Here is a 127,186-nt window from a genome sequence, read left to right as displayed (position 1 = left end):
AGAAGTGGTATTGGAAGCCATGAGAGGTTATCACCCGGCCCAGGGAAGAGGTATAGAGCGAAAATAGGAGGGGCCCAAGGACGAAGCCTCGGGGTACCCCAACAGAGAAGGGAAGAGGAGCGGAGGAGATGGAGTTGTAAGTGACACTGAAAGTGCGCTGAGATAGGTAGGAGGAGAACCAGGATAAAGCAGAATCACAGAGGCCAAGGGAGTGTAGTTTGCTGAGGAGGAGCAGGTGGTCAACCGTGTTGAAGGCAGCAGAGAGGTCTTCTAAGAGTATGAGTATGGAGTAATGGCAGACAAAAAGAAATCACTGCTCCAAGAAGGTCAATTAGGAACCTCTCCTCCAGACTGGAAGCCTCAGGTGTCGGCAATGCTTGTAACAATGAGTTTATGAGAAAAGGCCTGGACAGCTGCACTCAAAATGATAGTCGCCTTTATTAGTAAAATCAACAATAATACATGCCACGGCAAGAAGTAAAGGGAAGCCGATGCGTTTCACACTACAGTTAGTGCTTAATCATAGCTAAATCTCACAGAAATTAATCTAATGCCGCGTACACAAGACCGGACTTTACGACATACTTGGTTCGGCGGACCGGAGTCCGTCGGACAACTCGATCGTGTGTGGGCTCCAGCAGGCTTTTTTCCCCCAAAAGTTCAACGGGCCTAGAAATGAAACATGTTTCAAATCTTTTCGACGGACTCGAAAATAAGAAAAAAAGAGAGAAGAAGACGAAAGAAAAAAAAAAAAGAGAAAAGATAGGTGAAAAAGGTGAGTGGAAAGATAAGAGATAAGAGAAAAGAAAACGAGAACACGAAAACGAAAGAAGATGAGAGGAGAAGAGGAAACCCATGTGTGTGAAGCGAAAGTGAATAGATATCTTCGCATATGCACATGGTTGTGTATAAACCCTCAATATATGGCCGGCAGCAATAAAGATTAATATGAAAGTGGAAATGATGATAATAATGGTAATGATAATAAACCCATTACCCCAAAAGCCAAAACAGTACAGAGTAGATTAATTCATTAATCAAATGGTCTGTGTCTCATATCAATAGTTGTTAATCTAAACACGATAAAGAGACACACATCCATCCATACAACTCTAGACATATGTGGGTGTATGCATGCTGCAGACCGGATAGCCATAGTCGCCGCCACTAAATGGTGTTAAAACACATGTATAGCATATATCTAGTAATCTCATAGGTGGGTAAAAAGATTTAATCATAATGCTTTACAAATGTAGAGTGAACTCAAGCATGAATAGTGAGGTTAATCATAGTAGTGGGACACATCCCACTCAAAGTTTAACCCCGGCGGGATTCTGGTGTTTAAAGAGAATATCCAGAACACTTTGCGCTTACAAAGTGTCCTGAGTAAATCTCCCCCTCTCTTTGGGGTCACTATCTTCTCCACCCCTCGAATTACCAAGCTAGTAACGTCTTTGTGATGAATGGTGTTCCAATGTTTGGCCACATTGGTAGGCCTATTTCTCTCAATATCATGTAGGCGGTCATACAACCGATCTTTCAACCTCCGTGTGGTGCGACCTACATATTGGATATGGCACGTCTCACATGTAATTAAGTATACCAAGAATTTGGTGTTACAATTAATGAATGTTGAGATCTCAAAACTTCTACCATTATTGCTAGAACACACACTATTGCTCTTTTTAATAAAGCGGCAATAGTCGCATCCTTTCGTGCCACATTTGAAGTTGCCTTTAAAATGGAGCCAGTTCAATCCTGAAGGCTGACTGAGAAATAAGCTGGGTGAGAAAGAGAGCTTCCCAACATGGGTGCTCTTCGGGACTCAGATTTAATGCCTTTTGAGAGGATCTCATTATAGATAGAATCATTAAGTAAAATTGGGAGATACTTGGTCACTGTGTTCTTGATTCTACTATATTCTAAACTAAAAGGCGTGGAGAAAACTGGAATATTGCTATGTAAGCGAGAATGTTTTTTGTTGCTTTTTCTGGGATTTTCTATCAACAAAGTATCTCTAGGGATATTCTCTACTGCACATAAAGCCCTATTCAGTAGTTTGTTGGGATATCCCCTGTCTATAAACCTGTGGGTCCTATTAATGGCCTCCTTCTCGAAACTGACAGGTGTGCTGCATGTGCGTTTTAATCTCAGAAACTGTCCATAGGGCACACCTTTAATTGTGTGCCCTGGATGGGCAGAGTCCGCCCTCAAAAGAGCATTACCAGCTGTGGATTTTCTGTGTAGGCTCTTGGTTACGATGCCGTCTACACCGTCATTTTCACATCAAGAAAAGTAATTGAGACCTCGCCGAGTTCTCTGGTGAATCTCAAATTAAGGGAGTTGTCATTCAGGTACAAAAGCCATTGATCTAGATCTACTTGATCGTCCGATGTGATGAACAGGAGATCATCTATGTACCGACAAAAGAAAACTGTGTCCAGACGGCAGGGGCTATCCCATCCAAAGATGCGGGACCTCTCCCACCACCCCATATAGAGGTTGGTGAGTGAGGGGTGAAAATTTCGCTCCCATCACCTGGCCCGAGACTGCCTGGAGACACTTGGTGGTGGACAACAGTACTGCACGCCAAATATCAGGCAGTGTCATCAGTGGATGGAACCTTCCCTGACAGTACCCCCCTCAAAGGAGCGGCCTCCGGATGCTCCAACTAGCTGCTGCTGGGGCAAATCTATGGCATCAAGCTGGGCAGCAGGCAGAGTCACACTAAGCTGGGTAAGAAGACAGTCCACAGTATCAAACCAGGCGACGGGCAGCTCAAGCTGGGCAGCAGGCGTAGACATAACAGGCTCAGCAGCAGGCACATGAAGCTGGGCAGCAGGCACATGAAGCTGGGCAGCAGGCACGTGCACATCAAACTGGGCAGCAAGCATGAGCACATCAAGCTGGGCAGCAGGCTTGGGCACATCAAGCTGGGCAGCAGGCACGGGCACATCAGGCTGGGTAGCAGACAGAGGCACATCAGGCTGGGTAGCAGACAGGGACACATCAGGCTGGGCAGCAGGCACGGGCACATCAAGCTGGGCAGCAGGCTCCGGGTCATCGAGCTGGACGGCAGGCTCCAGGTCGTCGAGCTGGGTGGCAGGCTCCGGGTTGTTGAGCTGGGCGGCAGGCTCCTGGTCGTCGAGCTGGGCGGCAGGCTCCAGGGCATCTAGCTGGGCAGCGGGCTTCGGGTCATCGAGCTGGGCAGCAGGCAGGAACACATCAGGCTGGGCAGCAGACAGGAACACATCAGGCTGGGCAGCAGACAGGAACACATCAGGCTGGGCAGTGGATAGGAACACATCAGGCTGGGCAGCAGACAGAGGCACATCAGGCTGGGCAGCGGATAGGAACACATCAGGCTGGGCAGCAGACAGGAACACATCATGCTGGGCAGCGGGCAGGAACACATCAGGCTGGGCAGCAGACAAGAACACATCAGGCTGGGCAGCAGACAAGAACACATCAGGCTGGGCAGCAGACAGGAACACATCAGGCTGGGCAGCAGACACCGAGACATCAGACTGGAAGGCAGGTACCAAGACATCAGACTGGAAAGCAGGCACATCAGACTGAAAAGTGGGCACATCAGTCTGGAAAATGGGCACATCAGACCGTAAAGCGGGCACATCAGACCGGAAAGCGGGCACATCAGACCGGAAAGCAGGCACATCAGAAAGGAAAGCGGGCACATCAGACCAGAAAGCGGGCACATCAGACTGGAAGGCAAGCACCAAAACATCAGGATGGAAGGCAAGCACAGAGACATCAGGCTGGAAGATAAGCACCGAGACATCAGGCTGGAAGGCAGGCACATCAGACTGGAAAGCGGGCACATCAGACTGGAAAGCGGGCACAGACTGGAAAGTTGGCACCAGGACATCGGACTGGAAAGCGGGCACATCAGACTGGAAGGCAGGCACATCAGACTGGAAGGCAGGCACCAGGACATCAGACTGGAAGGCAAGCATCAGCACATCAGACTGGAAGACAGACACCAGGACATCAGACTGGAAGACAGACACCAGGACATCAGACTGGAAGGCAGGCACATCAGACTGGAAGGCAGGCACATGGACATCAGACTGGAAGGCAGGCTCATGGACATCAGACTGGAAGGCAGGCATCAGGACATCAGACTGGAAGGCAGGCATCAGGACATCAGACTGGAAGGCAGGCACCAGGACATCAGACTGGAAGGCAGGCACCAGGACATCAGACTGGAAGGCAGGCACATCGGACTGGGTAGTATGCACTGGGGCGTCAGACTGGGTAGCAAGCGCTGGGACGTCAGGCTGGGTAGCAAGCACCAGGAAGTCAGGCTGGGTAGCAAGCAGCGGGACGTCAGGCTGGGTAGCAAGCACCGGGATGTCAGGCTGGGTAGCAAGCACCGGGAAGTCAGGCTGGGTAGCAAGCACTGGGAAGTCAGGCTGGGTAGCAAGCATCGGGACGTCAGGCTGGGTAGCAAGCACTGGGACGTCAGGCTGGGTAGCAAGCACTGGGACATCAGGCTGGGTAGCAAGCACTGGGACGTCAGGCTGGGGTGGATTAGCTGGTGCAGAGGCAGGTTGGGTTACTGGCAGGATCAAATGGGTTGGAAAGAATTTCTGTTTCTTCTTTGGCTTAACTGCTGTAGGTGACTGTAGGTAGGAGGTGAGGCATACTGAAGCGAAGGGCTGGGATGTGGCAAGGAAGGGGGAACAGCGGCCAGAGGAAGTTTTTGTGGGGGAAGTTGTAGGTAGTAGAGAAGAGGCAGGTGGGTTAAAGGCAGGATAGGTGCAGGAAGTAGAAACAGGGTACTGATACTTGGTGGGAAACAGGGTATATTGGACTGTAGCTGAGATTGCCATGGGTGATGGGAGAAAAGACGTCTGAACAGGTAGGTGTTTGGTAGCAGACATGGGGCGTTGTGAGCGGAGTGAGGCTTAGTGCAATATATTAGACCAGGCTTGGAATAGTGGCTGAACAAAACTTGGTTTACGTGCTGCTTGTCTAACAAGCGATTGCAGAGTTAACACACTCTGATAACACCTGCTGAGAACATGAGGAATAATGTTCAAAGAAAGAAACCGGCTCATCCTCTAATAACCACACCACAGACTCAATCGGATCAAAACTGAAGGGGGGAGAAAAATCATCCCTGCCCTCTGGAGTACTGGACGAGGCTAGCTCTACACACAGCTGAATCAGAGGCTGAACATTTTCAAATCCGCCAGAGAATGGGCCAGACGGATACACTCCAGAAGCTAATCCCTGGCCCACTCCTTCAGGACCAGACGACAATAATTGTTATCCTCCAATACCAGTGAGGCAAGGAGAACAACTGTTTCTGATTGCATCTTAGTAGCAGTAACAGCACTACAATGGTTCCTCTGCGCAGTCACTTCTGGTCAGAGATGGCCTTGGTATACTGTCATGAACATGTGTGACCAGAACCGTGTGATCTGTGACAGAAGACACCAAAACGTATATAAGTGAATAATATAAAGTTTATTAAGGATAAGTGATAAATACATAATACCCCAAATACAAATAGTGCTCAACCAACCAACAGAAACCCACAGACACCAGATAATTATATACAGCCAAGGGAAGTACCAAAATCATAAACAATAGCCAGGAAAGGGTCATACACAGCATATCAGCAGGTGGACAGGGGATGTTCCAGAAACATAAACATAAGCCAGGCCAAGGTCATACACAGGTAGATCAGTAAATGGGGTAAGGAACACAGGACAGGGAGAGGATGGACGGATCAGACTGCAGGGCAGGGATGAAGGTAACAGGTGGGACAGAATAGGGATAAGGACAGGGAAACAGGATCAGATACACGGGTCACAGGTTCAGGGCACAGGAACAGGTCCAGAATCAGGATCAGATCACTAGGTAGCAGGTCAGGGCGCAAGGAAGATACCAAGGCAAATGTGAGTGTTTTCCGGGTATTTATAGGCCTGTAATTGGTCTCAAGTGACACCTGATTGCAATGAGACACCTTGACACCTGACTGCCAGGAGACACCTGCTGGTGGACCACAGTACTGCACGGCAAATATCAGGCAGTGTCATCAGCGGATGGAACCTTCCCTGAAAGAGCCCCTACGGCCATGGACAACGGAACCGTCTCATGAGTCACATGGGCAGGCTGTAGAGGTCTCCCGTCAAGAGCCTCAATGGCAAGTGGAGTGTCACGCAGCTGCAGTGGAATTGAGTGCTGTGATACAAAGGCGGCATTAATGAACAGGCCGGCAGCCCCAGAGTTGATTAGAGCCTGTATCTCGATGGACGACTCAGCCCAAGAAAGGGTGACTGAAACCAGGGGCTTATCCTTTTGGATAACTGGGGACGAAACAACGCCACCTAAGGTCTGTCCATGACAGGACCTCAAGGTTGGGGCGTTCACTGGAAGGGTAGGACAAGACTTCAAAAAGTGACCTGCCTGGCCACAATAAAGGCCCAATCTCTCCCTCCTCCTAAAGGCTCTCTCATCCTCAGAGAGACGCGTGAAGCCCAAGTGCATGGGTTCATCTTCACTGACAGACTCGGTACCAGGAGGCATGGGAGGTGAGGGAGGTGAGAGAGGCATGGGTGGGACTGCAAAGCTCGGAGGCAAAGGTACAGGAGGCTTCTGCAAGTGCTCCTTAAATGTAAATCTCAACCTGGTTGAGAAACCCTCTGCATTGAACTGGATCGCCCCCAAATTGCTTGGGAAGCAGAGCAGAACCAGACATACCTCTTATAGAGGTAATACTCGAGGCGGGTGCCTGCACAGAGACTGGCGCAGCAGCAGGGACGGCCGGCAACTCAGGTTGTACCAGAGCAGCCACAGTGGGAGTTTCCGGGTCAGCCGTGCGACTCAGGAGCGTTTGTAACGCTATGGCAAAAATGATCGATGCGGTGATCTTGCTTATCCAATCTGGAAAAAATATTACCAACAAGTGGATTGACTGTATCTTCTGAATTCATGGCCTTCGCCTACTATCAGGAGCCATGAATCAGACCGAGACAGAAGTATAGTTAAATCACACTTGTTTAATAATAATAATAAGGTAAACAGAGTAAGCATAGTCAAAACAAGCCAGAGTTCAGTAACCGGATCAGGTAGTCAGCCAAGCAAATGTCAGAGAGCCAGAGATAAACGTAGTAGTACAGCAAGCAGGATCAGGAGCCAGAACGAACGTCAGCCGAGCAAGTCTTCAACAGGAACGCAGGAGAAAGTCTCTGTGATGTTGACAAAGGCGGACGCAGAGATCAAGTAAGCTGGACGGCTTTAAGTAGGCAGGACTGACGAGCAGAATCAACAACAGCTGGGTAACTGTGGAGAGAGATGGGAGCTGGCAATTAGCCGACAGCTGAGTGGCCAGCTCAGAGAAGTAAGGGCTGAGCCCAGCCCTGACACTTCTGCTGTTACTTGCCACTGCCGAAGCATTTTCAAACACGGGGCAACATAAGCCGGGAGCTTATCATGCTTGACCCTCAGGCTTTTCACTGGCCCACCATTTTCCCGCAGTCTCGCAGAAAGGGCCTAAAACAGGACTGGAAAATACAAACCCACCCAGGCGGTCTCTCTGCCAACATGTTACCAAGATTGTACTTCACAAACATTAGAGAGAAAAGGACTACAGGGTTGATCATCCCTAGAGCACCCTCCCGCCTAGGAAGGTAAGTCACATTCCTTTTGACGAGGTTTATTTTGTTCCCCCATAACAGCTGGAAGAAACAACTATAGACTCTGGTATAGAGAGAAACTGGCAAAACACAAACAAAACTTACATACAGAAAAAGCGGAATCGGGTAAGACTTGATCAGATCAACCTTTTCCCTCAAGGAAAGCCGCCAACCTTTCCAGCTTGCCACCTTGGCATCGGCATTCTCCAGCCTGTTCACCCAATTTGCATGACCATAGTCACCTGGGTCAAATTCAATGCCTAGAACTCCAATTTTTTGTTGGGTCTCCGGGAAGTCATCCGGGAGAACAAAGCTCTCACCTTCCACGCCCATCCAGAAAGCTTCACACTTGTCCTGGTTGACCTTATAACCTGATGCCTTCGTATACTGCCTTATCACTGAGACCACTTCCTGCGCCTCCCCAGTCCCAGAGACAAAATCAGAAACATCATCAGCATAGGCCACAATCCTCAAAGGAGTCTCACCAGCGATGCCCAAAGGTACCCCACACAATGGTCCACTCTCTAGCCTTCTAATGAAGGGGTCGATTGCAAACACATATAGCAGAGGACGCAATGGACACCCCTGATGCACACCCGAGCTGACCACAGAGGGCTGCCCGACCCAACCATTAACCAGAGGAAAGCTTTCAGCCCTTTTGTACAAAATCTTGAGCTAATCAATCAAACCCCCTTCCAGGCCATATTTGCCCAGAAGGAGCCATAAGTACTCATAATTAACCCGATCGAAGGCCTTAGCCTGATCCAATGCTAGCAAAAATTTACCCTATCCAGCAGCCCTACAATGCTCCAAGGCCTCCCGGACAGCCAACACTGCCGAGAAAGTGCTTCTACCTTGGACTGAGCAGTGCTGGTGGTGGGATAACAAACTGCCTGCCACTGGTGATAATCACCAGAAAAAAATCTTTGCCAGTATCTTTCTAACATTAAGAAGACTAATGGGGCGCCAATTCCCAATCATCGAAGGATCTTTACCCTTTGACAGAAGAATCACTGCAGATTGCCTCATGGAGGGAGAGAACCCTCATACAAACAGCCATTAAAAACCTCTGCAAGGTGGGGAGCCAGGAACGTCCTAAAACATTTATAAAATTTGGCTGTCAAACCATCTGGCCCTGGCGTTTTCTTGATGGCTAGTTTATCAATAGGCTGGATTACCTCATCTGCAGTGATTTCATTTGTCAAATTCATCAAAGGAACATTACTCTCCAGACCTGGCGTAGAGTCCAAAAAACCCAACATCCTTGTCCGATCAAGGTTCCTTCCTCCCAGGATATCGGCATAGTATGAAATGACAACCTCCAGGATCCCTGACCTAGACTTTGTCAGAAAACCCGTATTGTCCTTCAGGCCATTGACCGTGTTAACTGCTACGCTCTGTTTACTCTGCTCGACACTTCTGGTAAGTGTCAGGCGAATGGTATTTCCCGTAATCCCTCTCCTGAACCAAAGAGGCGTGCCAGTTATATTGATGTCTCCTAAGGAGGAGCTTTACCTCGGAGATCGCCCCAGAATCTCCTCCATTCGAAACAAGGCGGTCAAGTTTCCTCCACAAACGCTGATAGGTGATATACTTATCTTGCTGCTTCTTTCTTCCTATGGCCTTGAAAAGCCCAATAGTCCACTGTTTTACAAGCACCCACCATTCTGCCTTACTGTTGCAAAAGTCTAGGATAGTTACCTGTGCTTGAAAAAAATCCTCAAAGGATTATCTTACTCTCTCGTCTTCCAGGAGGGCTGAATTCAATCTCCAGATACCCCTCCCGCTAGGTGGCATGACTGAGGCAGTCAGAGTCACAGATAGAATACAGTGATCAAAAAACTCCACTGCCCAACACACAGGTACCGAAAAAGCAGAGTCTCCCTTTAAAAAAACCTATCTATCCTACTCTGATTACTACCTTGCTGAAAAATGAACCCCGTGCTGTCTGGGCAGCTCTTAATGTGCGCATCTACCAGACCTGCTTCCCTAACTATCGCATTGAGAAAAAGGCTGTCATAGCCCAGCTTATCACTGAAACCTCTCCTATCTTTAGACCTAGTAATGGTGTTGAAATCACCTCCAAAGATAACCTGCTGGGCCATAAAAAGAAAAGGCCTAATCTTTGTAAAGAGGCATTTCCTGTCCCACTTCGTCTGGGGACCATAGATGTTAATCAGGCGCAGGTCCTGCCCCCTCACAGAGACGTCCAAGACCATGCATCTCCCAATCTCTACCTCAATTACCCGCCAGCAAGTTACCATACCAGAAAAAAGGACCACAACCCTGCTGTAAGGCTTGGCCGCAAGAGACCAAAAGGAGGGACCACATCTCCACTCCTTCTTTGCCAGATGTATATCAACCAGACTACTCAGATGGGTCACTTGCAAAAACAAAATGTCAGCATTAAACTCGCTGAGCAAAAACAAGGTCATATGACGAGCACTTACTGATCTTAAGCTGGCAACATTAATGGTTGCCACTTTTAACAGAGTGGGAACTGCCATCAGGGTAGTTGAGGCAGCCGTTTCATAGCCTGACTACTCGTTTCTTAGCCTGACTAGTGCTTTAATGCACCCTGGCACTCATCATCCATGGAGGATGCAGTACTCGATCCCATTCATCGTCATCATCTGACAGGACCTCAAACTTATTTGCCAAAGGCAAAACCTTAGGACTTAAGGTAACCAAACCCCTTTTTTTCTTTTTTTTCCTCTCTTTTGCCCCTCCTCCTTTTATCCTCCAACCACTCCATATCATCCTTGGACAAACCGGAATCAACAGCTTCCCCACTTCTACCCTAAACTTCACCCCCCCACTCTCCCTTCCCTTACCTACCACTAGGCCAGCCTCTTCACCATCCTCCCCACTCCTCTGCACCCCACGATCCTTAACAGAAACCCTGCAGCGTCGAGCGAAGGGGACTGGTGCCACACTTGATGCACCTGCCTCAGCACCTCTTGCTGCCTCTGCAACTTTGGAAGACATAGACACAGAAGGATTGGACACATTCTCGGTAACTGATACCTTACCTACAGACTGGGAAGACACAGGCACACTAGACAAATGCACAGACTTGTGCATCACAGACTGGGAAGACACGGGCACACTAGGCAAATGCACAGACTGGGGCACCACAGACTGGGAAGACACAGACATATTGGGTTTTGGCACAGACTGGGGCACCACAGACTGGGAAGACACAGACATATTGGGTATTGGCACAGACTGGGGCACCACAGACTGGGAAGACACAGACATATTGGGTATTGGCACAGACTCAGAGGGAATTACAGGCACCCCAGCTGCTGAGCTCTGAGCATCCTCCATATCCAAGCGGAAGAATTCTCTCATGAGCTCAGGCTTGTTATGCATTGCCTCAGGTCACTGACTATAAGGATGTCCCACCACATTGCACAGGTTGCACCTTATAATGTTACAATCTTTGCCAAATGTCCTACACCCTGACATAGAGAGCATTTCATCACCGGACAGGAGGATGCAAGATGCCCTTTATCTCCACACTTGTTACATAGCTTTGGCTGGCCCGGGTAGAAGATGGACAGCCTGTACCTCCCCAGGAAAGCCGAGGATGGCAGATGCTGGACAACATTGTCAATGATTTTTAACTTTATCTACACAGACCACCCCCGTCCATATTCCCCGATCACCCAAAATCTTCTTTAGGGGGCTCAGGACGTCTCCATACCTCCTCAACCATACAGCAAAATCCCCTTGTGGTATGGACTCATTGTGGACAAGAATTGTCACCGTTTTAATGAGTGGCTGGCGTGATACAAGCTTGTGGATGAGCCCTCTCCAGTCTGGCAGGCCCCTACACACGTGCTCATATTTCTCCCAAAATATATCCAAAGACTCCGGACGGATAAAGGACAAATCGTACTCATAGGAACCTGCCAGACTGATCAGGGCAAAGATATCTGTGGGCCTAAACCCCATCTGCAGAATCTTATCCACCGCTGCCCTCCTAGGTGGAGGAAGACCACCCCCCTCCCAACGGAGCTCAACAACATTTCTCCTTTTAAACATTGAGGAAGATAAAATATTTCCATGCTCCTTCCCTGCTTGTTCCCTCCTCCTAAATCCCGTAGCAGCAACACCAGCATAGGTTTTCCCCACAGACACACCAATTGTAGTCTTGTCCTTAGAGACACAATCAAACCAGCTAACAGGGAGTTTGATTCAGCTTGGATAGCAGTCATTGAATCAACAGAGGCAGGACCCGCCCTCTCCCTCTGCTCTGAACGCTCAGCTTCTTTCCTGGGTTCAAGCACAGTCTTGGCTACTGCAGACTCCATGATAGTTGTAGCACTACTGCACCCAGCATCTCCTCCACTATTCTCAGAAACAGCTGCTGTGTCTGGTCCAGGCAAGTTCACTGTATTGTCCATGGTGCTCCACTCTGCAGCCACTTCCCCCAAAAGCTGACAGTTACTCTCACCAGTTTCATTTAAATCTGAGGTTTTGATTTCAGCAGATAAACCAGACTGTATATTGTCTTTGGGTCTGGGCTGACTTCCTGTAGCACTACAACCCTCAGCAAGCCCATTGTCATTTAGGTCCAATTCACACCTATGCGAATTAGATGCGCGTTTCCCTGCATCTAATTTGCATAGCAGGAGAATGTGACTGGCTCCTTATGGAGCCGGTTCACATATCTCCGGGGCGGCTGTGGAGCGCTCTGCATCTTTGGCTCTGTTTCAGGGCCTAATTCAGGCATAGAATCGGCCCTGATTCATCCCTGAAATGGGGAACAGGGACGAACAGCGCTCCTGTTCGATCCGTAGTGTGTTTTAGCGTGAACCCGGCCTAAAGTGCACATCACCATCCTGCACACACACTGTACCTGCTTGCTGTGTTGATACCTTTGTGATGTAATGGCTGATGGTGGGATCAGACTTCCCCCCAGTTGTTGCAGACTTCATGGTGGATCTTGCTCTCTCCACAGGTCTCTCTTTCGCAGGGCGAGGAACGGTGTCCATCTCCTCATCATCATCCGGGGAGGCCGCATCCAAAGGGGATTCCAGTGATGAACTCCAGCATGCCGGTACCTCCCTCAACCTCCTACTCAGATGTTCCATATTGCTGCTTCACAGGGAGGGGGACAGAGGCCTCTGCCACTGAGGGCTCAGCTGATGCCTGAGCTGTTGAACAGCTGGGCTCATCCTCCGGGCCCACTTTCTCACTCTCTACTGACTCTGTCGGTACCTGCATCTCCTCTCCTCATTAGACTGAACCGTTCCTTATTTCTATATTTTTCTTTAAATATTATGCTATTCTCCTTCATAAGAGCTCACCAGTTCTTTCTGCTTCCTCGCAGCTTGCTCCAAGTCCTTCAACTCAGGCCTCAGAGCCGGTCTCTTTTTACTGTATACTTTGGCACAAATCTGTTTTTTCTTCCTAAATTCAGCCATCAAAACTAACAATTTCTCCTCTTCTTTCTCAATCAGTTTTAGATTACCGACAATCCTCTGTCTAAAGGCAGACATGGACTCATCTCTCCTTGGGCCAGGCCCAGTACTTTCCACAGGCTGAGGCCTAGTCACAGGCCTATCCAGGGGGTCCTCACCTATGTCCTCCCCTGGATTCAGCATCCCTACTGGGGCAGAGAAGCAACTTTAGCCCCTGGTCTCTGGAAGCACAGGAGCCAAGGAACCAGCAACCTCACACCTCACTGTCAAGGAGCAGAATGGCAGGTTCCCACCATCCCTGTGCTGAGTTCCTGGGTCTGTACACCTGCTGTGCCCATTATGAGGGGTTCCCCCATCCCTGTGCTGAGTTCCCGGGTCTGTACACCCGTTGTGCCCATTATGAGGGGTTCTCACCATCCCTGTGCTGAGTTCCCGGCTCTGTACACCCGCTGTGCTCATTATGAGGGGTTCCCACCATCCCTGTGCTGAGTTCCCGGGTCTGTACACCCGCTGTGCCCATTATGAGGGGTTCCCACCATCCCTGTGCTGAGTTCCCGGGTCTGTACACCCGCTGTGCCCATTATGAGGGGTTCCCACCATCCCTGTGCTGAGTTCTCGGGTCTGTACACCCGCTGTGCCCATTATGAGGGGTTCCCACCATCCCTGTGCTGAGTTCTCGTGTCTGTACACCCGCTGTGCCCATTATGAGGGGTTCCCACCATCCTTGTGCTGAGTTCTCGGGTCTGTACACCCGCTGTGCTCATTATGAGGGGTTCCAATTCCGGAAAATTTCTGCTTTACAGAAATTCATGTTGGGACTGGAAAAACATATCTGGCATTTTCAGAAAAATGAAAATGAAAATCCACAAAACTGTTATAGATGGTAATATTATAAAACCCAACAAACTATATATTGAATCAATTGCATGTTACTAGCAATGATTAATCAAAAGTCAAACAATATAACGGGGGTTCATCCTAATTGTAGTCCTTTCCCATTCCGCCCATAGAAACCCAAATGTGCTCCGTCATATCTGCCCATTGTCTGATGTGCTGGCAATGTTTAACGATGGTTCAGATAGGAAATAAAAAGAAAACAATACTGAAAAAAAGATTTTTTATTTTACAATATCCATGTACAACGATACTCAACAATAACAAAAAGAAAATAAAACTGGTACAGAAATGTATATTATTTATAGTTAACGGTATTTGAGCGTCTGCTAGGGTGTCCCTGCTATCTAGCAAACAAGGACAAGATGTATAGAGATATATTTAGTTCATAAAATTGACAGTTTACAAAATATAGTACAAAAATATATAAAATAGTCTCTTCACAGGTTTGTCATGTTTGCCCTCCATAAAAAACACCCACAAATTATTTTTTTTTAAACATTCATGTGTCCCCTTCGCTTCCCTAAAAAAACCCAAAAAACAAAAAAAACCTTCATGACTTTTATTAATATAGAGTAACTAAATATAAGAAATATAAAAACTTTGGCTACTATTTATAAAAAAATAAAATAAAAAAAATTGCCTAGCCATGCACCCAGCAAATTTACATGAACACTCTCTTCGTAACCTATGTTCTTTTATTATGGCAAGCAGTTCAATACCGCAATATGGCCACTAGATGGAGATAAATTTGTAACAAGAGATACCCTGTAATGCCCCGTACACACGGTCGGATTTTCCGATGGAAAATGTACGATCGGAACGTGTTGTCGGAAATTCCGACCGTGTGTTGGCTCCATTGGACATTTTCCATCGGATTTTCCGACACACAAAGTTGGAGAGCAGGAGATAAAATTTTCCGACAACAAAATCCGTTGTCGGAAATTCCGATCGTGTGTACACAAATCCGACGGACAAAGTGCCACGCATGCTCAGAATAAATAAAGAGATGAAAGCTATTGGCCGCTGCGCCGTTTATAGTCCCGACGTACGTGTTTTACGCCACCGCGTTTAGAACTATCGGATTTTCCGACAACTTTGTGTGACCGTGTGTATGCAAGACAAGTTTGAGCCAACATCCGTCGGAAAAAATCCTAGGATTTTGCTGTCGGAATGTCCGAACAAAGTCCGACCGTGTGTACGGGGCATAACAATTCTAGCCACTTCAGCCCCAGAAGGTTTTACCCCCCCCTTCCTTACCAGGCCATTTTTTGCGATACGGCACTGAGTTGTTTTAACTGACAATGGTGCGGCCGTGCGATGCTGTACCCAAATAAAATGTATGTCCTTTTTTTCCCATAAATAGAGCTTTTTTTTGGTGGTATTTGATCACCTCTGCGGTTTTTATTTTTTTCCACTATAAACAAAAAAAGACAATTTTGAAAAAAAACAAAACAAGTTTTTTTACTTTCTGCTATAAAACATCCTACAAAAAAATGTAAAAAATCTAACTTCTTCATCAATTTTTTACCAATATGTATTCTGTGACATATTTTTTGGTAAAAAAAATCCCAATAAGTGTATATCGTTTGGTTTGCGCAAAAGTTATAGTGTCTAGAAACTATGGGATAGATTTATGGACTTTTTTTTTTTTTAACTAGTAATGGCGGCGATCAGCGATTTTTAGTGGGACCGTGACATTGCGGCAGAGAAATCTGACACTAAGTGACACTTTTTGAGGAGCACTGACACCAATACAGTGATCGGTGCTAAAAAAAATGCACTGTCACTGTACCAATGACACGGGCAAGGAAGGGGTTAATATCAGGGTCAATCAAAGGGTCAATCAAAGGGTCAAATGTGTTCCCTGGGAGTGCTTTCTAACTGTGTGGGGGAGGTGCTTTGACTGGGGGAAGACAGAGATCCGTGTTCTTACTTAGCAGAAACACAAGATCTCCATCTTCCCCTCTGACAGAACCATAATCTGCCTTGTTTACATAGGCAGACCTCCACTCTGTCTGCCTCGGCGGCGACCCGCTCCAATCACAGCACGAGCAGGTCGCCAGCGGTGTGCACGCATGCCCCAGACCCGAAGAAAGAAATCACTTACAGGTATGTGATTTTGCGCTTAAGGACCTCCCTGCCGCAGTATATGTACGCGGGGCGGTCCTTAAGCGGCTAGACAACAATGGAGGGAATTAGCAGATAAATGTAAGCAATAGTAACGGTGACTGGTAAATTTAACCACTGGTTACATGTATATGCTGTTTCCCTCTAGCGTTCTCTAGAATTGTTTCATTGTATCTCTTGTTACAAAGACATATGTATTCCCAATGCTCCTCAGCTCCATCTAGTGCTCATAATGCGGTATTTTTCTACTGCCCATAAAAAATAAACATTTGTTCAGATAACAAAAGAGCCCAAAGAACATTTGTTTTTGCCCAATTCACATAGAATGAATGTGCATGAAAATTTGCCGGATGAATATCAATGTGAATTTTTTTTTTTAATGAACAGGTGCCTGAAACATCAAATTTCTACAAAATAGTTCTGTTAAATTTGAAAAGGAAATTTACTCTGCATAGTAATGTAGCACCTCTTCCTCCCCCCTCTCTCTGGTTACATAGTCACATGATATAATGATATGTCAATATATACTGTATACAGGCACATATAATGGTTAGTCTTCCTTCTTTGGAATACTAAAGGAGGCCTCCAACACTTGTCATGCATTCCTCGGTGGTGACTTGATTTCGGCTTCCCCCACAATATCCATCTCAGTGCAACTTCTAAGGCAGAAGGTTCCGCCGCACACACAAGGCACATAATAATAATATTACAGACAATGTTATATCTCTTCGCTCTTCAGGTGTTTCCATTGGAATGATGAATCCAAGTGGAAGTCTTCCTTCTCCTGTTCTTTGGCCAACTCAAGGAAGACCTGTCAGTAATCAAACAACAAAGACTAAGCACCTTCTTACCACACCTTACATTCATGAACATGGCCAGGAAAATCAAGCAAGTTTGTAAAAATAATGATTTTGTTTGTTTTTCCTTGCCCCTACTGTTACCTGAGACCCTTTCTGGAAATCTTACAGCATAAGCAAGCCTACATAACAAAATAAATCACATCAAGAAAGTGGGGATTTTATCACCATGTTTGTCAGTGTTCATTGGATATCAGTGCCATTACCTGCTCCAGGGTGGACTGGGAGAAGCTGTACTCCTCGATGTTATACGTTTGTTTAGCTGTGTAAAGAAAATACACAAAGATCACCAACCTTCGTACCGTTCCTTTGAGGTCGTTCACATTCATCTTCAGCTCCATTACCAGCTGTATAATCTTACCATTCTCCAAGTGTAGGAAGGCCTGGGACAGAGACTGAACGTTATCCATTGGGATCTTATAGACCAACAAGGAGGAGAACCTGCGAGGTAAAAACCGACATTCAATGGAAACATCCAATCACTAAATCCAACAAGTCTATAAAGAAAAGGTCATCCAAGAAGAACCTGTGGGGTAAAGACCAACATTCAATGGAAACATCCAATCACTAAACCCAACAAGTCTATAAAGTAAAGGTCATCCAAGAAGAACCTGTGGGGTAAAGACCAACATTCAATGGAAACATCCAATCACTAAACCCAACAAGTCTATAAAGTAAAGGTCATACAAGGGGAACCTGTGGGGTAAAGACCGACATTCAATCACTAAACCGAACAAGTCTACAAAGTAAAGGTCATCCAAGGAAAACCTGCAAGGTAAAGACCGCCATTCATCACTAAACCCAACAAGTCCATAAAGTAAAGGTCATCCAAGGAGAACCTGAGAGGTAAAGACCGACATTCAATCACTAAACCCAACAAGTCCATAAAGTAAAGGTCATCCAAGGAGAACCTGCGGGGTAAAGGCCAACATTCAATGGAAACATCCAATCACTAAACCTAACAAGTCTATAAAGTAAAGGTCATCCAAAGAGAACCTGCGAGGTAAAGACCGACACTCAATCACTAAACCCAACAAGTCCATAAAGAAAAGGTCATCCAAGAAGAACCTGTGGGGTAAAGACCAACATTCAATGGAAACATCCAATCACTAAACCCAACAAGTCTATAAATTAAAGGTCATACAAGGGGAACCTGTGGGGTAAAGACCGACATTCAATCACTAAACCGAACAAGTCTACAAAGTAAAGGTCATCCAAGGAAAACTTGCGAGGTAAAGACCGACATTCAATCACTAAACCCAACAAATCCATAAAGTAAAGGTCATCCAAGGAGAACCTGCTAGGTAGGGATGAGCTTCGAGTTGAACTCATGTTCGACTCGAACATCTGCTGTTCGCCAGTTCACCGAACAATTTGGGGTGTTCGCGGCAAATTTGAAAGCCGCAGAACACCCTTTAAAAGTCTACGGGAGAAATCAAAAGTGCTAATTTTAAAGGCTTATATGCATGGTATTGTCGTAAAAAGTGTTTGAGGACCTGGGTCCTGCCCCAGGGGACATGGATCAATGCAAAAAAAAAGTTTTAAAAACTGAGGTTTTTTCGGGAGCAGTGATTTTAATAATGCTTAAATGAAACAATAAAAGTGTAATATTCCTTTAAATTTCGTATCTGGGGGGTGTCTATAGTATGCCTGTAAAGGGGCGCATGTTTCCCGTGTTTAGAACAGTCTGACAGCAAAATGACATTTCAAAGGAGAAAAAGTAATTTAAAACTACTCGCGGCTATTAATGAATTGCCGGTCTGACAATACACATAAAAGTTCATTGATAAAAACGGCATGGGAATTCCCCACAGGGGAACCCCGAACCAAAATTTAAAAAAAAAAAATGATGTGGGGGGGGTCCCCCTGAATTCCATACCAGGCCCTTCAGGTCTGGTATGGATTTTAAGGGGAACCCCGCGCCAAAATTAAAAAAAAAAATTGGCATGTGGCACCCCAAAAATCCATACCAGACCCTTATCCGAGCTCGCAACCTGGCAGGCTCAGGAAAAGAGGGGGGACGAGAGAGCGCCCCCCCTCCTGAACCATGCCAGGCCACATGCCCTCAACATTGGGAGGGTGCTTTGGGGTAGCCCCCCAAAACACCTTGTCCCCATGTTGATGGGGACAAGGGCCTCATCCCCACAACCCTTGCCCGGTGGTTGTGGGGGTCTGCGGGCGGGGGGCTTATCGGAATCTGGAAACCCCCTTTAACAAGGGGACCCCCAGATCACGGCCCCCCCCTGTGTGAAATGGTAAGGGGGTACAAAAGTACCCCTACCATTTCACAAAAAAACAGTCAAAAATGTTAAAAATGACAAGAGACAGTTTTTGACAATTCCTTTATTTAAAAGCTTCTTCTATCTTCTTTCTTCTATCATCTTTCTTCTATCTTCTTTCTTCCTTTGGTTTCTTCCTTCATCATCTTCTTCTGGTTCTTCCTTCGGTGTTCTCGTCCGGCATCTCCTCCGCGGCGTCTTCTTCTCTTCATCTTCTTCTCCAGGCCGCTCCACATCCATGATGGCATGTAGGGAGGCTCCCGCTGTGTGACGCTTCTCCTCTTCTGACGGTTCTTAAATAATGGAGGGCGGGGCCACCTGGTGACCCCGCCCCCTATGACATCACGGGGAATGCCACAGGGAAGTCCCCGTCAAGTCCCCGTGACGTCACCGGGTGACCCCGCCCTCCGTTATTTAAGAACCGTCAGAAGAGGAGAAGCGTCACACAGCGGGAGCCTCCCTCCATGCCATCATGGATGTGGAGCGGCCCGGAGAAGAAGATGAAGAGAAGAAGACACCATGGTGGAGATGCCGGATGAGAACACCGGAGAAAGAACGAGAAGAACAAGAAGAAGATGGTGGAAGAAACCGAAGCAAGATAGAAGATAGAAGAAAGAAGAAAGAAGAAGTATTTAAATAAAGGAATTGTCAAAAACTGTCTCTTGGCATTTTTAACATTTTTGACAGTTTTTTAGTGAAATGGTAGGGGTACTTTTGTACCCCCTTACCATTTCACACAGGGGGGAGGCCGGGATCTGGGGGTCCCCTTGTTAAAGGGGGCTTCCAGATTCCGATAAGCCCCCCGCCCGCAGACCCCCACAACCACCGGGCAAGGGTTGTGGGGATGAGGCCCTTGTCCCCATCAACATGGGGACAAGGTGTTTTGGGGGGCTACCCCAAAGCACCCTCCCAATGTTGAGGGCATGTGGCCTGGTACGGTTCAGGAGGGGGGGCGCTCTCTTGTCCCCTCCTCTTTTCCTGCGGCCTGCCAGGTTGCATGCTCGGATAAGGGTCTGGTATGGATTTTTGGGGGGACCCCACGCCAATTTTTAAAAAAATTTTGGCGTGGGGTTCCCCTTAAAATCCATACCAGACCAGAAGGGTCTGGTATAGATTTTGAGGGGGACCCCACGCCATTTTTTTTTTAATTTGGCCAGGGCTCCCCTTAATATCCATAACAGATCTGAAGGGCCTGGTAAGGAATTTAGGGGGACCCCCCACGTCATTTTTTTAAAAATTTTGGTTCGGGGTTCCCCTGTGGGGAATTTCCATGCCGTTTTTATCCATGAACTTTTATGTGTATTGTCGGACCGGCAATTCATTAATAGCCGCGAGTAGTTTTAAATGACTTTTTTTCCTTTGAAATGTCATTTTGCTGTCAGACTGTTCTAAACACGGAAACATGCGCCCCTTTACAGGCATACTATAGACACCCCCAGGTAGGAAATTTAAAGGAATATTACACTTTTATTGTTTCACTTTAAGCATTATTAAAATCACTGCTCCCGAAAAAACGGACGTTTTTAAAACTTTTTTTGCACTGATCCATGTCCCCTGGGGCAGGACCCAGGTCCCCAAATACTTTTTATGAAAATACCATGCATATAAGCCTTTAAAATGAGCACTTTTGATTATTCATGTTCGTGTCCCATAGACTTTAATGGTGTTCGCGCGTTCGAGCAAATTTTTTGCCTGTTCGCAAGTTCTGGTGCACACCAAACAGGGGGGTGTTCGGCTCATCCCTACTGCTAGATAAAGACCAACATTCAATGGAAACGTAGAATCACTAAACCCAACAAGTCTATAAAGTAAAGGTCATCCAAGGAGAACCTGCGGGGTAAAGACCGACATTCAATTACTAAACCCAACAAGTCCATAAAGTAAAGGTTATCCAATGAGAACCTGCGAGGACCAGTGAGGTAAAGACCGACATTCAATGGAAGCATCCAATCATTAAACCCAACAAGTCTATAAAGTAAAGGTCATTCAAGGAGAACCTGTGGGGTAAAGACCAACATTCAGTCATTAAACCCAACAAGTCTATAAAGTAAAGGTCATCCAAGGAGAACCTGTGGGGTAAAGACCAACATTCAATTATTAAACCCAACAAGTCTATAAAGTAAAGGTCATCCAAGGAGAACCTGTGGGGTAAAGACCAACATTCAATTATTAAACCCAACAAGTCTATAGAGAAAAGGTCATCCAAGGAGAACCTGTGGGGTAAAGACCGACATTCAATGGAAACAGCCAATCACTAAACCCAACATGTGTCACCCATCACAACCTCGCACTATTTGTGTTCTGCCCCACGTTCATGTATTTTATATGTGTTGTAGTGAACTGCATAAGATTAATATTGTTCCAGTGGCAGTTTTGGGCCACTACAACTCGTTTACTATGTGTTTTTGGTATCTCCCTCTGTACTCCTCCCCCACTATTCCTCGTTTAGCGCTAGTCTGTTCAGCTAATTCCTAGATAGACCCTCCTCATTTCTTTCATGTTTCCTCAGAGTCAGAGTTAGTATTTCCCAGAGGCATAGAAATGGCAAGGTCTTCTTGCACTTTAAAAGACTGGAAAAAACATCCTCTGTACTGCAATCAGCCAGAGTAAAATTCTGTTGGATTGAACTTCTGTGTCTTATTGAAGAGTTAAGCTACCTGTGGATGGTGCCAAGTCAGCAGGTGACCATACTGTCTGGACAGGCTGGGTCTTAAGGAGGTAGGTCAATGCATAAAGCGGCATTTGAAACAGAACAATTTGGTTTGGGAATTGGATAACGTATCTTATTTACTTACAGATCTGTCTATACCAGGGACGTGCAGTCAGGTGAGGCAGGTGATGCAGGATCTCACCTGCCATGAACATTAAAAAAAAAAAATAAATCGAGCTTTGAGGGTTGTAGCTCGGCGACCTGGGGTCACAGAGACCCCAAATTTGGGGGGTATGTAGCCTAAGTCCTACCCCACCACTGGTAAACTTTGGGGCTCCTATGACCTATGGTTCCAGAGATATGGGGCTCCTTGCATAGCAGCCTGTCAGAAGCTAAATACAGAGCGGCCACTTTAAATACAAGCTGGCACACTCTGCAGCAGACTGAGAGGATGAGCTCACAGTGCCTCTCCTCACTTCTTGTCAGAGGCACTGAGCTCAATGGACAGCTTGGAGTCTTAGATCAATGGTAAAGTACCACTGGTCCCAGCTGTCCAATAAAAATGCTGCGGTGGAGGCACGCCTCTCACTGCAGTGTCATAGAAGGGGGTGTGTCTAAAATACAAATGCTCCCTTCCAGCCCAGCCCTCTTAACTAGAAGGAAAAAAGATGGGTTTATGTGTATAAGATTTACCCACAATCCCATGTTTTTCTCACACAGTTAAGAGGGAGAAACTGATTCTTTTGAAAAGGTTCTGTTATATTCAAGCTAAATCATACATTTATATGCTATATGTTATAACATAATAATTTATTATTTATCTATTTACTGTGAAATTAATGGTCGGAAGTTATAACTTCAAACTTCAGTAATTTCTCCGTTAAGCCACCTGCTTGAGTACAGATTTTGAAAATATAGTAAATTACCTTAAAAACAATATATAATAATTTTTTGTATATTACTTATGGTAATCAACCCCTTGCCACCCAGACCAATTCTGACACTTCTCTCCTACGTGTAAAAATCATCATTTTTTTGCTAGAAAATTACTCAGAACCCCCAAACATTATATATATTGTTTTAGCAGACACCCTAGGGAATAAAATGGCGGTTGTTGCAACTTTTTATGTCACACGGTATTTGCGCAGCAATTTTTTTAAACGCATTTTTTTGGGGGAAAAAACTGTTTCATGAATAATATACAAAAAAATTGGGCTAACGTTAGTGTTTTTTTTCGTGAAAGATAATGTAACGCCGAATAAATAGATACCTAACATGTCACGCTTTAAAATTGCGTACACTTGTGGAATGGCGCCAAACTTCAGTATTTATAAATCTCCATACGTGACGCTTTAAATTTTTTTACAGGTTACATGTTTAGAGTTACAGAGGAGGTCTAGTGCTAGAATTATTGCTCTCGCTCCAACAATCGCGGCGTATGTAACCTGTGTGTATCTGGCTCTGATACTAGCCAACGCCTCACCAGTCACTGACCTCACCGCACGTCCCTGGTCTATACAGTACATGGATCCTTTTATTAAAGGGATCTGGAAGATTGTGGTCTGTTGTTGCTGAGATCTAGGGGTCCCTTACCACGTGATTCTGTCATATCCCAAGATCTAAGAATCTGTCATCTAAGTGATATGTTAACACCGAGGATCGACCTTTAAAGGGGGCCCAAGAATCAGTCAATAATGAGGTTAGAAGAATCAGTCGTTACTGGGGGTCTTGGAATATTGCCCAGATTTAGCTACTTTACCTGTCCTGCCTGGCGGCTTGCGGGAAGAGGCGGAGGACCTCCTGGTCAATCACATCAACCTGCTGGGTGTCCTTCAGTTTGATCTCCAGGAGGTAACCTTTACCAAATTTGCTCTTCAGATGTTGGATGGATCCGATACACCTGGGGGAGGAATGCTGTGTGGGTGTATATGCAAAAGCAAAACATATTTTTTTTGGCTCTTGATAGAGTAAGGAAGGGTTAGACCTTCAACTAAGATTTTATCATGAACTGTGTACCTGTTGAGGAGATTCATCCCTCCATTTGTATGGGTGACCCTTCTCATCACTACAGAAAGTAAGAGGATACCCAAAATGTTACCGTTGTATGATGAGAGTAAATCTTTTGATGGTGACAAATGTTTTGGTGACAACTGTCTAGAAGGGGAATCCCTCTCACTTTGTTGAGATTTCTTCCCACATCCCGTTGAATCTCCAAAACAAGGAGTGAAGGGAAATCTCTGCAGCAGAACACAGAACAAAAAAAACCAAAACCTGATAGGGACTTTACCCTACGCTACCCTACACTACAAAACAAAAGTTTTGGGTTTAACCCATTCCAAAAGAAGAATAAGTAAGGGGAGCCCAGCAATTGTTACAATGTTTCCATAAAAAAAAGTGCCCTGCCAATGGTTTTTTCAAATTTTACATGAAAGTAATGATTCTAAATGACAACAATGGGATCAGAAAATTGTTATATTCTGTTACCTTTGCTGTGTTATTTGTGCTTCCTTTATTAAACACATTAAAAAATCTTCTTGATGCTAAAATATAAAACGTCTTTATTTGGCCGCAATAGGGAAAATTTTCCAATAACTCGTCTCTGCAGAGAGGTCTTCATCTCCAACCTCTGTCATACCAGATAGGCGCGATGACGTCAGCATGTCAACCTCCCTACGTGCGTTTTGTCATATACTAACGTCTCGGGGAGACAACATCAGTATATGACGAAAAACACGTAGCTTGGTTGACGTGCTGACGTCATCGCGCCTATCTAGTGGACAGGTGTTTGCAAGCCAGCCGGCTGTTTTCTCTCTGATCGTTATTTCTCCATTTCTGTAAGTGCAATTTTACACTTTTTTACACTATGGAGAGTCTTCTTGCTTTTCTGGGTAACGCTTGATCCCCCCTCCTGGTGGCTGAAGCTCGAGTCTCCCCAGACGTTTTTGGTGTCTTGTTCCAGTTGCTTTCCCTGGATAGAGGCCCTGGCTGGGTGATTTAGCTGCAGGCTTATGAAAGCTTGCCTTTTGGTAAGCGCCCCTTCTATGTGGTGGAGGTGCACTGCTTTCGAGAGGTGTATTTCACAAGAACCTATACTGATGTGTTTTTTATGGACTATTGATTAATTTTTCACAATTATTGTGTGTTGTAGTTCACTTATTTTCACTGCTGGGATTAGTTCTTTTTTGGTTTCTTTTATTCGTTTAGTTATAGCGCTGTCACATTGAATTCCATTATCTGTATTTGTGTGTATCTCACAATTTTGACAGCTGCTTTATTTATTTATTTTCTGATTTTGTTTAGGTTTAGTGCGGTAACTTTTTAATTTTTATCTTCTGTCATACCGGAGCTAAGTAATCTGCATTACATTATCCTTCCTCATGTCTCTACCATGACGTTTTTGAGATATATGGGGTAGGGTTGCCCCATGACACAGGTATACAGGATCAATGTCCTACAGACCATACATGGAAGAAATCCCGACTTCCTCTGTGTATTCCTGGCTTCCTAAAAGTCTCCCCTGACTCAGTCCTGGCATCATTTCTTCTCACCTGAGTTTTCCAGACACCATGATTGCCACGCGGTCGCACACAGCCTCGGCCTCCTCCATATAGTGTGTGGTCAGGATGGCACCCCTTTCCCTGTTCTTGAAGGCCGCTCGGATGGCTCTCCTTGAATACACAAGAAAAGCCTAAGGTGTCATACTTTGTATATAAACCTCCAAGTATAGTGCATGTGTTGTAGGATTTAACATACAACATCAAGCTGAAGGGCACTAGTGCTACAACTACACATTCAGTGAAAAAATTAGGTGCTCTAATTAAATTTCTTCAGCTCAGTCTGATATCAGAAGGTCATGTGGCAGCAAGAGACACTAATTAGTAAACTTTTTGACTATGAGAGAACAAATGAACATGAATGATGTCTGGCCTTGCTGTGTCCAGAGAAGATCGCTGAAACGGTTAGGCTCTTGGATTGTGTCACTATAGGAATCAGGGTCTGTATAAAGAAAATAAAAGTAGAGCACCCCTTTAAGGTATTAGCTCCTTGATCAACTTGTGACAAGACTCACCAAAGCCTTTGTTGTCCTTTTGGGTCCAGACCAGTGGAAGGTTCGTCCAGGAGAACAATGGTGGGATTACCCAACATGCTGATGGCAAAACACACCTAAAGAACAACAGAAATCTAAAAGGACAATTCTGGCTACTGCTATGTTGGCTTAAACAACACAAAATTGACAACATTATTAATACTTAATGTTTATGATAACTGTATGAATTTTTCAGGCGATAGGTAGCGGATTCCTGACCAGGGATCCATTTGCAATTGTTAGGAATATGACCATTCTAACTTCCATGCCTCCACCCATGATCTGTGATCTAAAGTCTTAATCCAGCAGAACATAGCTGCTCTCAGTTATGTTATATGTGCAGAATGATTACAGATATTAACAAAGGCGATAAAAAGAATAGATTTATGGACAAGCTGGATGATGACAGATGACTCAGGAACCAAGGAGTTTTAAACTTCCATTATTATATATATATTATGGACACCTACATTAACAACTATCATAAAATTACAGATGAGCTACTGGACTGGTAGCTTTATGAAAAGCCTCTCTAATCTGGGCTTTACGACTCCAACTACATTCAGTGGTTTCCAGAGGGCAGACTTGGTGGAAATGGAAAAGGTCCAGCCAATCATTTTACAAGACACAGTGAAGTTTGGGTCTATGAGGGTATGGTCTTGGTTAGCTCTGCAGATCCTCTTCAGATATCCTGAGTGTCTGATCACATCTACTCCATTGATCACGCTAAGAACACAGTCCAAAAAAAAAAGCGCACCTTTCTGGAGACCCCGGCTGACAACTTCCTGGCAGGTTTGTTGAGATGGTCCTTCATCTCCAGAGCTTCACTCACCCTGCAGACCAAAGTATGGAGACATAATGAGAAGAACAGTTAGGATTTATTAACTTGTGAGATTTATTAAGATGTTGAGAGAGAGGTTTATAGGGAAAATGTCTTTAATGTAATGCGTGAACACAGATGGCTTGTCAAGGCTAGGTCAGAGCTGAGCTGTTAGTTGCCTTGTAGCGCGGAGGTCTTGGGTTTCATTCTGACAAGGCCACTGCTTGCATTAGGTTTGCATGTGTTTGTGTGACTTTCCTTTAGACTGTTTTCTCCAACAACCTAAAAGCATAATGGTATGGCCAACATCACTGTTGATGGGACTGTCAAGACCAAACAATATTAAGGAGAGCAAAGGAAATGGAGTCCTACAACTCCTGGTCTGCATCATGAGGAAAGTTCATTGCATGTTAACTTACCGTTTAATAGCACGGTTTGTGTCCTCTTTATTCATGCCCTTCACAGCGGCATAGATCTCCAGATGTTCCTTCACGGTGAGGTTGGGCCACAGAGGGTTGTGTTGGGGACAGTAGCCCAAAGCTGCAGAGTCTTTAGTCCTATGGGGGTCTCCTGCATTACCCAGCAACACCTGTAGGAGGCAGTCAGTGCCTTATAAGAATGCCACGCTGGACATTGCCTCAAAGCCTACCAGTAATGGGGCCCATCATAATATTTTTAGGAAATGTGGTTAGGTGAATCTATCTGTAGGGACAATAACCTTTTTTTTAATAAAAATAAATTGTTTAATTACTGGGGTTCTCAGATGTTTTAATGCTTTCTTACCTGTAAATGAATTTGTGATAATTGGTAATGTTTTATTGATTGCATTGTGGTGGTGCAGTGTTTTCTAGAAAACATTTTGCCTTGGTCCCTCATAACCACAATATCACGTACCGGGTTGGATGCCAAAGTGCTGAGAGGGCTTCCCTTGAGGCTGAGTGCAGAGTGTTTTCTAGGGAACCTTTTTCCTTAGTCCGTCATAACCACAGTGGGTGAGATGTCCCTCAAGCACCTCTATACATGAACTCTGAAGAACTCCACTCCATGCCCCTATGACTTCTCACCTGTCCAGCTGATGGTTTCTTCTCTCCTGCCAGAATCAGCACAGATGTGGTCTTGCCGGCACCGTTGGGGCCCAGAAGTCCCAGGACTTCACCTTTAAAATATTAAAAAAAAACAGACAAAACTGATACATTGATATTTCTAAATGTCTGAAAGAAGAACTATCTGGTTTCCTCCAGCAACCAATCAGACCCCTGCTGCGCTGAAAAGAAATGATCTGGGTGTTTAAGGGTTAAAGTACCTCTGTTACTGCAGACTTTAATCTGAAACGTTGTGATGTTAAATCATGGAAAAAGAGAACATATCCTTTATATCTGACACATAGACCGGCACTGTCATGTGGACTCTCTTTTGCTTTCAGTGGGATTAAAATTGGATCATAGATGTCGTTGTTCCATTTCCAACCACACATGGGTGTTTTGGCCACACATTTCCAACCACACATACAGTAGGTGTTTTGGACGCACATTCTGTATGGCCAACGTCATTAAAAGAAACAGAAATGAACAGGAACTGACCTTTCTTGACGCAGAACGAGGTGTTACTGATGGCCGTTCTCTTCTTCTTCTTCCTGATGCGTCCACAAATGCCTGACTTCTCCTTAAACTCTTTCCGCAAACTGTCCACAAGGATGGTCGGCCTCTTGAAGGGTAAAAACACAAAGTCAATTTGTGATTTGATTCTGAAGGACATCTGATTGTCGTGACATTTGTAATTGATACAAAATTTCAAAAATGGGCCACGTTGTGGAAATTTTTATTAATGTATGTTGTCAGATGTCCCCCAGTGTCAGTTTTGCTGTAATACGCTCATGTGAGGGTATTCGCACATACAGACGTTGGTGGAAGACCATTGGCTGTGGAAACCTTCCCGTGGACACGGCAGATCTGTTTGCTCTTTTAAGGATGCTTGTTTATGCCTCACCAAGGGACTGGCCGCTCCATGGCGACCGCATCTAAACTTCTAAGTAAGCAGATCTGCGTACATGGGAACCATAGCATAACCATACAAAATTATGGCCCACTGAGCCATGATAGAGTATGGCTCGCATCATTGGTAGCAGTGGGAATGTACACACGATCGTGTTCAGAGCCATGTGCTTGCCGCTCTGCACATGACCATCTGCGTCACTACAATACACGTCACTACTGTATTTCTATTTGAATATATACATGTGTGTGATTGGTTCTTTTGAATGAATACAAGTGTCTGGCTGATTCTGAAGCCACCACATTCCTTTGTTATCCATGTTTATAGTAAAAATAAAAGGAGCCTGGCTATTTTCTGTAGGATTCTGCTAAGCTCAAGGTGATACCAGCATCTGTGTCTGTGTTACTTAGAGAGAAAGAAAGGCGCGCTTTATCGGCATTATATGAGAGAGCTGTATTTGTGCTTTGAAGCGCAAAGAAATGATATGCTTATAGGGAAAAGCTTAAAATTTCCCTGACAGGCCAATACAAGAGGAGTCTCATGTGACTGCTACAAAGTTTGTAAAATTTGTAACTTCTGGTAATATTTTTATCTGCAGCGTTACACTTCTAGGACAGGCTGGACCAGCCATTCTCAGCAAGGTTTCCTCCAGAGGTTCCTTGAGTTGTGGCTGACTGACCTCCCATTTGGTGGTGCCAGTATAATTCCAAGACCAACACCACTTGGCAAAACCAACCCTGTAAGGGGGGCATTTTTCCCTCTGATCCCAGATAAATTCATTTTATCAGGGGTTCCCTGAGACCTGGAAACTAATTTAAGAAAGGGTTGAGAAAGTTTGCTCCATACAGTGCCCTTTGTAGACTTCTCTTTACATTAACACAGTGCTGATAGACGAGATACTCTTTATAATCTGACAAAGTAATGAACAGAGATGAACTATGACCATTTACTCCTGCTCACCACCTCCTCTTATGGTCAGCTAGCAGAGCAGCCACTCCCACTGCCAGCCTGATTCCAAGTTTCAGATGGTGTGCAGGACATAATGTGACAGTTAACATACAGGAGTGTGATGTATATTTATATATGTATATAGTGGATTTGCATTTAGCAATATATTACCTCCTCCTCCTGATCTGTTGTTTTTAAAGTGTTAACCCTTTCTTTCTCAGCAAGGACCTCCTCATCAGCATCATCCAGCTGCTCGGGATTCTGGGTAAATGGATATTCTCTCTTGGTGAATCTGAATGAAGAGAGGAAAGTGTCAGATCCGTAGTATGGGACGTGTTAGCAGTGATTTCATAGTCTCAATATAAAAATGAAAACAACACAATACACTACCTAATAATGTTACATTGTAATGGGTGTATGAAATATAGACAACATACAAGGGAATTGTATCAGAAATAGACAAAAGCAAATGCTAGGTAGAGGACATCACTTACAATATTACAATGTGTCAGACGGTGAAATATAGTTCACATGTGAATAGTTCTGTTTAACAAATGGTGGAGTACAAAGAGTACAAGAGTCTACATAATGCACACAGACCAAGTACTACGACATGGACTATACTCAGCATTTGGGGGCCTAATGTCTTCATCCAGTAGAGGACTGGGAACCATTGGCCTGGAGAGAAAACACAACATAGTTGCCCATTCTTGGTGGGGTTGGATTTCTGTAGACTAAAGAATGTGTATACCATGCAGAGAGTGCCATGGTGCCGCAGTGATTGGTGGGCATGGTGAGAGGGGGGTGCCCCTAAGGACGTGGTTTATCGTGATACACTTTTTTTCTCATCTTCCAGTATTGGCTTCCATTGTAGCTGGAAAACTTTCCTCTGCCAGGAGCTGCGATCCCAAGTTTGAACAGGGAGCAGATAATTATAAAACGCCCAATGGAGGTAATCCTGAAATTTGGATGAACTTAGATTCAGATCGAGCGTTATGAATTTGGAGGCTGCAAGTCAAATCTAAATTATTTTTAGTGGTTTATGTCCCCAAAAGGCTTCTGGGAGAAAGTGGCAAAAGGCTGCTTCTATCTTATGTCTTCATCTGCTGACCACTCTAAGCTTGACCTGACCTGCCACCATGTCAGCTTCCCAAACCATTCAGCCCAATTTATCATCATTGGCTGCTCTGTAATACACACTTTCTTGGAGCCTGGTTCAGATTGCCTTCGAATTCTAAAGGACTTTGGGTTTAGAATTTCAGAATTTTGGAGGTGCGTGAATTTTTAAAAAAGTTTGGCTGAACCACAACTGGTGAAACTTTACCGAAGTTTGCTCAACTCCAATGCCCAGCATGGGTCACTGACTGATGGTCCCGATGTCTAAATGGTGAAGCTTCTCCACTTATGGCCACCAGCCCAACACATTTTACTGGTCTTGTCCCAGGGGGGCAAATGTCTGTCTTATTCAAAGCCAAGAGATGAGTCCACAGTGAGATCAGCACCCACTCCTGGATTGTTTGCTGTGGCTTTAGCTTTATTTATGTTCAACTAGGTGGCCGCATCCACAATCAAATCTATATAAATGAACACCCTTCTGATGTACATTCAGCAACCCACCTGAATACCGGATCTTGTTTTAAACTTCGGGTTCCAATCCACCATTCCAGAAACCACAGGAGGCCCCAGAGTATGATGGTTTGTGCGTACGGCTGAAGAGGAAGCAGAGAGAGTCAGAAACCGGGCGAGGTGGAGAGGCGGAAATTCTCACAATTCATACAAGTGACAATGCTAGTTTTTGGCCCTCTATGCACTTCTCATACCTGTTCACTCCTATGGAGCAATTTTACATTTTCCACTATGGGCCGGTTTATTCAGCAATAACTTTGTCATTACTTAGGATAACAAAGTAATAAACATTGATTTTGGGGACAAAATGGCTCTTTTTTGGTAATATTGTTTTTCAAAATTTTTAATAAATAAAAAAATAATAATTTTAATTTCTATGTAATCTGTACACAGCCAATGTTGGGGGTTATTATTGCATTTACTGACACCAATGTTGCGTTTTTTTTTATTGAGTTTACTGACAATAATGTTGGGGGTTATTATTGTGTTTAATGACAACAATGTTGGGGGTTATTATTGAGTTTACTGACACCAATGTTGGGGGTTATTATTGCGTTTATTGACACCAATATTGGGGGTTATTTTTGTAGAAACTGACACCAATGCTGGGGGTTACTATTGCTGCTATTGACACTGATGCTGGGGGTTATTATTGCAGATTTTGGCACCAATGTTGGGGGTTATTATTGCATTTACTGACACCAATGTTGGGGGTTATTATTGTGTTCACTGACACCAATGTGCACAGTTTGCCATTTTTGCCCTGGGCACTGGATGACTTTGTCCTGGCACTGCTTGGATAGAACCGAGTCCCTCTGGTCTCTGAACACTTCACAAGGAGTTTATTACTTTGATCGGAGTTTTCCGTTACTTACAATCACCAGATGGCCGTACACAGTTGGCATAAAAGGGTAAGTAGTATTATGAAGGTAAACCTAGGAAGAGAATATCATATCATTGTATTATACAGAGATTTCCAATCCCATCACTTTACTAAAGTCCACCAAAAGAACAAACCCACCAATCAGAATCCTTGATTAAAGAAACAGAGGGAAATCTTCTAATGGGGACACCTGTCCTGGTGATACATGGGAAATTCCCTCATTTTGGAGAGAATTCCAATCAATCTTGTTATGGCTCCAAGTGGAGGGAAATCTCCCCAATGGGTTCTAAGCATCCCCTATTATATCTAAAACTAAAGAACAAAGTTTTGTTTCATAGTTGCTCCTCCATCGAAACTTTATGGAAATTCATTTAGCGTGATACAAGTGTTTTCAGGATATATTCTCCGCAAACTGAATGGATGAATGCAGGAACGGCATTAGGTGGCACTGAGAAGCAAACTTATTTCCTACTATAGTCAATGCCAGCTAGTGATCATAATGCAGTATGCCCACTAGATGGCGCTGACTATTAGAAGCAATAAGTATGCTCCTCATTGCCATAGCTAGTGGCCATAATATTGTATGACTACTAGATGGCATGTCCATAAAGACATGGATGAGCGAGTTTGGGGTGGAGGAACTTGACTGGCCTGCACAGAGTCCTGACCTCAACCCGATAAAACACCTTTGGGATGAATTACGGACTGCAAGCCAGGCCTTTTCGTCCCTCTACAGTGCCTGACCTCACAAATGCTCTTCTGGAAGAATGGTCAAACATCCCCATAGACACCCTCCTAAACCTTGTGGACGGCCTTCCCAGAAGAGTTGAAGCTGTTATAGCTGCAAAGGGGGGGCCAACTCAATATTGAACCCTATGGACTAAGACTGGGATGCCATTAACTAGTTCCCGACCAGCCGCCGCAGTTGTACTGGGGCAGGTTGGCTCTCCTCGGCGAATCGCCATCATTGTACATCGGGCGCATACACGGCGACCTGTGGGCACGCGCGTGCGTGCCAATTCACTAGCAGGGGAGCCAATCAGCGGGTCTGGCGGACTCGAGGCAGAACGGGGATCTACCAGTGTAAACAAACAGATCCTCCTTCTGTCAGGGGAGTACTGAATGAGATTGTCTGTTCCTAGTGATCAGGAACAGCGATCTCTCTCTACTCCCAGTCAGTACCCTCCCCCCCGCAGTTAGAAACACCTCCCTAGGGAACATTTAGCCCTTTGATCGCCCCCTAGGGTTAACCCCTTCCCTGCCAGTAACATTTATACAGTAATCAGTAAATTTTTATAGCACTGATCGCTGTATAAATGTCACAATCCCAAAAAAGTGTCAAAAGTGCCCATTCTGTCCGCCGCAATGTCGCAGTCCCGCTAAAAATCGCAGATTGCTGCCATTACTAGTAAAAAATAAATACTAATAAAAATGCCATAAATATATCCCCTATTTTGGAGACGCGATAACTTTTGAGCAAACCAATCAATATACGTTAATTGGGATTTTTTTAACAAAAATATGTAGAAGAATACATATCGGCCTAAACAAAGGAAGAAACAGCTGTGTAAATTTTTATATAAATGCACCCATTTAAGTTTAGAGCAGAGGTCTCAAACTGGTGGCCCTCCAGCTGTTGCAAAACTACAAGTCCCATGAGGCATTGCAAAGCTGACAGTCACAAGCATGACTCCCACAGGCAGAGGCATGATGGGACTTGTAGTTTCACAACAGCTGGAGGGCCGCTAGTTTGAGACCCCTGGTTTAGAGCTTCCCAAATATATCTGGTTGCTGTGAGTAATGAGAAATGGTTTCCTTGGAACACCGGCCCCAATTTCATTTCATTAAAGTTTATGTAAACGATCACCTCGTAAAACAACCCATTCAGTTTAAAGTAGAAATGAAAGGTGAAACATACATGTACAGATATAAAAAAAAACATTATAAATACAGTTTTTCCCCCTTTTATATAAGTGATCACATTCCCTCTGTTCTCAGCTGCATAGAGAGGTGAGGGTGGAGAAAAGAATACTTCTTCATACAATTACACGGTACAACAGCCACATATCAGAAATAATCAAATGTAGGGTTTACATATTCTTCAGTGTGTATTGCTGGAGGTTTAATACTCTGCCATGCAGGGGGTTAATTGTTGTGACATGCTGGGGGTTATTTATTGGGCAGCGTTGGGGGTTAATTATTGTACAATGCTGGGGGTTAATTGTTGTGACATGCTGGGGGTTATTTATTGGGCAGCATTGGGGGTTAATTATTGTACAATGCTGGGGGTTAATTACTGTGCGGTGCTGAGGGTTAAGTATTGAACCATGGCCTGGTTAATTACTGTGCTGGGAGTTAATTACTGTGTCCTACTGTGGGTTACAGTATATGTAAACCCTTACTTTGTAAAACAACCCATTCAGTTTAAAATAGAAATGAAAGGAAAAAAGTTTGTGGTTTAATATATATATATATATATATATATATATATATATATATATATATATATATATATATATATATATATATTACATACATATATAAATTTTATATATATATAAATGAATGAATGATTTGTATAGCACTGCAAATGCGAATTGAATCGCCTCAAGGCGCTTGATCCGTGCTGTTAGTCCTGTTTCTTAGAAGAGATGGGTCTTGAGTTTTTTTCTGAAGGCCCGATAGTCATATATAAACATTATAAATACCTTTCCCCCCTCTTCTTATATAAGTGATCACATACCCTCTGTTCTCGGCTGCATAAGAAGCTCAGAGAGCTAGGGGAGGAGAAACAGCAGCACACTGTGTGAGGGGGAGGGGGAATGTCAGGACAAGTGTGATCATTGAAAGAGGCTTAGCACAGCTATATAACTGACCACGCTGTGCTCTCATGCCTAGTGTGGTCAATTCCTAATAAGAAAGCAGGGGGGGACTGGCAGGATCACCAGGGATTTCACACAAAGCAGGCAATACAAATACAACAGGAGACTTGTGCATACAAGTACATGGGACATCAGGCTCACATCAGGAATAGGAAATGTTGGGGTGACATATTCTTTAACTTCTACATGTAAAGAACACATTTCACATTTTTGTTTTGTCTTTTTTTTTGCCGGCACATCCCCAGTATGACATGTTTTCCTGTAATAATGTGTGATATAAAAGGCTATGTATCAACACTCACCAGAATCATCAAAAACGCCATCAAATTGCTGGGCGGCACCAAGATCAAGTAGATGAAATATAATTCTTCTGGCAAAGGAGTGAAAAATTGAAATGCGTTGTATATTAGCGGGATGAGGGAGGACTGCAAGAGACCAGAAATCCAGGTGAGAGGTGACCCGGCGCCAGAATGTCGGCCACAATAAAATCGAAAAGCAACATGTGATCAACCTACAAATTTCACATTTTACACCAATACTTTACTATCATTTATATTTCCTATAGCTTTTGGCTACAGATAAAAAGGACAAAATATATTAGTAGTACTACATTGTAAAAAGAAAATAAAAGTCAGATTGTTAGCTCATGTTGACGCGTTTTTTATATTATGCAAACATTGTGAGATCATTTTAAATTAATAAATAATTGTACTAGATTTCGCTATGTGGAATCTTTTTATCTATTGCTTGCAATGAGCAAAATACAGATGAAAAGTGTCCAGTGAACAGCAATTATCCCTTTGATTGATAAGCCTGTTAATCATCAGAGTCTGGTAAGTGGATTACCTTCAGGGCTGTGGCACAAGTGGTGTGGTGATGGAGACTTGGGATCGCTGCTAATATTTTCTTCCACGATCGTCTAGTTTATACTCACCTGCCTTTTCTTAATTGACTTTCACTGAGTGGATCACCATTTGATACTTTGTTTAAGTGGACTCTTAAGCAATTTCATTGATATTTTTAAATATTTGCTATTTTTGCACTAGCACTGCTAATGTTTTAGAAATTTTTCTTTGACATATATTTGATGCATCTCGTTTTAGTATAGCAGCTGCTGACTATTGTTTTATCAACATTTTCTCTGTGTGCGTTGAGGGAGGGATACTGAACATAGTTATTTTTATCTCCCATTCTTTGATATACTCTGTCCTGTGATTCTGGGGCTGTATACTCTGTCCTGTGATTCTGGGGCTGTATACTCTGTCCTGTGATTCTGGAGCTGTATACTCTGTCCTGTGATTCTGGAGCTGTATACTCTGTCCTGTGATTCTGGAGCTGTATACTCTGTCCTGTGATTCTGGAGCTGTATACTCTGTCCTGTGATTCTGGAGCTGTATACTCTGTCCTGTGATTCTGGAGCTGTATACTCTGTCCTGTGATTCTGGGGCTGTATACTCTGTCCTGTGATTCTGGGGCTGTATACTCTGTCCTGTGATGCTGGAGCTGTATACTCTGTCCTGTGATGCTGGAGCTGTATACTCTGTCCTGTGTTGCTGAGCTGTATACTCTGTCCTGTGATTCTGGAGCTGTATACTCTGTCCCGTGATGCTGAGCTGTATACTCTGTCCTGTGATGCTGAGCTGTATACTCTGTCCTGTGATGCTGAGCTGTATACTCCTGACACTATCGGTGGAAGCAAGTGAAATACAGGGGACGGAGTGGGTGGATTCTATAAGGGGTGGGACTTATGAGAAGCAGGAGGGGTCAAAAAGGAAGGGCGGGGTCTAGATAGATCTCTACAACGTGGTTCTCTCATTCTTTGACTCATCTTCTGACCCAGTTGGGGCTCCATTAGGTAGTAGTAAGCTGCCATATGGTCATTTATTTGGAGCCTCCAAGAGCTTCACCACCCAAATCCCAGAGAGTTTCTCTTGCTGTCTGCAGACAAATAAAATGCTGCAAACAAATCTGTTGCTTAGAAAGTGGCTCACAGGACATGATCTCCGATTTGTAGACATGAAAAAGCTGAAGTGACCCTCTAGAGACGATGTCACCAACTTACCAAGATAAAGAAGAAGGACCATCGGTCATGATGAATCTTCCTCTTCCCAAACAGAAATGTGATTGAGTAAACATAGAGGACCGTGGCCATGCCGTAACCCAAAATTTCCACAATCTGCAAATCAAAAACATAATAGTAATGTAACTCACATAATCAGATTCCTCAGACGCTGGCCAAATGTAGAATTGTCATGAAGTTATTGTAATCTGAGGCCACCCTAAACCTGACCTCCAGCCTTCCCTTCAGTCTTGCACAGGTGTACCGGTTCCTCTCCTGGACTGAAATGCCTTCCTCTGATTTCACTGCACACTGTGAGCTTCTCACATTTTGCATTAGAAGCTGCAACAAGTCAGATAGAGCCCTCCTCAGTTCCTGGCTGGAGGACGAGTGCCTAGGAATGCCTACTATTCCAGACTGATATCCTAGAGGACGCCCCGGCCCACCCATTTCATTTATTGGATCTAAACTCTTCCAATCATGGAGGCTCAGCATCACATGTGGGCAAGGCTGCTGCTAGAAATCACGGGGCCCCATACAGCCTACCTGTCAGCCCACCCCCCCACCGCCGGAAGCGACTAAGGACATAGATTTTATCAGTTCCTTTCTTTTCAGCCTCAGTTGCAAAGATGAATGAATTGGAAGCACTCTGAAGCTTCTTGCTCATTCATAAACTGAAGCATAGTAAAGACAGTTTACTATGCTTCAGTGATGAATGAACATAGTGGGTGATCAGTACCAATCACTCCTGTGTCCATTCAAGAAAAAAAGGGGCCAATAAATTATATATTTACTGGCTCCTTCCCTCTTTCCTTCCCTCTCCATCCTAAAACATCCCCCTCTATGCCTACAGCAGCTTCCAGCAGAAGAGGAGAGGAGGGAAGCCAGTAGCTTCTGGGGGAAAGGGGCACACAGGGGGGCCCGGTCAGCAGATGGAAGGGGTGCATGTGCTAGAAACACTCCCCTGTACTGCAGCCAGAGGAAGAAGCTGGCACCGTTTCAGGGGAAGGTAGAAGAGGATTAATGTCTGTAATAAGACAGTACAGCTGACCCTCCTTCTGAGCAGGTGCCCGGGCCCCCCTTTTGAACTAATGAGGCCTGGGTCCAGTACAGGAGTGCTGACTGTACTGTCTTATCAGCGGCAATGCTTGTGGCCAATAGGTGGGGTGGTCTGCATGCAAATGAAGTCTGCATAGACACGCCCACTCCTACAGACTGACATATGCCCTCAAAAAGGTGTTCTGATATTTTCATAACTCCTCCCAAGAGCCAGCCCACTGTTTGTATCAAAATTTAAGCTTCCCCGCATCCAATTCACATGACAGGAGAGTGTGACCGGCTCTCAATGGAGCCGGTTCATGCAGCTCTGGAGCGGCCATGGTCTGCACTGGAAAAGGGACCTGATTCGCACCTGAATTGGTGAACAGGGATGCACCCGACCCCCTGTTGTGACCCGCATCAGTGTGAACCTCTTGAGGGGAGTACTGAGGCAGGGTGCTCTGATGTATTTGGGAAACTATGTACAGCCTTTGCCGGCTCCTCCCACCAGCCAGGATTGCCTGCACTGAGACCAGGGGAGCCGCCTAGCTAATCCATGCACCTGGCCCTTAATCTGCATGCAGGGTGCCGGACGCATGGATTTCGATGGGGTTTTTTTGGGGTTTTTTAAGCACATGATTAGAGCCTGAGGCTCTAATTGGCTTCAAAAAAGGGTGGGCTCTGGGGGCAGAGCACTGCCCCCAGAGCCCACCCACTTGTGTGACAATAGCAAATTATTATTCACTATTGTCTTCCTGATTCTCCTCCTGGCCAATTAGGAAGCAGGTCCTGAGACCCGATTGGCCAGGGGATCTTAGGACTCCCGGCCAATTGGGTCTCAGGACCCACTTTCTGTTCGGCCAGGAGGAGAAGCAACGGCCCCATAGGGAGGAGCAGCAGCCCTACCATTTGCCTCCTAAGGTAAGGAGGCCTCTGATCACCGCCCTCCCATCCATCTTCCGTGGGGGGGAATCGCCGCCTTCCTGTCTGTCTTCCGCGTGGGGGGGAAGGGGGGCACTGGTTTGCCGCCTTCGCCCCCCCCCAAAAAAACATTGAGCACCAGCCACCACTGACTGAGACCTAGTGATGACAACATTGCTTTGGACCGTCTTCCTTCCAAGCTTGGTGACAATGATGGACCAGGACTGAACAATGTGGGTTGGCAAGGTTTCCTTGCAGAGGACCAACGCACCCCCTGATGTGGCAGATATATAGCTGTGCAATCAGAAAAGCTCATACTTCTTCTTGCTGATTGAAGAGCTCTGGCTATAACACAGCAGGGGACATGTTGGACCTCTACAGAGAGACCACTGCTTCCAAGCAGAGAACAATAGTCCTTCTCTGATGCTGCTTGGAAGGGACAAACTTCTCTACTCGGGATGTGGCTGATTTCTACAGAAAACCAACTGTAAGACTTGGCTCACCTTTTGTTTTGATGCACCGTGAATGTGTTAAGCTGATTTAAAATGAAGTCCGGTTGGGTTTTAAATGAGTAGAATTTCAGAGGTTCAGCTAAATGCATGGCTGTGAAAAGCTGAGCGATGATACTCACAAGCAGCACCGCGTTAAAGAATGACAGATGGATGGAATAGCTGAACGCAAACAGGATGGCGACCATCAGGAAAAGGAGGAGCCAAGAGAGGGCGATGTCCACCAGGGCTTGTCCAAACCAGTACGCGGATGGGAAAAGGCCGGAAATACGCAGCTGGGAGCGAGCTTTGATCTGGAAGGAGAAAGATTCGGTGGTTGTGATCATGGCCAAAAGATAGAAAAAAGATCACCTAGGAGGACCTTTACTCTACAGGCTTCATAAACAGCTGAGCTCCGTTCACCAATTTCTGTCAGATTCTGTTGGGTTCTTTGTTGCCTCAAGGGGGGAGGTTTTTCCTCACTTCCTGTCCAGTGACAACAAGAGGAGAATCTCTAAGATGGAAGCAGGTGACAATAGCAAAAAAATACATTTTTTTTAGTATTGGTGGAGAGTTAAAACCTCTGTGAGACCTCCCGATCTGATAACCCTCATTCCCATCATTCTTATTCTGGTGTCAGCAAGCTGAGAAGTGAACGGGAAATCTCCTTCGACAAATAAACCTGAGATCTTTCCCATCAGGCTAGGCTGGGGTTGGGTATTATTAGTTCCATTACTTTGTACAGTAAGTCATTATCAGTTAGAAGAATACTAGGAAACATACTGACACAAAAGTTAAAGCGGACCTGAAATTGAAGATTTCGGACATTTCAAGAAATATTTTATGTGCCTAAGCAGTACCCTGAAAAATCTATCCTTTGTCTTGAATTCCTTTGGAAAACTAGCAGAGCATTTCCTGTTCCTAGGCACTCCTCTTCTGTAAGCTCAAAGCTGCATATCTGTAATGTGAGATCAGCTAAGGCACTGCTACCTCTGACTGCTAGTGCTAGGCTCAACAGATTTGGAATGAGGTTTGGTGATGTCACTACTTTGCTGCTCATTGTTCTCCTTGCTGGAGAGGAAGCTGTACCTGAGGATTTGAAGTGCAAGGATCTCTCTGCTTCCAAGCTTGGTAGTCTCAAGAGATGTGGAGTGAGATTTGGTGATGTCACTACCAGTGGCAGCCGGTGGTATTTTTTTGGGGGCAGGTGACAGACAGTGCACAGCCAGCCACCCCCTTACCCCGGTCGGGTCACCCGCAAAACCCTACCCCTCCCCTGTCCCCCGGTCAGTCAGTGTCACCCGGCTTCCGCAACACTTACCGTGGGCTTCCCTCATGTCTCCTCCAGTGGCGGGTCTCCTCCCTCCACTCCCGGGGGCCATCAAAGCTTCCCTCTGGGCGACAGATGGGCAGCCCGCTAGCTTTCCCTGTGTCTCTTCTCCTCGCATCTACTCCCTCCTCCTCTCTCCTCCTTCCGGTGGCCAGCTTAGCGTCTCCTTTCAGCAGATCGGTAAAGTGTTTCAAGACCTGCTTCCTGATTGGCCGGGAGGAGAATCAGTGTGAAAATAATGAATATTCATTCACTATTGTCACGTGGGCTCATCCTATTTTGAAGCCATTTTGAAGTCTATTAGAGCCTCTGGCTCTAATCACAAGCTTCAAAGAAACCCTCCCCCCCATTGGAATCCATGGTCCAGCGTCCCTGTATGCAGATCAAGGGGGCGGACGCATGGATGGGAGGGCGGCGCCCGTGTGCCCCTATGGATGGGCCGCAACTGGTCTCTACTTTGCTACTCACTATTCTCCTTTCTGGAGAGGAAGCTGTAAACAGAAAAGGAGGTAAGGGCACTCTGGTGGAGGTGGATGGCTGGTCAGGGGAGGTGATGGTTGGATGGCACTTCAGGCAGCACTTTGGGTGAGGAGAAGCAACTCTGAAGACATATAAAAGAAAGAAAGGTGCCTCTAAGTGCAATATTAAAAGATTTAATAAAGTGCACAAGGGGTTAAAAGCACTTACAGGATCGTGGATTGTTAAAAGCCTGTAACATGGAATCCTCCTCTGGTAAGTGGATCTTTCCTCTGTCCGCAAATGGAGTGCCAAGTAACGCGGTCCAGCAGCTGTCAGATTACTTCCATGCGTGCGGGAGCGAGGAGGCAGTGAGGCGGCCTGTGTCCTGGGTTCAAGCTGGAAAGCATGAGGCCGGTGGCATCAGTGAGGGGTGGTGGGCGGTAATGCATTTCGGAGCATGCGCGGCTCCTTCGTCAAACCTGTCGAAGAAGCCGTGCATGTTCCGAAACGCGTTACCTGTAAGTGCTTTTAACACCTTGTGCACTTGATTAAATCTTTTAATATTGCACTTAGACACAGCTTCCTCTTCATATAAAAGAAAGAAAGGTGCTTTTGAGGACATGCAGTGAAAGCTGCCAAGCCTGACAGTCTCAAGATATAGAGTGAGATTTGGTGATGTTACTACTGTGCTGCTCATTGTTCTCCCTGCTGCAGAGGAATTTGTACCTGAGAAACAACAGTGGAAGGATCTCCTTGCTTCCATGCCTGAAGATTTGGTGATGTCACTACTGTGCTGCTCACTGTTCTCTTTGCTGGAGAGAAAGTTGTACGAAAGGACCTGAAGTGCAAGCATCTCCCTGCTTCCAATCCTGGTGGCCTCAGGAGTTTTGGTGAGGTCACTTCTGTGCTGCTGACTGTTTCCGTTGCTGGAGAGAAATTTATACCTGAGGCAGTGCCTGGACAAGGCCATCCAGCACCCAGGGCTAAGATTACAAACTGCTCCCTACATCCCCTACTCGTGATGTGCAAGCTTAGGGGATCCTACACCCAGCAGTCACTTGCTTGTATAAATCACTGCTGCTGTCACTACTTGCAACAGAAGGAGGGTACCCCCAGTAAACCATTGCACCCAGGGCAGCTGCCCCTCCTGCACACCCCTTCTCCCAGCCCTGACCTGAGGGATCTCCCTGATTCTACGCCGCCTGGTGGCCTCAGAAGATCTGGAGTGAGATTTGGTGATGTCCCTACAATGCTACTCACTGTTCTCTTTGCTGGAGAGGAAGCTGCACCTGAGAACCTACAATGCAAGGATCTCCCTGCTTGTACTTCATCCATTCTGTGGATCTGTGCAGTCATCAGATAACCACCAGTCATCTGGAGTCAGCTCTGACATGAGGAGCAAAGCTCTGTCTCTACCAACATTGTTGCCTCCACAAAGAGACACAGTGCAGAACAGGGCATGGTAAGTCTATATTGGAGAAAAGATCAGCTTCCAGAAGCCCACAGATAATGCTGGTGACTAGTCCTAGTCCATACCCTTGCCTTTTTAGGGCTTCCAAAGTAGAGATCCACTTTCAAAGAGTAGAATGGGGTTGGTTTGTTTTTCCTGAATTATACTTACTTAGGTGGATGCTGCATCTGTCCTCCGCTGGCTCTAACCCTGAGAACCGAGCGTTCAAACATCGCCAATCACTCAGTTCTTAGGGCTCCCTGAGCAGAGAGCTGGTGACTGTCAGTCACCATCTCTCTGCTTTGTCCCCTCCCCACAGTGCTCACTGGAGGCTGGGCTGTGGAGGGGGCGGCTTGCTGAAAGACAGAGCTGAGTGCAGGTCCAGGCATGTGGGCAGATCCCGACTTCATTGTCGTGATCTTGCCCAAGCCTGGACCGCCTCTGGGACGTCAGCTGACAGCGGGCTTCAGCCCGCTGTCTGCTGAAAAGGGGTCACAGGAGTGCAGAACGAACAGCACTCCTGCGATCCACAGGAGAAGTACAGCCAAATGAGATTTCCCCGTACTTCTCCTTTAAATCTTAATTAGAAAACATGATAGTAATTAAGTCCCATAGCCTATACCAGTGGTCTCCAAACTGCGGCCCGGGGGCCGGATGAGGCCCTTTGCTTGCCTTTATATGGCCCTTGGCCATATGTCACCAACGAAGGGGCACAGTTCCTCCCAATAACACAGATCATGAGGCACAATTCCTACCAATGACACCAACGATGGGACAAATTTCCTCCCAATGACACAAACAATGAGGCCCAATGTCACCAATGATGGGGCACAATTCCTCCCAATAACACCAACAACGAGGCCCAATGATGGGGTACAATTCTTCCCAATGACACCAATGATGGGGCCCAATGACACCAAGGATGGGTTCATTCCTCCCAATGACACCAACGATGGGGCCCAATGTCACCAATGATGGGGCACACTTCCTCCCAATAACACCAACAATGAGGCCCAATGAGACCAAGGATGGGGCATAAATCCTACCAAAGACACCAACTATGGGGTGCAATTCTTCTCACTGACACCAAAGATTCTGCCCCCCCTAAAACCTGAAGGCCAGTAAACTAGCCCTTTGCTTAGAAAGTTTGGAGACCCCTGGCCTATACTAACCTTCATATCCTGCATGCTGGTCATTGCAAAGTGGGGGGCAAGTCCAGACGCAAAGATCATACACGCCAATCCCATGTAGAAAATCTCATATGACCAGTGTTTCTTGTAGTCCTGGTGACAGAAAGGAAAATTGTTACAACAAAAAAATTATTTTCTTTATTAGAAAGCGAACAAAAAATATGTTTGAGGACAATTTTCCCCTCCGATCCAGTAGTTTTCATTGTGTGGTCCAGCCCTTACGGTTAGGTATAAACACCTTTATTAGGTAGGACTGACCTGCTGTGTGAAGTATGCAGTGTCTGTGACAGATACAGCACAGAGATCAGTTCAGATGGAGCTGTATGCTCCGGATCCCTCTGCCCGGCCCAAATTCCTTCCCCCACCCCCACACCGTCTGCTCAGTTGAGTGCAGGACGGGGGAGGAGAAGGGCAGAAAACTCATATAGTGTAATGACTGCATGAGCAGAGAGTGGGAGGTGAGCTGTCTGCTACTCACATCCTGCATGGCAGTCCCGACCTGGCATTGATATGTGGCAGTTTTCTATACTGAAAACTGACACATTCCCTCTGATAACAATAGAGCAGACCCAGTGCCAGTTCCTCTGCAATAGAAACTGGTGCAGGTGGCGATGGTGCATTGCTGTGTATTAAAATAACCTCATGACCTGATACAAAAGTAAACCAGGAACGGACAGACGGGTACTCACAGGCACAATGGGGTAGTTCCACACCCTGATCCTCTCCGTGGAGTTATAGGCCCTCAAAAAGGCATTACTGATGATATTAACCAATACTGGGAGGATATTGTGTGCTCGGGGGTTTCCGATTATTGTGTACCCGTAATCCTAAAATAATAAAAGCAGAAAAGTGATACCATACAAAATAAATATGTTCAACAGAATCGTCTTTTGGAATTGTGCACACCCTAGGCATCTACTGAACAACACTGGAACATCAGTCTTGGAATTGTAAGTGTCAAGGCCACATAAACTTATTTCATAATTTCATGCATTTTCATCCAATGCGATTGGATTTAGAGTGTATGTATAGCAAAGCATTTTTTGGTAGTTTTGGATAGAGTAGGGAAGCATTGCAACCCATATAAGGTTATCTTTTGCAGTCTTCATACACAGACAGTGTAGAATTGTGCTCTTCTGATCTCGTAGTAACAGTTTGGTGAAGACTCTTTTCTGTTCCAGCTTGACTGTGCCCCCCCTGGAGCAATGAGTACAAGCCAGGTCTTCTGTGTACAAAGCCAGTTCCATAAAGATATGGTTTGACCAGCATGGTGTGAAGAAGCTTGAGGGCCTACATTGAGCCATGGCCTCAACCCTAGTGAACGCCTTTGGGATGAATTGAAATGCTGATTGCAAGCCAGGTCTTCTGTGTACAAAGCCAGCTTGATACAGAGCTGGTTGGACTAGATCTCTTCTCATCCATTAATCCATCCACAAATGGGCCCAAATATCCACAGACACTCTCTAAACTCTTGTGGAAAGCCTTCCAAGAAGAGTGGGGGCTGTTATAGACACAAAGAAGGGATAAGGCAACATGGTTTGACCAGTTTGGTGTGGAGGAACATAAATGCTGTATACAGAGCCCTGACCTCAACCCTACACCTTTGGAAGGATGACAGATTATGAGCCAGGTCTTCTCATCCAACATCAGCACCTGACCTCACAGATAGACACAGATTCCCACAGACTCAAAATTTTGCAGAAAGCCTTCCCTGGAGTGTTAAGGCTGTTATAGACACAAAAGTGGATAACTCAACATGATTTGGCCAGTATGGTGTAGAGGAACTTGAGTGTCCTGTATGCAGGGGCGGACTGATAACTCATGGGGCCCCCGGGCAATAGGAGATTATGGGGCCCCCAGGCAATCAGAGATTATGGGGCCACACAGTATACACACACACAGTATACAACCACACAGTATACACCTACATGTACACACAGTATACACAGACAGATGTAAAAAAAAAACACAGATTTATACATACTGTCCCTGGTTTTACTGAGGCTGGCAAGCCTGATGGGGCCCCCTAGTGGCCCAGGGCCCTCGGGCAGTGCCCGAGTCGCTCAATGGTCAGTCCGCCCCTGCCTGTATGGAACCCTGACCTCAACCCCACTGAACACCTTTGGGAAGAATTGGAACCACATTCTCTCATCCAACATCGGTACTTACAAATGAAACCAAATTCCCACAGACACACTTAAAAATCTTGTGGAAAGTTTCCCAAGAGAGTGGAGGATGTTATAGCCACAAAGGGGGCAACTCAATTAAAAACTGCATATTAATGGTCATGGTTTTGGAACGGGATGTCCAACAATCTCAAATAGGCGTGATGGTCAGGGGTACACATACTATGGCCATATATTGTATAAGTATGAATAGCGTGATTTTCTTGATTTAGAGACTAGTGATAATGTTATCAGTACTGTCTACACACTGATGTGTCCATGCTGTATAGATCAGGAATATAGTAGGGGACATGTCCTGTTGGGTTATTTTCAGCATCCTTAGTGGGGGAGAAATGTTAGTTTGTAAGAAAGTTTTATTACCGTGTTGTTGCCTCGTGTGATCTCGATAGCGCCGTTGTAGGCCGTAGTGTTTTCATCATACGGACCATCCAGAACATCCACTGCAATATCTTGAGCCGTGATACCATGAACAAGATTCTCAATGGGAAAACCTATGTGGAGAAATACTGGAAGTCACCATTATGGAATGTTATGGTTAAGTTAAAAGAAAGCTTAGTGACATGTATGGGTTAATAGTAAAAACATTCTCAGGCGGTTGTAGGGTTGACCTACAAAATGGAAATTTGTTTTACTCTTTGGTAACATTGTCTGTTGTAACATTGTAACATTGTTGGGGACCCGGGTCCTGCCCCATGTATCAATGCAAAAAAAAGTTTTAAAAACGGACGTTTTTCCGGGAGCAGTGATTTTAATAATGCTTAAAGTGAAACAATAAAAGTGAAATATTCCTTTAAATTTCGTACCTGGGGGGTGTCTATAGTATGCCTGTAAATTAGCGCATGTTTCCCGTGTTTATAACAGTCTGAGAGCAAAATGACATTTCTAAAGGAAAAAAAAGTCATTTAAAAGTGCTAGCACTAGTGCCGGCTATTAATGAATTGTCGGTCCCGACAATACACATAAAAGGCATTGAAAGTCATTGAAAAATAAATAAATAAAAAAAAAATGCGTGGGGGTCCCCCAAAATTCCATTACCAGGCCCTTCAGGTCTGGTATGGATATTAAGAAGAACTCCGTAGCAAAATTTTTTAAAAAATGGCGTGCGGTTCCCCCAAAAATCCACACCAGACCCTTATCCGAGCACGCAACCTGGCAGGCCGCAGGAAAAGGAACTGTACCAGGCCACATGCCCTCAACATGGGGTTGATGTCCCCATGTTGATGGGGACGGGGGCCTCATCCCCACAACCCTTGCGTGGTGGTTGTGCGGGTCTGCGGGCAGGGGGTTATTGGAATCTGGAAGCCCTCTTTAACAAAGGGGACACCCAGATCCCGCCCCCCATGTGAATTGGTAAGAGGTACATTGTACCCCTACCATTTCACAAAACGGCTTGGGACAAGTCCCTTATTAAAAATAAAAAAATAAAAAAGAGATTCCAGCGATGTAATCCAATAAATCCATGCTCCTACTCCAGCGATGTAATCCAATTCTCGATCTCCAGCGATGGATGATCTCCAGCGACTCCAGCGAGGAACACGCACAGGATCCTGCCTCCACCGGAGGCACCCAGCCAATGACGCGGCGCCAGCTTGACAGTTCTTATGTAGCTGAGGGCGAAACCCTGGCATTTCCCTTTGTCAGAGGGCGACGGGGTCACGTGACGGGTGGCCCCTCCCTCAGCTACATAAGGGCTGTCAAGCTAGCGCCGCGTCATTGGCTGGGTGCCTCCAGTGGAGGCAGGATCCTGTGCGTGTTCCTTGCTGGAGTCGCTGGAGATCATCCATCGCTGGAGATCGAGAATTGGATTACATCGCTGGAGTAGGAGCATGGATTTATTGGATTAAATCGCTGGAATCTTTTTATTTTTTTATTTTTAATAAAGGACTTGTCCCAAGCCGTCTCCTGTGGTTTTTTAACATTTTGACAATTTATTTTTGTCAAACGATAGGGGTAAAGGGGGCTTCCAGATTCCGATAATCCCCCGCCCGCAGACCCCCACAACCACCGGAAAAGGGTTGTGGTGATGAGGCCCTTGTCCCCATCAACATGGGGACATCCTCCCCTTGTTGAGGGCATGTGGCCTTGTACGGTTCAGGAGGGGGGGCGCTCTCTTGTTCCCCCCTCTTTTCCTGCGGCCTGCCAGGTTGCGTGCTCGGATAAGGGTCTGGTGTGGATTTTTAGGGGAACCCCACGCCATTTCATTTTTAAATTTTGGCACGGAGTTCCCCTTAAAATCTATACCAGACCTAAAATGTCGGGTATGGATTTTTGGGGGGAACCCCTCGCCATTTAAAAAAATAATTTTGGCGTGGGGTTCCCCTTAATATCCATACCAGACCTGAAGGGCCTGGTAATGGAATTTTGGGGGACCCTCACGCATTTTTAAAAAGTTTTTCAATGACTTTTATGTGTATTGTCGGGACCAACAATTCATTAATAGTCGGCACTAGCGCAAGCACTTTTAAATTACTTTTTTTCCTTTAGAAATGTCATTTTGCTCTCGGACTGTTATAAACACGGGAAACATGCGCTAATTTACAAGCATACTATAGACACCACCCAGGTACGAAATTTAAAGGAATATTTCACTTTTATTGTTTCACTTTAAGCATCATTAAAATCACTGCTCCCGAAAAAACGGATGTTTTAAAAAAAATTTTTTTGCATTGATACATGTCCCCTGGGGCAGGACCCGGGTCCCCAAAACACTTTTTTATGACAATAACTTGCATATTAAGCTTTACATTAGGCACTTTAGATTTCTCCCATAGACTTTTAAAGGGTGTTCCGCGGCTTTTCGAATTTGCCGCGAACACCCCAAATTGTTCGCTGTTCGGTGAACGGGCGAGCAGCCAATGTTCGATTCGAACAGATAGCCCATCCCTAGTAATATACAGTGACTTGAAAGAGTATTCGTACCCCTTGAAATTTTCCACATTTTGTCGTGGTACAACCAAAAACGTAAAAGTATTTTTGGGGATTTTATGTGACAGACCACCACAAAGTGTCACATACTTGTGAAGTGGAAGGAAAATTATAAATGGTTTTCAAGTTAAAAAAAAAAAAATATCTGATAAGTGTGGCATGCATTTTTATTCAGCCCCTTTTACTCTGATACCCCAAACTAAAATCTAGTGGAACCAATTGCCTTCAGAAGTCACCTATTTAGTAAATAGAGTCCACCAGGGTGTAATTTAATCTCATTATTAATATAGCTGTTCCGTGAAGCCCTCAGAGGTTTGCTTTAGAGAATCTTAGTGAACCAACAGCATCATGAAGGCCATGGATTACACCAGACAGGTCAGGGATAAGGTGTGGAGAAGTTTAAAGCAGGGTTAGGTTATAAAAAATCTCCCAAGCTTTGAACATCTCACTGAGCTCTGTTCAATCCATCATCGGAAAACAGAAAGAGTATGGCACAACTGCAAACCTACCAAGACATGGCCGTCCACCTAAACTGACCGGCCGGGCAAGGAGAACATTCATCAGAGAAGAGCCAAGAGGTCCATGGTAACTCTGGAGGAGCTGCAGAGATCCACAGCTCAGGTGGGAGAATCTGTCCACAGGACAACTATTAGTCGTGTTCTCCACAAATCTGCCCTTTATGGAAGAGTGACAAGAAGAAAGACATTGGTGAAAGAAAGTCATAAGAAGTCCCGTTTGCAGTTTGTAAGAAGCCATGTGGAGGACACAGCAAACATGTAGAAGTAGGTGCTCTGGTCAGATGAGACCAAAATTCAACTTTTTGGCCTAAAAGCAAAACGCTATGTCTGGTGGAAAACATCAGCCTGAACACACCATCCCCACCGTGAAACATGGTGGTGGCAGCATCATGTTGTGGGGATGCTTTTCTTCAGCAGGGACAGGGAAGCTGGTCAGAGTTGATGGGAAGATGGATGGAGCCAAATATAGGGCAATCTTAGAAGAAAACCTGTTAGAGTCTGCAAAAGATTTGAGACTGGGGCGGAGGTTCACCTTCCAGCAGGACAACGACCCGAAACATCCAGCCAGAGCTACAATGGAACGGTTTAGATCAAAGCATATTCATGTGTTAGAATGGCCCAGTCACAGTGCAGACCTAAATCCAATTGAGAATCTGTGGCAAGACTTGGAAATTGCTGTTCACAGACGTTTTCCATCCAATCTGACAGAGCTTGAGATATTTTGCAAAGAAGAATGGTCAAAAATGTCCCTCTCTACATGTGCAAAGCTGGTAGAGACATCCCCAAAAAGACTTGCAATTGTAATTGCAGAGAAAGGGGGTTCTACAAAGTATTGACTCAGGGGGGCGCTATGCAAATGCCCCCCACACTTTTCACATATTTATTTGTATCATTTATCATTTTCCTTCCACTTCACAATTATGTGCCACTTTGTGTTGGTCTATCACATAACATCCCAATAAAATACATTTACGTATTTGGTTGTAACATGACAGAATGTGTAAAATTTCAAGGGGTATGAATACTTTACATATTCAATACTGGCCATAATGCAGTATTTTCTTCATTGGGGTATTTCAGGAAAATTCTGCAATACAGACACTAAATGGAGCTGACAATAATATCTTTGACAGTTGTGAGAATGCTTGAGGCATTTCCACAGTGATCTTTTTATAAATAGACTCCAAGGAGTAGAGACTTTATGGAGTTGATTTACTAAAACTGGAAAGTACAAAATCTGGTGCAGCTTTGCATAGAAACCAATCAGCTTCCAGTTTTTTTAATGTCAAAGCTTAACTGAACAAGCTGAAGTTAGAAGCTGATTGGCTGCCATGCAGAACTGCACCAGATTCTGCACTCTCCAGTTTTAGTAAACCAACCCCTATATGTTTCTTCTGCCTCAAAAAATAATTTGCCTGTCTATTAGTACTTTGTGTTTAGTGCATAAACAGTGCAGTGTATATTTCCGGCATCTATAAGCAAATGGAGCTGGGTGACAGGAAGATGTAACTGCAACCCACACTAATGGTGGAAGAAAAGATGCCAGGCCAAAAGAAGCCTAGAAGGAGATTGCAGTGACGAGGTGGAGCATGGACCATGCATAGCTGGAAGAGGCCAATCTAAGTCACCATAAGGTGGAACATGCCTGGACATTATAGTAAATGTTCTGGGAACTGCTGCTTCAGTTCTGCTTTAAGACTGAGAATGTTTTTGATTTGCCAAGTGAAATTTTTAAGCTTAGAGTGCTGATAACTGAAAATGATGGCCCCTTTTGGTTTTGTACCAGTGGTGTTGACGAGTAGAAGATTGGAGTAATATCTATGGGCCCGATCTCCGGGTCTTCGGAAGTAAAGCTGTGGAGTCAGCTCCCAGGTGTTTGTGGATTGGAAAATGTTCACCAGTATGGTGGTGGTAACCAGGGGAAGGATGAACAATACCAGCAGAAGAAGTCTGAAATTCAAGATGGCGTGTTACATGCATATTAAATTAAGGACAACTACACACAGTCTCCTAGTTCCATTCCTATATTGCACCTGACAGGTGTTGTTGGCAGTAACCTGCTACTTCAATCAACACCAATGTTCCCAACTCCACCCATCAGGTAATCCAAAAGTAGTATACAATATATCTTAGGAGAAAAGTACACTATATGGGGCCACCTCTCCAAATGATGTCTCTAGTGACAGGTCCTGGTATTACTCCATCATACAAAGACATTGTAGACAATTGTGCTCTTCCAACCTTGTTGTAAAAATTTGAGGAAGGCCCTTTTCTGTTCCACCATGACTGAGCCCCTGTGTACAAACCAGCTCCATAAAGACATGTGATCAATTTGGTGTGGAGAACCATGAGTGGCCTCCACAGAGCCCTGACCTCAATCCTACTGAACACCTTTGGGATTAGTTGGAATGCCAAATGTGAGCGAGGTCTTCTGTATACAACACCAGCTCCATAAAGACACGGTTTGACCATTTTGGTTTGGAGGAACCTGAGAGTGCTGCACAGAGCCCTGACCTCAGCCCCACTGAGCACCATAGAAATTAGTTAGGATGCCGATTGCAAGCCAGGTCTTCTGTGTACATAAATCAATAAATAAGCAGAATTTTACACATGGAATAACGCTATACTATACCATACCCCGGTCCCGCCATATCAGAGATCGCCAGAAACCGATTATACCTACATGGATCGAAAGCCTTTTATGTCATGGATAAGTTTCAAGTATCGTATCCTCGCCACGGCCAACACCTGCTGTCTCCACAATGCCAGTCCACTGATGGTGGGTGTACCAGAGTCCGACATCAGAAGGATAGAATCCTCCGGCTCTGAGGAGAAGTGATCCTCTTCTTCATTTTGCTCTTGGGCAAAAACGCCATAATCTGATCAGTCAAGATGAGAAAATAAATAATTTGGTGTGCTGTACATAGACAGCAAAACTTTAATTGCAAAGACCTTGTTGTGGCATATTTCACTGTCATTAATCGCAATAATAATATAGTCATTGCCACATTGGTAGCAATTTTGACCTCAAACTTAGCCTTGGGATGTAGTTAAAGAGTATGTAAACCTGAACTCCTTGGCTCTTTTTGGTTTGTTAAATATACAAATGAAAGTGTTTTTTTTTTTTTAAAGTGCAAACAAAATCCTGTTCATCCTGCCAGAAATCCCGTGAGCTGGTAACTTTATATAAATTGTGTAGGCAGGTGCAGTCTACTTTCTCTAGTGCAGGTGGTGCTTAAGTCTTTGGTAGGGATGAGCCAAACACCCCCCGGTTCGCTTCGCGGCAGAACATGCGAACAGGCAAAAAATGTGTTAGAACACGCGAACACCGTTAAAGTCTATGGGACACGAACATGAAATTTTAAAGGCTAATATGCAAGTTATTGTCATAAAAAGTGTTTGGGAACCCGGGTCCTGCCCCAGAGGACATGTATCAGGGGACAGGCATACTATAGACACCCCCCAGGTATGAAATTTAAAGGAATATTTCACTTTTATTGTTTCACTTTAAGCATTATTAAAATTACTGCTCCCGAAAAAATGGCTGTGTTTAAAACTTTTTTTTGCATTGATACATGTCCCCTGGGGCAGGACCTGGGTCCCCAAACACTTTTTATGACAATACCATTAATATAACCCTTTAAAATGATCACTTTTAATGTCTCCCATAGACTTTTTAAGGGTGTTGCGGTTTTCGAATTTTCCGCGAACACCCCAAATTGTTTGCTATTTGGCGAACAGGCGAACACCTGATGTTCGAGTCGGAGTTGGGAGCCAGGAATGCTCACCCACACCATCCAGTACCACAGACTGTACTGACTCATCCGAAGATTCAACCTTGGGCTCAGGTGAAAAGAAAATAGAAGACATGCCTGGTCCCTTGTAACTTCAGGCCTCCCGAGTCACTGCCTGCAGTTGAGCCTTTGCCAAGTGACTCTACGGGGAATCAAGAGAGCCGGCACTCTTTGCAGTCTAACCGCGGCCAGCTCTGCTGTCCAGTTGTTTGAGTTGTTTATTATTCTGCCTACCCATATTTTGATTGTGCTTTTATCACCATTGTTATTGTTGTTTCCACTTTATTTTGATGCCAAGGACAGCATCTGTTAAGGGGGGTGGGGGGGGGGGGGTATTGTAGGCAAATGCCGTCTATTTTCGCTATTTCTCCACTCTCCACTGCAGGTGGTACTCTTCTGCAGTGACACTGCAGTTGGAGAAGAGGTCAAGAGGAACATGATCCCTCTATGGTTTCCTGGGTCACTGGGGAAGCTATCCCATTGTATGCTGCCATCCAATGTGGCTCTAACAGCCATCTTGGGTCAGGCGGACCCTTTTTAAGGCCCACAGCCTCCGCATTTAAGAATTGGTAAAAATTTGCAGAATTTCAGACATTAGAACTGCCAGATTATAAAAACATAAAAACGTCACCCACCTCCTTTTTCAATCTCGGCCTCTCCTTCCAATTTCAGGAACACATCATCCAGAGTAGTAATAGAGACTCCGTAACTTACAATTTCTCGGCCCACATATCCCTCCAGGTCAGAGAACAGAGCTGCAAAAAAACAGTTCAGTGTTATAGGAGAACTTTAGCATATAGAACTGGAAAGGACAGTAGGAGGTTAGTGTAATCAATGAATTACATTTATCTCCATGCTGTCTTTTCTGACTTAGGGATCATATAAATATGGCAGGAACTTTGCGGTACCCTTAGCTTGATGCTCCTGGTCCGTGCACTCTCTGCTTCCTTTCCCTGTTATTTTATGAATCCACTACAAATGAATGTATACTTCCATTTTATGCCCCCCCAGACTATGACATGATCCCCGTACCAGGGAAGGCATCCATGTTCAGGAATGGCAGGGTGAACGTCAAATCCTCCACATTCTGTGTGCTGAGTTTGGCACTGGAGACGTGCTGCTTTATGAGGGATGTGATGGCCTCTGTATCACATGATGGGGTCACCTGCATCCTGGTTACCCAAAAAGGACAAAGTTATCAGTCAAAATTCATCATTAAAACACTCTCCACACTTTTGAGGGACATGGATCCTTCATATGGGTCTACCTTATATTCCTTTGAAGCTGGAAATGTCAGACTTAGTCTTAAAAAGGGCCACGTGCTATACCAGAGATTACGGTTTAATGACACAATAGTGGATGATTAGTCTATGCTGAAAAGACCAAAAAGTTTTTTTCTCTGTATTTACCACATTGACCCACAGCATAGAAGTTTCTGCATTTTCATAAACCCAACTAGGCTTATTTCTCTATTCGTGTAGTGTAGACCTGGTGACTCCAGGCAACTAAAGCTTCCTTGGTTATTCAGGTATGAGGCTTTGTTGTGTTTGCATCACAGTCTAGATGTTAAGAGAAGTAGTTTTGTGAATCCTAACCCTTCCTTTATGGTTCAGGTATGAGGCTCTTTGCGTTAGCACCACAGTCTAGATAGTGGAGAGGTTGTTTGGTGAATCCTAACCCTTCCTTGAAGGTTCCAGTAGGGGGACCTTTGTGTTAGCACTACAGTCTAGATGTTCGAGGAGTTGTTTAGTGAATCCTAACCCTTCCATGTGGGTTCCTGTATGAAGCCCTTTGTGTTGGCATCACAGTAGATGTTAGTGGAGTTGTTTAATGAATCCTAACTCTTCCATGAAGGTTCAGGTATGAAACCTTTTGTGTTTGCACCACAGCCTAAATGTTAGAGGAGTTGTTTGGTGAATCCTAACCCTTCCGTGTAGTTTAGTTATGAAGCCCTTTGTGAAAGTGCCAAAGTCTAGATGTTAGAGGAGTTGTCTGATGAACCTTAACCCTTCCTTGAAATTTCAAGTATGAGACCCTTTGTGTTTGCACCACAGTCTAGATGTTAGCAGAGTTGTTTGGTGAATCCTAATCCTTCTTGAAAGTTCAGGTATGGGACCCTTTGTGTTGGCACCATAGTCTAGATGGTAGAGGAGTTGATTGGTGAATCCTAACCCTTTTTGAAGGTTCAGGTATGAGACCCTTTGTGTTTTCACCACAGTCTAAATGTTAGAGGAGTTGTTAGTGAATCCTAACTCTTCCATGTAGTTTAGGGATGAAGCCCTTTGCATAAGAACCACAGTCTATATGTTAGAAGAGTTGTTTGGTGAATCCTAACCCTTCCTTGAAGGTTTAGGTATGAGACCCTTTGTGTTTGCTCCTCATCCTAATTGTTAGAGAAATTGTTTGGTGAATCCTAACCCTTCCGTGTTGTTTAGGTATGAAGCCCTTTGTGAAAGCACCAAAGGCTAGATGCTAGAGGAGTTGTTTGGTGAACCTTAACCCTTCTTTGAAATGTCAAGTATGAGATCCTTTGTGTTTGCACCACAGTCTAGATGTTAGAGGAATTGTTTGGTGACTCCTAAACTTAGTGCACCAACTACATCTTCTGCAAGTCTCAAAGCATTACATGCAGGTTTGGGTCTCCATGCTCACCTCAAGTGATAGCCGATGCCCCATTTTCGCTTTAGGAAAAAAGAACTCCCAACGCATTTCAGCCTCCCATTGGAAAGCACAGCCTTACGGTCTGGAACCAAATTACAAGATAATGATCAGACATGTATAAGAATTTCCAACAAGTTTAAACATTTTGTATGCCATGGCAAGCAAGTTTGAGAGTTGGGATAAACTACATTGGATGCATCTGGTTACAGAGATTGGTCTTTGAAAAGCCAACATTTGTTGTAGCCCAAAATAGCCCAAATGATAGCTAAGGTCACAAATTTAAAGGAAAAATGCTTGGTCATGTGAACTTTTACAGCAGATACAACCATGCTGATTGGCTTCAGAATATTTGGGCAGTGACCACTTATTGGGCTAAAGAAATGGACATGAGTAGTCTTGAGTACATTTTTTAAAATAAATGTTTCTCAAGGGCCCCTAGGGTTTAAATTACACCAGACAGGTGGACACCAAAACCTTAAAGCACCGCACCCGCAAGGATGTCAGCTTCGTCCATGAACTGCGTGCTAAATAAGGTGACGTGGCCAACTTTGCGCTCTTTGAGAACAGACCATACACGGTGCCTGGAGAATGGGTCAAGGCCAGCCGTCGGTTCATCCAGCAACAGAATCTAAAAGGAGGGCAGTTTTAAAAATAGAAGAGATATTTGTAAAGATTTGTGTTGCATACCAACGATTAAAAGAAAACTTCAGTCAAAACCATAAATTATGTTTACTTTATATATAATTTAATACTCATCCATGTCCTCCACAATTTTAGAGAAATGAGAATCCTTAAATTGTAAGAAGTTAGATGTACCATGTATAAAAAATTGTGGTGCCATGGTGTGAAAGGGGTTTTTATCTCCATAGGTTTCATCCAGGCAGGTTGAGGCACTCCAGGGTGCTTATGTCATACAAGGGAAACTGGATTTTATGTCTCTTCAGAGATTGGTAAAACTCGGTTTTGGTCCTGGAGCCCAGAGGCTTTGTAGAGACTTTGAAGGGATGAAGCTCCCAACCTGGGTCCACCAGCAGTCTATGTGTGTGGAGGGCTGTCTTTATAGATGTGACTACGGCTCAGGGCTCCAACCCAGACAAAAGGAGATCTCTGGCCAGGAGTCAGATTGTGTATTTCTTTGGTGGCAGAGGAATGCTAAAAAAAAGTGTGTGTGGAACTTGAGCTTTGTTTTAATAAAAATGGGAAGGAAACGCCCTTAAAAATAAAATTTAAAGTGGTTGTAAATCCTTCCATATACAGTGAGGTGACTGGCCTCAAGTGATACACAAAGATTAAGCAAATCCTCCTATATAAGTTTTACCTGTTTATCTGCAGCCCTCTCTTTAGCCTCCTAAAAAACACAATTTCTAAACTCCAGAAAGCAGGGGGTGGAGATCTGATGTTACACATTGCACAGCACAGAACAATGACCTGAGTGTAATCTGAGACCTGAGTGGTGGGAATGGACATACCCCCTCTACACAGTCTAATAAGGTAACCTGCACAGCTAAGACTGTGGGGGGCAGTCTGCATGTCACAGGGGGGCAGTCTGCATGTCACGGGGGGCAGTCTGCATGTCACGGGGGGCAGTCTGCATGTCACGGGGGGCAGTCTGCATGTCACGGGGGCAGTCTGGATGTCACGGGGGGCAGTCTGCATGTCACGGGGGGGCAGTCTGCATGTCACGGGGGCAGTCTGCATGTCACAGGGGGGCAGTCTGGATGTCACAGGGGGGCAGTCTGGATGTCACAGGGGGGGCAGTCTGGATGTCACAGGGGGGCAGTCTGGATGTCACAGGGGGGGCAGTCTGCATGTCACAGGGGGGCCAGTCTGCATGTCACAGGGGGGCCAATCTGCATGTCACAGGGGGGCCAGTCTGCATGTCACAGGGGGGCCAGTCTGCATGTCAAAGGGGGGCCAGTCTGCATGTCACAGGGGGGGGCAGTCTGCATGTCACAGGGGGGGCAGTCTGCATGTCTGATGGGGACACCAGATGAAGGGTGGACTGATGGGGACACCACGACATGTAAGGAGGACTGATGGGGACACCACGACATGTAAGGAGGACTGATGGGAACACCACAACATGTAAGAAGGATGAATGGGGGCACCACGACATGTAAGGAGGACTGATGGGGACACCACGACATGTAAGGAGGACTGATGGGGACACCACGACATGTAAGGAGGACTGATGGGGACACCACGACATGTAAGGAGGACTGATGGGGACACCACGACATGCAAGGAGGACTGATGGGGACACCACGGCATGAAAGGAGGACTGATGGGGACACCGAGACATGTAAGGAGGACTGATGGGGACACCACGACATGTAAGAAGGACTGATGGGGACACCACGACATGTAAGAAGGACTGATGGGGACACCACGACATGTAAGGAGGACTGATGGGGACACCAGATGTAAGGAGGGCTCCGCTGATGGGGACACTAGATGTAAGGAGGACTCCGCTGATGGGGACACCAGATGTAAGGAGGACTCCACTGATGGGGACATCAAATGTAAGGAGGACTCCACTGCTGGGGACACAGATGTAAGGAGGGGCTCTGCTGATGGGACACAGATATGAGGAAGGCTCCGCTGATGGGGGCACCTGATGTAAGGAGGGACTCTGCTGGGGACACCTGATGGCATCTAGTGGCAGGCGACATGGCAGGTGACACGCTCAGGGCTCCCACTGATTCTGCATTATGGTGAGTTGAATGATTTAATTTTATATTACAATGTGATAATAGAAATAATGCGCAATCATCCTGACACCACAACAACCATGGTGCCGGGATGATTGAAGCGCTAACACCACGTGTTTGGAGTATCTTTATCTGCTGATTGTTAAACTCTGGAATTCACATATTGCTATTGTGGTGTAGGATCTGGGGCTGCTGCCCCTCCATACCTCTCCCCCCTTTCCCCCTCCATCTCTCATCCCTCACGCCCATTTAAGCCACACCTACTATTTCACATAAACCACGCCCATTCTTCTGCATTTTTACAACTTTCTATGCCATGCCTTCAAATGCATGCCCCACCCCCTAATTATAATGCAACTCCGCCCACAGCCAAAAAAGTGTCCCTAAAAATTTTTTACAATGCTCTGGTCCTCTTCCAGACCCTGCACTTTTTGCTTCCCAGCTCTGCCCCCAGCTTCTTCCCGGCAGCAGCACAAGGTAAGGGGGGTACACTGTCATGAAAGGGAGGGTGGGGACTCTTGACTTCTGATGGTTGGAGGGCTCTTGACATCTGATGTAAGGGGGATAGGGTACTCTGGACATCTAGTCTTACGGATACAACCAGCCTTTTGAGGGCAACCATAATGCTGATGCAGCCCACAATGAAATTGAGTTTGACATCCCTGGCATAGACTGTCAGAACTGACTCTCACGCAGATAGCAGAAGATTGTGAGAGTAGACAGACATCACACTCGGGGCTTTGTTCATTTTTCATTTCACAGGTTTAAATCCACTTTTAAGAAAATGGATGTGCCCTTAATGCTCCATGCTGGTTCTCGCAAAGTGTTTTTTTTTGCAATGAAAGCCAAAAAATACTTGAAAAGATTACCTCAGGGTCTCCTAATAGTGCAATCGCCAGGGTCAGCTTCCTCCTCTGACCTCCACTCAGTTTATTGGCTCTCAGGTCTTCAATGTTCTCTATGTCCAGGTCACAAAGGACCTTTTCTACCTATAAAAAAAGTCTAATCAGCAAAAACTCAAACCTCCCATTTGCAGATGTCTATTGCTGATGTACATCTGCACATCCGCATTGGTTTGTACCTCGGATTTCACTTTACTTCTAGGAACTCCTTTAATCTGAGCAAAAACTTCCAAGTTCTCCTTCACCGTTAGAAGCTCAGAGTTGATATCGATCTGCGGACAAAAGCCGATCTTTCTCTGGATCTCCTGACGATGACTGAGGTCTGATAGAGGATGGCCATAGATGTTGGCAGACCCTACAATGAGGAAGAAATGACGTTAAAGGTCATCTCCACCCAAAACATATATTTGAGCCTCAATCTGTATTTCAGGGGTTGGTTATGGTCCTATCAGAAGATTCGAAGTCATGTACCCATAATGCACAGTAAGATAATGACACCATGCTTGTTCTGTTCAACAGCAGTATGGTGCCCACTTCTCAGATGTTTCTAGATGTGGTATTAGCTCAGTGTGGTCAGAGGGCTCTTTGAAGCTCAATATAAGTAGAGAGATGGAAACTGTATTGGATTTGGGTCAGCTTTTTTTAATGTTAGGCCACATTTACACTAGCAAATGTGCCCGGCAGTGGTTACATTCAGCCCTGGACACAGACTGTAGAGGTCATGCCTATCTATCTATATTTATATAGACAGGTAAAGCTTATAACGAGAGGAAAAACTCACCACCAGTGGCTCCGCCCATCCCACTGAGTATATTCAGTAATGTTGTTTTTCCAGCCCCACTGTGACCGAGTAACGCTGTGATCTGTCCCTCATAGATGTCCAGATTCAGTCCTGGGGGGTAAAACCTTTCAGTGATCAATGCACAGCTACACAATATGGGATTATGCTTCCATCAGAAACAAAAAAATTGTGGAATGCAACATTGAGTCTCTTTAAAAAAAAAAAGGACAGTCATCCTTTTTGTGTAAAGAATACTTATCCTTTCCCAACTTTCTGGAACTTTTCAGGTCTCCTTGCCCTTAAAGGGTTCTATTTATAAAAAGATAAAAATAAAAAAATACCTTAAGCTTTCTTACAGCTATAACAAATAGTCCCCATAATTTGCCTAATATGTGTGTTTCCTATGATCATCAGCTCCATCTACTGGCTACAATGCAGTATTTTTCTGTAAAACCTCAATCATGGAAATATCACATCATGGCCACTAGATGGAGCTGGCGATTATAAGAATAAACATCTTTGTCAATATATGGGGATTATTCATGACAGCTGAGAGAATGCTTGAGATGTTCATACAGAATTTTTTATTTTTGTATTTTTATAAATACACCCCTTAATCTTTTTAATGATTACATACAGTGTGTTCATTAAAATTAGGTATTGGCTGTGAATGTTTGTATGCCCACTGTCTTCTAAATAGGAATTCCTCAGGACAGACAGCCTATTCTCTGCCCTGAATGAAGGGAAATATATAGTAAGAAGAATTCAGCTTCACGACATTCGGAGTTTACGAATCACAGTAATAACAAATTTCAATCAATCCAAAATAAATGAAAAACTTTACTAAATAAATTATAAACTAATTATCCAATGTCGAATGAAAAAATAAATTTGAGTTTGAATTAGAAATGGAGACATATTGCAATAAATACAGTAAGTTATAAAAGAGAAATAACATGAGGATTCCTACTTAGGCTGTTTTATAGAATAAAAAAGAAAATAATAGAATACAACAGAATAGAAAAGAATAGATTAGAATAGAACAGAAAATAAAAGGATAGAAAAGAATAAAATAGAATAGAACAGAAAAAAATAAAATAGAATTACACATAATAAAATATACTATTAATTTCTATTCTATTCTAATCTATTATTTTCAATTCTGTTCTATAAAGCAGCCTAAGTAGGAATCGTCATCTTTTTTCACTTCTAAATCTTATTGTATTCATTGCAATATGTTCCATTTCAAATTCAAATTCATTTTCAAGTTCATATTGAATCGATTTGAAAATAATGAACATACGAAACAAAATCGGAATATACAAAACAAATTCTGAAAACGAACCATTTCAACATTATTATGAATATGAGGAAACAAACTAATTAACTTAACACACAAATCTTTCTCTGTTGTGCACATCTCTAATATGAAATATTTTATTTCCAGGATTGTGGATTTACAGACAAGAGAAGTGAACATTTTAGAAATTGGATCACCTCGTAGCGCCTCTGTCGTCTTGTCCTTGCCGCTGTACATTTTCTTGACATTACTTATCCTGTATGAAGGGAGAAGATGATGATTTAGAGGAAATTACATAAAACCAGTCCAAGAACATGTTCTTTGACCTGATACTAAAATTCACATATTACATCAACCATTCTCAACCAGGGTTCCTCCAGAGGTTTCTAGAGCAGTCATTGGTTGACCTCCATACTTCCAGTCATTGGTTGACCACTGATGGTGCCTCCATACTTCCAGAGCCAACACCACTCTACAGAGCTAGCTCCCGATACTAAAATTCACAATTTACACTAACCATTCTCAACCAGGGTTTCTCCAGAGGTTTCTCTGGGTTTCTTGAGCTGTGGCTGGTTGACCTCCCAACTGAAGGTGCCTCCATAGTTCCAGATCCAACACACTCTAAAAGCTAGCTCCCAATACTAAAATTCACAATTTATACCAACCATTCTCAACCAGGGTTCCTCCAGAGATTTCTAGGGGTTCCTTGAGCTGTGGCTGGTTGACCTCCCAGCTGATGGTGCCTCCATAGTTTCAGGGCTCACTCGGGACAGAGGCTTTTGGAGGGGACTGAATGCTAGCCTCTTGCCTACTGACTATGGGCTTCGGCATTTGAGCTACAAGCATTTAGGAAGATATTCTGTTATGTAATGCAAAAGGACATTATTAAGGAGGCCATGATGGTTTCTGCCAGCTTCGGACTCAGTGGGCAGATGTATGTGAAAGGAATGCTGATTAATGAGATCTGGAAAGCCTGGGTCTTTCACCCAATAGTTTATTGTGCTCATTAACACACCTTTGTCTCCTAGAAAACTATTGGGGGATGTGTTTATACTTATGTGTATTGTAAGTTGAGTGAGGAGGTGGCAAGTCTACCCTGAAAGGTCATATCTGAGTCACCAAGTCTGGGTAAATGATTAGAGGGGAGAATCTTCTCTTCAACTGTATATAAGACTGTATTCTTGTTCTAATAAACAGTCCATGTTCAGCAACCAAACAAGTATTGTCTAGTTTTGTTGTTGGGAGCGGTTGGAATATCTGATATCTATATTCAGATTGGGAGGAAGTGGTATATGACGAAAGCACTCAAGCAGAGTATGGGAAGTTTCGTTACAGTTCCCAATACTAAAATGAACATTTTACATAAACTAATCTAAACCAGAGTTCCTTCACAGGTTTTCAGAGGTTCCTTGAGCATTCGTTGGTTGACCTCCTAACTGATGGTGCCTGGATAGTTCCAGAGCCAACACCACTCAACTGAACCAGAACCATGGCCCCAATTATCTTTTTAGCTGTGTTTTGCAACTCTGACCACTGGTCTTGAGCATTCTTTCCAATGACCACCAAAGAATTATTAACAGCAGGGGTTCTCCAAGGCCTAAAAAATTATTTCTAGGTTCTGCTGGGGTAAAAAGGTTGAGAAAGCGGCTCCACATGAATCAACAGATTGCTTATTAGCATGGCCAAATCACATATCTTGGGTAACAAAGAACCTCTTCCTTGCCATGAATAAAATATCACACCTCGCAAAGGCTAAGCTGCTCCATTCACACTTGTACGACTCAAAATACATTTACGTTTTTGGTTGTAACGTGACAAAATGTGTCAAATTTCAAGGGGTATGAATACTTTTTCAAGGCATTGTATAATGGGCAATAATGGCCGCTTCCATGGCAATTCAAATATTTAACATCATGTTGAAATGAAAATGTGCCCCCATCCTGGATCATTGTTAAAAATAATATTTGGGGTCTGTGTCAACAAGCCATGGGCTCTCTTTAATTCAATGTGCTTACTGGGTGTGACTTCTATAATGGACAGAAGTGGAGACTTCACCTCAAACATCAGTACCTGATCGCTTCTTTTCCCAGTAACTCAATGGGAACTTTTTCTGCATAGTCCCCCGAGTCCTCTTCTATGTGCTCTCCTTCACCTAGCGGTACGGTGGTCATCTTCTTCTTTGACCAGAATGAAGGGCTCAGGCAGAACAGCGGGTTGTGTCTTACTCCGTGTTTATCTGCCATGAAAATAAGTCAAGTCTGGTTAAGGCCATGAGGATAAAATAAAGACAGCTTTAGAGTTACTTCGGTTGAGGCTTTTAGACCAGTGTGTATATAATTACATCATAAGAGAGACATCACAGTGACCAAGACAAGTCAGTGCAATAGCTTGAATTCTTATGTTTGAGGCTTGGATACAATTGACATTCCCACCCCTGTGCACCACGTGACACATTTTGTTATTGGAACTCCTTGATCCACCGCTAAATGATGAGAATAAATATCAGCCATTTGTTATCACCTGGAATAATCTTGTCGAAATAGAGAGTGAGAATGATATAAAGTACTGAATCCAGAGTCAGGTAGATGGCGCTGGAGAGTATGTGGGAGGAGTCACCACCGATGTCTGAGAAGAAGGCCCCTTGAAAGTCATTTTCCATGTGCATGCTCTAAAAACACAGAGAAGCCATAATAAATGGGCACATCTCACACCAACAAATACACTTTCAAAGTGTTTGACTATACTTTCTGAAGTGTATTTAAACCTAACTAATGCTTTATCCATGCAGTGCAGGACAACAGGTTCACATTAATTCCCGCCCCTGAAGAATCTGAAGAATCGTTCCTTCACGCCTCCTTGGTTCCATTCAGCTGCCAAATAAAGAAGATCAGTAGATCCATACCACTTCCTCTCCCTTCCTGTCATATGACTGCACTGGTGCTTGGTGCCTGACTAGGGGTGGGGCGATAATGCTCAGCCCTGTGTAAGCTCCACAAACAGCTCCCAAAAATAAATGATTACCTCCACTATCCCGACAGCGAAGGAGAAGGGGTGGAAAATGCTCAGAAAAACTTCCAGAGATTTGGGTATGGCGTTCACCAGGGGAAGGAGGCCCAACGCAGCTAGGAAGAGAGTGATGAAAAACCCAAGAATCGCTGCCAGGCGGTGCTTCCTGAAGAGGGCGCTCAACATGCAGTTAAAACAGACCTGAGTGGGTAAAAAGATTAATCAATGAGGTTGGATTCAGTTCATAAAAAAGGAGCTGCAGAGGAAAACTACCTCCATATACCTCCTGTCTATAATGCCCCCCATATGGTAAGGATCCCTCATGAAACCCTAGCGATGTAAACTAGATGACATGTAATTTGCTCTGAGCCCTGGAGATCTCCAGCCACTTCCTGTCTACATGCACTCCAGGGATGGCGGCGTGGCATTTCAGAGGGTTTCCTGATGGTGACAACACTTGACTATGCCTGTGTAGTGTGTATTGACATGTCCGCTTGTAGTCTCCACTGGAATCCCTTGTGACAATGCAGGGAGACTGAGACAGTGTTGTCACACTATAATAGGAAGTTCCATGACCTTCTAGGCAGAATTTTGAAAATGACTTTTGAAAAGACATTGACATGTTAAAGCTTCTATGACATGTTACTGATTGGTTGCATGTCTTTTTGCAGCTAAACTTGGCTAGGGTGCGGGGTGAGCCTTAGGATACTAAATTTGGACTATCCCAAGGTTTAATCCGCACACTACCCTACCCAAATTTGGTGAAAATTATAATGGAGGACATTCTCTTACTATGACGGACTCCTCAGGGTGAAACCCCTCAGTGGACTCAAATGAAGGAGCAAATCTGAGCCTACAACCTTAAACAGTCTCTCCAAGAGTTAACAAGGGCAATCTCTAGGATCTCGCTCAGGCCTCTACTCACTGTGTCCTGGGTATTTGAATGCTTTCCTGCAGTACCAGACGGCTTCTGTAATGTGAGCCTCCAGACAAGATCCTCTGTAGACTTCCTACAAACTACTCCCAGCATCACCAGACACAGGTCCCTAAGCTCTCATTGAGCTGGGACCCCTGTAGCCTCCTGCAAACTTTCACTAAGTGGCAATAGGGCCACAACCCTCAGGCTGGGTCTTCGCCCACAGGACAAGGACCCTGCTGTTCTAGGGCCCAGCCTATTTTTACACACCTCACTCACATACTGGTCATTCTTCCTACCTCAGGATTGGCTGATGCTGTTCAATATGCAAGTTAAAGGGCCTGCTTCTTTCAACCCACTAAATTCTGGAACCCACCAAAAATCAGGGGGAAGCAGCCAAGCCTACAACCAGCAGAACCCAAAACAGCCAAAAGCAATTAAACTTCACTGCACTAGTTATAGAAGAGCCAACAACTAAATTTACCTCAATACTACTAGCAACCTAACTAGGAGGGTGATAAAAATGTGGCTTTCATTTACGCAAACACATCATCGAGACTTACCGTTGCAATGCCGTAGAGGCTGAAGAGTAGAAAAATAACGCCAAAGGAACTTTGCACAAACACATAAGTGGTGGCAACCAGAGCCATGAGGGTGGCGATGATGATGGCACTGACGATGTACAGCAACCCCCAAGACAACCTGAAATACAAGATGATGACACCATACTGGAGATCTAAGAATGGAAATCTCCAACCAATGGGGGCCATTTTATCCGCCAACAGAAAGGCAGGCATGCTTGTGACCCCCCAATCTTCCTGAACTTTTGAAAGTCAGTAGCGCCACCACTGTGTCACTGCCCCACCTCCCACACTATTGGCACCCTACCTGAGCTATTTATGTTCCATAAAGAATCCCTACCAAGAATATACTTATTTGGGTTGACCAACGCCACTCACCAAAACGCCAGATCCTTCAGTCCCATCATCCTCATCAGCTCTCTGGTTTTCCTCCTCTCCCGGGTAATCTGCAGCGTCATGAGATAGGACAATGAGACGAAGCACATGCTCAAGTCATAGATGATGGTGCCCATGAACAGAACCGGCCTTTCTGTGAGATCCAAAGATTTCATCTTCACCACCTCTGTGGCCGCCAAACCATCCCACAGCGACTGCTTGGTGTTCTTCTGCAAAATATTGTTTGTGCTGATTATTTCAGTATTTTTTAAGGTTGGGCAATTTTTAAGTTTATATATTTTTTATATTATTTTTCTGTTAAAAGAAAAGGGAGTAAAAGATCAATAATATATCTACTTTATTTTTTTGGAAAGCCCGAGAACTCCCCCAAAAAAAAGGGAAATACCACCTCTTTTGACATTCACTAGAACAAGTGTTCTCATTGGAAGAATTTACATTCAATTTTTGTCCCGCTGACAGTGGTTATCAGGACACGTAGGGGCGCATTAATGAGGAGCTATTCGCCTTGTGAAACTGCTTGAAAAAGTATTCATACCCCTTGAAATTTTCCACATTCTGTCATGTTACAACCAAAAATGTAAATGTATTTTATTGGGACTTTATGTAATAGACCAACACAAAGTGGCACATAATTGTGAAGTGGAAGGAAAATTAAAATGATACAAATAAATATGTGAAAAGTGTGGGGGGGCATTTGTACCCCTAACATGATACCCCTAACTAAAATCTAGTGGAACCAATTGCCTTCAGTAGTCACCTAATTAGTAAATAGAGTCAACCTGTGTGTAATTTAATCTCAGCATAAAGCTGTTCTGTGAATCCCTCAGAGGTTTGTTAGAGAACCGTAGTAAACAAACAGTCTCATGAAGGCCAAGGAACACATCAGACAGGTCAGGGATAAAGTTGTGGAGAAGCATAAAGCAGGGTTAGGTTATAAAAAAATCTCCCAAGCTTTGATCATCTCACGGAGCTCTGTTCAATCCATCATCGGAAAATGGAAAGAGTATGGCACAACTGCAAACCTACCAAGACATGGCCGTCCACCTAAACTGACCGGCCGGGCAAGGAGAGCATTCATCAGAGAAGAGCCAAGAGGTCCATGGTAACTCTGGAGGAGCTGCAGAGATCCACAGCTCAGGTGGGAGAATCTGTCCACAGGACAACTATTAGTCGTGTTCTCCACAAATCTGCCCTTTATGGATGAGTGACAAGAAGAAAGACATTGGTGAAAGAAAGTCATAAGAAGTCCTGTTTGCAGTTTGTGAGAAGCCATGTGGAGGACACAGCAAACATGTGGAAGAAGGTGATCTGGTCACATGAGACCAAAGTTGAACTTTTTGGCCTAAAAGCAAAACGCTATGTGTGGCGGAAAACTAACACTGCACATCACCCTGAACACACCATCCCCACCGTGAAACATGGTGGTGGCAGCATCATGTGGTGGGGATGCTTTTCTTCAGCAGGGACAGGGAAGCTGGTCAGAGTTGATGGGAAGATGGATGGAGCCAAATACAGGACAATCTTACAAGAAAACCTGTTTTGCCACGTACACACGGGCGGACTTTTCGATCGGACTGGTTCGATGGACTTTCCGACAGACTTTTGACGGACTTTTGAACGGACTTGCCTACACACGATCACAACAAAGTCCGATGGACAAGTACGTGATGACGTACGACCGGACTAAAATAAGGAAGTTGGTAGCCGGATGCCAATAGCTGCCCTAGCGTGGGTTTTCGTATGTGGGACTAGCATACAGACGAGCGGATTTTTCGACCGGACTCGAGTCCGTCGGACAAATTTGAAACATGTTCCAAATCTAAAGTCCGTCAGATTTTTGACAGAAAAAGTCTGCTGCAGGTCCGATGGAGCCCACACACGGTCGGATTGTCCGCCGGATTCGGTCCGTCGGACCAGTCTGGTCAAAAAGTCCGCCTGTGTGTACATGGCATTAGAGTCTGCAAAAGACTTGAGACTGGGGCGGAGGTTCATCTTCCAGCAGGACAACGACCCGAAACATACAGCCAGACCTACAATGGAATGGTTTAGATCAAAGCATATTCATGTGTTAGAATGGCCCAGTCAAAGTCCAGACCTAAATCACATTGAGAATCTGTGGCAAGACTTGAAAATTGCTGTTCACAGACGCTCTCCATCCAATCTGACAGAACTTGAGATATATTGCAAAGAAGAAGAATGAGCAAAAATGTCCTCTCTAGATGTGCAAAGCTGGTAGAGACATCCCCAAAAAGACTTGCAGCTGTAATTGCAGAGAAAGGAGGTTCTATAAAGTATTGACTCCGGGGGGCGCTATACAAATGTACCCCCCACACTTTTCACATATTTATTTGTATCATTTTCATTTTCCTTCCACTTCACAATTATGTGCCACTTTGTGTTGGTCTATCACATAAAATCCCAATAAAATACATTTATGTTTTTGGTTTTAACATGACAAGATGTGGAGAATTTCAAGGGGTATGAAAACTTTTTCAAGGCACTGTATATTTGCACTGTGTGAATGGGAGCAAAATCAAATGTTATTAGGATATATCCTCTGCAGGTTAAATGTTATTCGCTCTTTAAGACTAGAGTGAATCAAAAAATGTAGCATTCTGACCACTAAATGGAGCTGACGACCATAGGAAATAAATACACTATATTGTCAAAAGTATTGGGACGCCTGTCGTCTCTCACACACATGAACTTTAATGGCATCCCAGTCTTATGCCCCGTACACACGGTCAGACATTGATCGGACATTCCGACAACAAAATCCATGGATTTTTTCCGATGCATGTTGGCTCAAACTTGTCTTGCATACACACGGTCGGACAAAGTTGTCGGAAAATCCGATCGTTCTGAACGTGGTGACGTAAAACACGTACGTCGGGACTATAAACGGTTCAGTAGCCAATAGCTTTCGTCTCTTAATCTATTCTGAGCATGCGTGGCACTTTGTCCATCGGATTTGTATACACACGATCGGAATTTCCGACAACGGATTTTGTTGTCGGAAAATTTTATATCCTGCTCTCAAACTTTGTGTGTCGGAAATTCCCATGGAAAATGTGTGATGGAGCCCACACACGGTCGGAATTTCCGACAACAAGGTCCTATCACACATTTTCCATTGGAAAATCCAACCGCGTGTACAGGGCATTAGTCCGTAGGGTTCAATATTGACTTGGCCCACCCTTTACAGCTATAACAGCTTCAACTCTTCTGGGAAGGCCGTCCACAAGGTTTAGGAGGGTGTCTATGGGAATGTTTGACCATTCTTCCAGAAGCCCATTTGTGAGGTCAGACACTGATGCTGGACGAGAAGGCCTGGCTCACAAGTCTCAGCTCTAATTCAACCCAAAGGTGTTCTGTCAGGTTGAGGTCAGGGCTCTGTGCAGATCAGTCAAGTTCCTCCACCCCAAACTTGCTCATCCATGTCTTTATGTACCTTGATTTGTGCACTGGTCCAAACCATTTGGTGGAGGGGGGATTATGGTATGGGGTTGTTGTTCAGGGGTTGGGTTTGGCCCCTTAGTTCCAGTGAAGGGAACTCTTAAGGCGTCAGCATACCAAGACATTTTGGACAATTTCATGCTCCCAACTTTGTGGGAACAGTTTGGGGACGGCCCCTTCCTGTTCCAACATGACTGCCCACCAGTGTACAAAGCAAGGTCTATAAAGACATGGAGGAGCGAGTTTGGGGTGGAGGAACTTGACTGACCTGCACAGAGTCCTGAACTCAACCCGATAAAACACCTTTGGGATGAAATAGAGCGGAGACTGTGAGGTCAGGCACTGATGTTGGACGAGAAGGCCTGGCTCACAAATGCCCTTCTGGAAGAATGGTCAAACATTCCCATAGACACCCTCCTAAACCTTGTGGACAGCCTTCCCAGAAGAGTTGAAGCTGTTATAGCAGCCAAGGGTGGGCCAACACAATATTGGACCCTGCGGACTAAGACTGGGATGTCATTAAAGCTCATGTGTGTATAAATGCAGGCGTCACAATACTTTTGGTAGCTGGAGTCTTAGGGCTTGAGTGCCTATAACAGTACATTACTTGCTGTAGACATGAAAGGGTGGGCATATTGTATCTACGGGGTCCATATTTTTAAAAAAGTCTTGTGCGTGTCTAGGAGAATGCTGGTGCCTCAATGCGATGACAGAGTTCTGTAAAGGGTACAAATTGCTTTTCCAAAGCTCTTGCTATGGCTTGTTTCGCTGTCAGTAAAACATACATTGGTTGCCAATTGAAATTGGGACCTTGTGAGGTCTGGGGGCTTTAAGTTAGAAATCAAATATTCCGCGCTTAGGATCAATAATAACAAGGAACTGCAGCCCCCCAAGCAAAATGGAAACACCGAAGTGAAATCCACATAACCAAAATGTTCTAATAGGGGAATGGCGCTGTTCACAGATAATGGAAAAATCAAAAAACGCAAAACACAACCCACCAGAAAATGGGAAAAAGAAAATATGAATAAAAAATAAAAAATATATATAAATTATGAAAATAATAATCAATAAATGTGCGGTGTGCACCAAAGTATGTGAAAGAATCTAACTAAAATCCTATAAATTAATCCCTTAAGTTAATAACAAAAGATGTGAATATACAAGTCACTACCATAAGTGAAAAAACGCAAAATCATACATAGTACAGGATGGATAAAAGTGACATAAAAAGTGGTAACAACATTAAAATTCCCACTCACGTGCCCAATATCATAAACAATACATAAAATATACATGTAAGTGAGCCAAATAAACATCTGTGATCTTCCTGAATTGAATAATAAAAAATGTAAATAAAAAATGTGAAAGTGTAAAAATGTATATTAAGGGTGAATTAATCAAAAAATGAGGATAATAATTAATAAATAAGTGCAATCAAACAAGTATATAAATAAATATGTGATGCAATCAAAAACGTCCAATATAAATTGTCCAATGAAGGTATATCAGACAGGTATGTGATCCCCAACGAATTTCAGTGTTAGTGTGTCCGTGTCTGGCAGGCCCCCTCTTGTGCCCTCATTTACCAGAAAGCCCAACCCCCGCAGGGGTGAAGGGCATGAATCAATCCTGTGGCCGGAATGCTGGAGTCCCGGGATCCCCCTCTCAGGTTCAGCGAGCCCCTTCCCACTGGATCCACGTTGTCCTTTACATAAGTATCCACCGGAACAAAATATGTGTGGAGAAACAAGGAATCCTCATAGTGTAAGTCCGTTTAAAATTAAGAGTTTATTGTTCAAAAGATGATTAATAAGTTTAAAAACGGGAGCTGACAGTGCTCTCCTAGCAAAACAAAAACGGATGGTGTCTAGGTAGCGAGGTGACGGCGTGCATTCCACCAGCCTGGCTGCCGAAACCGGAAGTGCAGAGTCAGAACGTAGAAGCGACGTGTGCGTACCGTATGGCCGCGTCTTACGCGTTTCGTCATCAAGACATCATCTGAGGCGACAATTGGACGTTTTTGATTGCATCACATATTTATTTATATACTTGTTTGATTGCACTTATTTATTAATTATTATCCTCATTTTTTGATTAATTCACCCTTAATATACATTTTTACACTTTCACATTTTTTATTTACATTTTTTATTATTCAATTCAGGAAGATCACAGATGTTTATTTGGCTCACTTACATGTATATTTTATGTATTGTTTATGATATTGGGCACGTGAGTGGGAATTTTAATGTTGTTACCACTTTTTATGTCACTTTTATCCATCCTGTACTATGTATGATTTTGCGTTTTTTCACTTATGGTAGTGACTTGCATATTCACATCTTTTGTTATTAACTTAAGGGATTAATTTATAGGATTTTAGTTAGATTCTTTCACATACTTTGGTGCACACCGCACATGTATTGTTTATTATTTTCATAATTTATATATATTTTTTATTTTTTATTCATATTTTCTTTTTCCCATTTTCTGGTGGGTTGTGTTTTGCGTTTTTTGATTTTTCCATTATCTGTGAACAGCGCCATTCCCCTATTAGAACATTCTGGGGGCTTTAAGTGTAAGAGAACATACCACAGGTCTCTATGGAAGGGACAAGCCAGTAATGATTGAAAGAGTTTAAAGCGGGGGTTCACCCACACCGCCAAAAAAAAAAAAATATTAAAAGCCAGCAGCTACAAATACTGCAGCTGCTGACTTTTAATACATTGCCACTTACCTGTCCCAGGGTCCAGCGATGTCGGCAGGGGACGCCGAGAACCCGCTCGGTTCTCGGTAGCTGCCGCCGCCATCCTAGGTGAGGGAATCAGGAAGTGAAGCATTGTGGCTTCACTTCCTGGTTCCCTACTGCGCATGCGCGAGTCGCGCTGCGCGTCCCTAGTGGTCCCCGCTCTCTCCTGGGAGCTGTGTGTTCCCAGCAGACAGCGCGGTCGGGACGGGAAGAGGCATAGACTCCCATGGGAGTCTATGCCGGAAGTGGGTGCAAATACCTGTCTTAGACAGGTATCTGCACCCCCCTCCCCCCTGAAAGGTGCCAAATGTGACACCGGAGGGGGGGGAGGGTTCCGAAAAGCGGAAGTTTCATTTTTGTGTGGAACTCCGCTTTAAGGACCTTGATCCCAAATACAGATAGCATAGAGCATGTCCACCATGTGTGGAGAACATCCCCTGGAATGGAGCAACCTCAGAAAAGTGCCAGGAGAAGATGGGTAGAGGGGTGCTAGACGAGACGGAAGCATATACCTCCTCAATATGGTCCTAAAGACTGATTCGAAGGTAGGTATGTTGATAGAACATGAGCCTATCATGCACCAGGTCTGTGACCGTCTTCCTTGTCTTTGGTGCCTTCCTTGGTCTTCTTCCCACTTAGAAACGTAAGTGTGTCTGTTAGGGCTTTTAACCACTTAACAACCGGGCCATAGCCAAATGACGGCTGCAGGGCGGTTGCTTAACTCCGGGAGGGCGTACAGTGACGTCCTCCCAGAATTCCGCTCTCACGCACACCCAAGAACATCCATGACCGCCGGGTACAGAGGACCCGGCCCATCACGGATCACGATAAACGGCCACTGATTGTGGCCGTTTACCATGTTATCGCTCCGTCAAATGACGCCGGTTCCTCTCTCCCCTCTCTGTACCGATCTGTACACAGAGGAGGAGGGATCGGATGGCAGCAGCGCTGTGGGCTGGATGTGTAGTGCCCACAGCGCTGCTCTGTGACAAATGCAGTCACATCCAGCCATCCATGCTCAGCCATCCATCCATGCTCAGCAATACCCTGCACTACTCTGCAATACTCTGCAATTCCCTGTGCAATACTCTGCAATAGCCTGCAATACTCTGTGCAATACCCTGTGCAATACTCCACAATACTCCACAATACCCTGCAATACCCTGCAATACCCAGCCATGCTCAGCCATGCTCTGCCCTACCCAGCCATACCCGGCCATGCTCTGCCATGCCCAGCCATACTCTGCAATGCCCAGCCATGCCCAGCCATACTCTGCCATGCTCAGCCATAATCGGCTGTACTCGGCCTCTGTATGTGGCCAGGCTGTGAAAGTCTCACACATGGGGTATCACCGTACTCAGGAGGAATAGGAGACTCTATTTTGGGGTGTCATTTTTGCTTTGTGTACATGCTATGTGTTAGAAATATTGTATAAATGGACAACTTTGTGTTAAAAAAAAATGCGTTTTAACCACTTCCCGCTCGCCGTCATACGATGTTCTTGACTTTGTGCGGGGATATCTGAATGATGGGTGCAGCTACAGGCATCATTCAGATATCAGCTTTTTCAGCTGGCGATTCCCTACACCATAAGAATGATCCACTGTTTGATCGTTCTTACTGGAGGCGACAGGGGATGTCCCCCCCTCCTGCCGGCCTCCGGTGCGTCTACCGACTCACCGCTACAATCGAAGCCAGGATCGTTTTTTTATTTTTTTATTTCAGGCTTCCCAGCCTAGAGGTGAGATGTGGGGTCTTATTGACCCCATATCTCGCTGTAAAGAGGACCTGTCATGCCATTACAAGGGATGTTTTATTACAAGGGATGTTTACATTCCTTGTAATAGGAATAAAAGTGATCAAAAAATAATTTTTTTGGGAAAAAGTGTCAAACTAAAATAAATAAAGTAAAATGAACAATTAAAAAAAATTTTTTTTTTTTAAAGTGCCCCTGTCCCCGTGTGCTCGCATGCAGAAGCGAACGCATACGTAAGTCCCGCCCACATATGAAAACGGTGTTCAAACCACACATGTGAGGTATCGCTGCGATCGGTAGAGCGAGAGCAATAATTTTGGCCCTAGACCTCCTCTGTAACTCAAAACATGTAACCAGAAAATTTTTTAAAGCGTCACCTATGGGGATTTTTAAGTAGCGAAGTTTGGTGCCATTCCACGAGCGTGTGTAATTTTGAAGGGTGACATGTTAGGTATCTATTTACTCGGCATAACTTCATCTTTCACATTATGCAAAAACATTGAGCTAACTTTACTGTTTTGGTTTTTTTAAAGCACAAAACTGTATTTTGTCCAAAAAAAGACGCGTTCGAAAAATTGTTGCGCAAATACCGTGCAAGATAAAAAGTTGCAACCACCGCCATTGTATTCTCTAGGGTCTTTGCTAAAAAAACACATATAATGTTTTGGGGTTATATGCAATTTTCTAGAAAATAAATGATGATTTTTACATGTAGGAGAGAAATGTCAGAATTGGCCTGGGTGCTCCAGAACGCCTGAAGGTGCTCCCTGCATGTTGGGCCTCTGTATGTGGCCACGCTGTGTAAAAGTCTCACACATGTGGTATTGCCGTACTCGAGTAAAAGCAGGATGTGTTTCGGGGTGTAATTTGTGGTATGCATATGCGGTGTGTGAGAAATAACCTGCTAATATGACAATTTTGTGAAAAAAAAAAAAAAGAAAAAAAAAATCTTGATTTTGCAAAGAATTGTGGGAAAAAATGACAACTTCAAAAAAATCATTGTGCATCTTTCTAAATACCTTGGAATGTCTTATTTCCAAAAAGGGGTCATTTGGGGGGTATTTGTACTTTTCTGGCATGTTAGGGTCTCAAGAAATTAGATAGGCCGTCAGTACTTCAGGTGTGATCAATTTTCAGATATTGGCACCATAGCTTTTGGACTCTATAACTTTCACAAAGACCAAATAATATACACCAATTTGTACTTATTTTTACCAAAGATATGTAGCAGTATAAATTTTGACCAAAATTTATGAAGAAAAATTACTAATTTGCTAAATTTTATAACTGAAACAAAGAAAAATTCATTTTTTTTTTACGGAATTTTCAGTCTCTTTTCTTTTATAGTGCAAAAAATGAAAAACCCAGCAGTGATTAAACACCACCAAAAGAAAGCTCTATTTGTGTGAAGAAAAGGACAAAAATTTCATATAGGTACAGTGTTGCATGACTGAGTAATTGTTATTCAAAATGTGAGAGCACCGAAAGCTGAAAATTGGTCTGGTTATCAAGGGGGTTTAAGTGCCCAGTGGTCAAGTGGTTAAGAAACCGGGTCCATTTTTACCCCTCAGGATCTTTCTCGCTCCACTGATCAGACAGCTACCTACAGTATATAATGAGTAGTGATGGGGACAGAAATGGCTTTTGGCTCACCTCAACAATGGCAGAGTCAATGCTGGCTTGTAAAGAGATGAACCCCACTTTCCAGTACTCCAGGGGGCGGCAGTTTTCTGAAGTTTCACAGTAATCTGGAGTAACACACAGGAAGAGCAAAGACAAAAAGAAGATAAATATTATAGCCAGTAGTATTTCTTATATGCAACAATGTGAAAAAGAATAGTAGCTGTCTGGAACGTGCTGGCCATAGCACAGTTGAAGCTCCGAGGCGCATGCAACGCTGGCCTGCTGGTGCCCATCTTACTGTGCTCAGGTGAACGTATATGCGCATGCTAATGCACACACCTATGCTCATGCGTTCATTAGCCATTGGCACTGGCACCAAGTGGCCTATATAAGTGCAGTAGCTGCACTAGTCCATTGGTGTCTGATCTGCAGCTGTACCCGTGTTCTTGTATCAGATTCTGCAGACTTCTGTGTTTAACCCAACTTGCTGCTGACTTTGCTTGAACGCTACATGTGCTGACCTCGGCCTGTTTCTGGACTTTGATTTGCCTTCTGTTTATCTGCTTGATCTTGTGTTGCCAACCTCTGCCTGTACCCTGACAGTTCCTTGCCTGCCATCTATACCTGCATCTGACTGTCTGTTGCCGACCTGGCTTGTCTGACCTCACATCCAGTTGTTCATCTGCCCTGCCTGTATCTGCCCAGCTCCGACTAGAGCATCTTCTACTGTGGGTCTTCCTGCACCTGCTATCAGCCTGCTATCAGCCGCTGCCCATTGCTGCCTGTCTACCGGTCCAGGATCTGCTGTTCCAGCTATCCAGCCAGCTCTGATGATGCACCTGCTATGCATCAATACCACCACCAGACTACACAGGCAGTCATGCCACGCTCACCATGATCTCGCGGCCACTGTCGCAACATCAGTAGTCCCCGAGCCAGATCTGTAAAAGAGGCCTCCCGCTGCACATCAGACTCAGGCCGCAAGGTATGTGACAGTGCATTGTTCTTACTGACCACCAGTGTAAAGAGCATTCTTCCCACTGACCATTATTTTAAGGGACATAATTCCCACTGACCTCCAATGTAAGGAGCATTCTTTCCACTGACCACCAATATAAGGGGCTTTCTTCCCACTGATCACCAATGTAAGGAACATTCTTTCCACTGACCACCAATATAAGGGGCCTTCTTCCCACTTATCACCATTGTAAGGGGCATTTTTTCCCACTGATCACCAATGTAAGGCGCAGTCTTCCCATTGACCACCAATGTAAGGGTCATTCTTCCCACTGACCACCATTTTAAGGGACATTCTTCCCACTGACCACCAATGTAAGGGACATTCTTCCCACTTATTACCAATGTAAGGAGCATTCTTCCCACTGATTACCAATGTAAGGAGCATTTTTCTCACTGATCACCATTTTAAGGGGCATTCTTCCCAATGACCACCAATGTAAGGCACATTCTTCCCACTGACCACCAATATAAGGAACATTCTTCCCACTGATCACCAATGTAAGGAACATTCTTCCCACTGACTGCCAATGTAAGGCACATTCTTCCCACTGACCACCAATATAAGGAACATTCTTCCCACTGATCACCAATGTAAGGAACATTCTTCCCACTGACTGCCAATGTAAGGAACATTCTTCCCACTGACCACCAATGTAAGGGGCATTCTTCTCACTGATAACCAATGTAAGGAACATTCTTCCCACTGACCACCAATGTAAGGGGCATTCTTCCCACTGACCACCATTTTAAGGGGCATTCTTCCCACTGGTCACCACCAATGTAAAGGGCATTGTTCCCGTTAATCACCAATGTAAGGGGCATTTTTTTCCATGAATCACCAATGTAAGGGGTGTTCTTATAACTGACCACCAATGTAAGAAGAAGTCTTCCTACTGACCCCCAATAGAAGGATCTTTCTCCCCACTGACCACCAATGTAAGAAGCATTCTTGCCACTGATAATTGATGGAAGGATCATTCTTCCCACTGACCACCAATGTAAGGGAAATTCTTCCCAATGACAACTGGCTAGTGGCCACTAACATAAGGGATATTTTTCCCACTGATCCCCAATGAATTGGATTAGCAGGGATTCCCCGAGCCCTGAAACTTATTTTACAGGTTCCTCTGAAGTAAAATGGTTGAGAAAGGCTGCAGTAGACTTTCATGTAAATGCAAAAAGAAAACAAGGAAGTGGCAGTATGAAAGTTTCAGCATTCTGATGTTTTTAAAGGAAGTGAAATTGCTTAGGACGTAAAAACAGAGACCTCCATGGCACTGTTGAAAAATTGGCTACTTGCTCTCTTACCTCTGTGATCCAAGTAGTCATTGGGGTTCGGGATGAAGTAGTAATAATATCTGATAAAATACGTAAACTCGTTCTCAAATTCCACAACAGCGGTGATGTTCCCACTTCTGACTGCGTCCTGGAGGTCAGAAGTATTTTGGAATTCCTGCATTGATATTTCTGGAAGGAGGAATCGGGACTTTTGTAATTTCCATTCATTTATTAGCGGGGGTCATTCTTGGGGTAGCCCAGCTTTGTACACACATATAACACTTGAACGGGAACTAAAAGATTTTATAAAGCAATCAGGCCTTCTGGTGACCCCCATACACTCCTCATTCATCGGAGAGGAGCACAATGCTCGGCTTAGAGCTGATCTTACCTGGGTTGATGGGGCTTCTGCTGACCCTCTGCATTATGTCCCGGATGGCTGGGGTTGTAGGGATGTAGCCAATTGGAAAACTTTCATTGCTGAATTCATCCAGGCGCCCCAGGACAACGGCTGGTGTGTACGCACTCGGGCTTGGAGCGTCTCTAAGAGCCAGCGCTACGAAGAGCAAGAAGATCAACGCCAAATGCTGGACCCACTCCTGTAAACCAAACATGGGGTCACCACCATCACCAATTATAATAAATCAATCGAGATCACAGACATAGATCTCCTGAGCTCTCCACTACAGGAAATTATGGGTAAGATAAAGGGGCCCCTAACCAGAGGAATCCATTCTCCTTGAGTACATGGGACGGCCTCTCTGGATCATTAAAGCTGAACTCCAGAGAAACAGTTTTATTTAGTTATGCACAGAGAGGATTTGAACCACTGTTGGCTCTTTATGCGCTCTTCTTAAAACCTCAATGGCAAAAGGCCAGCTGTGGCATTTCAATCACTGATGCGTTTATGGTAGAGGTGGAAATCTAACACATTTCAGAACATCACACCCTTCATAAGAGCTGTTTATACTAAACCAATAATTATATGTAATCAAAACCTTTGATTATACCAAAAGAGATTTACAGAAAGGATTTGGACAATGAAGAACATAAAACCTTAGCAGGGTCAGGCAGAAAGTGTTAATTCCTGTGTCCCCATAAGGGATATTTTAATAACTTCCTGTCCTAGGGACAGGGTGTCACATGGGCGGCAAGTAGTAATGAACAGAAACAGCAAGAACACCATAATGATATTTTATTGCTGCTTGCTTGATATCATTTAGCCTTCATTGCTCCCTGTGTCTTCCTGTCCTGGTGACACCATTGTAGGCAGGCGTAGTCTTCTTTCTCCACTGCAGGTGGCGCTCTTCTGCAGGGCAACCAAGAAGCAAATGGAGCAAGTAGTATTGGTCTGTACACCCCCAAGCCAAAGTTACTTTTGGCACCCTTACAAGAAGTGGTCTGGTCACTCCCTGTTGGGCCACCCCAAAAATGGGACCACCGTTATAATCGAACCCTGCAAGTCCTGTAATGAGAGTGGCAGGTGGGCCGTACCCTATCCATGGTCCATCAAGCACCTTATCAGGCATGTATCCCCTCCGAGTTATGGGATATTCCCCAGTTGCATATCCTACAGATCTGCCAAGTAATCCACAGAACAGGCAGCCATTTTGGGGTGGATCAGACAGAATCACTTGTTTGGAGGTACTTCTTAGTTCCATTTTTGTCAGACTGGGTGCACAAAGCTTGTCAGGAGTGTGAAAGTTGTGCCAGCTGCAGGGCTCCCTCTGAAAATATCACTCCAATGACAATCACCACCCCTGAGCCCTTTGGAATTGGTGACCATGGACCTCCTAATGATCTCCAGCACGCCCTATGGCTATCAATATGTGCATGTCTTCACTGACCACTTTACCAGGTTCGCAGTGGTGGTGCCTACCAAGGGTGAGATAGCTGTCACCACTGCCAAACATTTCTGGGAGTACATTGTCCAATCGTATGGCTGCTCAAAGTGGATATTGTCAGGCCAAGGCCAGAACTTTGAGTATGTAATCATGACCAAATGTAAATCTCACACCACTCCCTATCACCTCCAAGGCAATGGCACCTGTGAGTGATTCAATCACACCCTGCTGAATGCTGCAGACTTTAGAGCTATTGAGATTGGTGGTGCCAACATGGGGGGGGAGGCTGTGGTATGGGCCTATAACTACACCGTCCACAAGTCCATTGGACCCATGCCCTTCTTCCTTATGTTTGGGCAGTCCAGCCAGATGCCCGAGGACCTTCTGTTGGGGACACTGGAACACCTCCTGCCCAGAACTCTTAGTTCTTGGGTACAGGAACATTGGGAGAGGAGGCAAAAGGCCAAGCAGTTGGTGTTGGACAAACACAAATAGATGGCTCCTGAACCTGTCTTGGAAGAATTACCACTGTGATTGGGAGATTGAATGTTGGTAAGAACGCCAAGTACACCTGAGAAAGCAAGCTCAAGTTACATAGTTAGATAGTAGGTGAGGTTGAAAAAAGTCCATTAAGTCCAACCTATGTGTGTGATTATATGTCAGTATTACATTGTATATCCCTGTATGTTGCAGTTGTTCAAGTGCTTATCTTTTTTTTTTTTTAACTCCTTTAATTTTATGATTTTTACAAAAACATAAACCACTGATCGAGAGGCACCTCGAACCGTATACATACTATTATAACATCTTTACAATGTCGTGTATAAATTCACACTTGAATAAACTTCAATACATTATTATACCCAGTTCATATTTACTTTCTTTAAAAGAGGGAAAAAAAGGGAACATTTAGGAGACACACAACTACTACCAATACCTCAGCTCCCTCTCCTCTGTGGTTCTCTAGGCTTTTGTGACCCCTCTATCCTTTTATAACCCCTCCCCCCCTCTCCTCCCTCCTAATCTCCCTTTTAATAAAGTGCAAACTGTCCCTTCCATGTCTATTTAAATAACAGATATATTATGTATTCTTATTTCTCTCTTCTCACTCTTATTTACCACTTCCCTTCATTCTCTCCACTCCCCCCTTATTTTCCCGATAATATCCTCCTAGTCTTTGAATATGATCTCCTCTCCCTAATTATTCCCTTTAAGGGGGACATCCCATTTTATCTAACCGGGGCTTCCACATCATTAAGAATTTGTCCAGTTTCCTCCGTCTAACAAATACCACTTTTTCCCTCCATACTTTGGCATCCATCACTTTAGTCCATTCTTCTGATGTCGGGGGTCTCACTGATTGCCAGTTCTGAGCTATTATCTTTTGAGCTTGGAATAAACACCTTATTACTGCAATTTTTACTATTTTTTTTGGGCACAGTATTTTCCTCAATTTTCCCCAACAGACATATAGCACCATTCAGGTCTATCTTAAGCCCAAAGGTACGATTAATATCCTCCAATATCTCTGTCCAGTACCTGAATAGTTTTGGGCACCTCCACATCATATGGATCAAATCCCCTATTCCTTGACACCTTGGGCATTTGTCATCAGCTCTGTATCCGTACCGAAAAAGCTTCTTTGGAGTGTGGTAAACTCTATGTAGCAAAAATAGCTGCGATATTTTCTGTGAAGGGGAGACTGACACATGGGAGCTCAAGTCCAATATCCTTCTCCACTGTTCTCCTGTTATTTTTTCCCCTAGGTCCTCTTCCCATCCCTTCTTATTTTTAGCCAGTCTTTCCCCATTAATGGCTCTACTACATATCTGTTCATATATCTCTGATATTAAGCCTTTGGAGGATCCTGTCATAGCTATTTTTTGTATAAGAGGTACTTTACACCATTCCACCATTTGGGTTTTAAAGTGGCCATTTAATGCGTGTCTAATTTCAAGATACCGGTAGAATGATTGGTTTGGGATACCGTACTCACCCCTCAACTCCTCGAATGATTTCAAGGTACTCCCATCAAATAGTTGCAGGAGTTTTCTGATACCACAAACCTCCCACACATTTATATTACCCAAGGGGGTCAAATCTGGAAATTGCTTGTTGTCCCAAATTGGGGTATATTCTGTTAACCCCCTGTATCCCATTACTACCCTGGCCGCCTGCCATACTTTTGTTATTAGTTTTAATGTGGGGTCATCCAGCGAATAGGGAATCCGCTTCCAGAGCTTCCACCAAACTGCTATGCAAGGCTCCCTGCAGCATCATTCGTGCATTTTTTTTTTTTTTTTAAATCTTTATTTAAGAATTGCGGTTTGAACAAAGTGACAGAATAACACACATGTCAACCTGCGAAATTCAGTAGTAAGCAATAAACATAACTATCCAAAGAGGTCTACTGTATATAGGTTAGGGAGAACACAGGCATGGTTCTAAAACAGTTATATTAATTCAGGAGTCTGAGTCTAAGGGCTCTACAACAATCGTAACCTGTAGTTAAACCTGAACATTGGAGAGAACCTCCATTCCTAAAATAGGGTTAGTTTTACTGGGCCTATATGGACCCAATGATGAAGAGCATTAAGGTGAGAGAAAGACAACCTGGGAGTTAGAATAAACTTTCCCTATTTGGCAGGAGCCGAACATTCGTGCATTTTTATTACTCTCCCCTGGTATATTACATCCCCTGAGATTCTGCAACTGGGCAGCCACAAAATAACTGCGCAGGTGTGGAACTACCGCTCCGCCCTCTTTTATTGGTAGCTGCAGTATCTGTAAGCTAATACGAGCCTGCCCCTTCTTCCGGATTAGTTCCCGGAACAATGTTTCCATTTTCTTGAACCATCTCATTCCGATCCAAACGGGAGAATTATGTAGCTGATACAAGAGTTGGGGCATCCAGATCCTTTTAATGAGGTTAATTCTTCCAGCTGCTGACAGAGGAAGACGGCTCCAGATATCACACTTCTGCTTAAATTTAAACAGAAGGGAGGCAAGATTATCCTCAATATACTGACCTGGGTCCCTTGTTAACCATACTCCTAAATACTTCATCCTGTCTACCACCCTTAGTTGCCCGACCAAGGATGGGAAGAGGTCTATTGTATCTACAGGCATCAGGGCCGATTTCTCCCAATTAATTACCAGACCTGAGAGCTTCCCAAACTCCCCCACTATGTTCATAACCCCCGCCAGGGATGCGTCTATATCTCCGAGGAAGAAGAAAATGTCATCTGCATATAATGCAATCCTTTCTTCTCCCATCTCTCTTTTAAACCCCTGTATCCCCCTCGTAGATCTAATCGCAATTGCTAATGGCTCTATTGCTAAAGCAAACAATAGAGGTGAAAGGGGAAATCCCTGCCGTGTTCCCCTCTCCAGCTGGATCGGATCAGAGTATGTATTATTAATCCTTATCTTAGCTCTTGGTGTCTTATAAAGTGCTTTCACCCAGCCTATAAAAGTGGGTCCGAACCCAAACACCTCCAGAGCCCGCCACAAATAGTCCCACTCCAAGCTATCGAAAGCTTTGGCAGCAATCCAAAGAGACGACCGCTTGTGAACCCCCATTTATTGTCGGGATCTGAAGGTTCAGGTATACCTGCCTTACAATAATGTTGGTAGATCTATTGGGGATAAACCCAGATTGATCTGAATGTTTAAGCTTTTGTATATATTTATTCACCCTAGCGGCCAGCACTTTTGCCAGTATTTTTGCGTCTGAACACAGTAGGGATATTGGCCTATAGGACGAACTATCCATTTGATCTATCCCTTCTTTTGGGATAACCACTATTGTAGCTTCTGCCATTGAGGAGGGCATCCCCCCCCCCCGCGGCCACCTCCTCTAGCATCCTCAATAACTCTGGAAGCATCACCTCACTGTACCGCTTATAAATTTTAGTGGGGAGACCATCTGGGCTGGGGGACTTCTGGTTAGCCATCTCAGCCACTTCTCTTTGCAATTTCTCCAGAGTTATGGGGGCTTCTAGCTCGTTTTTTTCCCTTTGTGAAAGAGCTGGAACCTCAATCCCCCCAAAGAAGCAATCCATATCTCTTGCCACTTCTCCCCTCCTGGATTTGTATAGATTTGCGTAGTACTGTCTAAATGCGTCAAGTATTTCAGGGGTCCGAGAAGTAATTTCTCCCCCTGGCATCCTAATGGCTGCGATTATTGATGGGGAGTTATTGGTGTTCACCAACCAAGCCAAAAAACGGCCTGCACACTCCCCCTCAGCAAAGGTACGTTGGGTCTGAAAAAGACGCTTATTTTCTGCCTTTCTAGTAATGATGTTATGATATTTTTGTTGACTTTCAAGCCACCTCTCTTTTTTTTCCGGAGTTGGATCTACCGCGTACTGATTTTCAGAATCCACAGCTTCCCTCCCAGTGACCTCCTCCCACTCCCTAGACCTCCTTTTGATCTTTGCAACCTGTTGTATTATTAACCCTCTGAGGAAAGCCTTCAAAGTATCCCACACTATCCCAGCGCTTGCGGAGCCCTTATTCAATGTTACAAATTCCTTTAATTTTAGTGTTACCTCTGTTGGTTCCCTCATTAACTCCAACCAAAATGGACTTATACTCCACGCTCTCGGGGTGTTCTGACCTTCCAACTGAATCATCATTATTAATGGTGAATGGTCAGACACTTCCCTAGCAGAGTATACTATGCTTTTTACCAACTTTACCATATCCCCGTTTCCAAAAGCCATGTCTATTCTTGACCAGGTTGCATATGAACTAGAGAGACATGAGTATTGCTGCCTCATTGGGTTTCGGGTTCTCCAGACATCACACAATCCCAGCTCTTCCATAAATTGGGCTAACCGTCCATCAGAAACTTTGTCAGATTGTTTCCCCAGGGGAATCGATCTTTGCTCTTATCGATAACTTCATTAAAGTCCCCCACCACTATAACCAGTATGTCCTCTTTATCTTCGAGAAACTCTGCCAATTTATATAGAACCTCCATCTTAAAAAGAGGCGGAATATAAAGATTGGCCACAATATATGGTTTGTTCTCTATCTGGCAATTCAGAAACACATACCATCCCTCTGTATCTATCTTGGCTTCCCTACAGGAGAAACGCACACCAGTTCTTATTATTGTACTTCCACCCCTAGAATAAGAGGAATGCACTGAAACCGAAATTTCCCACCATACAGGCTTGTGATCGTATCTCTCATTAAGTGTGTCTCCTGTAGGCAGCCCAAATCCATCCGACCCTTCTCAAGTGTCGAGAAAATCGCCATCCTTTTAACCGGGTTCCCAAGCCCCCTAACATTCCAGGAGGCTATATTAAGAGTACTAGTTTGCATCACGGGGGTCTCTATAATATTCCTGGAGTGGTAGGGGGCGTGGGCAAAAGGCAAGTACGTTATACCCCTTCTTCGAAAAGAGAGCACACCAAAATATTAACATTACACCATTTTCTATACATACATAATTGTCATTTACCCGTGCGCCTACCTTGAAAAAGTGTATTGTTGTGCTTAAATCATTTTGTGTGATTACACAGCGTACCTTCTTTGTGTCTTTGCGCTTATTCTTTATATCCTTAACCCCATTCAGTGTATACCTTTTAATGTAAATAGTAAATGTACCTCCCCCCCGACCACCTCCCATCCCCACACCTACCTCCACCCCTCCCCTCCACCCTCCTCACCTCCCCCTACCCCCCCACCCCACTCTCAGTCCATCCTCCCAACCCACTTGTGCTTGTCTACCTAGGCTAACCCCTGGGGTTGTATACGTGACCATTTCCCACTCTACTCCCCATTCCTCCCACTCATACCACCCCTCTATTATGTGTTGTCGTGTTTTAATATTGTCCTTCCCCCTCCACCCCCCTCCCACCAAAACCAGACCAATCAAAAACATACCCACTAGTGCACAACCTACCACATACATTATAACTATATCCTACTTGTACCTCCCCCCTCCCCCCCCCTCCCATCCCCACGGGCCATCTCTTGTACATTTATATCCCACCAGTCTATAAATTCTTTTTATTTTCTTCAAACCATCTTGCCGCGTCAGTTGGTGTATCAAAAAATTGGGTTCCCCCAGCTGTCGTAATTCTCAAGCGTGCAGGATACAATAGGCCGTACTTAATTTTAGGTTTCTGTAGAAAGCGTTTAATCCCCATGAAGTCTGCTCTTCGCTTTTGCAATGTTGGGGAGTAGTCTGGGTAAAATTATGTCCTAACGCCTTTAAAAAAAAATATTCCCCATCTCCCTGGCTCTTCTTAGGAGGATCTCCTTGTCCTTGTAGTTAAGAAATTTTAGAAGGATTGACCGGGGGCGCCCGCCCGATGGCGGTGCCCTGGGCTCTCTCTATTGAGAACTGTGGTGAGAAGATGTCTTCCCCAAATGTCTCCTTGAGCCATTTCTCTAGGAACTCAGCAGGCTGGGGGGCCTTTGACCATCTCTGGGAGTCCCACCACACGCACATTACTCCTGCGCGCCCTGTTCTCAAATTCATCCAATTTTGAGGCTTGAAGGCCCATTAGCTCTCTCATTACTTTAATTTCCTGTTTTAAGGGGAAAAAAATCGTCTTCAATTAAGCTCAATCTCTCCTCTAGGGCACTTGTCCTTTCCCCAACTTTCTTCAAATCCTGGACCATCACCAGCAGTTCCTCCTTGATTCCCCCAATTTGTTCAGATAGACTATTTAATGAACATTTGCATGCATTTACCGCCATTAGTGTACCCCTCAACGTTGGTTCTGATTCTTCCTGTGATGCTGACAGTATATGGGGTGTTGGTTCAACAGGGAGTGGTAGGCTCTCACTTTCTGCCCCCCCCGTTACCTGCCATTTTTATGCCTGTTAATACCGTGGCCTTCTGACCCTGACCTTGACTCTTTCTGTCCTGTGAGGGTCCCGGTTGGGCCTTTACACCTGACTGCAGGGGCCCTTTGTTGGGTGACTTTCCAGGAGCATGGGCAAATCTCTCCAGTTTAGCAGCCGCAGCAGCCTGGTTCCCTTTTTCCTTTGCCGAACGTGTTGCCAAAGAACCAGTATTCTCCTGCTGTGCCCGCTCCTCTCCCTTCTTTCTAGTCATACTGTTTACCTGTGAGCAGCGAACCAGGAGGGTACAGAGAAGGGAAAAAAAAAAAAAGAATATCCTTTTACTTTTCCACCTCCAGCTCCCGTAAGACCACTAGACCACCCTATAGGTTTAAATGTCCAGGTAGTAAAGCTATAATTCAAACACTGGTTCGCTTGGGGTAGCAGCACACAGCACTATAGTGCTATAGCTAGTAGTCCCAGCTAGGCATATGTAACGAACATAGGTAACACCTTCAGGATTAGCTACTCAGCGCTTAAAAAAAAAAAAAAAAAAAAAAAAGTTAAGTTTGCGCTTCCCGGTGCTTATCTGGTTTATATGATTTATATATAATGTCTCAGGCACAACCAAACACAGTTCATAAATTGCAATTCACAGTCCCGGGCTCTTAGCTTTGCACCATGAGGCAGTAGAGGGGGGGGGGGGACAAGAATACAAATACTTTGTCTCTAGTTTACGTCCGTCCCCCCTGTGCCAGGAGTAAATAGTTGGAAGTTTCTCACCCAAAAAAGTTCATATATCCTAGTCTTGCAGGGAAAGAAAAAAAAAAAGAAATCACTCTCCTTTGTTCCAGCATATAAGACTGTGACAGTTTGCACTATCTCTGAGCAGCTTCCTTCCACTTCCTCCAATAGATAAATAGATGGAAATGTCTCACCCAGCCACAGCCCTGACATCCAAAGAATTTCAAGGAGGCAGGGGGGGCGAGTTGTCTCACTCTTTATCCCTATCTTCAAGGGTCTTGGATGAAAAAGGAGGGGGGAGGGGGGAAGCTGTTCTAATCTCCTCCGTGATTTTCACTGCTGATATCCATGTGTGCTTGAAGGGAAGACTCTGCTCTCAGCAGCACACCAACCGAGAGCTGCATCTCACAAACGGCAGCAGCTTTCGGACAGCCCGCGGCATCTAAAGGCTCCTGGGGGGATCAATCCCGGGAAGAGAAAGAGGGGAGGGAGGGAGAAAACACTCTCACTCTCACATCGCTCTCACATCAGTGTCCACTTCCGGTCACACCCCCCCCAAACACGGTGACTTAACCTTACACACAGTTCAAGTGCTTATATAATCATTTCTTGAAACTATCAATGCCCCCCCCCCCCGCTGAGACCACCACCTGTGGAAGGGAATTCCACATCCTTGCCGCTTTTACAGTAAAGAACCCTCTATGTAGTTTAAGGTTAAACCTCTTTTCTTCTAATGGTAATGAGTGGCAACGAGTCTTGTTAAACTCCTTTCCACAAAAAAGTTTTCTCCCTATTGTGGGGTCACCAGTACGGTATTTGTATATTGAAATCATATCCCCTCTCAAGCGTCTCTTCTCCAGAGAGAATAAGTTCAGAGCTCGCAACCTTTCCTCATAACTAAGATCCTCCAGACCCTTTATTAGCTTTGTTGCCCTTCTTTGTACTCGCTCCACTTCCAGTACATCCTTCCTGAGGACTGGTGCCCAGAACTGGACAGCATACTCCAGGTGCGGCCGGACCAGAGTCTTGTAGAGCGGGAAAATTATCATTTTATCTCTGGAGTTGATCCCCCTTTTTAATGCCAATATTCTGTTTGCTTTATTAGCAGCAGCTTGGCATTGCATGCCATTGCTGAGCCTATCATCTACTAGGACCCCCATGTCCTTTTCCATCCTAGATTCCCCCAGAGGTTCTCCCCCCAGTGTATAGATTGCATTCATATTTTTTCCACCCAAATGCATTATTTTACATTTTTCTACATTGGACCTCATTTGCCATGTAGTCGCCCACCCCATTAATTTGTTCAGATCTTTTTGCAAGGTTTCCACATCCTGCGGAGAAGTTATTTCCCTGCTTAGCTTAGTATCGTCTGCAAATACAGCGATTGAACTGTTTATCCCATCCTCCAGGTCGTTTATGAATAAATTTAAATAGGATTGGTCCCAGCACAGAACCCTGGGGGACCCCACTACCCACCCCTGACCATTCTGAGTACTCCCCATTTATCACCACCCTCTGAACTCGCCTTTGTAGCCAGTTTTCAATCCATGTACTCACCCTATGGTCCATGTCAACAGACCTTATTTTGTACAGTAAACGTTTATGGGGAACTGTGTCAAATGCTTTTGCAAAATCCAGATACACCCCGTCTACGGGCCTTCCTTTATCTAGATGGCAACTCACCTCCTCATAGAAGGTTAATAGATTGATTTGGCAAGAATATATAGGCATACCCCTCCCCCTTTTTTACCCTCTCTATCCTTGCAGTAAAGGGTATACCCTTGAATGGTTACCAGCCAATCATGAGAGCTGTTGAATCAGGCCTCTGAAATTCCCACCAAATCCAAATCCTCCTCGTACAACAGTATCTCTAGTTCACCCATCTTGTCCACCAGGCTCCTGGCATTGGTGAACATGCCACATAGATTAGACCGGTCGAATATTATCCTCTTATTGGGTGTTCCGAGATTGCAACTAGTGCTTGCTACTATACTTACCTTGGGTTTATGTGCTTTGGTCAACCTACCACTGGTATGGATTTTTGCGGGGACCCCACGCCATTTTTTTTTTAAAATTTTGGTGCGGGGTTCCCCTTAAAATCCATACCAGACCTGAAGGGTCTGGTATGGATTTTGAGGGGGACCCCCACGCCATTTTTTAAAAAAAATTCTGGCTCGGGGTTCCCCTTAATATCCATACCAGATCTGAAGGGCCTGGTATGGAATTTAGGGGGATCCCCACGCCATTTTTTTTTTAAATTTTGGTTCGGGGTTCCCCTGTGGGGAAATCCCATGCCGTTTTTATCAATGAACTTTTATGTGTATTGTCGGACCGACAATTCATTAATAGCCGCGAGTAGTTTTAACCACTTGCCAACCGCCCCATAGCCAAATGACGGCTGCAGGGCAGATGGATAACTCTGGGATCAAGTCATATGACGTGATTCCAGAAACCTGCTCCCGCGCGCCCCCTGGGGTGCGCACACAGGAACATCCGTGATCGCGGCCGTTTACCATGTGATCGCTCCGTCAAATGACGGAGCGATCACATGTAAACAAACCAGCGTCATGACATGACGCCGGTTCCTCCCTCCCCTCTCTGTACCGATCGGTACAGAGGGGGAGAGATAGGATGGGAGCCGCGCTGTGGGCTGGATGTGTAGTGCCCACAGCGCAGCTCAGTGACATGTACAGTCACATCCATCCCTCCATGCTCAGCCATCCCCCCCATGACCCTGTGCAATACTCTGCAATGATCCTGTGCAACCCTGTGCAATACTCTGCAATGATCCTGCTCAACCCTGTGCAATTCTCTGCAACGATCCTGTGCAACCCTGTGCAATACTCTGCAATGATCCTGCGCAACCCTGTGCAATACTCTGCAATGATCCTGCGCAACCCTGTGCAATACTCTGCAATGACCCTGTGCAATAATCTGCAATGACCCTGTGCAATACCCCGCCATGCCCCGCCATACTCCGCCATACTCCGCCATACCCCGCCATACCCTGCCATACTCCGCCATACTCTGCAATACTCGGTGATACCCAGCCATACTTTGCCATACTCCGCCATACTCTGCAATACTCGGTGATACCCAGCCATACTTTGCCATGCTCAGCCATACTTGGCTATACTCTGCCATGCTCGGCCATGCTCGGCTGTACTCGGCCTCTGTATGTGGCCAGGCTGCGGAAGTCACACACATGTGGTATCGCCGTACTCAGGAGGAGTAGGAAAATCAATTTTGGGGTGTCATTTTTGCTATGTACATGCTATGTGTTAGAAATATTGTATAAATGGACAACTTTGTGTTAAAAAAAATGTGTTTTAACCACTTCCTGCCCGCCGGCCGTCATACGACATCCTTGACTGATATCTGAATGATGGGTGCAGCTACAGGCATCATTCAGATATCATCTTTTTAAGCCGGCGATTCCCTACACCATAAGAATGATCATAGCAGCTGTTCCACTGCTTGATAGTTCTTACGGGAGGCAAGAGGGGACGCCCCCCCCCCCCCTCTCGCCACCCTCAGGTGCTTCTACCGACTCAGCGCTACGATCGAAGCCAGGATCTTTTTTAATTTTTTTTTTTATTTCAGGCTTCCCAGCCTAGAGGTGAGAGGTGGGGTCTTATTGACCCCATATCTTATTGTAAAGAGGACCTGTCATGCCATATTCCTATTACAGGGGATGTTTACATTCCTTGTAATAGAAATAAAAGTGATCAAAAAATTTATTTTTTGGAAAAAAGCCTCAAACTAAAATAAATAAAGTAAAATGAATAAAAAAAAAAAAAAAAATTTCCCCGTGTCCCCGTGTGCTCGCAAGTCAGAAGCGAACGCATACGTAAGTTGCGCCCACATATGAAAATGGTGTTCAAACCACACATGTGAGGTATCACTGCCATCGGTAGAGCGAGATCAATAATTTTGGCCCTAGACCTCCTCTGTAACTCACAACATGTAACCAGTAAAATTTTTTAAAGCGTCTCCTATGGGGATTTTTAAGTAGCGAAGTTTGGCGCCATTCCACAAGCGTGTGCAATTTTGAAGGGTGACATGTTAGGTATCTATTTACTCGGCATAACTTAATTATTCACATTATGTAAAAACATTGGGCTAACTTTACTGTTTTGTTTTTTTTGAAAGCACAAAACTGTTTTTTTTTTTAAAAAACGTGTTCGAAAAATTGCTGTGCAAATACCGTGCGAGATAAAAAGTTGCAACGACCGCCATTGTATTCTCTAGGGTCTTTGCTAAAAAAGCATATATAATGTTTTGGGGTTCTATGTAATTTTCTAGCAAATAAATTATGATTTTTACATGTAGGAGAGAAATGTCAGAATTGGCCTGGGCACTCCAGAACGCCTGAAGGTGCTCCTTGCATGTTGGGCCTCTGTATGTGGCCACGCTGTGTAAAAGTCTCACACATGTGGTATCGCCATACTCGGGAGTAATAGCAGAATGTGTTTTGGGGTGTAATTTGTGGTATGCATATGCTGTGTGTGAGAAATAACCTGCTAATATGACAATTTTGTGGAAAAAAAAAAATAAAAAATCTTGATTTTGCAAAGAATTGTGGGAAAAAATGACAACTTCAAAAAACTCATCATGCATCTTTCTAAATACCTTGGAATGTCTTCTTTCCAAAAAGGGGTCATTTGGGGGGTATTTGTACTTTTCTGGCATGTTAGGGTCTCAGGAAATTAGATAGGCCGTCAGTACTTCAGGTGTGATCAATTTTCAGAGATTGGCACCATAGCTTGTGGACTCTATAACTTTCACAAAGACCAAATAATATACACCCATTTGGGTTATTTTTAATAAAGATATGTAGCAGTATACATTTTGGCCAAAATATATGAAGAAAAAATTACTAATCTGCAAAATTTTATAACAGAAAATTTTTACTTTTATAGCGCAAAAAATAAAGAACCCAGCGGTGATTAAATACCACCAAAAGAAAGCTCTATTTGTGTGAAAAAAAGGACAAAAAATTAATTTGAGTAATTGTCATTCAAAGTGTGAGAGCACCGAAAGCTGAAAATTGGTCTGGTTATTAAGGGGGTTTAAGTGCCCAGTGGTTAAGTGGTTAAATGACTTTTTTTCCTTTGAAATGTCATTTTGCTGTCAGACTGTTCTAAACACGGGAGACATGCGCCCCTTTACAGGCATACTATAGACACCCCCCAGGTACAAAATTTAAAGGAACATTACACTTTTATTGTTTCACTTTAAGCATTATTAAAATCACTGCTCCCGAAAAAACTGCCGTTTTTAAAACTTCTTTTTGCATTGATCCATGTCCCCTGGGGCAGGACCCGGGTCCCCAAACACTTTTTATGACAATAACTTGCATATAAGCCTTTAAAATTAGCACTTTTGATTATTCATGTTCGTGTCCCATAGACTTTAACAGTGTTCGCGTGTTCGAACAAATTTTTTGCCTGTTCGCATGTTCTGGTGCGAACCGAACAGGGGGGTGTTCGGCTCATTCCTACCGCAGACCTACGTGCACCCGCAGACCCACGTGCACCCACAATACACAAGTACTAACGATCCACACACACTACTCAGACAACACTCAGGTACTCACACTACACAGGTACTATGATCCCTGTTATAACCACCTGTTTTAAACTCTGGTTTTTAACTCCCCACTTAGTCCAGTTCCACTAACTCTGGTTTTTAACTCACCACTTAGTCCAGTTCCACTAACTCTGGTTTTTAACTCACCACTTAGTCCAGTTCCACTAACTCTGGTTTTTAACTCACCACTTAGTCCAGTTCCACTAACTCTGGTTTTTAACTCACCACTTAGTCCAGTTCCACTTGGACAGAGTTCCAGCAAGCTCAACGATGAGCAAGCTCACAATGAGTTCTACACAAGGTTATATATGCCTCAAGCACCTGTCACCAATTAACCCTTAATTAGTAGGCTGAAGGAAGCAAAGAAAAAAAAGCCGTATAAAAAGTGTCAGAAAAAGGTGTTAAAAAGCTTCAAGGAAGAGCCCCAAAAAGAACCTAAAAATGCCACCCAGCAATCACCAGCAGTCAAAAAGCAAGACGCAAGGTGCTGCACCCCACCTACACCTGCACCCTGTCATCTCATGCCTTGGTGTCACTGAGATAGGAAGTAAGGGGAACTCTTGCTAATATGGACATAGAGAGCCAAAAACACCCACAGGATTGCCCCCAGTCACGGTTTACTTACCAGCACTACATTTCCCAGACGCCTCCATTGTACCAGAATATTCTTCCGCAGCAGAGCAAAGGTCTGCTGGACGAGGCTGGTCTCCCTCCCTGTCCCCCCGGTCATCTGAAAGACAAACATCACCAATGATTACTTTGAATGAATGAATGAATGAGTGACTTGTATAGCAATACCTATGCGAACTGAATCGCCTCAGGGCACTTTTGCCGTCGGTGCCCATCTGCAGTATAGCACGGTCCTTTGCCCCATGGGGTCCCGACACGCTTACAAACACATACACATATTTGGCCAATTTTTTCAACAGGATCTAATTTACCTACTAGCATGTCTTTGGAGTGTGGGAGGAAACCGGAGTACCCGGAGGAAACCCACGCAGGAACAGGGAGAACATGCAAACTCCAGGCAGTTGGTGTTGTGCTCGGGATTTGAAGCAGCGATCCAATTGCTGCTAGGCGAAAGTGCTAACCGCTACACCACTGTGCTGCCCTTTAGAAATACTTCTTGTTGTTGTTTTGCAACTTTTATGTTATTTTTTATTTCTTTTTTAGTTGTTTTTTGTATCTTTTTTTTGTTGTTGTTTTTTGTATCTTTTCAATTTTTTGTTTTAGCTTTTTGTTTTCTTTTGTATCTTTTTTGGGGGTTTTTTGTATTGTTTTTTTTTTTGTTTTTTTTGTTTGTTTTTTGCATTCTGTTTAATGATCAATTTGAAAATACTTGTTTTTGTATCTTTTTGTTGATGTTTTGTATCTTTTGTTTTTATTTGCATTCTGTTTAATTATCAATTTGAAAATACTTGTTTTTGTATCTTTTTGTTGATGTTTTGTACCTTTTGTTTTACTTTTGCATTCTGTTTAATGATCAATTTGAAAAGAATTGTTTTTGTATCTTTTTGTTGATGTTTTTGTATCTTTTTGTTTTCATTCTGTTTAATGCTTCTGAGGCTGAGCTGCTCTCCTATTCAGTAATAAGTTGAGTACATTATGTAAAACTGCAAAGCCGCAAGGGATTTCACTTCTCCAAAAAACAAGAAATCCTCCAGAAACTGGAGTAACTTCCCGGGGATGTCACACAGATGTTACTCTCCGCACTTCTCTCAGCCGGATACATAAGAATGTATTCAAAATGTAGAAGAGAACTTCCAATGATTGCAGAGCTCTGCGAAACACATCCAGTGCCCCCGAGAGGCAGAAGATATCACCGGACATCCAACACACGGGAAGATCCGCTGTCAGTGGACTGCCCCTTTAAAGTATAAATCTGACCAGAATGACATATATGATGCAGCCGGTCAGTAATGAGAACAAAGGTGGCCCCTCCCCCATAGCACAGTGTTATTCCCTGATGATCCTGCCAGTAGATACATTATTGCTCCACTTCCTGTATAAGGGTGACAACGCTATTTGTTCTGCAGTGAAATCGCACAGCAGTGTTGTCACCCCATAGACAGGGCGGTCTGAGACGGATGGGAAGTCACGTATATACAGTATATACAGTATATACAATATGTGATTCTGCTCATACTCTAATCAGGTGCTTACAAAAAAAAAAAAACCCCGCCGCTGTAATTCACACGCCCGGCGTCCTGAAAGGGACCGGACACATGAATAGGGGGTGGCCGAAGTGGCTGTGGGGAGATTCATGCTATGTATCAATCTATCCATTATTCATATGGGGGGGGGGGTGACGCCTGGGCATCCCTAATGGACGGACGCCACTCAACTAGTAAAAAAACATATATAAATACAAATTCCAGTATATATCCCATGGTTTATAGACGATATAACTTTTGCGCAAAAATTGAAATTCGATTTTTTATATTTTTTATTTGGATATGTTTTATAGCAGAAAGTAAAAAATTTTTTTTTATATATTTGGTCTTTTGTTTTTTTTTTTTGTTTTTTTTAGGTGATCAAATAGCACCAAAAGAAAGCTCTCTTTGTGGGGAAAAATGATATAAATTTTATTTGGGCACAGCGTGACCGCGCAATTGTTAATTAAATAGTTAAAGGAACGCGGTGCCGTATAGCTAAAAATTGCCTGGTCATGGGGGGGGGGGGGGGGGTAAATGTTCCGGAGGGCAAGTGGTTAATGTTAGTAACAGGCTGTATCCTAGGTGTCATTTTGTATTTGCCCGGAGTTCCTCTTTAAGGGGGCCCTCTTACATGGCGGTCTGTACAGAAGAGGAGATGACGGCTGTGTGTGCGTTTCTTATAGAGATGAACATATTCTGCTCCTTCTCTGCTGACAGTTATTTGCGTTGTCCTCTGTTATATCCACCTACAGCTGTGCGCAGAAGATTATCTTCCCCCCGGGGGGCAGGACCTCATCAGAAAGACATTCAGATCATCCAGGCTCTTAAGATCACTTAAAATGACCAATTAGACAATTCTGAGACTTTTCTAGGTGTAGATTCATTTTATCTAAATGATATCTGGAATCCCACCAACAGGAACAAGAGAAATAAATTGAGGAACCCATTACAGCTTAAAATAACCAAACCAGCCTTTTCTGCATATTCATGTTCAATCCAGATCTTTCCCCTGCAGTAGTATTTTTCTGACACTAGATGTCCTCAGTCTGATGGCCATCATCGTTCAACCCACTTCCTCTGAGCCCAGGTTGCCCCAGCCTGTAAAGGAACAGTGGGCAAGCACAGTGATGAGTTTATTTCTCTGTCACTCTGCTCTCTCCTCCAATCAGCTGTGAACACCACAGAACAACCGATAGCCTCCTTGTATTGGTTTCCCCACTCCCAACCTGAGCTCTGCTGTACAGGGGCCAATACCAGGTCATATTTAGGGACTTAAAATGCTTGGTGATCATTTGGTTTTTCTTTTTTATTTATTTATTTTAATAGCTGCCTGGAGAACAGATTTATGTAAAGAACTTTCATTTGTCTGTGTTGCTGTTGGAGATTTAACCACTTCCCGCCCGCCCACCATCATGTGACGTCCTGGGCTTTGAGCGGGTATATCTGAATGATGCCTGTAGTTACAGACATCATTCAGATATTGCCGGCTTCAGCCTGCGAATCTCTACACCATAGGAATGATCATAGTGGCCATTCCGCCGCTTGATCGTTCTTATGGGAGGCGAGAGGGGACGTCCCCCGCTCCCTCCCGCCGCCCTCCGGTGCTTGTTCCGACTCACCATTACGATCGGTGAGGCGGAGAGCGGATCCAGATGGTCGCCGGAGTCTCTATGATCATCGGAGGCCGGGCGCGATGTTATGACGTCACGCCCGGCCTCTCCATTCAAAAAAATGGCGCCGATTCGGCTTGGAAGCGGCGATCGTTTTTTGTTTTATTTTTATTTCAGGCTTCCCAGCTTAGTGGTGAGATGTGAGGTCTTATTGACCCCATATCTCACTATTAAGAGGACCTGTCATGTCATGTTCCTATAACAAGGGATGTTTACATTCCTTGTAATAGGAATAAAAGTGATCAAAATTTTTTTTTTTCAAAAAAGTGTCAAAATAAAAAAAAGAAAATATAATTAACAATAAAATTTTTTTTTTTTTAAAGCGCCGCTGTCCCCGTGTGCTCGCACGCAGAAGCGAACGCATACGTAAGTCCCGCCCACATATGAAAACGGTGTTCAAACCATACATGTGAGGTATCGCCGCGAACATTGGAATGAGAGCAATCATTTTGTCCCTAGACCTCCTCTGTAACTCAAAACATGTAACCAGTAAAAAAATTTCAAGCGTCGCCTATGGGGATTTTTAAGTACCGAACATTGGCGCCATTCCACGAGCGTGTGCAATTTTGAAGCGTGACATGTTAGGTATCTATTTACTCGGCGTAACTTCATCTTTCACAATATGCAAAAACATTGGGCTAACTTTACTGTTTTGTTTTTTTTTTAAAACACAAAACTGTTTTTTTCCCCAAAAAAAAAACACGTTCAAAAAATTCCTGCGCAAATACTGTGTGAGAAAAAAAGTTGCAACAACCGCCATTGTATTCTCTAGGGTCTTTGCTAAAAAAAATCATATATAATGTTTGGGGGTTCTATGTAATTTTCTAGCAAAAAAATGATGATTTTTACATGTAGGAGAGAAATGTCAGAATTAGCCTGGTAGGGAAGTATGTTGTCACCAGGACAGGAAGTGAGGGGACAACCACTTGAGCCCAAGATAGCAGTAAAAGCATGACAGGCATATACAATATTTCCCCACCCTTTTAGAGTGTAAGCTCTTATGAGCAGAACCCTCTTGTATGTCTGATGTAGTGTAACTGTATTGTCTTCCCTTAAGATTGTAAAGTGCTGTGCAAACTGTTGGCGCTAAATAAATCCTGAATAATAATAATAATAATTTCCCATATACTGTTATTGGTTGGAAGAGTCATTGCACAACCACAAATCTCTCCATCTCCTGAGCAGGAAATCCACTTACCTTGGGTGTCGGAGAGGATCGCACACACGGCCACCCCGTTCCTCCTATTCCACCATCTGTTCTGTTTCTTCACCCAGCACAGCGTTGGTCTGAGGAGGTCACATGACCGGGATGCAGATGTGTATGTGATATTGGCACAGATCCCAGAATTCTCTCTGGGGTCACTGTTGTGTGTGAGCCGAGAACGTCCATCAAGGACAATTCTCATATTGTGTGGACCTCGAGCCCAGAACCGTCTTCCACCATCCCATCCACATTCTTCATCTGATGGTTGGATGGATGGGGAGCAGAGGAAGCCAGGATCCCCCCCCCCCCCAACCCCCCCAGAGGGGGAACTAAACCAAAGATCTGAACTTTTGCACAGATTGGAAAATCAAAGCTACAAGGACTGGCTGGCTCTGTGGTCAGCATTGTGCAAGATACAGAAGGGGCAACACAAATCCTAATTGTCCAATTTTACTGTATGGGGGAGGGGTCCTTAACACTTGAGCGCATTCCAGACCTATGAACGATTTTGTTTTTTGTTTTTTACAAAGCAGTGTTTTAGTAGGATGATATGCTCATTATAGTATAGTATTATTATTATTATTATTATTCAGGATTTATATAGCGCCAACAGTTTACGCAGCGCTTTACAATATAAAAGGGAGACAATACAGTTATAATACAATACAATACAATAGGATTAAGAGGGCCCTGCTCAGAACAGCTTACAATCTAATAGGGTGGGGCGGGTGGTACAAAAGGTTGTAACTGTGGGGAATGAGCTGGTGGAAGTGGTAGGAGATTAGTTGGAGACATGATAGGCTTTCCTGAAGAGATGAGTTTTCAGGGATTGCCTGAAGGTAGTAAGAGTAGGGGATAGCCGGATAGATGGAGGTAGCGAGTTCCAGAGGATGGGAGAGGCTCTGGAGAAATCCTGGAGACGAGCATGGGAGGAAGAGATGAGAGAGCTTGAAAGCAGGAGGTCTTGAGAAGAGCGGAGGGGTCGATTTGGGCGATATTTGGAGACAAGATTAGTGATGTAGCTTGGGGCAGAGTTGTGAATGGCTTTGTATGTTGTGGTTAGAATTTTGAATTTAATTCGCTGGGTGATTGGGAGCCAGTGTAGGGATTGAAGTAGAGGGTTGGCAGACACTGAGCGGTTGGTAAGGTGGATAAGTCTGGCAGCAGCATTCATGATAGACTGAAGAGGGGAGGAGCCTATGGAGCGGTAGACCAATGAGAAGGGAGTTGCAATAGTCAAGGCGAGAGATAACAAGGGAGTGAATGAGGAGCTTGGTGGTTTCATTTGTTAAAAAAGGGCGAATTTTAGAGATGTTACGGAGGTGAATTCTACAAACTTTTGACAGCGATTGGATTTGAGGCTGAAATGACAAGTCAGAGTCTAGGATTACACCTAGTACCCTGGCGTGAGGGGAGGGACTGATGGTTGCATTGTTGATTTTGATGGAAAAGTCATGGAGGGGGGCACGGGCGGGGGGGAATATTAATAGCTCAGTTTTAGAGAGATTTAGTTTAAGGAAGTGGTGCGACATCCATGCTGATATGTCAGTTAGTAAGTTAGTAATGCGAGAGGAGACTGAAGGAGTGAGGTGAGGAGTAGACAGATAGATTTGGGTGTCATCAGCGTATAAGTGGTATTGGAAGCCGTGGGCAGTTATTAGGTGACCAAGGGAGGAGGTGTAGATAGAGAAGAGAAGGGGTCCAAGAACCGAGCCTTGGGGGACCCCCACAGAAAGGGGCAATGGAGAGGAGGAGACAGAGTTGTAGTTGACACTGAAGGAGCGCTGTGATAAATAGCCAGAGAACCAGGATAGAGCAGAATCTCGGAGGCCAAGGGAATGGAGTTTATTGAGAAGGAGCGGGTGGTCAACAGTATCAAAGGCCGCAGAGAGGTCAAGTAGTAGGAGTATGGAGTACTGGCTGTTGGTTTTAGCAGTTAGTAAATCGTTAGTGAGTTTTAGTAAGGTAGTTTCCGTGGAGTGCTGCGAGCGAAAGCCAGACTGTAAGGGGTCAAGAAGGTTATTTTCATTGAGGTAGGAGCTAAGACGGTTGTAGACTAAGCGTTCTAGAAGTTTAGAGGTGAATGGGAGTAATGAGATGGGTCTTAAGTTGTTCAGGTCGGTAGGGTCCAGTGAGTATTTAATATTGTTTTTTTATATTTTATCTTTTTTCAATTTATGTTATTATACATATTGATTTGTTGTTAGTGGTCATTTATATTTTGTTTCTTGTTGTATTTTATCTTTATTTGTTGTTGTGTTTAAGTTTTGTTTCTTATTGTATCTTAGTTTTGTTTGTTGTGTTTTAGCTTTGTTTCTTATTGTGTCTTTTTATGTTTATAATCAAAATTTTTTATTTTCCTTTTATAAATACAGCTTATCCATTCATCATTATACAGCCTTATATTCCACAAAACCATAGATGAAAAACTGTACAATTACAATCCATTCGTTCCACCATCTAACATGAGTAACCCTACACCTTATATAGACAAAAAGAAAAGAAAGGAGAAGAGAAAAGGAAGAAAAAAAAAGCGGGGAAGTTCCTCAGTTCTCTCCCTCCTCACCCTTCGTCCCTTCGTTGTTGAATGAAAGTCAACTAATTACATCTTACTCTTCCTAGAAATTACCCTTCATCCTACCATACCCCCCTCGCCCCATAAAAAAAAAAAAAAACAAAAGCCGTGTAAGTGCCCTTATCTCCACTCTGTTTTCCCCAAAAAAACAAAAAAAAGGGGTTAATAATAACCACCTCCTCACTAACCCTTTGTGACACAAAAAAAAAAATAAAAGGAGTTAAAAAATTGTGCATGAGGCCTTCTTGGCCATATAATATAAGAAAAAGTTTCTTATTGTGTGTTTTTTTTATTGTGTTTTAGTTTTGTTTCTTATTGTGTTTTAGTTTTGTTTCTTATTGTATTTTAGTTTTGTCTCCTATTGTGTTTTAGTTTTTTTTCATATTGTGTTTTAGTTTTGTTTCTTATTGTATTTTTGTTTTGTTTCCTATTGTGTTTTAGGTTTTTTTTTCATATTGTGTTTTAGTTTTGTTTCTTATTATGTTTTAGTTTTTTTTTCATATTGTGTTTTAGTTTGTTTCCTATTGTGTTTTAGTTTTGTTTCATATTGTAATTTAGTTTAGCTTCTTATTGTGTTTTAGTTTCTTTCATATTGTGTTTTAGTTTTGTTTGTTAAGAAACTCATACAGCTGTGAGCCTCTTTCAGTTATACAGAACCAGGTGTGGCAGAAGGGACGAAGCAGTTTACAGAGACGTGGCAGAGAACAGAGGACCCGTCATACCAAGCAGCTCCTGCGGGGGGGGGGGGGGGGGGGTAGCGCTATACATTTATAATGTGTTAGCTGGGTGTTAAGAAGAGGCAGTGGAGGTTCCTGTATCCCAGAATGCACTGCGAAATAAAAGAGAACAAGGACAGGAAAGCTCCAGCCACTTCCTGTTTGTACAGAGCAGCCGTGTGATAACACCATTTACATACCTCCCAATTTTTTGAGATGGGAACGAGGGACACCTATTAGCAAAGTATGTAAGCATAGGGCACACCCCCCGCCACGCCCCCTTAAAGGAGAATTATACAAAAAAATGCTTTTTTTTTACCACTACTATTCCTTTATATTGGCTTTTGAAAGTTTACAAATGCAGCAGCTTAGAAATGAGATTAATGGTTTAGCACCGGGAAACACTTTTTAAAAGATAAATAGTGCATTTTATATACAACTCTATAGATTTGATCAACATGAGGGACAAATAAGGAGGGAAGAGGGACAGAGGGACTTTGTTCCATATCAGGGACAGTCCCTCGAAATCCCTGACACTTGGGAGCTATGACCATTTGCTTCTGTGTGCGGGCAAAGAAATCAACCAGCCAGCAATACTGGCAGTGCCAGGTAGAAGCAAAGGCATTGAGCATTTTTGCCATTGGCAAAGCTTCTTGTGTCAGCAAGAGTTGGGGCCAGCAAATGACCTCACCTGCAAGTGTCGGTGCGAGGAAGCTTGGTTACCAGCAAGTGACAGTACACAAATTCATTGGAGAGAAGAGACACTTCAAAGTAGATAATTTCCTCTACATCACTTCCCTTTTAAGCTCTTCCCCCTAGAAAAACAACACTTTCATGGCGTTTGATGCTTGTTCAAGGCTTCAAAAATGCTATAGGTGCATTCTTCACAATCAATACTTGTGTGAACGGGCCCTTAGAACCCATTTACACCGGCGTTGAATAGTAACATGCATTAGTGTGAGTACCACGTGTTTATGATTTGGGATGAGCTTGATGTTCGGGTCGAAGATAAGTTTGACTCGAACATCGGGTGTTCACCGTTCGCCGAAGAACGAGCATTATGGGGCGTTTGCAGCAAATTCGAGCGCCGCTGAACGCCCCATAATGCACTGCGAGATTGCAGTGCATTGCTGTATGATGATTGGCCAAAGCATGCACCTGACCTGCATGCTTTGGCCAATCACAGTTCCCTCTGCTAGGAGAGCCATATTTGGCCAAAGGCAGGGTGCCTTTGGCCAATCATGGCTCAGGGGGACTAAGTCCGCGCCACACACTATATAAGGCTGCTTACAGAGTGGCCCTGTGTAGTGTTGTTGGCGTGGACGGAGAGATAGCTTGAGCTAGATTAAGCAGGCAGGTTATTAAGTTAGTGGCAGTGTATCATATATATTTATATATAGTCAGTCTGTGTGGTGGCTCTCCAGGGACTTGGAAAATATGAGGATATCATCGAGATAAACCACCACACATAACTGCAACAAATCTCAGAGGACATTGTTAATAAATTCCTCAAAAACTTCCGGGGCGTTACAAAGGCCAAAAGACATTACGAGGTACTCATAATGGCCTGTTCTGGTATTAAATGCAGTTTTCCACTCGTCTCCCTCCTTAATCCGCATGAGATTGTATGCCCCTCTCATATCAACCTTCGTGAAAACCGTTGCTCCCTTGAGGAGGTCAAATAACTCTGTAATCAACGGAATCAGGTAGGCATTCTTAACCGTGAAACGATTGAGACCCCTATAATCAATACAAGGTCTCGGTTCACCGCTCTTCTTCTTCACAAAGAAAAAACCAGCACCAGCAAAAGACGAGGATTTGCGGATGAAACCTCGAGAAAGTGTGTCTGCAACATACTCCTCCATGGCTTTATCCTCCAAGACCGACAAAGGGTAAACCCGGCCACGAGGGGCTATGGCACCAGGTTGAAGGTCAATTGCACAATCATAAGGCCGGTGTGGAGGCAAACTACTGGCTTGACCTTTGTCAAAGACATCGCTAAAATTGCGGTACTCCTCCAGCAGGATGGAGAGTGATTAGGTGCGCAGGACCTTGGCTACCTTCTGGAAGCATGTCTCACTGCATTGTGGTGACCACGAGAGAACCTCAGCTCGGAGCCAATCAAAAGAGGGGTTGTGCCTCTGTAACCAAGGATAACCAATAACCAGCGGAAACCTAGGTGAGGAAATAACTTGGAATTGGATTATCTCATGATGAAGGGCCCCTACGGCCATGGACAACAGAACCGTCTCATGAGTCACATCGGCAGGCTGTAGAGGTCTCCTGTCAAGAGCCTCAATGGCAAGTGGAGTGTCACACAGCTGCAGCGGAATCGAGTGCTGCGATACAAAGGCAGCATCAATGAACAGGCCTGCATCCCCAGAGTCGATTAGAGCCTGTATCTCGATGGACAACTCAGCCCAAGAAAGGGTGACCGAAACCAGGGGCTTATCCTTTTTGATCACTGGGGACGAAACAACGCCACCCTAGGTCTTTCCATGACAGGACCTCAAGGTTCGGGCGTTCACTGGACGGGTAGGACAAGACTTCAAAAAGTGACCTGCCTGGCCGCAATAAAGGCAAAATCTCTCCCTCCTCCTAAAGGCTCTCTCATCCGCAGAGAGTTGCGTGAAGCCCAAATGCATGGGTTCATCTTCACTGACCGACTCGGTACCAGGAGGCATGGGAGGTGAGGGAGGCATGGTTGAGACTGCAAAGCTCGGAGGCAAACATACAGGAGGCTTCCGCAAGCGCTACTTAAAAGAGAGTCTTTCTCTGAGTCTGGAGTCAATGAGGATGGCAAATGCGATCAATCTCTCCAGCTCAGTGGGTATATCTCGGGCTGCTATCTCATCCTGGATGGTATCCGAGAGACCATGAGAAAAAGCAGCCATGAGGGCCTCATTGTTCCAAGCAACCTCTGCTGCCAGAGTACGAAATTCAATGGTGTAGTCGGCAACAGTTCTTTTACTCTGTTTGATGAACATGAGGCACTTGGCAGTAGAAGCGGAGCGTGTGGGAACGTCAAATACCCTTTTAAAGTAGGCCACAAAGTCAGGGTAACTCAAGACAACAGGTTTTTGCGTCTCCCATAGAGGGTTTGCCCAGGCACAAGGCTCTCTCAGAAAACAAAGATATCACCAAACCTACTTTGCTTCTGTCCGTGGGAAACGCCAGGGGCAGCATCTTAAAGTAAATCTCAACCTGGTTGAGAAACCCTCTGCATTGAACTGGATCGCCCCCAAATCGCTGGGGAAGCAGAGTGGAACCAGACATACCTCTTACAGAGGTAATACTCGAGGCGGGTGCCTGCACAGAGACTGGCGCAGCAGCAGGGATTGCCTGCAATTCAGGTTGTACCGGAGCAGCCACAGTGGGAGTTTCAAGGTGAGCCGTGCAACTCAGGAGCATTTTTGTAACGCCATGGCAAACTGATCCATGCGGTGATCTTGCTCATCCAATCTGGAAAAAATATTACAAACAAGTGGATTGACTGTATCTTCTGAATTCATGGCCTTCGCCTACTTTTCGGAACCATGAGTCAGACCACTGCCAAAGCATTTTCAAACACGGGGCAACATAAGCCGGGAGCTTATCATGCTTGACCCTCAGGCTTTTCACTGGCCCACCATTTTCCCAGTCTAGCAGAAAGGGCCTAAACCAGGACTGGAAAATACAAACCCACACAAACCCACCCAGGCAGTCTCTCTGCCAACATGTTACCAAGATTGTACTTCAACCCTGTAGTCTTTTTCTCTCTAATGTTTGTGATCATCCCTAGACCACTCTTCCGCCTAGGAAGGTAAGTCACATTCCTTTTGTTTCCCCATAACCCATAACAGCTGGAAGAAACAACTATAGACCCTGGTATAGAGAGAAACTGGCAAAACACAAAGAAAACTTACATACAGAAAAATCGGAATCGGGTAAGACTTGATCAGATCAACCTTTTCCCTCAAGGAAAGCCGCCAACCTTTCCAGCTTGCCACCTTGGCATCGGCATTCTTCAGCCTGTTCACCCAATTTGCATGACCATAGTTACCTGGGCCAAATTCAATGCCTAGAACTCCATTTTTTTGTTGGGGCTCCGGGAAGTCATCCGGGAGAACAAAGATCCCACCTTTCACGCCCATCCAGAAAGCTTCACACTTGTACTGGTTGACCTTTGAACCTGATGCCTCTGTATACTGCCTTATCACTGAGACCACCTCCTGCGCCTCCCCAGTCCCAGAGACAAAAACAGAAACATCATCAGCATAGGCCACAACCCTCAAAAGAGTCTCACCAGCGATGCCCAAAGGTACCCCACACAATGGTCCACTCTCTAGCCTTCTAATGAAGGGGACTATTGCAAACACATATAGCAGAGGACACAATGGACACCCCTGATGCACACCCGAGCTGACCACAGAGGGCTGCCCGACCCAACCATTAACCAGAGGAAAGTTTTCAGCCCTTTTGTACAAAATCTTGAGCTAATCAATCAAACCCCCCTCCAGGCCATATTTACCAAGAAGGAGCCATAAGTACTCATGATTAACCCGATCAAAGGCCTTAGCCTGATCCAATGTCAGCAAAAATTTACCCCAACCAGCATCCCTACAATGCTCCAAGGCCTCCTGGACAGCTAACACTGCTGAGAAAGTGCTTCTACCTTGGACTGAGCAGTGCTGGTGATGATAACAAACTGCCTGCCACTGGTGATAATCGCCAGAAAGAAATCTTTGCCAGTATCTTTCTATCGACATTAAGAAGACTAATGGGGCGCCAATTCCCAATCATCGAAGGATACCCTTTGAGAGAAGGATCACTGCAGATTGCCTCATGGAGGGAGGGAGAGAACCCTAATACAAACAGCCATTAAAAACCGCCGCAAGGGAGGGAGCCAGCATCGTCCTAAAACATTTATAAAATTTGGCTGTCAAACCATCTGGCCCTGGCATTTTCTCGATAGCTAGTTTATCAATAGCCTGGATTACCTCATCTGCAGTGATTTCATTTTTCAAATTCATCAAAGGAACATTACTCTCCAGACCTGGTGTAGAGTCCAAAAAACCCAACATCCTTGTCCGATCAAGGTTCCTTCCTCCCAGGAGATCGGCATTGTATAATCTGACAACCTCCAGGATCCCTGACCTAGACTTCGTCAGAGAGCCCGTAATGTCCCTCAGGCCATTGACCATCTTAACTGCTACGCTCTGTTTACAGTTCTGGTAAGTGTCAGGCCGAATGGTATTTCCCGTAATCCCTCTCCTGAACCAAAGAGGCGTGCTGGTCATATTGATGTCTCCTAAGGAGGAGCTTCACCTCAGAGATCGCCCCAAAATCTCCTCCATTCGAAACAAGACGGTCAAGTTTCCTCTGCAAACGCTGATAGGTGATATACTTATCTTGCTGCTTCTTTCTTCCTATGGCCTTGAAAAGCCCAACAGTCCGCTGTTTTACAAGCTACCACCATTCTGACTTACTGTTGCAAATGTCTAGGATAGTTACCTGTGCTTGAAAAAAATCCTGAAAGGATTATCTTGCTCTCTCGTCTTCCAGGAGGGCTGAATTCAATCTCCAGATACCCCTCCCCCTAGGTGGCATGTCTGAGGCATTCAGAGTCACAGATAGAATACAGTGATTGGAAAACTCCACTGCCCGACACACAGGTGCCGAAAAAGCAGAGTCTCCCTTTAAAAAACCTATCTATCCTACTCTGACTACTACCTCACTGAAAAGTGAACCCCGTGCTGTCTGGGCAGCTCTTAATGTGTGCATCTACCAGACCTGCTTCCCTAACTATCGCATTGAGAAAAAGGCCGTCATAGCCCAGCTTATCTCTGAAACCTCTCCTGTCTTTAGACCTAGTAATGGTGTTGAAATCACCTCCAAAGATAACCTTCTGGGCATTAAAAAGAAAAGGCCTAATCTTTGTAAAGAGGCTTTTCCTGTCCCACTTCGTCTGGGGACCATAGATGCCCACTCACAGAGACATCCAAGACCATACATCTCCCAATCTCTACCTCAATTACCCGCCGGCAAGTTACCATACCAGAAAAAAGAACCACAACCTTGCTGTAAGGCTCGGCCGCAAGAGATCAAAAGGAGGGACCGCATCTTCACTCCTTCTTTGCCAGATATATATCGACCAGACTACTCAGATGGGTCTCTTTCAAAAACAAAATGTCAGCATCAAACTCGCTGAACAAAAACAAGGCCACATGACGAGCACTTACTGATCTTAAGCTGGCAACATTAATGGTTGCCACTTTTAACAGAGTGGGAACTGCCATTAGGGTAGTTGAGGCAGCCGTTTCTTAGCCTGACTACTCCCTCTTCCTGGAGAATCAGAGTGCTTCATTGCACCCTGGCACTCATCATCCATGGAGGATGCAGTACTCGAGTCCCATTCATTGTCATCATCTGATAGGACCTCAAACTTATTTGCCAAAGGCACAACCTTAGGACTTAAGGTAACCAAACCCCTTTTTTTCTTCTTTCTTTTGCCCCTCCTCCTTTTATCCTCCAACCACTCCATATCATCCTCAGAGAAACCGGAATCAACAGCTTCCCCACTTCTACCCTCCACTTCACCCCCTTCCCCCCACTCTCCCTTCCCTTACTTACCACTAGGCCAGCCTCTTCAACATCCTCCCAGATCCTCTTTACCCCACGATCCTTAACAGAAACCCTGCAGCGTCTAGGGAGGGAGACTGACACCGCACTTGATGCACCTGCCTCAGCACCTCTTGCTGTCTCTGCCACTTTGGAAGACATAGACACAGAAGGATTGGACACATTCTCGGTAACTGATACCTTACCTACAGACTGGGAAGACATGGGAACACTAGGCAAATGCACAGACTTGTGCATCACAGACTGGGAAGACATGGGAACACTAGGCAAATGCACAGAATGGGGCACCACAGACTGGGAAGACACAGACATATTGGGTATTGGCACAGACTGGGGCACCACAGACTGGGAAGACACAGACATATTGGGTATTGGCACAGACTCAGAGGGAATCACAGGCACCTCGGCTGCTGAGCTCTGAGCATCCTCCATGTCCAGGCGGAAGAACTCTCTCATGAGCTCAGGCTTGTTATGCATTGCCTCAGGACACTGACTATAAGGATGTCCCACCACATTGCACAGGTTGCACCTTAAAATGTTACAATCCTTTGCCAAATGTCCTACACCCTGACACAGAGAGCATTTCATCACCGGACAGGAGGATGCAAGATGCCCTTTATCTCCACACTTGTTACATAGCTTTGGCTGGCCCGGGTAGAAAATGTTCAGCCTGTCCCTCCCCAGGAAAGCCGAGGATGGCAGATGCTGGACAACATTGTCAATAATTTTTAACTTTAACTGCACAGACCACCCCCCGTCCATATTCCCTGATCACCCAAAATCTTCTTTAGGGGGCTCAGGACGTCTCCATACCTCCTCAACCATACAGCAAAATCCCCTTGTGGTATGGACTCATTGCGGACAAGAATTGTCACCATTTTAATGAGTGACTGGCATGATACAAGCTTGGGGATGAGCCCTCTCCAGTCCGGCAGGCCCCTACACACGTGCTCATATTTCTCCCAAAATATATCCAAAGACTCCGGACGGATAAAGAACAAATCGTACTCATAGAAACTTGCCGGACTGATCAGGGCGAAGATATCTGTGGGCCTAAACCCCATCTGCAGAATCTTATCCACCGCTGCCCTCCTAGGTGGAGGAAGACCACCCCCTCCCAACAGAGCTCAACAACATTTCTCCTTTTTGACATTAAGGAAGATAAGATATTTTCATGCTCCTTCCCTGCTTGCTCCCTCCTCCCAAATCCCGTAGCAGCAACACCAGCATAGGTTTTCCCCACAGACACACCAATTGCAGTCTTGTCCTTAGAGACACAATCAAACCAGCTGACAGGGAGTTTGATTCAGCTGGGATAGCAGTCATTGAATCAACAGAGGCAGGACCTACCCTCTCCCTCAGCTCTGAACACTCAGCTTCTTTCCTGGGTTCAAGCACAGTCTTGGCTACTGCAGACTCCAGGATAGCTGTAGCACTACTGCACCCAGCATCTCCTCCACTATTCTCAGAAACAGCCACTGTGTCTGGTCCAGGCAAGGTCACTGTATTGTCCATGGCGCTCCTCTCTTCAGACTCTTCCCCCAAAAGCTGACAGTTACTCTCACCAGTTTCATTTAAATCTGAGGTTTTGATTTAAGCAGATAAACCAGACTGTACATTGTCTATGGGTCTGGGCTGACTGCCTGTAGCACTACAACCCTCAGCAAGCCCATTGTCATTTAGACCCCGTTCACACCTATGTGAATTAGATGCGCGTTTCCCCGCATCTAATTCGCATAGCAGGAGAATGTGACTGGGTCCCTATGGAGCCGGTTCACATATCTCCGGGGTGGCTGCGGAGCGCACCGCACAAAAACGCTGTGTGTCTTTGGCTCCGTTTCAGGGAAGAATCCGAATTCAGGCATAGAATCGGCCCTGATTCGGGGAACATAGACGCACAGTGCTCCTGTGTGATCCACAGTGTTTTATAGTGTGAACCCGGCCTAAAGTTCACATCACCATCCTGCACACACACTGTACCTGCTTGCTGTGTTGTTACCCTTGCGATGTCATGGCTGAAGGTGGGATCAGACTTCCACCCAGTTGTTGCAGACTTCATGGTGGATCTTGCTCTCTCCACAGGTCTCTCTTTTGCAGGGCGAGGAACGATGTCCATCTCCTCATCATCATCCGGGGAAGCCGCATCCAAAGAGGATTCCAGCTCAGTGATGAACTCCAGCATGCCGGTACCTCCCTCAACCTCCTGCTCAGATGTTCCATATTGCTGCTGCAGAGGGAGGGGGACAGAGGCCTCCGCCATTGAGGGCTCAGCAGATGTCTGAGGTGTTGAACAGCTGGGCTCATCCTCCGGGCCCACTTTCTCACTCTCTACTGACTCTGTCAGTACCTGCATCTCCTCTCTGATTGGGTCACTTTCCATGCAGGAAGCGGCTCCTCTCCTCATTCGGCTGAACCGTTCCTCATTTCTATATTTTTCTTTAAATATTCTGCTATTCTCCTTCATAAGAGCTCACCAGTTCTTTCTGCTTCCTCACAGCTTGCTCCAAGTCCTTCAACTCAGGTCTCAGAGCCGATCTCTTTTTACTGTATACTTTGACACAAATCAGTTTTCTCTTCCTAAATTCAGCCCTGAAACCTAACAATTTCTCCTCTTCTTTCCCAATCCGTTTTAGATTACCAACAATCCTCTGTCTAAAGGCAGACAGGGACTCATCTCTCCTTGGGCCAGGCTCAGTATCTTCCACAGGCTGAGGCCTAGTCACAGGCCTATCCAGGGGGCCCTCACCTAGGTCCTCCCCCGGATTCAGCATCCCTACAGGGGCAGAGAAGCAACTTTAGCCCCTGTTTTCTGGGAGCACAGGAGCCAAGGAACCAGCAACCTCACACCTCACTGTCAAGGAGCAGAATGGCAGTTTCCCACTATCCCTATGCGGAATTCCCGGGTCTGTACACCCGCTGTGCCCATTATGGGGTTCCCACCATCCCTGTGCTGAGTTCCCGGGTCTGTACACCCACTGTGCTCATTATGAGGGGTTCCACCATGCCTGTGCTTAGTTCCCGGGTCTGTACACCCGCTGTGCCTATTATGAGGGGCTCCCACCATCCCTGTGATGAGTTCCTGGGTCTGTACACGTGCTGTGCCCATTATGAGGGGTTCCCACCATCCCTGTGCTGAGTTCCCGGGTCTGTACACCTGCTGTGCTCATTATGAGGGGTTCCACCATCCCTGTGCTTAGTTCTCAGGTCTGTACACCTGCTGTGCCCATTATGAGGGGTTCTCACCATCCCTGTGCTGAGTTCTCAGGTCTGTACACCCGCTGTGCCCATTATGAGGGGTTCCACCATCCCTGTGCTTAGTTCCCGGGTCTGTACACCCGCTGTGCCCATTATGAGGGGTTCCCACCATCCCTGTGATGAGTTCCTGGGTCTGTACACCTGCTGTGCCCATTATGAGGGGTTCTCACCATCCCTGTGCTGAGTTCTCAGGTCTGTACACCCGCTGTGCCCATTATGAGGGGTTCCACCATCCCTGTGCTTAGTTCCCGGGTCTGTACACCCGCTGTGCCCATTATGAGGGGTTCCCACCATCCCTGTGATGAGTTCCTGGGTCTATACACCCGCTGTGTCCATTATGAGGGGTTCCAATTCCGGAAAATTTTTGCTTTACAGAAATTCAGGAGCTGGCTCTATGTTGGGACTGGAAATTCATATTATCTGGCATTTTCAGAAAAATGAAAATGTAAATCCACAAAACTGTTATAGATGGTAATATTATAAAACCCAACAAACTATATATTGAATCAATTGCATGTTACTAGCAATGATTAATCAAAAGTCAAACAATATAACGGCAGTCCATCCTAATTGTAGTCCTTTCCATTCCGCCCATAGAAACCCGAATGTGCTCTGTCATATCTGCCCATTGTCTGATGTGCTGGCAATGTTTAACGATGGTTCAGATAGGAAATAAAAAGAAAGCAATACTGAAAAAAAGATGCTTTTTTTATTTTACAATATCCATGTACAATGATACTCAACAATAACAAAAAATAAAGCTGGTACAGAAATGTATATTATTTATTGTTATAGGTATTCGAGTGTCTGCTAGGGTGTCCCTGCTATCTAGCAAACAAGGACAAGATGTATAGAGAGGTATTTAGGTAAAAAATTGACAGTTTACAAAATATGGTACAAAAATATATGAAAATAGTCACATGTTTGTCCTCCATAAAAAAACACCCACAAATTATTTTTTAAAAACATTTATGTGCCCCCTCCGCTTCCCTAAAAAAAAAAAAAAAAATCTTCATGACTTCTAGTAACTAAATATAAAGACATATAAACACTTTGGCTACTATTTATAAAAATAAAAAATAAAAAAATAAAAAATAAAATAAAAAATTTCCTAGCCATGCACCCAGCAAATTTACATGAACACTCATTCGGTGTAAAGTGGGAAAAAAATGAATGTCCTTTTGGCTGTTTTCGCTTCGTAACCAATGTTCTTTTTTGTAGGCAAGCAGTTCAATACCGCAATATGGCCACTAGATGGAGATAAATTTGTAACAAGAGATACACCGTAACAATTCTAGCCACTTCAGCCCGAGAAGGTTTTACCCCCCCCCCCCTTCCTTACCAGGCTGTGCGACGCTGTACCCATTTAAAAATTGATGTCCTTTTTTTCCCATATATAGAGCTTTTTTTGGTGGTATTGGATCACTTCTGTGGTTTTTATTTTTTTGCGCTATAAACAAAAAGCCCGACAATTCTGAAAAAAAAAAAAATATATATATATATATAGATTTTTTACTTTCTGCTATAAAACATCCAATAAAAAAATCCCAATAAGCGTAAATTGATTGGTTTGCGCAAAAGTTATAGTGTCTAGAAACTATGGGATATATTTCTGGACTTTTTTTTTACTAGTAATGGCGGCGATCAGCGATTTTTAGCGTGACTGCGACATTGCGGTGGACAAATCTGACACTAAATGACACTTTTTGGCGACCGCTGACACCAATACAGCGATCAGTGTTAAAAAAATGCACTGTCACTGTACTAATGACACTGGCAAGGAAGGGGTTAACATCAGGGTCAATCAAAGGGTCAAATGTGTTCCTTGGGAGTGCTTTCTAACTGTGACACAAGACCTCCATCACCCCCTCTGACAGAACCGTAATCTGCCTTGTTTACATAGGCAGACCACAGCGGGAGCAGGTCGCCAGCGGTGCGCACGCACGCCCCCAGACCTGAAGAAAGAAATCACTTACAGGTACCTGATTTTGCGCTTAAGGGGCGCCCTGCCGCAGTATATGTATGTGGGGGGGGTCCTTAAGTAGCTAGACAACACTGGAGGGAATTAGCAGATAAATGTAACCAATGGTAATGGTGATTGGTAAATTTAACCACTGGTTACATTCATTTGCTGTTTCCCTCTAGTGTTCTGTAGAATTGTTTCATTGTATCTCTTGTTACAAAGATGTATGCATTCTCAGTGCTCCTCAGCTCCATCTAGTGGTCATAATGTGGTATTTTACTACTGCCCATAAAAAAAGAACATTCGTTCAGGTAAGAAAAGAGCCCAAAGAACATTTGTTTTTGCCCAATTCACATAGAATGAATGTGCATGCAAATTTGCTGGATAAATATCAATGTGAATCTTTTTTTTAATGAACAGATGCCTGAAACACGGCTCAAATTTCTACAAAATAGTTCTGTTAGATTTTAAAAGAAAGTTTACTCTGCATAGTAATGTAACACCTCTTCCTCTCCCCCTCTCTGATTACATAGTCACATGATATGATGATATGTCAATATATACTGTATACAGGCACATATAATGGTTAGTCTTCCTTCTATGGAATACTAAAAGGAGGCCTCCGACACTTGTCATGCATTCCTTGGTGGTGACTTGATTTCAGCTTCCCCCACAATATCCATCTCAGTGCAACTTCTAAAACAGAAGGTTCCGCCGCACACATAAGGCACATAATAATAATATTACAGACAATGTTATATCTCTTCACTCTTCAGGTGTTTCCATCTGAATGATGAATCCAAGTGGAAGTCTTCCTTCTCCTGTTCTTTGGCCAACTCAAGGAAGACCTGTCAGTAATCAAACAACAAAGACTAAGCACCTTCTTACCACACCTTACATTCATGAACATGGCCAGGAAAATCAAGAAAGTTAATAAAGATAATGATTTTGTTTGGTTTTCCTTGCCCCTACTGTTACCTGAGACCCTTTCTGGAAATCTTACAGCATAAGCAAACCTACATAACAAAATAAATGACATCAAGAAAGTAGGGACTTTATCACCATATTTGTCAGCGTTCATTGGATATCAGTGCCATTACCTGCTCCAGGGTGGACTGGGAGAAGCTGTACTCCTCGATGCTATACGTTTGTTTAGCTGTGTAAAGAAAATACACAAAGATCACTGACCTTCGTACCGTTCCTGTGAGGTCATTCACATTTATCTTCAGCTCCATTGCCAGCTGTATAATCTTACCATTCTCCAAGTGTAGGAAGGCCTGGGACAGAGACTGGACGTTATCCATTGGGATCTTATAGACCAACAAGGAGGAGAACCTGCAGAGTAAAGACCAACATTCAATGCAAACATTCAAACACTAAACTGAACAAGTCTATAAAGTAAAGGTCATCCAAGGAGAACCTGCGGGATAAACACCGACATTCGATAGAAACATCCAATCACTAAACCCAACAAGTCTACAAAGTAAAGGTCATAACCCAACAAGTCTATAATTATTTGTATATTACTTATGGTAATTAACCACTTGCCACCCAGGCCAATTCTGACACTTTTCTCCTACATGTAATAATAATGGGGTTAGAATAATCAGTTGTTACTGGGGGTCTTGGAATATTGCCCAGATTTAGCTACTTTACCTGTCCTGCCTGGCGGCTTGCGGGAAGAGGCGGAGGACCTCCTGGTCAATCACATCAACCTGCTGGGTGTCCTTCAGTTTGATCTCCAGGAGGTAACCTTTACCAAATTTGCTCTTCAGATGTTGGATGGATCCGATACACCTGGGGGAGGAATGCTGTGTGGGTGTATATGCAAAAGCAAAACATATTTTTTTGGTTCTTGATAGAGTAAGGAAGGGTTAGACCTTCAACTAAGATTTTATCATAAACTGTGTACCTGCTGAGGAGATTCACCCCTCCATTTGTACTGGTGACCCTTCTCATCACTACAGAAAGTAAGAGGATACCCAAAATGTTACCGTTGTATGATGAGAGTAAATCTTTTGATGGTGACAAATGTTTTGGTGACAACTGTCTAAAAGGGGAATCCCTCTCACTTTGTTGAGATTTCTTCCCACATCCCGTTGAATTTCCAAAAAAAGGAGTGAAGAGAAATCTCCCCAGCAGAACACAGAACAAAAAAAAACAAAACCTGACAGGGACTTTACCCTACGCTACCCTACACTACAAAAAAAAAAAGTTTTGGCTTTACATACACTTTAACCCATTCCAAAAGAAGAATAAGTAAGGGGAGCCCAGCAATTGTTACAATGTTTCCATAAAAAAAAAAGTGCCCTCCTAATGGTTTTCTCAACTTTTACATGAAAGTAATGATTCTAAATGACAACAATGATATCAGAAGATTGTTATATTCTGCTGTTACCTTTGCGAAGTTATTTTTGCTTCCTTTATTAAACACATTCAAAAATCTTCCTGATGCCAAAATATAAAACCTCTTTATTTGGCAGCAATAGGGAGAATTGTCCAATAACTTGTGTCTGCAGAAAGGTCTCCATCTCCAACCTCTCTGATACCGGAGCTAAGTAATCTGCATTACATTATCCTTCCTCATGTCTCTACCATGACGTTTTTGAGATTTATGGGGTAGGGTTCCCCCATGACACAGGTATATGGGATCAATGTCCTACAGACCATACATGGAAGAAATCCTGACTTCCTCTGCGTATTCCTGGCTTCCTAAAAGTCTCCCCTGACTCAGTCCTGGCATTGTTCCTTCTCACCTGAGTTTTCCAGACACCATGATTGCCACGCGGTCGCACACAGCCTCGGCCTCCTCCATATAGTGTGTGGTCAGGATGGCGCCCCTTTCCCTGTTCTTGAAGGCCGCTCGGATGGCTCTCCTTGAATACACAGGAAAAGCCTAAGGTGTCATACTTTTGTATATAAACCTCCAAGTATAGTGCATGTGTTGTAGGATTTAAACTAATAATATAAATGGAGGAGACAAATGTTTCTACAACATCAAGGTGAAGGGCACTAGTGCTACAACTACACATTCAGGCCTTAAAAAATTAGGATCTCTAATTTAATTTCTTCAGCTCAGTCTGATATCAGAAGGTCATGTGGCAGCAAGAGACACTAATTAGTAAACTTTTTGACTATGAGAGAACAAATACATCAACATGAATGAAGTCTGGCCTTGCTGTGTCCAGAGAAGATCGCTGAAACGGTTAGTCTCTTGCAATGTGTCACTATAGGAATCAGGGTCTGTATAAAGAAAATAAAAGTAGAGCACCTCTTTAAGGTATTAGCTCCTTGATCAACTTGTGACAAGACTCACCAAAGCCTTTGTTGTCCTTTTGGGTCCAGACCAGTGGAAGGTTCGTCCAGGAGAACAATGGTGGGATTACCCAACATGCTGATGGCAAAACACACCTAAAGAACAACAGAGATCTAAAAGGACAATTCTGGCTACTGCTATGTTGGCTTAAACAACACAAAATCAACAACATTATTAATACTTAATGTTTATGATAACTGTATGAATTTTTGAGGTGATAGGTAGCGGATTCCCGACCAGGGATCCATTTGCAATTGTTAGGAATATGACCATTCTAACTTCCATGCCTCCACCCATGATCTGTGATCTAAAATCTTAATCCAGCAGAACATAGCTGCTCTCAGTTATGTTATATGTGCAGAATGATTACAGATATTAACAAAGGTGATAAAACGAATAGATTTATGGACATGCTGGATGATGACAGATGACTCAGGAACCAAGGAGTGTTTAACTTCCATTATTATATATATTATGGACACCTACATTAACAACTATCATAAAATTACTGATGAGCTACTGGACTGGTAGCTTTATGAAAGCCCCTTTAATCTGGGCTTTACAACTCCAACTACATCCAATGGTTTCCAGAGGGCAGACTTGGTGGAAATGGGAAAGGTCCAGCCAATCATTTTACAAGACACAGTGAAGTTTGGGTCTATGAGGGTATGGTCTTGGTTAGCTCTGCAGATCCTCTTCAGATATCCTGAGTGTCTGATCACATCTACTCCATTGATCACGCTAAGAACACAGTCCAAAAAAAAAGCGCACCTTTCTGGAGACCCCAGTTGACAACTTCCTGGCAGGTTTGTTGAGATGGTCCTTCATCTCCAGAGCTTCACTCACTCTGCACACCAAAGTATGGAGACATAATAAATCTCACAAGTTAATAAATCCTAACTAAATTGTTCTTCTCATTAAGATGTTGAAAGAGGTTTATAGGGAAAATGTCTTTAATGTAATGCATATACACAGATGGCTTGTCAAGGCTAGGTCAGAGCTGAGCTCTTAGTTGCCTTGTAGTGCTGAGGGTTTGGGCTTCATTCTGACAAGGCCACTGTTTGCATTAGGTTTGCATGTGTTTGTGTGACTTTCCTTTAGGCTCTGTTTTCTCCAACAACCTAAAAGCATAATGGTAAAGCCAACATCACTGTTGATGGGACTGTCAAGACCAAACAATATTAAGGAGAGCAAAGGAAATGGAGTCCTACTCCTGGTCTGCATCAGGAGGAAAGTTCATTGCATGTTAACTTACCGTTTAATAGCACGGTTTGTGTCCTCTTTATTCATGCCCTTCACAGCGGCGTAGATCTCCAGATGTTCCTTCACGGTGAAGTTGGGCCACAGAGGGTTGTGTTGGGGACAGTAGCCCAATGCTGCAGAGTCTTTATTCCTATGGGGGTCTCCTGCATTACCCAGCAACACCTGTAGGAGGCAGTCAGTGAAGGTGCCTTATAAGAATGCCACGCTGGACATTGGCTCAAAGCCTACCAGTAATGGGGCCCATCATAATATTTTTAGGAAATGTGGTTAGGTGAATCTATCTGTAGGGACAATAACCTCTTTTTTTCATAAAAATAAATTGTTTAATTACTGGGGTTCTCAGATGTTTTAATGCTTTCTTACCTGTAGATGAATTTGTGATAATTGGTAATGTTTTATTGATTGCATTTTGGTGGTGCAGTGTTTTCTAAAAAACATTTTGCCTTGGTCCCTCATAACCACAGTATCATGTACCGGGTTAGAGGCCAAAGTGCTGAGAGGGCTTCCCTTGCAGCTGAGTGCAGAGTGTTTTCTAGGGAACCTTTTTCCTTAGTCCCTCATAACCACAGTGGGTGAGATGTCCCTCAAGCACCTCTATACATGAACCCTGAAGACCTCCACTCCATGCCCCTATGACTTCTCACCTTTCCAGCTGATGGTTTCTTCTCTCCTGCCAGAATCAGCACAGATGTGGTCTTGCCGGCTCCGTTGGGGCCCAGAAGTCCCAGGACTTCACCTTTAAAATAAAAAAAAAACAGACAAAACTGATACATTGATATTTCTAAATTTCTGAAAGAAGAACTATCTGGTTTCCTCCAGCAACCAATCAGACCCCTGCTGCACTGAAAAGAAATGATCTGGGTGTTTAAGGGTTAAAGTACCTGTGTTACTGCAGACTTTAATCTGAAACATTGTGATGTTAAATCATGGAAAAAGAGAACATATCCTTTATATCTGACACATAGACCAGCACTGTCATGTGGACTCTCTTTTGCTTTCAGTGGGATTAAAATTGGATCATAGATGTCGTTGTTCACATTTCCAACCATACATGGGTGTTTTGGCCACACATTTCCAACCACACATACAGTAGGTATTTTGGACGCACATTCTCTATGGTCAACGTCATTAAAAGAAACAGAAATGAACAGGAACTGACCTTTCTTGACGCAGAACGAGGTGTTACTGATGGCCGTTCTCTTCTTCTTCTTCCTGAAGCGTCCACAGATGCCTGACTTTTCCTTAAACTCTTTCCGCAAACTGTCCACGAGGATGGTCGGCCTCTTGAAGGGTAAAAACACAAAGCCAATTTGTGATTTGATTCTGAAGGACATCTGATTGTCGTGACATTTGTAATTAATACAAAATTTCAAAAATGGGCCATGTTGTGGAAATTTTTATTAATGTATGTTGCCAGATGTCCCCCAGTGTCAGTTTTGCTGTAATACGCTCATGTGAGGGTATTCGCACATACAGACGTTGGTGGAAGACCATTGGCTGTGGAAACCTTCCCGTGGACACGGCAGATCTGTTTCTCTTTTAAGGATGCTTGTTTATGCCTCACCAAGGGACTGGCCGCTCCATGGTGACCGCATCTAAAATTCTAAGTAAGCAGATCTGCGTACATGGGAACCATAGCATAACTATACAAAATTATGGCCCACTGAGCCATGATAGAGTATGGCTCGCATCACTGGTAGCAGTGGTAATGTGCACACGATCATGTTCAGAGCCATGTGCTTGCCGCATGGCTCTGCACATGACCATCTGCACACGTCCCTACTGTATTTCTATTTGAATATATATATGTGTGTGATTGGTTCTTTTGAATGAATACAAGTGTCTGATTGGCTGATTCTGAAGCCACCACCTTCCTTTGTTATCCATGCTTATAGTATAAATAAAAGGAGCCTGGCTATTTTCTGGAGGATTCTGCTAAGCTCAAGGTGATACCAGCATCTGTGTCTGTGTCACTTAGAGAGAAAGAAAGGCGCGCTTTATCGGCATTATATGAGAGAGCTGTATTTGTGCTTTGAAGCGCAAAGAAATTATATGCTTATAGGGAGAAGCTTAAAATTTCCCTGACAGGCCAATACAAGAAGAGTCTCATGTGACTGCTACAAAGTTAGTAAGATTTGTAACTTCTGTTAATATTTTTATCTGCAGCATTACACTTCTAGGACAGGCTGGACCAGACATTCTCAGCAAGGTTTCCTCCAGAGGTTCCTTGAGTTGTGGCTGACCGACCTCCCATTTGGTGGTGCCGGTATAATTCCAAGACCAACACCACTTGGCAAAACCAACCATGTAAGGGGGTTATTTTTCCCTCTGATCCCAGATACATTCATTTTATCAGGGGTTCCCTGAGACCTGGAAACTAATTTAAGAAAGGGTTGAGAAAGTTTGCTCCATACAGTGCCCTTTGTAGACTTCTCCTTACATTTACAAAGCGCTGATAGATGGGGTATTCTCTATAATCTGACAAAGTAATGAACAGAGATGAACTATGACCATTTACTCCTTCTCACCACCTCCTCTATGGTCAGCCGGCAGAGCAGCCACTCCCACTGCCAGCCTGATTCCAAGTTTCAGATGGTGTGCAGGACGTGATGTGACAGTTAACATACAGGAGTGTGATGTATATTTATATATGTACATAGTGGATTTGCATTTAGCAATATATTACCTCCTCCTCCTGATCTGTTGTTTTTAAAGTATTAACCCTTTCTTTCTCAGCAAGGACCTCCTCATCGGCATCATCCAGCTGCTCAGGATTCTGGGTAAATGAATGTTCTCTCTTGGTGAATCTGAATGAAGAGAGGAAAGTGTCAGATCCATCGTATGGGACGTGTTAGCAGTGATTTCATATTCTCAATATAAAAATGAAAACAACACAATACACTACCTAATAATGTTACATTGTAATGGGTGTATGAAATATAGACAACATACAAGGGAATTGTATCAGAAATAGATAAAAGCACATGCTAGGTAGAGATCATCACTTACAATGTTACAATGTGTCAGATGGTGAAATATAGTTCACATGTGAATAGTTATGTCTAACAAATGGTGGAGTACAAAGAGTACAAGAGTCTACATCAGTGTTTCTCAACTGCGGCACCATGGCACTCTCTGCATGGTATACACATTCTTTGGTCTACAGAAATCCAACCCCACCAAGAACGGGCAACTATGTTGTGTTTTCCCTCCAGGCCAATGGTTCCCAGTCCTCTACTGGATGAAGACATTAGGCCCCCAAATGCTGAGTATAGTCCATGTCGTAGTACTTGGTCTGTGTGCATTATGTAGACCAGTGTTTCTCAACTCCAGTCCTCAAGGCGCCCTAACAGGTCATGTTTTCAGGCTCACCATTATTTTGCACAGGTGATTTAATCAGTTTCACCGCCTTAGTAATTACCACAGCTGTTTCCTCTGAGGGAAATCCTGAAAACATGACCTGTTGGGGCGCCTTGAGGACTGGAGTTGAGAAACACTGGTCTACATAATGCACACAGACCAAGTACTACGACATGGACTATACTCAGCATTTGGGGGCCTAATGTCTTCATCCAGTAGAGGACTGGGAACCATTGGCCTGGAGGGAAAACACAACATAGTTGCCCGTTCTTGGTGGGGTTGGATTTCTGTAGACCAAAGAATGTGTATACCATGCAGAGAGTGCCATGGTGCCGCAGTGATTGGTGGGCATGGTGAGAGGGGGATGCTCCTTAAGGATGCGGTTTATCGTGATACACTTTTTTTCTCATCTTCCAGTATTGGCTTCCATTGTAGCTGGAAGACTTTCCTCTGCCAGGAGCTGCAGTCCCAAGTTTGAACAGGGAGCAGATAACTATACAACGCCCAGCGGAGGTAATTCTGAAATTTGGATGAACTTAGATTCAGATCGAGTTTTATGAATTTGGAGGCTGCAAGTCAAATCTAAATTATTTTTGGTGGTTTAGATCCCCAAAAGGCCTCTGGGAGAAAGTGGCAAAAGGCTGCTTCTATCTTATGTCTTCATCTGCTGACCACTCTTAGCTTGACCTGACCTGCCACCATGTCAGCTTCCCAAACCATTCAGCCCAATTTATCATCATTGGCTGCTCTGTAATACATACTTTCTTGGAGCCTGGTTCAGATTACCTTTGACTTCTAAAGGACTTTGGGTTTAGAATTTCAGAATTTTGGAGGTGCATGAATTTTTTAAAAAGTTTGGCTGAACCACAACTGGTGAAACTTTACCGAAGTTTTCTCAACTCCAATGCCCAGCATGGGTCACTGACTGCTGGTCCCGATGTCTAAATGGTGAAGCTTCTCCACTTATGGCCACCAGCCCAACACATTTTACTGGTCTTGTCCCAGGGGGGCAAATGTCTGTCTTATTCAAAGCCAAGAGATGAGTCCACAGTGAGATCAGCACCCACTCCTGGATTGTTTGCTGTGGCTTTAGCTTTATTTATGTTCAACTAGGTGGCCACATCCACAATCAAATCTATATAAAATGATTGCCATTGTGATGTACGTTCAGCAACCCACCTGAATACCGGATCTTGTTTTAAACTTCTGGTTCCAATCCACCATTCCAGAAACCACAGGAGGCCCCAGAGTACGATGGTTTGTGCGTACGGCTGAAGAGGAAGCAGAGAGAGTCAGAAACCGGGCGAGGTGGAGAGGTGGAAATTCTCACAATTCATACCAGTGACAATGCTAGTTTTTGTCCCTCTATGCACTTCTCGTACCTGTTCACTCCTATGGAGCAATTTTACATTTTCCACTATGGGCCGGTTTTTTCAGCAATAACTTTGTCATTACTTAGGATAACAAAGTAATAAACATTGATTTTGGGGACAAAATGGCTCTTTTTGGTAATATTGTTTTTCAAAATTTTTAATAAATAGAAATTAAAATTATTATTTATTTATTTATGTAATCTGTACACAGCCAATATTGGGGGTTATAATTGCATTTACTGACACCAATGTTGGGGGTTATTATTGTGTTCACTGACACCAATGTTGGGGGTTATTATTGTGTTCACTGACACCAATGTGCGCAGTTTGCCATTTTCACCATGGGCACTGGATGACTTTGTCCTGGCACTGCTTGGATAGAACCCCGAGTCCCTCTGGTCTCTGAACACTTCACAAGGAGTTTATTACTTTGATCGGAGTTTTCCTTTACTTACAATCACCAGCTGGCCGTACACAATTGGCATATCAATGTAATAAGGACCTTGAATGTAAACCTAGGAAGAGAATATCATATCATTGTATTATACAGAGATTTCCAATCCCATCACTTTACTAAAGTCCACCAAAAGAACAAACCCACCAATCAGAATCCTTGATTAAAGTGTATCTCTAGATAAAACATTTGTTTTATGGGGAAAGTTAAGAAACTCTATCAGGTTTTCTTTATGTCCCCGTTGGGGAGATTCTCCCTTTCTATTTGTCCTGGTGACTGTTGTCACAGAGACAGGAAGTGATGGGAAATTCAACATTTTGAGTTGTCACCACAACAGAAACAGAGGGAAATTTTCTAATGGGGACACCTGTCCTGGTGATACATGGGAAATTCCCTCAATTTGGAGATAATTCCAATCGATCTTGTTATGGCTCCAAGTGGAGGGAAATCTCCCCAATGGGTTCTAAGCATCCCCTATTATATCTAAAACTAAAGAACAAAGTTTTGTTTCATAGTTGCTCCTCCATCGAAACTTTATGGAAATTCATTTAGCGTGATACAAGTGTTTTCAGGATATATTCTCTGCAAACTGAATGGATGAATGCAGGAACGGCATTAGGTGGCACTGAGAAGCAAACTTATTTCCTACTATAGTCAATGCCAGCTAGTGATCATAATGCAGTATGCCCACTAGATGGCGCTGACTATTAGAAGCAATAAGTATGCTCCTCATTGCCATATCTAGTGGCCATAATATTGTATGACCACTAGATGGCATGTCCATAAAGACATGGATGAGCGAGTTTGGGGTGGAGGAACTTGACTGGCCTGCAGAGAGTCCTGACCTCAACCCGATAGAACACCTTTGGGATGTATTACGGACCGCGAGCCAGGCCTTTTCGTCCCTCTACAGTGCCTGACCTCACAAATGCTCTTCTGGAAGAATGGTCAAACATTCCCATAGACACCCTCCTAAACCTTGTGGACGGCCTTCCCAGAAGAGGTGAAGCTGTTATAGCTGCAAAGGGCGGAGCCAACTCAATATTGAACCCTATGGACTAAGACTGGGATGTCATTAACTAGTTCCCGACCAGCCGCCGCAGTTGTACTGGGGCAGGTTGGCTCTCGTCGGCGAATTGCCATCATTGTACATCGGGCGCATACACGGCGACCTGTGGGCACGCGTGTGCGTGCCAATTCACTAGCAGGGGAGCCAATCAGCGCGTCTGGCGGACTCGAGGCAAAACGGGGATCTACCAGTGCAAACAAACAGATCCTCCTTCTGTCAGGGGAGTACTGAATGAGATTGTCTTTTCCTAGTGATCAGGAACAGCGATCTCTCTCTACTCCCAGTCAGTTCCCTCCCCCCCACAATTAGAAAACACCTCCCTAGGGAACATTTAGCCCTTTGATCGCCCCCTAGGGTTAACCCCTTCCCTGCCAGTAACATTTATACAGTAATCAGTGAATTTTTGTAGCACTGATCGCTGTATAAATGTCACGATCCCAAAAAAGTGTCAAAAGTCCCCTTTCTGTCCGCCGCAATGTCGCAGTCCCGCTAAAAATCGCAGATTGCTGCCATTACTAGTAAAAAATAATTACTAATAAAAATGCCATAAATATATCCCTTATTTTGGAGACGCGATAACTTTTAAGCAAACCAATCAATATACGCTAATTGGGATTTTTTAAACAAAAATATGTAGAAGAATACATATCGGCCTAAACAAAGGAAGACATTTTTTTTGACATTTTTTTTTACATTTTTTTTGGATATTTATTATAGCAAAAAGTCAAAAATATTGAATTTATTTGCAAATTATGGTGGAAAATAAGTATTTGGTCTCCTACAAACAAGCAAGATTTCTGGCTCTCACAGACCTGTATCTTCTTCTATAAGAGGCTCCTCTGTCCTCCACTCATTACCTATATTAATGGCACCTGTTTGAACTTGTTATCAATATAAAAGACACCTGTCCACAACCTCAAACAGTCACACTCCAAACTCCACTATGGTGAAGACCAAAGAGCTGTTGAAGGACACCAGAAACAAAATTGTAGACCTGCACCAGGCTGGGAAGACTGAATCTGCAATAGGCAAGCAGCTTGGTGTGAAGAAATCAACTGTGGGAGCAATAATTAGAAAATGGAAGACATACAAGACCACTGATAGTCTCCCTCGATCTGGGGCTCCACGCAAGATCTCACCCCGTGGGGTCAAAATGATCACAAGAACGGTGAGCAAAAATCCCAGAACCACACGGGGGGACCTAGTGAATGACCTGCAGAGAGCTGGGACCAATGTAACAAAGGCTACCATCAGTAACACACTACGCCGCCAGGGATTCAGATCCTGCAGTGCCAGACGTGTCCCCCTACTTAAGCCAGTACATGTCTGGGCCCGTCTGAGGCTTGCTAGAGAGCATTTGGATGATCCAGAAGAGGATTGGGAGAATGTCATATGGTCAGATGAAACCAAAGTAGAACTGTCTGATAGAAACACAACTCGTCATGTTTGGAGGAGAGAGAATGCTGAGTTGCAACCAAAGAACACCATACCTACTGTGAAGCATGGGGGTGGCAACATCATGCTTTGGGGCTGTTTCTCTGCAAAGGAAACAGGACGACTGATCCGTGTACATGAAAGTATGAATGGGGCCATGTATCGTGAGATTTTGAGTGCAAACCTCCTCCCATCAGCAAGGGCATTGAAGATGAAACGTGGCTGGATCTTTCAGCATGACAATGATCCCAAACACACCGCCCGGGCAACGAAGGAGTGGCTTCGTAAGAAGCATATCAAGGTCCTGGAGTGGCCTATCCAGTCTCCAGCTCTCAACACCCAAAGGAAACCTTTGGAGGGAGTTGAAAGTCTGTGTTGCTCAGCGACAGACCCAAAACATCACTGCTCTAGAGGAGATCTGCATGGAGGAATGGGCCAACATACCAGCAACAGTGTGTGACAACCTTGTGAAGACTTACAGAAAACGTTTGACCTCTGTCATTGCCAACAAAGGATATATAACAAAGTATTGAGATGAACTTTTCATATTGACAAAATATTTATTTACCACCATAATTTGCAAATAAATTCTTTCAAAAATCAGACAATGTGATTGTCTGGATTTGTTTCCACATTTTGTCTCTCATAGTTGAGGTATACCTATGATGACAATTACAGGCCTCTCTCATCTTTTTAAGTGGGAGAACTTGTACAATTGGTGGCTGACTAAATACTTTTTTGCCCCACTGTATATATATATATATATATATATATATATATACACACACACACACACACACACACACACACACACACACACACACACACACATTATAAAAGAAGAGGTGGAAAAGGTATTTATAAGTGATCACACCCTCTGTTCTCAGCTGCATAAGAAGCTCAGATAGCTAGGGGAGGAGACACAGCAGCACACTGGTCTCCCATGGCTATGCAAGGGGGAGGGGGGGCATGTCATGACAAGTGTGATCATTGAAAGAGGCTTAGCACAGCTATATAACTGACCACGCTGTGCTCTCATGCCTAGTGTGGTCAATTTCTAATAAGAAAGCAGGGGGGACTGGCAGGATCACCAGGGATTTCACACAAAGGAAGCAATACGAATAG

At 44.3% G+C, this 127,186-nt stretch overlaps 3 protein-coding genes across 6 annotated transcripts in view; all 3 read right to left on the bottom strand.

The window, feature by feature from the left end:
- Positions 1–14,199: 14,199 nt before the first annotated feature.
- LOC141113855 (ABC-type organic anion transporter ABCA8-like) lies at positions 14,200–98,952 on the bottom strand. Of its 2 annotated transcripts, XM_073607180.1 has the most exons (39): positions 98,657–98,795; positions 94,258–94,362; positions 79,037–79,244; positions 78,676–78,834; positions 76,378–76,472; positions 66,742–66,968; positions 66,346–66,484; positions 64,882–65,067; positions 64,381–64,528; positions 63,931–64,096; positions 62,058–62,116; positions 60,561–60,671; positions 59,959–60,134; positions 59,747–59,866; positions 56,656–56,794; positions 56,158–56,248; positions 54,538–54,677; positions 54,141–54,260; positions 52,395–52,590; positions 51,495–51,661; positions 46,629–46,759; positions 44,772–44,909; positions 44,065–44,175; positions 39,797–39,967; positions 37,210–37,323; positions 35,450–35,572; positions 32,258–32,317; positions 31,374–31,465; positions 29,928–30,048; positions 28,397–28,520; positions 27,881–27,972; positions 27,236–27,405; positions 26,754–26,829; positions 25,979–26,073; positions 25,458–25,577; positions 23,669–23,809; positions 17,342–17,421; positions 17,187–17,242; positions 14,200–16,934 (listed from the first exon to the last, which is right to left on the bottom strand). In XM_073607180.1, the coding sequence occupies exons 2-39, from the start codon at positions 94,360–94,362 to the stop codon at positions 16,842–16,844; spliced, it is 4,860 nt and encodes a 1,619-aa protein (XP_073463281.1). In that variant the 5' UTR covers positions 98,657–98,795; the 3' UTR covers positions 14,200–16,841. The 2 variants fall into 2 exon arrangements, with proteins under 2 accessions (XP_073463281.1, XP_073463283.1); XM_073607182.1 differs by lacking the exons at positions 78,676–78,834; positions 79,037–79,244 and having other exon boundaries at positions 98,657–98,952.
- A 13,564-nt stretch (positions 98,953–112,516) lies between these two features.
- LOC141113854 (ABC-type organic anion transporter ABCA8-like) overlaps positions 112,517–127,186 on the bottom strand; it is a 233,996-nt gene continuing 219,326 nt past the window's right edge. Inside the window, exon 40 of the transcript XR_012236820.1 lies at positions 112,517–113,811. The gene's annotated coding sequence lies outside the window, so the exon portion shown is untranslated. The remainder of the gene's footprint in view (positions 113,812–127,186) is intronic.
- Positions 112,517–127,186, bottom strand: part of LOC141113853 (cholesterol transporter ABCA5-like) — a 106,536-nt gene continuing 91,866 nt past the window's right edge. For all 3 annotated transcript variants that reach the window (XM_073607177.1, XM_073607176.1, XM_073607178.1), the window contains 13 exons: positions 123,560–123,619; positions 122,911–123,002; positions 121,058–121,178; positions 119,531–119,654; positions 119,016–119,107; positions 118,364–118,533; positions 117,880–117,955; positions 117,109–117,203; positions 116,549–116,668; positions 115,449–115,589; positions 115,048–115,127; positions 114,893–114,948; positions 112,517–114,640 (listed from right to left, as the gene is read on the bottom strand). In XM_073607177.1, the coding sequence (XP_073463278.1) occupies positions 114,548–114,640; positions 114,893–114,948; positions 115,048–115,127; positions 115,449–115,589; positions 116,549–116,668; positions 117,109–117,203; positions 117,880–117,955; positions 118,364–118,533; positions 119,016–119,107; positions 119,531–119,654; positions 121,058–121,178; positions 122,911–123,002; positions 123,560–123,619 (1,320 nt within the window). In that variant the 3' untranslated portion in view covers positions 112,517–114,547. The remainder of the gene's footprint in view (positions 114,641–114,892; positions 114,949–115,047; positions 115,128–115,448; positions 115,590–116,548; positions 116,669–117,108; positions 117,204–117,879; positions 117,956–118,363; positions 118,534–119,015; positions 119,108–119,530; positions 119,655–121,057; positions 121,179–122,910; positions 123,003–123,559; positions 123,620–127,186) is intronic.

The sequence above is a fragment of the Aquarana catesbeiana genome, linkage group LG12, assembly GCF_042186555.1.
Source record: "Aquarana catesbeiana isolate 2022-GZ linkage group LG12, ASM4218655v1, whole genome shotgun sequence".
NCBI classification, from domain to species: Eukaryota; Metazoa; Chordata; class Amphibia; order Anura; family Ranidae; genus Aquarana; species Aquarana catesbeiana.
This window is presented reverse-complemented; position numbering and strand designations above follow the sequence as displayed.

What these genes read in the sequence shown, in the direction of transcription:
- LOC141113855 (XM_073607180.1), bottom strand. Translation starts at nt 94,362, where the DNA reads ATGACCGGGGGGACAGGGAGGGAGACCAGCCTCGTCCAGCAGACCTTT. An exon ending in GGCCGAGATTGAAAAAGGAG is followed by an intron (nt 52,591 to 54,140) that starts GTGGGTGACGTT and finishes TTGACTGATCAG; the next exon opens with ATTATGGCGTTTTTGCCCAA. An exon ending in AAAGGACAACAAAGGCTTTG is followed by an intron (nt 25,578 to 25,978) that starts GTGAGTCTTGTC and finishes TGTGTATTCAAG; the next exon opens with GAGAGCCATCCGAGCGGCCT.